This window comes from Suricata suricatta, chromosome 8 (genome assembly GCF_006229205.1).
Source record: "Suricata suricatta isolate VVHF042 chromosome 8, meerkat_22Aug2017_6uvM2_HiC, whole genome shotgun sequence".
Classification (NCBI taxonomy): domain Eukaryota; kingdom Metazoa; phylum Chordata; class Mammalia; order Carnivora; family Herpestidae; genus Suricata; species Suricata suricatta.
The window spans coordinates 17,678,870-17,823,048 of record NC_043707.1 but is presented as its reverse complement, the minus strand read 5'-3'; the positions used below and the strand labels follow the sequence as shown (position 1 = coordinate 17,823,048).

The 144,179-nt window shown below is 46.0% G+C and overlaps 1 protein-coding gene and 1 long non-coding RNA gene across 3 annotated transcripts; one reads left to right on the top strand and one right to left on the bottom strand.

Annotated features, from left to right (window-relative positions):
• Nucleotides 1-48,332: 48,332 nt before the first annotated feature.
• LOC115299961 lies at nucleotides 48,333-72,086 on the top strand. 2 transcript variants are annotated; one of them, XR_003912444.1, is made up of 4 exons: nucleotides 48,333-48,452; nucleotides 48,739-48,796; nucleotides 51,456-51,582; nucleotides 71,929-72,086. It is a non-coding gene; the product is annotated as an uncharacterized LOC115299961 (long non-coding RNA). The 2 variants fall into 2 exon arrangements; XR_003912445.1 differs by lacking the exon at nucleotides 71,929-72,086 and adding an exon at nucleotides 67,338-67,458.
• Nucleotides 54,100-139,930, bottom strand: CACNG3 (calcium voltage-gated channel auxiliary subunit gamma 3). Its single transcript, XM_029949507.1, has 4 exons — nucleotides 138,782-139,930; nucleotides 65,665-65,748; nucleotides 60,787-60,927; nucleotides 54,100-55,188 (listed from the first exon to the last, which is right to left on the bottom strand). The coding sequence occupies exons 1-4, from the start codon at nucleotides 138,990-138,992 to the stop codon at nucleotides 54,677-54,679; spliced, it is 948 nt and encodes a 315-aa protein (XP_029805367.1). The 5' UTR covers nucleotides 138,993-139,930; the 3' UTR covers nucleotides 54,100-54,676.
• Between the last annotated feature and the right edge of the window lie 4,249 nt (nucleotides 139,931-144,179).

The window sequence follows — 144,179 nt, the reverse complement described above, 5'->3', positions numbered from 1 at the left end:
GTCCTGGCATCAGGGGACTCAGCTGACCTGACAATACTCTTGGGGTACAAGTGACAGCCTCTCTCTGAAAATCTCTGCTTTTTGGAAACATGGAAATCACTCAATCAAAAGCGCCCTTTGAGGACGACAAGCATAAAAATGTTATCTCCACACGAAGCCTAGCATAATGAAAAATCCCTGGAGAGAGAGGACATCGAGTTCCGTATAAACCGCTCCATTCTTGCTTTGTGCTGTTGGAGAACTCTGCAAACCACAATCTACTGTTTTACAAAAGGACAGCATTCGAGTGTCTTAAACCAGCTCCACCACATTTTTGGTTGATTTGTGTTGTGATTGACTTAAGGAGCCACACCCTGTGTTCACTATTAGGTGCTCGACAAGGCCCCAGGGGACAGAAGTTGGAGCCACAAGGGTTAGGGGTGGAGGTGGAAGGGACCGGAAGGTGTTTTGGGACAAAGTAATCTTGACAGTAATCTGACGTCACTAGGGAAGCCAGACAAAACATGTCTACAGAGCCTCAACCCTTAGCTGCTTCTAGCAGTTTCTTTCCTCTGCCTTTTTTTACACCTCTCACCTATGGTCCTTATTTTCTTATTTTCTCTTACACATTTTTTTTCAATATAGATTCTGCTGCCTTCCCCATGGTTTCATCTTTCACTTTTTGTACGGTGTCTCCTCTCTCTCTCTCTTTAACTTTGTATGTGTGATTGTTATAATTTCTTTGCATTGATTTTCATTCTTTTATTTCAAACCACATCTATCTTGCCTTTAAAAGAAATCTCAGCCTTGTTTTATTGGAACCTTAATATAATAAAAGAATCATTGTACCTGAAGTATGGAGTCTTTTCTTTCCATTGTCTTCCCGTTTTAGCATTTTATTATTCACTGGCAACTTTTAATAGACTGATTGAAATGCAGATGTGTATAAAATAAAAACTAAAAACCCTCCGTCCCTAATTACATTCCCTAGCGGGAGCCACTGTGAATAACCAGGTGTCTGCCCCATTCAGGTTTTTTTTCCCCCGGTAAACTGATAAATCATGTAAACATATTACTGCTCACACATTCATTTATTTTAATAAAAATGAGGTCACATTATCATCGATGTTCTACAGATTGTTTCTGCTTTTATGCATCAAGACTATTATCATTTTAAAATTTGTTTTCTTTATTTTTCCACTGTGGAATAAAATCGTCACTCTCATGGCTTAGTCCGCGTTTTATATTTTGATTATTTACATAAGGGCATGCTATTTTGCTCTGATGTGTTTTTCCCCCCTTGTGGTTCCATTTAGACAATCAGGAATGAAGCATTTGTTGCTTGGAGGGATGGTGTCATAGTGGAGGAAGGGCTTTTGAGCTTCTTAGGCTGAGATCATCTTCTATACGATAGTTTAGAAGCTGATTACCTTAGTCCATTTTTCTTGCTGTAGAGAGGACTAAATTCCTTGGGCTGGGGTGCCTGGGTGGCTCAGTCGGTTGAGCATCCAACTTCCTCAGAGCCTGGAGAATGCTTGGACTCTGTGTCTTTTTCTCTCTGCCCCTCCATTGTTCACGCTTGGTCTCTCTGTCTCTCAAAAATAAATAAATGTAAAAAAATTTTTTTCTAAAGCTTCCTTGGCCTGGGGCAGAGGTGACAAGAAGAAGGGAAAGGGAGAACGAAGCAGTGGTGTGGGCTTTTAAGACGAGCAGAGAAATGAATAGGACTCTGCTAGAGACTGAATGCTCGCGTCCCCCCAGAATTCACATGTTGGAGCCCTCATCCCCCATGGGGCTACCTTTGGAGTAAGGAAGTAATTAATTAAGGTTAAATGACAAGGGAAAAAGAAAAAAGAAATACAAAATGGGAAAAAAAGAAAAAAGTAAAAAATAAATAAAAACAAAATAAAACAAGGTTGAATGAGATCCTAAGGGTGGGGCTCTGATCCAATAGGATTACTGTCCTAAGAAGACTTCAATCCTCCCCACTGCACCAACCCAGGAAAGGCCACATGAGGACACACGAGAAGGTGGCTGTCCTCAAGCAAGGAAGACCCCTCACCGGAAACCGAGCCCTGTTGAACCTCGATTTGGGACTTCCTAGCTCCAAAACTGTGGGAAAATAAATTTCTCTTGTTGAAGCCATGCAGTCTGTTGTATTTTGTGATGGCAACTCAGGCAGAGTAATACAGACTCCAAGACAGGTCCAGGAATTTTCTCTGTCGCATCCAGGGAGCCTTGGGGACGCAGGCCTCATTATCATTTCCTCAGCAAATACTTGCAGGGGGCCAGCCATTCACCAGGCACTGTTGTAGGAGCCAAGGATAGAGCCATGAACTAGCAGACGCGGTTCCTGCTCGCATTCTCAGATCTGTTGGTGCAGGTGCGCTGTGACAGCCATAGCGTAGGAAAGCTGGCTTGGTGGCAACGATGCAGAAGGGGTATGAGGCTCTCCATACACTTCCTGCTGCCGGGGAGGGCCTCTGTGATGAGAGTAAACGATGATACTAAGTGACAGTGGAAGAGGGGAAAAAAAAAAGAAGGAGAAAGAACGATTGGCAATGACGGATCCTTCTTTATCTGTTTTTTCTGATTTTCTTTATGAAGTGGTTGGCGGGCACATAGATCTGAAAAGGGCTCATCCAGGATTTCCCATTCTTCAGTGAGCATCAGACTCTCCTAGAGGACTCGCTAAAGCACACAGTTTCTGTCTCCTCCCCCAGAAATTCTGATACGGTAGGTCTGGGTAGGGCCCAACAATCTGCGTCTCTACCAAACTTCAAGGTGATGGTGATGCTGGCCTAGACACAGGGTGAGAAGCTCTGATCCAAAGTAACATATTTATGTATTTATTTTGTAATTTTTCTAATATTTATTTTGAGAGAGAGAGAGAGAGGGATACGTCCCTGTGGGTGTCTGTTGGAAAATGTTACATTAGGGGCACTTAGGTGGCTCAGACGGTTAAGCGCCCGACTTCAGCTCAGGTCATGATCTCGTGGTCCATGAGGTAGAGCCGCACATCAGACTCTGTGCTGACAGCTCCGAGCCTGGAGGCTGCTTCAGATTCTGTGTCTCCCTCTCTCTCTGCCCCTCCCCTACTCATGCTCTGTCTATATCTCTCTCTTTCCCAAAAATAAACATAAAAAAAATTAAACAGATACCCACAGAGGTAAGTGTCTCACAGCAAGGTCTTACAGCAAGTCAGTAAAGAAAGCAGCCTCAGGCTCTGTGTGGGCTCCTTCAGGACCATACAGCCAGCCTGGACCAATCCCCCCTATCCCTCTGGGGTCGGGAAAATGGTAGGTTCTGACTGGCCAGGACTGGGCCGCAGGCCACCTCTGGAGCTGAGGCTAGAGTCAACTCTATCAGAACCACATGTTCTTCAAGTGAGAGAAGTTTGTCGCCCAGTAAAAGGAAACGGAAGTGAGGCCAGTGTTGCCGCGCAGCTGGAAACAACACCTTCTGTGGAACATAAGCTGCTGGGCAGAGTAGATGGGCTGCTCAGATAGAACCACATCTGTGTTGGGGCTCAGGCTCTGGAAGGGGCTTGCCCAAGTTCAGAATCTCACCTGCCACGGAGGGGGTGTGGGGGGAGGCAATCTAATCCCTGACCCTAGTGCCAACCAGCCTAAGCTCTGCTCCTGTGGAGCCCACCTTGAGAATGGAGCGTGAATTTCATATTTAAAACCTGGCATTGAGCAGAAAACGTGTAGTTTGGGGAACTCTTTTGGTTGGGTTCATGGCTCAGTCAGGGATTATCTATCTTTTTTATTTTGAAGCTGTCAATCCTGGAGACTGGGAGGCAGAAAGGGGACCTTCAGGAGATGGGTCTTCTCATTCCCATGAAATACATTTGAGTTTCAGTGAAGCCTTTTCCTGAGGAAGAGGTGTGGGAGTTGGCAGCAGGGACAAGGATGCATAGGGGGTGTTTCTGACCCTGGGGTCAGGACTCAGGTGCCCATGTGACCAGGAATGAGCTTGGTTCCAGGCAGCACCCACCTGCCTTCCTCACTCTGTTTAGTGGCTGCCACTATGGCCCCCATGACTGAGTTTTCTGGGCAGCAGAGGCTGGGGTGGGGCCCTGGGTGTCACAAGGACATTCTGCAGGGATGTTCCCATTTGGGTTGGAAGGATGGGTGAGACTAAAAATACCACCTACATGGCATATTTACTCTGCTCTTGTTAATACCCCAGAGAGATTGCCAAGAGTCACTACCACCAAGCCTGTGATTAAACCATAATAACCACTTTCATGTTTATAAATTTTGTCCTTGATATCAGAGAGGAGTATTTTTAGGCTAGAACTTGGAGCTAACAAATCCCAGTGCATGAGCATGGATTTAAGCAAGTATCTCTCCTTAAGGTTTATTTCCCAGGATACAGCAACAAGGCCAGGAGGGATTGGTCCCCAGGGGTCAAATGGGAGACTCCAGGCGCACCAGGGTATACATCCTTTCATCCTGGGGCATCTCACCAGATGGGGAAGCTTTGTGCACATCTATGCTCTTCTATCCTCCCAACCTCAGAGTACGGCCACTCATTCATTCATTCATCTAGTCATTAACTAATGAGCATATATTTCTCGAGTGCTTACCATGTGCCAGGCACTAGGGATAAGGCAGTGAATACATAGACAAGCTCCCTACTTTCATGGAGTTTACATTCTAGTGAAGCTGGTGACTGTTGACTAGGGAGCCAGACCATTCATTCATTCACTAGGAAGTAATAGGAAGGAAGTACACAGGGAGAAATGCTATCTAGTACCAGGGGAGGCAGGGCTACTTTAGTTAGTAAGGTCCAGGAGGTAATAGCTGAACTGAGAAAGAGCCAACCACGTGAAAAGCCAATGCTCTGTCTCTGCTTTGCTGACCCCAATTCCCCACTATACTTTTCCCTCCTAACTCTTCATCCTGTGCTCAAGTCCAAGGAAAACATCTTCTACTCCTCCATGAACCTGTTTTAACTGAAAATCGACTCTCTTTTCAGGATCCCACCTCTCCCAATGGCTCTTGCAAATAATCATTGCTCATTCTGTACATCTCATGAGTTCTGGCTCAGAAGGGGGGTATTGGAGCCCTTTTTGTAGTGCTCTCTCCATGGCATTTAAATGTCCCTGCTCCTGCCATCTGATTATACCACATCCTCCCCTCATTGCTGTCATTTACTTGCCTTCTAGACCCTCCACTCTGTTCACTGAAGACTTTGGGACCTGCCCTGCCGTGTTCACATTCAACTCAAATGCTGACAGTCACCTGGTTGTTCACCTGGTGCTCTAGCTTAAAAGTCCTTTGACCTTGGGGTTCCTGGATAACTCAGTCATCTGAGTGTCTGACTCTTGGTTTTGGCTCAGGTCATGATCCCAGGGTCATGGGATCGAGCCCCATATCAAGCTTCATGCTGAGCATAGAGCCTGCTTGAGATGCTTTCTATCTCTCCCTCTGCCTCTTTCCCCAACTTGCGTTCTCTCTCTAAAATAAAAAAAAAATTTTTTTTTAAATTTCTTTGACCTTGAGTCTTTTGATTTTCACCTCCACCCCACTGCAGTCCTTTCCCGCAGCTCCAGCCTGGACCCACATGGGATCCACGTTAAAAAGTCTTAAAACTTTCTATTTCACCCCAAATACACAAAACCGTGCTTTCTCAAGCCGATCTCTCAGTCAAGTATCACAAATAAAAGAAACTCCTTCCCCAAATAGCCATGAAAATACTCTGAGTCTTCCCAGAGGGGTCTTGAGACAGCACCAGAGGCACAGGGCACATCACACGATATGGATAGACTTCCTAACAATGGCCTTTACGCATCTCTCCCCACAAAGTCCCAAACTTAGGAGAGTTCCTTATCTATGTTTCTTCTATCCTGCTCAAAATTCCCAGTCTGCTTCATTCTGTCTCCCTTGCCCCTTCCCCTCTTTGCCTCCTCCTCCTGTCATATTTTTTCTTCTCTGCCTCAAGTTGGATCTCCATCTTTCTAAAATATCCTTGAAATCAAAGACTCCTGGCAGATGGAATTAGTGACCTTATGCTCAGAGAAGGTGCTAGAGGAAAGGGGAGGGAGAAGGCCCTTTCTGGATGAATGGTAAGATGGGAGTAGCTGTTGATTCACTTTTGGGGTCCAGTTTCTACAAATTAAAAAAAAAATGCTTATTTATGTATTGGCAGGGGGAGAGCATCAGCAGAGAGAGGGAGTCACACAATCTGAGGCAGGCTCTAGGCTCTGAGCTGTCAGCCCAGAACCCGAAGCAAGGCTCAAACTCGCGAACTGCGAGATCATGACCTGAACCGAAGTCGGATGCTCAACCGACTGAGCCACCCAGGCACCCCTCTGCAAATTTTGAGAGCAAATGTGATCTCCTGGGAAGCACGGGCAGATCTCATAGAGAATATTCTGGAAGACAATTGATGAACGCAGCTCTGTCCTCTTCCTGTCTTTGCTCTAAATCCTCCTTAGAAAAGCAGAAGTGCCTGCAGTTTGAAATGGACAATCAGACACTGCTAACAGCTGCATCCCCAAAACTTCGATTCTTGGCAGAAGGATCCTGACACAAAAGTATTTCTTTGTGGAAAATTATGCATTCATCGAGCTCATTTGAAACAAAATATGATTTGCATCTTAACTTCCTGTAACAAGCTCCAGTTCTTCTGCGGGTTTCATAATGTCTGATTTCGTTGGACCAGATTGGTGGGGCACATGCTTTACCAAACAGTTTAAATTCAAGCCCAGGTTTTTCTTATTTTAAATAGCAACAGCTGCTAAGCATGATAATTGTTGATTTCATCAAAATAAACTCACCAAGTTGCTTCTGAGTGTTTTTTGGAGCTGCTCTGCTTGGGGGTGCTGGGGGTCCTTAGGGCTGCCAAAGAAGGTACGAAGTTTGGGGGGGCAGTGCTGAGTGCCTCTGTCGGTGAAGCATCCAACTTTGGCTCATGTCATGATCTCAAAGTTTGTGAGTTCGAGCCTTGTGCTGGCTGGGCTCTGTACTGACAGCTCAGAGCCTGGAGCCCACTTTAAGTTCTGTGTCTCCCTCTCTCTGCCCCTACCCTGTTCATGCTCTGTCTCTCAATCTCTGAAAAATAAATAAACATTAAAAAAAAGAAGGTACAAAGTTCAGGTTTGAAAAACAGGAGGTCAGGCTCCGGGTCTGGAGGGAGATGAACAGACAACTCCAAGAACAGAGCTGGAGACAGGTTCAGTGAGATACTTCCCTCTCCGTATTTGATCGGGCCTTCTCTCTGCAATGATCAGTAATTCCCAATTTCTGAACGACTGAAAGGAGGGAAGGAAGAAAACAGTAACTCTCAACTATGTTCTCAGCACTGTTGTGGGAGCATCATGAATTTATGTGGTAGCCAGAGTCTGTCTCTTAAAGAAAACTGGGATCATGCCACCTCCTGCTTAAAGGCTTTCCACGGTGGCTTCTCAAACTTGGCTGGCCATTAGAGTCCCTGATGAGCATTAAAAAAATCCCCAAATGCCCGGGCTGCACCCCAGCATTGGTGAGGGCGGGGCCCACACATCAGCAAGTGTTTAAAGCTGCCTAGGTGAGTCCAGTGTGTAGTCAGTGTTAAGAACCACTGCATTGGAGGGGCGCCTGGCTGGCTCCGTCAGTAGAGCCTGAGACTCTGCGGTTTGAGCCCCATGTTGGGTGTAGACATTACTTAAAAAAAAAAAAAAAAGAACCGCTGCATTAGAATGTGAGTTAAATCCAAAGTTCTGGCCCCAGCCAGGGCAGCCTGGTCTGATTTCAGATCCTGTCTTCAAACGTCCATCCTCTGTCTTAACTCAGGATTAGTGACTGGTGTTACAGCTCTTCCATCTCTGTGGACCGGAAGAACTGTCCATCGTGTCCTGGAAGACATTACAGGAGCCAGGCTCTGCCCACCTCCCCAGTCTCACCTAGACCTCTACGACCTCTCCCTTCTGCCCTTCTCTTCTTTCCTGTTCCTTCTATTCTTTACTCCTTTCAGATCCTCTGCAGCTGTGGTTCCCTTTGTGCTCTTCTGGTAACATATTCCTTCCCCCGGGCCTGCAATGTCCGCCCTATCGTTCAGGCCTCCGAGAACCCTGCTATGACATGTTCACCCCCCACCCCCACCCCTTGTCTTTTGTTCGCCTCCCAGAAGGTGAGCTCTACGGGAGCGGAGACTTCCTAAATATTATTATTTACCGCTGTATCCCCAGGAGGCTATGTAATTCAGCAAGTTTGTTGGATGAAAGAGTGTAGAGGAGGTCATGCAGTAAGTATTGGATGAGTGAATGAATGATCTCATCTCGTTCTTCAAACAGCAGGTGTTGTTAGCACCATCCTCTAGATTATTCATTGGAGTCAAAGATTAAGTAGCTTTTCCGAGGTTACGGATAACACGAGAGGGTCCTAAGGTCTCTGCCATTGAAGACAGAGTGGGTTGTTGGGGGAAAAGGGGAGAGCAAGGATCCTTTTACTCAGACTATGGATTTTTGGGGACTCTGCCACCACTAGAAAGGGCAACTCCTTCACTAATTGGCAGGGATGTGCAATTAGGTTTTAATTGTGGGCTTCTGAAAGGACTATTTTAAAACCACATCTGTGGCAGCCTTTGGTGGAATCTGACCTTCTGCCCTTCAAGAGGGGGCAATCGTGTTGATTTGCAAACCAAGGGGGAGCCTCATTATTTGGGGTGATATGCTCTCAGCATGCCCAAGTGAGCCAGGGGCTAGGCAAGGAAGCGGGGCCTTCGAATGTCAGGGCTTTCCCCGCTGTTGACTCACATAAATTGTCAGCCAGTCTCTACGGAGGTCTGCACCCTGCAAGGAACCCGGACACCACGTGAGACCTACAGTGAGGGTCTCTGCAGCCACGCGGCGTGTGCGGCAGGCTGGAAACCAATGTGGACTTTGGCTTCGCCTGTACAATTGGTTTGGGAGACTTTGTCAGTCTGGAAAATGAAGGGCAACTTGGTCCTCAGCTTTGCATCTGGATTTAAAAGAAAACAACCCATCACAACAATAGGGGACATATTCGTCTGCCAGGGCTGCATCACAGAACACCAAAGGCTGGGACTTAAATTAGAGAAACGTCTTTTCTTGCGGTTCTGGAGGCTAGAAGTCCAAGGTCGTCTCTGGAGGCCTCTCTCCTTGACTTGCAGGTGGCGGCCTTCTTGCTGTGTCCTCACACCACCTTTCCTCTGTGTGGGTGCACTCTGGTGTCGGTATTGTCATCTTAAAGGAACACCAGTTAGATTGGATTTGGACTCACCCCAATGGCCTCATTTTAAATTAATCACCCCTTTATTTGTTGAAAAATTAAAATAAAGTTTACTTATTTATTTTGAGAGGCGGGGAGGGGCAGAGAGAGAGAGAGGAGAGAGAGAGAATCCTAAGCAGTCTCTTTCTGCATGGTCAATGCAGAGCCCAACATGGGGCTGAAACCCAAAACCGTGAGATCATGACCTGAGCCGAGATCAAGAGTCTGATGCTTAACCAACTGAGCCCCTCGGGTGCCCCGCAATCACCCCTATAAAGGCCCTATCTCCAAATGCAGTCACACTCTGAGATACAGGGGGGTGGGGCTTCAGTGTATGAACTTTGAGGGGACACAATTCAGTCCAGAGCAGGTGACATTTATTGAGTGCTTATTATGTGTTAGGCTCATGTGAATTATTTTACAAACATCACCTCACATAAATTTTCCCAACTACCCTAAAAATCTATTCTGTTATTATAACTCATTTTATAAAACCAAAAGACCAAAGCAGAGAGGTTAAGGAAGGTGTCCAAGTGGACACAATGACAAGCACCTGCACTCAGAGCCAAGCTTGGGTACCTCTGTTCTCATAGAATCTGGGCTGAAACGCTCAATGCTTCAGTTCTGCCTTTTCTGTTCTCTCCTTCTGAAATTGCTATTGTATATATTTTTGGATAGCAAATACATTTTGTGTCTCTTCTCTGTTTTCTAAGAATTTTAATCTCTTTATTCTAAAACAGATAAAGAGATCCTGGGAGGTTTTCTTAAGCTTGGTTTTTAAGTCACTTATTTAATTTTCTGCTACCACCAGTCGGCCCTTTACTGCTTCCTCTTGCATGAAAAATTCACAAATGAGGGGCGCCCGGGGTGGGGGTGGGGGCTCAGTGGGTTAAGTATCTGACTCTTGATCTTGACTCAAGTCATCATCTCACAGTTTCTTGAGTTTGAGCCCTGCATTGGGCTCTGTGCTGACAGTGTGGAACCTGCCTGGGATTCTCTCTCTTTCTTCCTCTCTCTGCCCCTCCCCTGCTCATGTTCTCTCACTCTCAGAATAAATAAATAATCTTAAAATCACCTCATGTAAACAAGCAAACAAGCAAACAAAGAGCAACCCGGGAACTGCCTGCACGTGCCCGAGGCAACCCCATCCGATTTTCCAGACAAGGAACTGTTGGTCAGGGAAACCCTGCTCGCTCCACTCTGTTCCCTGCACTATTCATCAGCCCCCTCACTTACTCAATCTCTGAGTTCAGTCTCCTGGTATAAGACCAGAAACCCCATTCAATGTGTGAATCTCTAACTACAGAGAATGCGAAAGGCAGTGGGTTAGGGACACTAGTAAGAATCAAAAGCGTTTGGCAGCATAAAGTCAGCAAAAAAGCAGAACATCACTCTAAGGTTTAATCCTCAAGGTTGAGAGCTTAAAGCTCTGAATTACCTTGAACTTGAAGCACTTGTTTCAACTGAAACTGCAAACCGCTAACGTTCCCTTCCTCTAAATACTTTCACATCCTGCCTGCTCTATGTAGAAGAAGGCGGGGTACAGTCTCCTCAGGCTGAACCATGCTATCCTGTGTGGGGCTTTCTTTGGCCTTCTCTGGGGTCCCAGACAGGAGGGAGAGAGAGAGAGAGAGAGAGAGAGAGAGAGAGAGAGAGAGAGAGAGAGATATTTGATTTCTCTGCTGGAGAAGCAGGCTGAATGACGACTTTGACCGAAGAGCTCTGACACTTGCCAGGATCCCTCTTCTCCTCTGGTCCAGATGTCCTCTGTCAACCAAAACCCCGCCACCTCCCCAGGCACTTCTATTGCCTCTGGCTCCCCCCCACCCCCACTCCAACCCTGTGTGTTTGCTTAGATTCTAAAAAGAGATTTATTGCAGCAGCGTCTGGGCACACATTCAAAAACACCCAAACTACAAGGAAAAATTTGCCCAAACTCACAGTGTACCCGTCTACGCAGAGCTGCCCCCAGCTCTACTGACAGGGACATTTCCCAGCAGCCTGAAAGTCAGTGCAGTTGTCCTTTGGCAAAGCTGAGCAGTTCAGGCTTCGAATTTCTTTCAGAATCCTCAGTGAGGGGGGCTCAGAGGGACAGCACCGCGACCTCTGAGTGTGGGCACACGGGTGATGTTTATGCCAAGATGGTCCCACAGCAGCTTACTCCTCTCCGGAAGCCAGCCCACCCCAACACTCCAGACATTGCTCATGTTGGCTCTTTGGTTTTCCTTTCCATCCCCTTCTCTGCGGCCCAAACTTGACAACTCATTCTTAGTCTAAATTTTAGAAGTCATCCTTTTTCGCGAAGTTTTCTCCTGTCCTCAGAATTAACTGCTTTCTCATCTGCGCTCTGTGAACATTGTATAAACACCATTCACTCCTACACTCAGTAAATGTTTATCCACCAGTTTCTGCGTGCTGGTCTTTTGTTAGGCAGGGAAGACGCAGGGACAGTGATGAGGCTTGAGTTTCCATCGAGCTTGCTTTCTAGGTTGTAGAGGCAGACCGAAAAAACCCTCATCAAAGTTTTTATCTCTTCCATTAGGTTGTGAGCTGCGTTACCATCATGGCGGCCCTCCTTCTCTTCCTCCCAGCACACCCCTATCCTATGGCCTGGGTTCTTCAGGCACTCCATAGTAACTCACGTAAGGTGAGCACCATGACCTAGGCACTGTGGGTACTGCCCCGCCTCCCATGGCCCATAGGACGGAGCATCACACCTTCCATATGGTAGCCCTCAATTCATCTTCACTGAATTTGTAATTAATCTGTATATTGTCATATTGGTTAATTCTACAAAAAAGAAAAAAGCACCCTGAGTAGGTGACATTTATAACAGAAACATTTGAATCCAAAGGGACCCTGTTAGGAACAGATTTTTCCTGTTTTCCTTAACCCCTATCTCCTAAACATATCCAGACATACACACAGGGTCTAACTAGGGAAGCAATATTGACTAACGGTACTTATCAGAGGAAATTTCTACGGGGCCTTGGTCATACAGATGACAGAGAAGGTAATGGTAAGGTGCGGCTGCAGATTGTTACTCTTGCGTCAAGAAATGGAGTCTATTTCTTTACCATTGAATCTGGGCTGGTCTTGTGACTTTGGGAGGAAGCAATTGTTGTACAAGTTCCAAACGTGGGCCTCAAGAGGTTTTTCCTATTTCTCTCCTCTTTCTTGGAACCAGCTGCTGTCTGAATATGCCTGGGCTAGACTGTCGGAAGAAGAGAGACAGAGGAACCCACCACCACCCAGATGACAGCCAGCGGCTCCCAACGAAGAGCCCCCTGCTGACTTGGCAGCCATCTACAGATGCCTGAGCGTGCCCAGCTAAGACCAGCAGAATTGCCCAGCTGATCCCAGTCTAAATTGCTACCTCACGAATTGTGAGCTACATATAAATGGTGGTTGTTTTAAATCACTACATTTGGGGTAGTTTGTTTCACAACAAAAGCCAACTGGCGCTTGAAGTAACCCAGAGATTAGCAACAGCAGGGAGCCACCACTGTTTAGGCTGTAGAGACAAAGGGAGAAGGCAATGTAACTGTAACCAGAGCAGCCAAAAGAAAAGGCATAAGGGCAGGGGTGTCCCATGCAGGCTGAGAGGCACAGGGGAGCTGGAAGAGGGGCAGTTGATTGAAGCAGAGATGGAGAGAAATACCCCGGCCTCTCTCCTCTGTTTCCTGTCTCCAGTCTTCCCACCAGGCCCTGACACCAATCAGCTGAGCTGAGCTGGCAGACAAGAGCCTGGAGATCAAGCTTTTTGGAGTCAGCCTTTGGGCCACACAGAGGGGGGGAAGGGCCCAGACAGAGCTGAGCAGACACGTCTGGGGGAGAGAAAAGGAAGTGGGTTACTGACTGAACTTTCCAAATAGCACAACTGCATTCTCTTAGTCACATTTTCTTCCCTATACAGGAATTGAGCCCAAGATACAAATTAATTCTAACTCTTAGAAAACTATGCTCACAGGTGTCTCAACCTTTGACAGAACATTCAATCAAACTGCATTAACCTATTAATAATGTTGCACCCATATTGGCCCATCAAAAGGACAAACCATCAAAATGTAGCCTGAATGACGTTTAGGGTCAGGACAAAAGCACAGAAAGTTGTGAAACATCACTTCAATTAACTTTAATTTATTCACCATTAAAAACTGTTTTACGCCAACAAAGCACAATGAAGGGTGACACCACAGATGTGCACACACATGTACACACAGATAATTGCAGTGGAGGTCAAATGTTGTCACTGAGGTACAGACAGATAGGGTGGGGTCATTGAAGCTGGGTCTTGAAAAATAAGTAAGAAAAAAAAAATGAGTAAGAGTTTATTTTCTAGGTGGAAAAGAGAAAGCATTGCTATTCAGGAGGAATGTGCGAAGGTTCATAGAGGAGACACACGTGTCCTATTTAGGATTGTAATTATAAATAAGGGGGCGCCTGGGTGGCTCAGTTGGTTAAGCATCCAACCCTTGCTTTTGGTTCAGGTCCTGATTTCACAGTTTGTGAGTTCAAGCCTCATGTTGGGCTCTTCGCTGACAGTATGGAGCCTGCTTGGGATTCTGTCTTCCACTCTCTCTGCCCCTGCCCTGCTGTTTCTCTCTCTCTCAAAAAGAAAGAGAGAAAGAAAGAAAGAAAGAAAGAAAGAAAGAAAGAAAGAAAGGAAGGAAGGAAGGAAGGAAGGAAGGAGGAAGGAAGGAAGGAAGGAAGAAAGAAAGGAAGAAAGAAAGAAAGAAACATTAAAAAAAGAAAACCATAAGTAGTTAGTACACTGCCCTTTGTTGTGGTGGAAACACAGACTATGGGAAGGATCTGAAGAGAGACAGGATCACAGAGTGGCAGGGGCTAGGCCATGGGGTCCTTCCGTGTTACATAGAGGAGGTGGCCCCTTGTAGGCAATTGGGAGACATCAACCTTATTTCTTTAATTAGATTCTTAAAATTAAGATTTTATTTTTAAGTAATCTCTACATCCAACATGGGACTTGAACTCACGACCCTGAGATCAAGAGGTGTGGGCTCTGCGGACTGAGCTAGCCAGTCACCCCTATTTCATTAGATTAAAAACTTTTTTTAGATGTTTATTTATTTTTGAGAGAGAGAGACAGAGCATGAGCAGGGGAAGGGAAGAGAGAGAGGGAGACACAGAATCTGAAGCAGGCTCCAGGCTCTGAGCTGTCAGCACAGAGCCAGTGAGGGGCTTGAACCCATGAACTGCAAAATCGTGACCTGAGCTAAAGTTGGGTGCTTAACCAACTGAGCCACAGAGGCGTCTCTATTTTATTAGATTTTTAAGAATTAAAATTATACAGGGCACCTGGGTGGCTCAGTCAGTTAAGCATCTGAGTTCGGTCTGGGTCATGATCTCCCGGTTAGTGAGTTCAAGTCTCACATGGGGTGAGCTCAGGCTCTACTTCAGGTGAGCACGAGTCCTGCTTCAGGTGAACCCCATTTCTCTCTCTTCCTCTCTCTTTCCCTCTCTCTGTCTCTCTCTGCCCCTCCTGGGATTCTATCTTCTCTCTGCCCCTTGCTCACCTGCACCCTCTCTCTATCAAAAAAAAAGAAAAGAAAAGAATACACATTTGTTTTAAAGAGTTAAAAATTATGTAAAAGGAGAAAAAAGGGGGCATTATTTCTGCACTTTCTAACCTGGAGTTGCTGTGGCTTAGGAGGGTATCCTGAACATACCCTTTTCTTAGGCGGGGTGGGGGGAGGGGTTGGTTTGTATATTTGGTCTGGCTTGAATTAAAAAATGGTGTAAAAATGGCGCAATATTGTCATTACTCTGCAACTTGCTTTTTCCCCTTCACAATAAAGGGACATCTTCCTAGATGAGTTAGATTGAACTCATTCATTTTTTCATCTATTATCTTATTGATGGGCATTCTAGTTGTCTGTTTTTAGTAGTTACAAAAATATTGTTGCAATGTCTCATTGAGGAGGAATCAGACTAGACTGAGGCTTACACTTCAGCAAAATAGATTCCCAAATGTAGGATATTTGGATCAATAGATGTTTACATGAAAAACAATGTTTTTAAGATTTTAATTTTTTAAGTAATCTCTACACTCAATATGGGGCTGGAACTCACAACCCCGAGAGTAAGAGTCTCACACTCAGGGCATCTGGGTGGCTCAGTTGGTTAAGCATCCAACCTGGGCTCAGGTTATGATCTCGTGGTTCTTGAGTTCGAGCCCTGCATTGGGCTCTCTGCTGTCAGCACAGAGTCCACTTTGGATCCTCTGTCCCTCTTCTCTGCCTTTCCCCTGCTTTCATGCTTTCTCTCTCTCATTAAAAGATAAATAAATATTAAAAAAGAAAAAAGAGTCCCATGCTCCACTGACTGAGCCAGCCAGGCATCCCTGCATTTTTTATTTTAATGAATGCGTCCATATTACTCTCTAATAAGTTGTAGAAATTCCTATTTCTCAACACTGTTGGGCAGAACTGGACAGTATCACTCTTCCAATGTTACATTTTGGCAAATGCAGTGGGTATGAAAAAGGCTGTATTGATTTAATTCACATTTCCTTGACTCGTACAGACACTCGAGCAACTTACCATGTGTTTATTGACAATTTGCGTGCTCCCTTCTGTGAATTGCCTGTTCATTTTTCCCATTCTGTTGTCTTTTTCTTGTCAATTGGTAGGAGCTCTTACAATATTAGTAATCATTAATCTTTATCCACATGTTTCACAAAGATTCCATTCCCTTCCCAGATTATCATTTGTGTGTGTGTGTGTGTGTGTGTGAATTATTTTAGAGAGAGAGAGAGAGAGAGAGCAGGGAAGAGGGGCAGAGGGAGAGAGAGAGCATTCCAGATGGGCTGTATGCCCAGAACATAGCCTGAAACAAGGCTCAGTCCCACGACCCTGGGATCATGACCTGACCTGAAATCAGGAGTCAAATGCTCAACCGAGTCACCTAAGTGCTGCTGTGTTTTTGTTTTTCTAAGGACTTTTTATGTGAAAATCATGCCACACTAACAGGTAGCTGTGAAATGGTATATAGTCTCGTGTTCCCTGCACCCAGCTCCTCCTGAGGAGCATCTTACAAAATTATAGGGCAATATCAAAATCTCATTTCTTTTTTGATGCAGTGTATGGGACTATTTTTATTTCAATCACTTTACTGTACATTTTAATGTCTGGTAAGGTAAGTCTACCACTCTCTACTTTTTCATTATTTTCTTGACTATTCTTGAATTCTTATTTTCTCCATTTGAAATTTAGAATAATTTTTAGCCACTTACTTCTGTTGTCTTTCCCCTAACAAGCTCTCTTAAAATTCAGATTGCAACTCACTTAAAGTTATATATTAGTTGTGAAGAGCTGGCATTTTAAGGTATCAGGGTTTCCTACCCAGGAGTGTAGTATATGTCTCCAGTTATTCAGCTTTTATTTACTGCCCTTCAATAAGAGTTTAGTTTTCTTTATATAGATCGTGTGCCTTCTAAGAATAATTTATTCATAGGTATTTTGTAGCTTTTATCACTAGTATAAATGATGTATTAGTTTCCTATTGCTGCTGTAACAAATTATCATAAATTTAGTGGCTTAAAAAACAATACAAATTTATTATCTTACAGTTCAGAAGGTCAGAAATCAGAAAACTGAGGAGTGTCATCAGCAGGGCTACATTCCTTCTCAAGGCTCTAGAAATGAATCAGTTTCCTTGCCTTTTCTTGCATTAGAGGCCACCTTCATTGGCCTTGACCCTTGGCCCCTTACCCGACTCACTCCTACATTTGCTACTCTTTGATTCTGCCTCCCTCTTATAAAAGTTGTGATGACATGTATTTATTTTTGTATAATTAACTACTATCATTCATCTTGCCAAAGTAATTACTTCAACTAGCTCTTGATAGAGTTTTTCTGGATTCTCTAAAAACATAATTATATAGGGTGAAAACAATGTAGTTTTTATCTCTTATTTTTCCAATATGTATATGGAGCATTTAATTAATAATAATAAATAACTTTTAATGTGTTGCTTGAGGTTAAGGTCTCTGAAGTAATGTCAAGAATGGTGATTTTGACAGAAATGATTTCAGCTTAATGTTAAAGTTGTCACCTTTGTCATTTCAAAATTTTTTCTTTGTGTGTGTGTGTTTTGCGTGTTGGTGGCAAATGAGCCCATGAAATGCTTTCACTTCCTTTGGGGGTTGTGGAGGGGGTGACCATACTTTCGTACTTTGGGGTCAGAAGGCACAGATGGTGTTCTTTCAATCACTCAAACAGATCAAATCACTCCAACTAAATACTTCCATTTCAGGTCTGCTGGGATCACAAGATAAGGCAGTCCCCGCCAAGGACATCTGAAGGAATCCCAAGTGCACCATTCATCTCTTCCCAAGAAGCCATAAAACCTTCACCTTGGTCCAAGAAAGGAAGCACTATACCTGTCCCTTCTCTGGAGTTTTCAGAACAATGCCTGGCCTCACAAACCTAGTGTCCATCAGAATTTATTTTGGTGTTTATGTTACTCCACAGATAGCAAACGGGAGGGATTAGGGATGTTTACCCAGTTTGCCACATCTCTTTATTCATGTCACACTGCAGGTTTTTTTTTTTTAATGTTTATTTTATTTTTATTTTATTTTATTTTTTAATTTTTATTTATTTTGAGAGGCAGAGAGAGACAGCTTGAGCAGGGGAAGGTCAGAGAGAGAGGGAGACACAGAATCTGAAACAGACTCCAGGCTCTGAGCTAGCTGTCAGCACAGAGCCCGATGCGGGGCTTGAACCCATCAACCGTGAGACCAGGACCTGAGCCTAAGTCAGACGCTTAACTGACTAAGTCACCCAGGTGCCCCTGTTTATTTTATTTTTGAGAGAGAGACACAGAGCATGAGTAGGAGAGGGGCAGGGAGAGACACACTCACATCTTCTGAAGCAGGCTCCAGCTCTGAGCTGTCAGCACAGAGCCTAAAGAGGGGCTTGAACCCATGAGCTGTGAGATAATGACCTGAGCTGAAGTTGGATGCTTAACCATCTGAGCCACCCAGGTGCCCCCACATTGAAGTTTTGAAGCAGAATAATAACATGATCAGGTTTCTGTTTTATAAAGTATTTTTGAAAGAAGCTTAAGTGATTCATTTTAACAGGATCCCACTTAAAAGACTAAATAACAAGAAGTATTATGTAAAATATGGTATATCACTACCATGTCTATTAGTTAGTTTTTGCTGTGTGATATATTGCTCTAAAATTTAGCAGCTTAAAATATATACTTCTTTAGGTTTTATTTTTATTTTTTAATTATTACTTTTTATTTTAGAGAGGGGAGAGGGAATGTGAGTAGGGGGGAGGTACAGAGAGAAAGAGAAAGAATCCTAAGCAGATTCCACACTCACTGAGGAGCCCAACGCAAGGCCCAATCCCATGCTCCTGGGATCATGACCTGAGCTGAAGTCAAGAGTCAGACACTTAACTGACTTAGTCACACAGGTGTCCCAAAACATTTGTCATCTCCCAGTGTTTGTGGGGAGAGGTTAACATCACACTCTGCTTCATGATTTCCCACAAGCTACAGTCAAGGTGTTAGCCAGTGCTAGGGTTTCATCAGAAGACCCAACTGGGGAAGGATCCATTCCTAAACTAATTTACATGATCATTGGCAAGATTCTGTTCCTTGATGCCTATTCTTATTTATGTGGGGTTCTCCAACATGGCAGCTTGCTTCATCAGAGCCAGCAAGAGAGAGAGTCACCTAACAAGATGGAAGTTAGAATCTCTTGTAACATAATCTCAGAAGTGACATTGTTTCAACATTGCCATGTGCTGTTGGACAGAAACAAGTTACTCACTCAAGTGAGGGCATGATTCTGACACCAACTCTGATGTGTGGGTTTTCCAACACCACCAAGGAATTCCCCAATACCAGTTGGCTGTCCTGCCACTCAACTCAATTTAAATCTGACACAATCTACTGGATTGTGTCACTAGATCCCACAGGTTATGGGTTCAGTCCTACAACATTGTTGCCAACTACATTCCTTCAAAAACCAACCCCAAGTCCAGTTAGTCACCTATGTTTCTGCTAACTGGCTACAGATTGGAGATTTCTCACCAATCCCTGCTTGGATTTGATTGATTTGCTAGAGTGGCTCACAGAATTCAGAGAAACAGTGTACTTACTTGAATATCAGTTTATTATAAAAGGATGTAACTCAAGAACGGCTAGATGGAAGAGACGCATAGGGCATGTGGGAAGGGGCAAGAAGCCCCCATGCTGGGTGCATTGCCTTACCAGCACCTCCATCCTAGAAACTCTCTAGACTCTGTCCTTTTGACTTTTTATGGAAACTTCAGAACATAGCCATGGTTGATTAAATCATTGGCCATTGGTGACTGAGTCAACCTCCGGCCCCTCACCCCTCCCAGGAGGCCAGGGGTGAAGGATAAGGGATGGAAACTTCTGACCTTCTAATCACATGGCTGGCTCCACTGCCAACCCACTCTCATCCTTAGGTCCTTTCCAAAAGTCTTCTCATTAATATAACAAAAGACACCTTGATCTCGGTCATCATGGAAAATCCCAAGGATTTGGATTCCTGTGCCAGGAATTAAGATGAAGACCAAATATATAGTTCTTCTTATTTTTTAATCTTAAAAATAAAAATTTTTTAAGAGAGAGAGAGAGTGCAAGCCAGGGAGAGAGGCAGAAAAAGAGAGAATGCCAAGCAGGCTCCACCCTCCGCATGGAGACTGACATGGGACTCAATCCCAGGATCGTGGGATCACGACATGAGCTGAAATCAGGAGTCAGATGTTCAATGGATCGAGCCACCCAGGCATGCCTATAGTTCTTATTATTAATCACAATGATCATAGAGGGGATTACACAAAGGCTGTAAAGCCAAGAAAGGAGTCATCTTAGAGGAAGCTTGTCCCCCTGCAGAATACTATGTAGCCCAAATTAGGTAGTTCTGTATATACTGATATGGAAAACCTCCAAGACATGTTAAGTGAAGAAAGGAAGTGGCTAAGCCATTTATGGCACCATTTAAGTTAAAAAATAAAAAAAAAACAACAAAAAATAGTAAGATTTTTTTCTGTGTAGATATGCATAGAAAATATACAAAACACTCCCAACTGATTGCCATGGTAACATCTTGAATTTTTGATTATCTGTATTGTTTGAATTTTTAAAGAATGATATATTCATATTTTATGCAGTTTACAACAATTCTCAAAGACTACATAAAACAGACTATTGTGAATGCAGAAGGGAGATGACGGTGGCCAGAAGTAATATGGTGGTAAACAATAAATGGGGAGAGGCATTTAGGAGTGAAAACCAAGAGATCTTAAAGCATCTGATAGAAAGGGAGCTGTCTATGATGATTTAAGATTTTGAGCTTAGGTGATGGGGTCGATGAGGGTTTCTCATTTACTTAGGGAACACAGTAGGAACAACACATTTTGGGGGGAGCAGGTGAAAAAGTGTAAATGTCCAAACTCTTAGTTTCCTTAAAAACTACCTCCAAGGTAAGACATACAAGGCCACTGATACCTGTCCTGCGTCTGGGGAAATAATTAAAAGGAGGCTGAAAAATAAACCTTTATCCAAATCCATGATTCTCCTGCTTAGTTAGCTTCCCTGCCTCTCTGCAGACATAGATGAAAATTCCCCCACGGAATTACTGATTATTACAATGAGAGTTTTGGCCAAAGACTCCAGTGTCATCCCTTTGTTAAGTTAGGCTGACAAGCATGTGAGCCTAGAGCATGCCACCTGCTTAAAGAACCTACGTTAGGACTCCTTTTCCTCCATTCCACTCTGGATCCTCCTTGGTCCTCTACTTAGGAAAAGGCTTGGACCCTTTCCTATCCCTCTAGTAGCTTGGGATTAGAGAGAAATAAGCCAGGATTGGGATCCATTAATAAAAATCCAAAGGAAAGAGACAAACACCACATGGATGCTAAAGCTTTTTGCCTCTCTCTTCTTCATGCTACCACCTGTCCCCAGCCACACACATCACCAACACCGACCATGGGGCTTGAGCTACCTGGCTCTTAGTGCATAAAATTCATCCTGTTGAGATGCATGTGCATATCTGTGTGTTGGAGCTGGGCCTGGGGAGAGGGTGACGGTTGGTGGCACTTAGAATTCAGATATCCCCTGCCTAGTTTATTCTCCTTCAGACTGGAGTTTATTTGACAGCCAGATCATGGAAACCCAAAGATGGTTGTCCTCTTATCAGAGGAGGTAAAATCTGACCCATGGCTGCAATCACTGCAATCTCTTGATGCTATTTATCTGGGACCAATGCAAAGTGACCACCAGATTTAACAAGAGCCCTTTAAAAATGTCTTTTGGCCATGGTCCCAGAAGCTGTGGAAAAGGTCAGGAAAGAAGTTAATAAATTACCCACAAGGCCATACTCTTCACTGGACCTGGGAGCCTCGGTGGATTAACTATCACCTCAGTGGAGCTCAGTTAGAGTGTCCAGGCAGACCCTCCAGAGAGTGCTTAACGTAATAAACAGGGTCCAAATCATGGAATGTTCGTGACATCAAATTCCCTAGACATGCCACCACTCTACATTTTTTACACTGCAAATCCTCCTTTATCAACGTAATCCCATATTCCCACAGAATAATTACAGCTCCTTTTCTACTTTTTTTCTGCTTACATGCAGCCATTAGAGGGTCTCCCCAAGCCTTATTCACTGCCTGGGACCTGGACTCTTTCTTCTGGACTCACAGCAGAGAATCTTGATCCAGGTTGGCCATGAGAATAACCTGTGAGCTTGAAAAGGCCCCTCACCAGGCCCTGTCCCTAGAGATTGACTTCATTGCAGGACCCGGGCATCAGGAGATTTAAAGCCCATCAGATGATTCCAATGGACAACCAGGGTCAAGAACCACTCACTGATGGCCTGGACGTGTTCACGGGCTATACCACAGCTCTTCCAAATGGGCTTTCTCTAATTCCAAGTCTCTCTTGGTTCCACCTTTCTAAAATCCTAATCCGATAGAACATTCCATGATGATGGAAATACTCATATAAGGACTAGAAATAGAATAAGGCAACTGAAGAATGTAGGGGGTAAATTTTAAGGAAGCTCTTACTTTCAGATATAGACTCTTCACTTGCATGACCCTGGGAGTGAGAGCCTCCTTAAATTAAAAAAATATATTTAAAAAAATGTATATACATATTATTTTTTATGTTTATTTTTGAGAGAGAGAGACAGAGTGCAAGTGGGGGAGGGACACAGAGAAAGGGAGACACAGAATCTGAAGCAGGCTCCAGGCTCTGAGCTGTCAACACAGAACCAGATGCAGGGCTTGAACCCACAGACCGTGAGATCATGACCTGAGCTGAAGTCAGATGCTTAACTGACTGAGCCATCCAGACGTCCCTTTAATATACATGTATTTTTAAGATTTTATTTTCAAGTAATCTTTACAAAGTGGGGCTCAAATTCACAACCCCGAGATCAAGAGTCACATACTCCACCAACTGAGTGAGCCAGGCTCCCTACCTCCTTAAATTTTTGACCTTAGGTCCCTTACCCTAACCTTGGCCTTGGTCCATATGGCACATGCATTCTCTATGGAGGCCATGTTGCCTTCAAGGAGATAAAAATTGGTTCCTGGTTGGAGGTGGGGTGGGAAATCTTGCTGTTTATATGTTTGAAGTACAGATATACATATAATACATACATTGATATATGTACAATGTGGTATTAATACACCTGTGTTATTAAAATTTCTTGGTGGTGGCAATCGGGGAAAATGTCTAAATAAAAAGTCTTCTTGGGGAAACAATAGTGAAAATAAAAGGTGGAGAAACACTGATATAGAACACTGAGCATAAGTGCTATTCAGCCTGTGAAATGTAGCTAGTGGGACCAAGAAACTGAATTTTAAATGACATTTAATTTTAATTAATTTCAATTTAAATACCTACCTATGGCTGCTGGTTACCATATTACACAAGGATAGATTGAGAAGATGGGCAAGAAAAATAAGATTCCTGCTCTAACTCAAATGTCCTGGAAATAAATGGAATCTTCCAAGCAGTTCACAATGTAAGTTTTGATCCACGCATTCACATAATCTCTAAGAACCCAACACATATTACCAAACCCCAAATTCTGCTGCCTGTTGCTCAAAGGCCAGTACTCAAGAGATGAGTTTTGATTGGAACAGAATATGAGCTTTATTTATTCAGGATGCTGGCTACCTGAGGAGAAGGTGAATTCTTGTCCAAAGTTCAGCTCCAGGGTGTCTGCCTGGCCCCAGAATTTCTAAAGGGGTTTATGGCAGTTAATCAGTAAAGGCAGTGCAATGGTCCATAACATTTTTTGATTACGTGCAGATTGGTGTCAGCAATAGACGGTTATCTTAATCTCAGACATTGTGCAAGGTTGTTGGTCTGGTTGCTTAGTGCCCCAGGGGTTGTGCAAGTGGGTCCAGTTTCTGGTTCATGACGTGCAGAAGGGCTCTGTTCTTTCTAGGAAGGAATGCATGATTCATAGATACATGAAGAAAGGTTAGTTAGTCACTCATGTGGGCTAAAGGGATTTGCTACAGTTTAAAGACTACTAGGTTGACTGGAAGGGCGGAAGTTTCTTCATTACCAGCCACAGAGGAGCCGACGGGAAGCAGGGAACAGGGAGAACAGGGACAAATGTTCTATAAAAGGATAACGAGACACTGTCCTAGGGGAAAATGATCTCCCAGCCATGTGACTGTCCTCATCGAGGAGTGCTTGAAACACACTCCACACCCTCTCTCATGACCAGGACGCTTTGCATTTATGAAAGTTAATTTTTCCTTACAATTTGCTGGCTTTGCTCTCTTCCATAGCCCTGTCTTAAACTTGTATCACTTCACTTGTTCAGTCTCCCCAGGCTCCCTAGCGATTCAGCTTGATGCAACTGTTTCCTACTCTCCAGTTCACAGAGATTTTGCAAACTGTTCCCACAGTTGTCCAAGCTGGAGACACTCCCTGCTCCTTCCCACAATTCTCCAGCCTAGAGCTGTTGTGCCCTCAGGAGCCCTCCCCCCACCCCTCCAAGAACAGGGTGTCCTCCATCCCTGCTTTTCCATAGCTTTTTCTTTGTTTTTCATAACAATAAACATTTATTATCTCAGTAAGTGTCTGTGAGTCAAGAATTTAGGGGTAGGTGAGCTGTGTGATTCTGGCATGGAGTCTCTCATTATGTTGCAGGTGGGAAGTCAGCCAGAGGAGTAGCCATCTGCAGGTTTGAGTGGGGCTGGAGAATCCACATCCAGGATGGCTCCCTTTACTCACATGGCTGGTGAGTTGGGGCTGGCTGTTGGCGGACGCCTCAGTTCCTTGTCACATAAGACCTTCACTTAAGGCTCCTTGAGTGTTCCTTGACTTTTAAAATCTTCAATAAGGGACACCTGGGTGGCTCAGTTCACTGAGTGCTCCCGACTCTTGATTTCGGCTCAGGTCATGATCTCACAGTTTGTGAGATTGAGTTTCATGATGGGCTCTGTGCTGATAGCATGGAACCTGCTTGGAATGATCTCTCTCTCTCTCTCTCTCTCTCTCTCTCTCTCTCTCTCTCTGCCCCTCCCCCACTTATCTTGTTGTCTCTCAAAATAAATAAATAAACATTAAAAAAAATCCTCAGTAAGCTTTCTCTATTTCGGTAGTATCAAAAGTACTCTTTCTTTCCCACATAATTCCTGCAGCAGAACCCAGTGCTTCTTCCTCTGGAGTTTTAGCTCCATTCCCTTGGTGCTTCCTATGCTTTTTCAAGTGAAATTGGTTGTGGAGTGTGGTTCCTTTCTCTTTCAGCGGGATACGGCTAACACTCTTTGTAGAAGCAGGTGCCTTCCTCCTTTTTCTTCTTGCATTCCCGCCATGCCTGTCTTGACTGCAAATTTAAAACCTGTTTGTCAAGCTGATTCCATTCATCTTCAAGTCTCTGATGTTCTCCTTTCAAATTATGAGTAATCATTTGTCTCTAGATACCAAAGTTTGAAGCCATTTTATCTTCTAATAGATGCTTTTGAGAAAACCTGAATTTTATTTTAAAATTTTTTTGAGAGAGAGAGAGCACACACACATGAGAGAGGATGAGCAGGGGGAGGGGGGAGGGCAGAGAGAGTGGGAGAGAGAGAATCTTAAGCAGGCTCAGCCTCATGACTGTGAGGTCATGACCCAAGCCAAAATCAGAATCAGACACTTAACCGACTGAGCCACCCAGGTGCCCCAAGAAAACCTGAATTTTAGAACAAAACGGCATTTTAAGTCCTTAAAAATACTCTTGGATGTGCAATAACTGTATTGACTTTCCTTCACCCTTAAAAAACAGCACATCCCTTATGGAGGGATCCTCCTTTCCTATCTGTCCATTGATGTTTGAACCCACTCTTGGGGGCCCTAACCCCATGGCCATTCTCTGGGCTGAGGAGTGGCCAGCTCTGGGTGAGAAACACAATGAGAAGAATATGGGTATTGAATATCACAGCACTTACCAAAACCCTAATCTGCTTACTGGCTCCCAGCCTGCTTTTTATTTATTTATTTTATTTTTAAGTAATCTCTATAGCCAATGCAGGGCTTAAACTTATAGCCCTGAGACCAAGAATCCAACGCTCTACTGACGAGGCCAGTCAGGCACCCCTTCCATCTGTTTTGAAGTGAGCCTGCCTTAGTCCTGCAAGTGAGTGAGACCTGCTACCTCCCAATGTACGGCTGAGTTTCTTTCCAGTGTGGAAATTTTATTTGCTTATTTGCTAATTTTATTTGCTAATTTTAATGCTTATTTATTTTTGAGAGAAAGAAAGAACATGAGCAGGGGAGGGGCAGAGAGAAGGAGACATAGAATCTGAAGCAGCCTCCAGGCTCTGAGCTGTTAGCGCAGGGCCTGATGCGAGGCTCAAACTCACAAACCACAAGATCATAATCTGAGCTGAAGTTGGACGCTTAACCAACTGACCCACACAGGCTCCCCAGATGAATTATATTTTAAAAGGTAATAAGTACTCAACACTTATTGCTTCCAGATAGCTTTATATATTTTGCTATTATCATGCTCTTGAAGTATATAAATATGCACTTCTATGCATATATGTATATATAAAACATCTATACTATATATTACTCAGCATATATTTGCATAAATATTGTGGAAATTCTATAAGATGGGGTACTACTGAGTATCTCTTGCAACTTCCAACTCTGCATTCTGTTTGAAATCAGCTGCAACGGACTATTCACTCCATGGAAATCAGCCAACACATTAAATCAAAGGTTGATTTATTGTTTTGTTGATTAAATGTCTAGACTTCAGAAGGTGATAGAGAAAGTTTTAATAATGCAGATTAAATATAAAAATGTATTGTCATGTCTGTAGCAGTTACACTGTGAATAGTACAAAATATTGTGACTCCATGATTGAATTGTAACTGAAGGTTGGGCACAGATATAGGAGGTCAGCAAGATGCAGCAAAAGCATTCCATGAGAATTACATGCAGTAAAGAAAACAATCAATAGAGTAAAGAGCACCTACAAAATAAGAGAAAATATTTTCAAGCCCTAGAACTAATAGGGGTCAATCTCCAAAAGATATAAGGAACTCTTACCACTCATGAACAAAATCACTAAGAACCAGATTACAAAATGGGCTAAGAACTTGAGACATACAAATGGTCAATGGGTATATGAAGAACTGCTCACTGTCACTAATAATCAGGGAAATGCAAATCAAAACCACAAGGAGATATCATCTCCTACCTGTTAGGATGGCTATTATATAAAAAAATCAAAAGATAGTAAGTGTTGGTGAGGATGTGGAAAAATTGCACCCTTGTACAGTGTTGTTAGAAATGTAAAATGGTTCAGCTGCTATGGAAAACAGTATGGACGTAGCTCAAAAAATTAAAAATAGAACTACCATATGATTCAGCAATCCCATTTCTGGTATTTATCCCAAAGAAGTGAAATCAGGAGCCTTGAAGAGATATTAGCACTCATATGTTCATTGCAACACTAGCCACAGTAGTCAAGATGTGGAAAAAACCCGAATGTCCCTTGAGGGATGAATGGACAAAGAAAAGGTGGTATGTGCATACAATGGAGTATTATTCAACCTTAACAAGAAGGAAATCCTGCTACATGCAATGATATTGTAAATAAATCCTTTCATGAACCTGGAGGATGTTGCTACTAAGTGAAATAAACCAGTCCAGGATTGTGTGGTTCATTTGTATGAGAAATCTACAAGAGTCATACTTCATAGAAGCAAAGAATACAATTGTGGTTACCAGTGGCCGGAGGGAAGGAGAAAATGGGGAGCTCTTATTCAACAGGTATCAAGTTTGTTACACAATTTGAAAAATGTTCCAGAGGTCTGCTTTACAGCATTGTGCCGATAGATACTAATTCCACATGCTACACTTAAAACTTTGTGAAGAGGCAGATCTCATGTTAAATGCTTTTACTACAATAAAATTTTATTTTATTTTATTTTATTTTAGTGTGTTTTATTGTATTTTAGTTTTTAAAGTTATTTATAGTTTGAGGAAGGGAGAATGAGTGAGTGAGCACGAGTAGGGGAGGCACAGAGGGAGAGGGAGACAGAGAATCCCAAGTAGGTTCTGTGCTGTCAGCGCAGAACCTGATGTGGGGCTCCGTCTCACAAACCGGCTGATCGTGACCTGAGCCAAAATGAAGAGTTGAACACTTAACTGGCTGAGTCACCCAGGCACCTCACCACACACACACACACACACACACACACACACAGACACACACACACACACACACACACACACACAAGGAATCCTTTGCTTATGTGTTACTGTCACATAGTGACAAATACAGTGATGATATTTTTTTTGTATTTTATTATTTGCAAAGCATGTGATACACATTCTTTGCATCAGTAAAATTTATAGTGAACTTAGGTCTGCATTTACACAGGTACAGTCCCTCACCCTTGCTCCACGCTGGTCATTAAGCATTTAGGGGCACTGCTGAACCTGGCTGTCTGTGCAGGGTTTGGGGGAGAGGGTGGTGCTGTGTGGGTCCAGGTCGGTCCCCGCCAAGTTCAGATTCCTGCTTTGCGAGGGGCCCTGTCCTGTGGCTGGAACCGGGCTTCCTCCACCTGGGACTCTGCCCAGAAGTGCAGTTTGGCTCTCCCAGTGAGGCATTCTCCAAGAAGCTGGCCACCCACGTCCCCGCCTCCTGCACACGCTCGCTTCCCTCTGCCAAATCGCCAGATGTGAGACGTGTCTCAGCACAGGAAAGAGATGGGTGAAGATGGTGGGGATCCTGAGCCCCTAAGTTGTCAGTCTCCTGCTCCCCCTGCTTGGTTAAGGGAGCTGTGTCTCAACAAAACCATGACTTCTTTTTTTCTCTAAGAAATGTCTCTTCATGTGTGTGGCCTCCAGCCATCTCCTTCAGGACCACCCGATACACATGTATATTCCTGGCCCCTACCCAGGCCCACTGGGGTATAATCTCGGGGGGCCGAGCTGGCAATTTTAACTTCTCCACTGATCCATTCTTCTCCTGGGGGTCTCCTGTCTGCCAGGCACCGTTCTAGGCTCTCAATATGCCAGGAAACAAAACAGACAAAAATCCCTGTTTGCAAGGATGTTATAGCTAATGAGGAAACACCAAATAGACAAGAGATTTAAGTAAAATATATAGCATCCTAATCAGTCATAAGTGTTAGGGTGAAAATTAAAGCCAGAAAAGAGGGTGGGAAGTATGAAGATGAAGTTTGAGTAAAGACCGGAAGAGAAGTCATATCTGCGGGGGAAGGTGCTCCATGCAGAGGGGACAGAAAATCCAACAGCTCTGAGGAAGGACATTGCTTGGAGTGACCCATGAATAGGAAGAGGCCAATACGGATGAAGAGTCCCCAGAATATTCTTCTGCCAGCTAAAATGGAGAACTCCCTGTGTGGGCAAATACCGCTAACTTTTTCACACACAGTCTGCCATCCGTGGCACACTGACACTACCAGAATCTCCCTCCAGTCCGTTTGTTTCTTTCACCAAGTTCTTTTTGAGTACTTAGAGGTGCCGGGAGGTTAGGAGGCTGAAAGTCCTTCCCTTGTGAAGGGCTCCTGGTTTTTTGCCTGCAGTCCAGTTCTGTGACTGTGACTTCATTCTTCAGCTCCTCAAGCTTTATGCCATCCTCAAAACTCTCTTCAGTTGCCCTTTACTCTCTGCTCTTGGTTACAGGGAAATAGTACTTCCCCAGCCTGGGTCCAGCTCCCAGAACATCTGTCCTGGTGAAAGGCATGGGTCCCTCTTTGACCTGCAAGGCGTGCTGGGAAGTTGAATTTAGTCTTGGACATACCGGGCCTGAGCAGCAGAACATGTGCAGGAGTTTGGTTGATATGTCTACCGCCCAGAAGAGAGGTCAGGAATGGAAATACTGGTTGAAGTCAGCGGTAAACATTTGTTGAAATGTTTTTTATGTGCTAAGCTTGTGACCCTCAACCCTGACTGCACGTTAAAAGCACCTGAAGGGCTTTTTGGGGCAACTCCTGGTTCAATAGGTAGAGCATGTGACTCTTTTTTTTTTTTAATGTGTATTTATTTTTGAAAGAGAGAGTGACAGACAGAGCATGAGCAGGGGAGGGGCAGAGAGAGAGGGAGACACAGAATCTGAAGCAGGCTCCAAGCTCTGAGCTGTTAACACAGAGCCCAACACAGGGCTCAAACTCATGAACCATGAGATCACGACCTGAGCCAAAGTCAGATGCTTAACCTACTGAGCCACTGAGGCACACCTAGAACATGTGACTCTTGATCTCAGAGTCATGAATTTGAGCCCCACATTGGGTGCAGAGATTAAATAAATAAATAAATACATAAATGTAAAAAAAAATACAAATGTCCTACTTCAGACCAATTAGCATTGACTCTCTGGGGGTGAAGCCCAGGCATCTGTATAATTTTAAAAGTTCCTGAGGTGACAGCACAAGGCTGCCAGGGTTGAGAACCACTGTGATAAGTAAGGGGGTAGACTGGTGATTCTCAACCTTGGTGTCTCATTGGAACAGTCTGGGGAGTCTTTAGAAAGTATTGCTGTCTGGGTGCTACCTATAGAGGAAGAGTTGATTTGGGTGCATCTGAGCCTGAAGATTTAAAAAAGCTCCCAGGAGCACCTGGCTGGCTCAGTTAGTTGAGCATCTGACTCTTGATTTTGGCTCAGGTCATGATCCCAGGGTCGTGGGATCGAGCCCCCTGTTGGCCTCCATGCTGAGCATAGAGACTGCTTGGGATTCTTCTTAATATTCTCTCTCTCTTTCTACAAGAACCTGGGTGGCTCAGTTGGTTAAGCCTCTGACTTTGGCTCAGGTCATGATCTTGTGGTTCATGAGTTCAAGCCCATGTCGGGCTTGCTGCTGTTGCGCATCAGCGCAGAGCCCATTTCAGATTCTCTTTCTCCCTCTCTATGCCCTTCACCCACTTGTGCCCTCCCCCAAATAAATAAATATATAAAAGCAAAGATTCTCTCTCTACCTCTGCCCCTCCCCCACTCACACACTCTCAAGTTAAAACATAAAAAATAAAATAAAAATAAAAATACTCCCCAGGTAATATAGTCAAAGTTGAGAACCACTGAGCTAGGTGCTACATGAGTAGAGAGAGAGGATTACAAAGATGAGCCAGAAATCTTTCCCACCTCAAGAATCTCACTTTGGGGCTCCTGCGTGGCTCAGTCAGTTAAGCGTCTGGCTTTGGCTCAGGTCATGATCTCACAGTTTGTGGGTTTGAGCCCCATGTCGGGCTCTGTGCTGACAGCTAGCTCAGAGCCTGGAGCCTGCTTCAGATTCTGTGTCTCCTTCTCTCTCTGACCCTCCTCTGCTCATACTGTCTCTCTCTGTCTCTCAAAAAAATAAAGAAAAGACATAAAAAAATTAAAAAAAAAAAAAAAAAGAATCTCACTTTGTCAGAAAAGGCCCCATAAACCAAACTTGCCACCATACTGGAAAAAAAATTCCAGTTGACTTCCGGTTGCTCCACATCTTTGCCAACACTCACTATTGTCTGTATTTTAAATTTTAGGTGTGCCAGTAGATGTACAGCAATATTTCACTTGCATAAATTATAAATTGGTTTATTACTTCTTCCTGCTCTATTGTCTGCAATTCTCTGTTACTTTTGGATGAAGCTTGGAGTTGTTACCATGAACTTGGAAAAGGTACTTGCTGAGTCTCCTGTTTACCTTTGAGACTCAGAGGTATTTCATGCTCTGGCCACACTGAACTACTTTCAGCAACCTTGATGCACTATGTTTGCACTTCTCTGTGCACTAGTACCTCTGCCTAGAACTTTCCTCACCCATATTTCATTGGGTCTATCCCTACTTTCCTGTCCTTAACTTAGAGGTCAATTACTCCAGATGTCACTGACTGCCTCTTTCTGATCCTAGACTCTGTCCTATCTTCCCTGGAATACCCTTCTTCACCCTCTCCTGCCCAGTTTCCCCACCCCCAACGTGAAGAATCTGCTTCCAGCTGTTCCCAAACAGTGGTAGATTTCAAAATCGACTCCCATATTCTGCAGCTCTTGCCGTCAGAAAATGGGGTCTTTCTCTGCTCCCATATAAGGAAAATATTATTATGTCCATTTTATAGACAAGGAAACTGAGCCCAAGATCACATGGCTTATAAGTGACTTAGCTATATTCAAAGGCAAGAGTTCTGGCTACAGATCCTAAGCTCTTCCCACTAGGTTGTGGGAATCTGGCTGCCATGGGTGTGCTTGTCGTTGGCTCTGCTTGTCCTGGACTCTTTCTGACTGGGAGGAACCTCACCATCCTTTTTTAGGGCAACTCCGCCTACTATCATTCCAACAATATGGTTTTAAAGGGAATTGCCAACCACAACACGCCCTGCTCCTCCGGCTTCAGGGCATCAGACCTAACCAAGAAAATCAGAGCCATCCTCGGGCTTTTCTGAATTAAAACTTATGAAATGTTGGGCAAAGCTGACAAAAGGTGAGCTTGGCCATGATGAATTGCTGTGTTTTCAGCTTCATGGAGAAAACAGGTCCGAAAGACAAGAAAGTGCCGCCCACCTGGTTTGCGTGTGTTGGGGGTACAGAGACAGTGAGGAGGGGCGGGGGGCTGGGTGAGCAGTCACATGCTCAGTGGGAGCTGGACATAAGGGAGTTCTCACTTTTATTGACCGTGAAGGCAATTGCATTTCTAGTCTTCCCAAGGTTTAGTTACTTTGGTCAATAAATTCCCCGCTTTGCCTCAGTTCCTTGAAACTAGGTCACTTGCAACAATTTAAAGAACCCTCATAATATACAAGCCTTGGAGGAATTAATCAAGGGGGTAGATTTAAGGCATTAGGTAAAACCGGTCCCTTTCCGGGGAGGAGGGGGAGGTGGCAGGGGTTGAACTGGGGGAGGGTCTGTTGATGACAAAGGTGAGAAGTAGTCTATGCCCCTGGTTCCTTCTGTAAAGTGAAAGCCCTCAGCCCCCAATGCAACTTGACTGCAAAGGCATGTAGGACTTAGGGGAGAAAAGAAAATGTATTCTTCTACATCAGAGGGAAAAAAAGTGTCTAACAGGTTGTGAATAATTCAGATTTAATTACAAGGAAAATGCCTTCCCTTCCTTTTTTCTTTTTATTCTGTCCCCTGCCTGATGCTTAGGCAGCAGGTTTAGGAGATATTTTTGTTCTAGAAATTCCACTTGAGAAATAGTTAGCCAAGTCCTCAGCTTTTCTTCTTGCTGGGTGTGAAAACAGGGGTGTTTGGGATGTGGGTAGGAAGGAGCAGCAGATATGCCTTAGATCTTCCTACTGGGGGCCACCAGGCTTGGTGCCCACTCAGGGGGCCCTACTCTAGTGCCTGGGTCTTCAGAGCTTGTGGCTCAGAGACCAGAAGGTACAGATGTGAGATGCTCCCAACCATGCAGATGTGTGCCATTACAATTTTGTGGTGTGGCATCTCAGAAGGGGCCTTATCACTGCTCAGCAATCCTATTACACGCTTCCTGCCACTGATTTCAGACCTCATTACTCAACTTCCAGCCCTCAGTACTCACTCTCCCATCCCCATTCTGCCCTCCTCGCCAGAGACTGATTTTTGAAAATACAGCTTTATTGAGATATAATTCATATGCCATAAAATCCACCCCTTTACATTATAGAATTTGGGGCACCTGGGTGGCTCGTTGGTTGAGCATCCAACTTTGGCTCAAGTCATGATCTCACAGTTCGTGGGTTTGAGCCCCATGTTGGGCTCTGTGCTGACAGCTAGCTCAGAGCCTGGAGCCTGTCTTTAGATTCTGTGTCTTCCTCACTCTCTGACCCTCCCCTGCTCATGCTGTCTCTCTCTCTCAAAAATAAATAAAACATTAAAAAATTAAAAAAATAAATTATAGAATTCAATGATTTTTCTAATTATGTTCAGAGTTGGACAACCACGTACCACTCTCTAATTTTAGAATATTTTTATCCCTCCAAAAAAAAGCCCCATATCCATGAGTTAGTACTCCCCATTTCCCCCTCCCCATAGTCCCTGAAAACCACAATTCTAATTTTCTATTATCTCAGTAGGATTTGCCTATTCTGAATATTTTATATAAATGAAATCACACAGTAGGTGGTCATTGTGAGCGGCCTCTTTCACTAGAATGATGTTTTCTCGATTGATCCATGTTCTACCACATATCAGTATTTCATTCCTTTTTATGGCTGAATAATATTCCCTTGAATGGCCATGTGTTTGTTTTTTCCATTCTTCAGTCGATAGACATTTGGGTTGTTTCCAGTTTGGGGCTATTATGAATAATGCTGCTATACACATTGATGTACAGGTTTTTGTGTGGATGTATTTCCAATTCTTTCAGATACAGCTCAAAAGTATGATTGCTCAGTCACAGAGTGATTTTCTGAGTCACCATTGAATAGATAGGTCACATGGGAACTTTTGAGAAACTGCCAGAATGCTTTCCAAAGTGGTTGCACCATTTTACAATCCTACCGACCGAATTCAGATTTCTCCGTATCTTTACTAACACTTGTGATTGTCGTCTTTTATATTTTAGTCCTTCTCGTGATATATCATTGTGCTTTTGATTTACATTTCTCTAATGACTAATCTTTTCCAATCCTTATGTCCTTTGCCCATTTTATAATTAAGTTATTTTTTCTTCTTATTCCTAAGTTGTAAGAGTTTTTTATATAGTCTGGGTAGAAGACCCTTATATTATTTCCAAATATTTTCTCCCCTTGCATGGGTTACTTTTTGTGTTTTTGATGGTGTCCTTTGAAGCATAAATTTTTAATTTTGGTGATCCCCTATATATATATATATATATATATATATGTATATATATAATTTTTTTTAACATTTTGTTTATTTTTGAGAGACAGAGAGACACAGAGCGTGAACAGGGAAGGGGCAGAGAGAGAAAGAGACACAGAATCCAAAGCAGGCTCCAGGCCCCGAGCTAGTGGTCAGGACAGAGCCCGACGTGAGGCTCAAACTCATGAACCGTGAGATCATGACCAAAGTCGGACGCTCAACTGACTGAGTCACCCAGGCTCCCCTATATATATTTTTTCTTATAACTTATACTTCTAGTGTCATATCTAAGAAATCCCTGTCTAATTCAAGGTCTTGAAGATTTAGTCCAGTATTTTGTTCTACAAGTTTTATAGTTTTGGCTGTTATATTTAGATCTGATTCATTTTGAGTTTATTTTCGTATTTGTGTGAGGTAGGAGGCCAGCTTCATTCTTCTACATGTAGAGATCCAGTTGTCCGAACACCATTTGTTGAAAAACTGTTTTTTCCTGGGTGCCTGGCTGGCTAGATTGGTGGTGTGTGACTCTGGATCTTGAGGTTCTGAGTTTGGGCCCCACGTTGGATTTAGAGATTACATAAAAATAAAATCTTTAAAAAAATCTATGAGAACGCCTGGGTGGCTCAGTCGGTTAATCATCCAACTCTTGGGTTCGGCTCAGGTCATGAAATTGTGGTCCATGGTTTCCAGCCCTTCATGGCCTGGTTGTGATTCTTTCTCTCCCTCTCTCTCTTCTCCTCCCCTGCTCATGCTCTTTCTCTTTCAAAATAAATAAATAAACTTAGAAAAAAAAAAGTCTGTTCTTTCCTAACTAAGTTGTCCTTACATTGTCCTTGAAAATCAATTGACTATAAATGTAAGGGGTTATCTTTAGCTTCTGAATTCAATTCCATTGACCTATACATTTAGCCTCTTCCTGGAACCACACAGTCTTTATAGTGTAATTTTGAAGTGTGTTTGGAAATTAGGAGGTGTGTCTTCCAACTTTGTTCTTCTTTTTCAAGATTGTTCTGCCTATTCTGAGTTTCTTGATTTCTATATGAATTTTAGGGTCAGGCTATCAATTTTTGCAAAAAGGCTGCTGGGATTTTGATAGGGATTGTCCTGAATCTGTAGATTGTTTTGGGGATTATTGTCATCTTAATAATATTAAGTTTTCCGATCCATGAATTAGGATGTGTTTTCATTTCTTTAGGTCTTCCTTAATTCTTTTAATTTTCTAAATGTTTATTTATTTGAGAGAGAGAGAGAGAGAGAGAGAGAGAGAGAGACCGAGAACAAGCCGGAGAGGGGTAGAAAGAGAGGGAGACACAGAATCCAAAGCAGGCTCTGAGCTGTCAGCACAGAGCCTGACTCGGGCCTCAAACTCATGAGCCACGTGATCATGATCTGAGCTGAAGTCAGCTGCTTAACCGACTGAGCCACCCAGGTGCCCCATGTCTTCCTTAATTCTTTCAGCAATGTTCTTCGGTAGTCAGTGTACAAATCTTGCACTTCTCTCATTAAACTTGTCAAATATTTTATTCTTTTTGATGCTCTTGTAAGCATAATAGTTTTCTTAATTTCATTTTTGGATTGTTTGGATTGTTCATTGCTACTGTATAGAAATAGAATTGATTTTTAAGTAATTGATGTTTATATGTTGCCGTTGCTGTATTTGTTCTGAGAGTTCTAACAGTTGTTGTATATCCCTAAGAATTTTCTATATATGAGATTATGTCATCTACAAATAGAGATAGATCCACTTCTTCCTTTCCAGTCTGGCTACCGTTTGTTGCTTTGTTCTTATCTAATTGCCCTAGCAAAAGAGTTTCGAAGTCGCTTGATGTAGTTGTTCTAAGGTGTATCACGGGCTTTGGATTCAGTCAGATGTGGTTATGATTTCTGCTCTACTCTTTCACTCGTTGTGTGATTGTAGGTGGGCTGGTATCTGGATTCCTTTGAACTTTGATATTTCACCTGTAAAACCCAGCTCGTTAGGGTTTTAAAAATGTACCTTTTAATTTAATTTAATTTAATTTAATTTAATTTATTTTGGTAGGTTCCATGCCCATTGTGGGGCTTGAACTCATAACCCTGAGCCCAAGAGTTGCATGCTCTACCAAGGGACAATGATTTTAAGTGAATGTTTTCTCCTTTTTGGAAATTTTTAGGATTTTCTCTTTATTCTTGGTGTTTCCACCATCACGTATCTGAGTGTGGACTTCTTTGATTCTTCTTATTCATCAGTGCTCTTATCTGGTAAGCTTCTTACTGTCACCACAAGGGCTCATATTGATGTTTTATCTGCCTAGCTAATCACCTTGGCAAGTACTCCCGGGCCCCCCTTTCTTTCTTCTATCCACAAGCAGCGAGCAGCGTGTGGAGTCCCTCTCCCCCTATTCCTGCCTTCTCTGGAGATGCTCTTGCAAATTTTGGTGATGGTTTCCTCCTATATTGTTCACCGTTTTTGCAGTCTGCCTCCCTGCTGTCAGCTTTGATTTAAAATTCCCGACTGTCCGATGACACTTGCGTGTTTCCCCATGCTGATCTAGATTTCTTTCATGGGTCTTGAGAGGAACACAGCCATAAGTGTTTATACTCCATTTGTCACGTGAACCAATTTCCAAAGGAACTTTCGAACATGCTACTTATGTGTTGAGTACAGAGCACTGGGAATTGGTTCACTGTGGGTACTTAGTAAGTTATTTTCAAGGGACAGGTGGGTGGTAGAGAAACTTCTGGACACCATAAAGCCCACTAGCCTCTCAGTTCTGACCGCTGTAATATAATGTTCAGGAGATGTGCTGTAGAATTAGATGGACTAGTTAGGGGATTCTTAGCATTACTTCATCTCTCTGAGCCTCACTTTCCAACTCCTGAAAAGGGGCTAGTAATAATTCCCAACTGGTGGGATTGTCTTGAAGACAAACACAACCACGCACAGAAGGTGCTTAGAATGTTACCCATGGCAAATTAATCAATAAGTGTTAAATTTGTTTTAAATTAACAGCGACAGGGTGCCAGGGTGACTCAGTCAGTTGAGCATCTAACTCTTGATTTTGGCTGAAGTCATGACCTGGTGATTCGTGAGTTCGAGCCCCACGTCGTTAATAACGTGAAGCTGCTTGGGATTCTCTTTCTCTCTCTCTCTCTCTCTCTCTCTGCCCCTCCCCTGCTCATGTTCTCTCTCTCTCTCTCAAAATAAATAAATAAACTTAAAAACAATAATTAAAAAAAGAACCAGTGAACAGTTAACATGTCAGATTCAAAACGATTTAAAAGTCACGTGATCTGTGTTACTTGAAGTCAGTCTAACCTTATCAGCGGCCCTCCCTCCTCCAAGTCTGTTCCCTCATGCACCTGCACCTTCTCCACTTTGCCCCCATCCCTCAGGATCCACGTGCCTGCTCCCCCTGCAGCCACCCAGAAGCCTGGCATTGTCTTCCCTTTAATGGGCCTTAATAAAAACCCTTAACCAAGGCTGTCATCACTCTCAGCAGGGGGTGAGTAAGCAATTAGCATTCTTTACTTAATGGGCCAGTATTTCTCTTGGGGTGCCAGTACTGATTAGGAGATGGAACATCTTGTTTTCCTCTTGTTCCCCAATGGACATGGGACAATGTGGGGCAACAGCCCCTTTCTTCAGGGCACCACACAGGTGAATTTGAGAACAGCTTTACCTGTGGTGGCACTGGAGCAGTGACAGAGAGGTGATCATCCTACAAGTCAGGCTTTAGACGTACAGATGCTTCTGGTGCTCTGAAGGTGGCCATATGGATCTAGTGGGGGTAGGTTGGAAGGCACGAAGCTATGAATCTAGAGAAAGTGATTGATAAAAAGGAGCACGAAGGGTGCATTTCTGGGGATTAAGAAAGCATCACGTACCAAGATGTGCCTAGAAGAAATGTAGAGAATGTGTTTCTGGCTGGAAAGAGAAAGCTCTTGTTTGTTTGCAACTATTTATTGAGCAAGGGGTATATCTGGAAACAAAACAGACCCAAGTCTCTTTCCTCATGTTGCTTACATTCCAGTTGGAGGGTATTGGGGGACCAAGGGGTCAAAGGAAAACGAAAGTTTGGGTAATGGTGGTAAACAGTTCAAGGTTAGTGATGAGCATGAGCAGGTTCCTCAAGGTAGATCTGTAGGGACAGATGAATGACCGCGGAGCTTTGATCTTGGCCAGCAAGAGGAGGGGAAAACTCCAGGAGTTTAAGGAGCTTGTAGGGAGAGGCTGAGAGGTTCTCTCCCCAGCTTTTGGGGAAGGCTGGGGAGGGCTGACAGAGAGCAAGGGGACCTGTGATCTAGTTTGGTGGCTGGATGTGGGTTCTTGAGGGAGACATGGTAAAGGGTTGGTGGGTTCTCATGGTGTGAACTCACTAGCAAGCTTGCCTTGCTGGGTGCTGTGGCTGGAGGAATCCGAGGTTTGGGGACTGAGGAAGACAGAATAACGTACTAGGTATGGGCCTGAGATTTAGCAGAACTGGGTTTGATTTGGGGTCTGCTGCCTGCTGTGAGTGTGACCTTGGAAAGTTTTGTTCTTTCTCTGCTGATGAGGACTTCAGTTTCTTCATCTTTAAAATGGGAACAATGTTGTAGCTTAGTTGTATGGATTTAGCGGGCTAATGATTTAGCAGGCACATATATGCCTGACATTATTATCCTCTCTGCCAAATTGTCTCTGCATGGGCTGATTTGCAGCCGCCTCTGGAGGGAGACTGGTGGAAACATGCTTCTTTCTCTGCCCCGTCACAGCCAGGGGGCGAGACGCTCAGACGTCCGGGGCGGTTCGAGGTCCACTCCAGCTGGGCAGGGGCTCCTGGCTGCCTGTGTCCTTGCACTTAGAGGCCTCTTTTCACTTTGTTTTTAAATATTTCCCGAAGCTCTAATTGCTACACTTCCTCAAATGTTTTTAATACAGGCAATCAGCGAGTACTGCAATTAGGAGGGCCTAATTACCATCGGCTTTCTTTCTCTTCTCTCAGAAACCACCATCGGAACAGTCACAAATAAACCTTAATGAAGACCAAAGATCTTTCTCCAGTCGAAAGGCGTTTGTAATCATGATCTGTTATTGTCAAAGCCCGCAGGCCTTACAGGGGCTCTTCCATATTCAGCAGCAGGATTAGCAGGGAGGGGTGTGGCGGGGGTCTGGGAGGAGGTGAGCAGGCGGGCTGGGGGCTGGGGGCCCGTGAGCCAAGCAGGTGCCCCAGAGGGCTTCCATTCGGATCTCCCTATTGTTGTGCTTTAATTTATGTACTTGGCTGATAAAGTCTCTTAAATCATCCTTCTAAAAAATTCTTGAGATGCAGCACATGAATGGGAAAGTGTACGCATCCTAAGATTTGATGAGCTTTTAAATATATACATACATCCCATCCATGTAACCACCACTCAGATCAAGACTTAGCATGTTTCCAGAGTCCTGGAAAGCCCCCTCTGCCCTTGTATGGTGGATCTGTTGGGGTGGGATCAGAGAAACAGAGTGCAATGAGAGTTAAGTTAGCCGAAATGAAAAGAATTTGATCTTGCCCCAACCCAGGGAGGATCTGGGGAAATAAAAAGTCCAAAAGAAGGTGCAGGGGAATCGGAAAAAAGTACTCACTGGGCACGTGGACACAGGTGAGCGGGTCAGAGCTTGCGGGGAAGCCCGGAAGCCGGTCATGCCCAGCTGGAGGAGTGGGACCACCAGGGGCTGGTGCAGAAACCTGTGGAAGGCTGTAGGCCCATGGGAGCTGCTGGCCCTGTGACTTCACACCGAAGCTTCTGGTGGTGGGTCCTGGGGTCCTTGTGCATCAGCAAAGCTGGAGTTCAGGCTGGACGTGGTGTGGGGATTGCAGAGCTGGGGTGAGCCAGAGCCTGGCAGCACCTCAATGTCTGTCTCTCACCATCTGGAACCTCCAATGCGGCTGTGTCACCTCTTCCTTCCCCCTCCCCCACCACCCACAGCTTCGCTTCACTAGCTCTGCAGGAACCGCACAGGAAAGGCAGCTCCCAGTCTAACCAGGCTGACCATAGAACAATCCAGCACAATGGAAAATGTCTGTGTCCGCCAGCTGTGGCTCATGGGGGTCGTGTCGTGTCCTCCAGCCCCAAGATGCAGGCCCTTGACAGAGTCTATGTTCCAGCCACGGGGTGCCTAGAGCAGTGTCCTTCCCAGAGTTGGTGTGAGGTGGAGGTCTCTGGCTGGATCACATTCCTGTGCCCATCTCTCTCCAAGCTAACAGAACGGGGTTGAACTCTCAGCGGGTGGCCAACGTCATGGCGCGTTAGGACAGCATTCATGGAGGGAGGAGGTGCAGTTCTCAACCTTGGCTGCATGATGGAATCATCTGGGGAGCTTTACCCCCTGAAAACTGTGCTATGACTGGTCTGCAGTCTGGCTATGGCATCAGAATTAAAAAAAAAAAAATCTCCCTAGATGATTTGAACCGGCAGCCAAGGTTGGGAACCACTGCAAGACCTGCGGATGGGGAGGCTGGCTCTTCTCTCAGGGGCTTTCTGCCTCCCCCCTGCAGCAGAAAGGTTAAATGGAACGGAGGCTGACCTCCTTGGGGTAGGTCCCCGCTGTGCAAACATACTGCTCTTCCTCCTTCCGACTCATTGCTTTTGGCTCACAGATCAGCTGGTGGTAAGAGCTGGAACACGGGGGAGCCAGAAGGTCTACTTAAGCCTCAAGGCCAAGTAACCTCCTTCCATCCAGTTGATGAGAGATTCCTGTATGTGCCCAAGCTCTCCCCGCTTCTCCCCACGATTGTGAGGCAGGGAGGGGGGTCTGCAGGGTCAGAGAGAAGCTACCTGAGTACAGGTCTGTTCGTCCGGGTCAGAATTCTCAAACTGTGAACCCCTCTGCCGTAACGTGCAGTGTGGTGAGCAGCTAATCCCGTGTTCTGTATTTGAAAGTTGCTAAGGGAGTAGATCTCAAGAGTTCTCATGGTACAGACACACAGAACTGGTGACCTTGTGAGGTACGGAGGGAGGGTTAACTAACCCTATGGTGGAGATCATGTCACGACATATCCATCCATCAAATCGTCAGGTTCTATGCCTTGAGCCTACCCAATGTTATGTCGATTCTATCTCAATAAAGTTGGGGAAGAAAGAAAAAAATACCCTTGGATTCTGACTCTTAGATGGTCCCCTTGTCTGAGCCCCACCCAAAGTCAGGGGAAGTGGGTCCTGGAATAGGTATTTTGTACTTTATATAGTTTTGCTAATTTTGTGAACATTTGTGTGGAGTTATACTGTAGTGGAATATGCAAATCTTTAATATTTTTTAAACAAATTTATTATTTTGGGGGCGCCCGGGTGGCTCAGTTAGTTAAGTGTCCGACTTCGGCTCAGGTCATGATCTCATGGTTTGTAGGTTGGAGCCTTGCGTCGGGCTCTGCGCCGATAGCTCAGAGCCTGGAGCCTGTTTCAGATTCTGTGTCTCCCTCTCTCTCTGCCCCTCCCCCACTGATGCTCTGTTTTTCTCTGTATCAATAATAAATAAACATAAAAAAAAAGAAACAAAACAAAAAAACCCATTTATTTATTTTTGAGAGACAGAAAGAGACAGAGTGCAAGCAGGGGAGGGGAAGAGAGGGAGACACAGAATCCAAAGCAGGCTCCAGGCTCCAAGCTCTCAGATCTGTCAGCACAGAGCCTGATGTGGGGCTTGAACCCACAAACTGTGAGATCATGACCTGAGCTGAAGTCAGATATTTAATTAACTAAGCCAGCCAGGCACCCCTAGAATATACAAATCTTAAAGTTCATTTATTTATTATGAGAGAGAGGGAGAGAGAGAGAGAGAGAGACAGAGAGGGTGAGAGAGCAGGGGAGGGGCAGGGAGAGCAGCAGGCTCCATGTTGTCAGGGCGGAACTTGACAGGCTCAATTTCAGAAGCCTTGAGATGATGACTTGAGCAGAGACATCAGATTTTGGACACTTAACCAACTGAGGCATCCAGATGCCCAAGGATCAGCTGAAGTTTTTTTTTAAAGTAGGCTTTATGCCTAGTAGGGAGCCCAATGTGGGGCTTGAACTCATGACCCTGAGATCAAGACCTGAGCTGAGAGCAAGAGTCAGATGCTTAACCGGCTGAGCCACCCAGGTGCCCTTGACAATAGAATAGGAATCAGGAGCGGGAGCCCAGGGTGGGTTGAGGACGAAATACAGGCTAGCACCCACCCCGCCCACCACCAGGTGGGACATTCGTCAGGCACTCCTGGCTCCTCAAGGACAAAGGAAAGGAAAGAAAACAAATGGCCAACTGACAGAGACCACAGCCATATAGGACATGAGTCTCCATCAGTTTACAAATATCTTAGTAAATAACAAACAAACAAAGGCAATCTTATCCATAGCCTAATCTCCAGAAACCTGTAGACTCAGTTTCCTGAAGCCCCAACATTGCCCTCCCCTCCACAGTGATGTGGGAAGAAAGGTAAAGAGGAAATGGCAGGTAAAATTAAATTTCCTCATAACCTGTAGCCCACTGACAAATAATTGAGGCAAATTCAGAATATAACATTTCTCCAGGAACCAATGCCTTCCTGGAGGAAAAACAGCCTTAGCTTGACAATAGGGAGACCTCCAGTAACTTAGAAGTCCTCTTTAGCTTATCAAAGTCCCTTTGGAGACCTCCGTTTGACTTCACCTCCCCAACTTCATAGTGTTTAATGAACCTCTTCACAAGCCCAGTGCGGATTTTCCTGCCCACAGGTCCTGTCTCTGTGCTTGAATAAAATCACCGCTTTGCACCAAAGATGTCTTCCAGAATTCTTTCTTGGTCATCAGCTCTGGACCCCACACCATCACCCCAAAACCTCATCAGAATACACAAATCTTAAGTGAACAGCTCCATGAATTTTTACAGAAATATATACCCACGTACCATCACCCTGATAAAGCTATAGAACTTTCTGGCACCAATCCTCCAACTCCTGTATGCCTCTCCCTGGCGGGAACTACCCCTTCCCACACAGGGTACCATGATTCTGACTTCCATCACCTAGTTTAGCTTTGCCTGCATTGAACCTCATATAAATGGTATCACACAGCACACACTCTTGTAGATCTAGTTTATTTCTCTTAGTGTTTGTGAAATTCATGTACCTTGCAGGGGGCAGTGATAGTTCATGCCATTGACTGAAAATGCCCCAGTGTATCAACCCATTTTATTTATGATACGAATTTGATTGTTTTCCATTTCTGGCCATCGTAACTAAAGCCCAGGGGTCACTTTTATATATATCTTTGGGTGTAACTCTTTTTTTTGGGGAGTGCACATATTTTTGGGGGGCATATAATTGGAAGGGGAATGGCCAGGACATAGGTTCAGTGTATGTTTAGTGTTTACAGACAGGAGATAGGTGTGTGTTTTGCCTGTTTTGAACCTCCTAAGGTGGTTTTAGTGCTTCACCCCGGTTGAGAATAAGGTATCTGGAGGGTAAGGAGAGGCACTTTCAGGAAATGTGGGGCTGCATTGTCGTAGAACCCAAGTTGAGAAAGGGGTTGCTGTCTTTAGCCCAATAAGGGCAGATTTACTATTTCTCAAGTGTTAAGAAACAAAATTCAGCCGAGTAAATGTGAAGATGGAACTGGCTTTATTAAGTGATTCGTGACTCAGGCAGAGTTCCATCCAGCAAGCCGAGGGGAGCTCTGATGAGTTGTTCAAAAAGGAAAATGTTTATAAGTAGAAGGGAGGGATGAGAAGTTATTAGCAAAAGAAAGGAAAGGATTGTTCCAGGCAAGGTCACCTTCCCTTAGGGGGAAGGGCAGGAGGCAGGTGGAGGACCTAGAGCCCGTGTGTGACAGATGACCTCAAGGGTGCTGATCAGAAAATCCCAAGTGATTGGCTCAAAATTCTGGAGAGAGGCTGAACCTGCAATGAAGTCTTGGTTTGCTGTCTTGGGGGCAAGTGACCCCACTTTGACCCTGCGGCTTTTTTTTAATGCCCTCAATCCTTCCTGATTTTCTCTCACTCTGAAGCCTGCCTATGTCCCCAAATGTCCTTCCTTAACATCTGGCCTCCTTGTCCAGCCCCAGCCACCCAAGCTGTCCATTCTGGTGGCCACTGTCCTCGGCTCTCTGGCCAGCGAGGAAGGATGGGTTCTGATCTCATTTCTCCTGGTTTCCCAACATGGAGGGAAGGAAGGGTCCTGGTCCCATGGATGAGGGGTACAAGGACAGAGGGGGACACTTTCTGACTCAGCTCTCGTTTGCTTTCCTCCTAAGGCAGCCCCCAAATCAGACGCTACTTGCTTCCCTGAGGATTGACTTCCTAATCGAATCGGTAGACCTCAAAAGGCGACACAGGGGAAGCCTGCCAAGACAGGGGAGAGAGAGGTGTGGGCTCAGGCCTGTTCTGATGAACGTAAGATTTATAACTGTACTGACTCCTGCCTGACGATGTGAAATATTTAAAACCTAATACAGTTGAGGCTAACATAATTATTGAGGAATGCGAACATGTTAACATTCCCAGAACTGACCTTACCAGGGCCTAAGATTAATCAGGAGGAAGCTTACTATTCAAACGGAATTGGAATGAACTGGCCGCTTCCACCATCTTCCTTTGTGTTCAGAGAGGACATTATCTTCTCAAGGGTGGAATGGCTTCCATTTGCATAATGTCATTCCTTTTGTTCCTTGTGTTGTCCCAACTGATTGCTTTAGGATATTTGACCTCTGCTACTCCCCTATCTTTCTTGCCATAATGATTGTCCTCCTCCTTCTTGATATGGAAAAAGTAGGTAAACTGAGACACTTCAAAGTGCAGGCCTTCCTGTGAGCCCCCTCCGGTTGACCGCAGGGTGCCAGAGTCTGGAGGGGGGCGGCTAGGGAGGCAGAGGCTGGCTCCTGGGCTCCTGGCTGGACGGGAAGGTCTCGTCGCCTGATGGGAGAGGGTGGGTTTGAAGAAAACGGAGGCAGATTGGAGTTTTAGGAATCGTCCTTGATCTCAGGAAGTAGGGATTGCTTGTTTCCTTGGGGTTAATAAAATCCACAACTTAGCTGTTCTGCCTACTGTAAATTGTCCTGGGATTTTAAGGGGCAAGGATACTGGGGCTGAGGATGGACAGAACTGGCATTGGTGACTATGTAATACTCAATGTTTTCATTTCTCAAGCACTGGCTGTGACCTGGTCATTTGTTAAGCACCACACCAGCATTCCCTTGTTTATTCGTGGCCTTACTCAGTGAGGAGATTTCTACTGTTATCCCAATTTTGGAGAGTATAGGGCAAGAAAACCTTTTTCCTCTATCCCCTTATGTTCTGTCCCTGGATCCTGTAAATTAAACTGAGAAAAGATCGGTTAACAGAAGAAGATGCTAATAATTTTAATTTTTTTCATGCACACCAAGATCTCACAGGAAAGGAACAACTCAAAGTGGGTAGGCCTGAGAGCTGATGTACCCTTCTCACAAAGGGTGATAAGTTTATGGAGAAGTGACACAATAAAAAGGAAAGAGGTTTGGGCTTCGAATGGCAGTAGATTGTGAGAAGATACGTATGTGGGGAAGACTAATGGAAGGTCATTCCAGTAAGATTTGCTTATGCAGATTCAAGTGGGTGCCACCTTCAGTGATAGGAATCCTTTCCTTTTTGTGGTGTAGGAGTGGGCCTTGGGGGACAGCTTCACAGAGGAAAATTTATGCCCTGCCTTTCAGCAGAAAGGGGGAAAATAGAGAGATTTTCTTATATCTGCTGTTTCTTGATTGCCTTCAGCTCAAAATACTCCTTAAGTGTGCTGGGGGTGGGGTATGCTTTGAGTCGGCATATCCTGAGCCCCTTCCCCAGTGGCACTATAGAGTGCAACTTGCCTATAAAATCACAGAGAAGGGGCTTGAACGGGTTTTAAATTTTTTTTAATGTTTTATTTATTTTTGATACAGAGAGAGACAGAGCATGAGAGGGGGAGGGGCAGAGAGAGTGGGAGACACAGAATTGGAAGCAGGCTCCAGGCTCTGAGCTAGAGGTCAGCACAGAGCCTGACGCGGGGCTCGGACCCACGAACGTGAGATCTGACCTGAGCCGAAGCCCGAGGCTTAACCGACTGAGCCACCCAGGCGCCCCTTGAACGGGTTTTAAAGAGAGGAAAGTGGGGTTAGACCTCCTTGTGCAAGGAGGTCAAGGTCATGTAGCTTAACATTTCTGCTCTTCCAAGCCCATTAGCCCTCAGGACACTCAACAAAGGAAGGAGCTGCCAGACTTGCAGAGATGAGCAGTAGCAGGGGAGGGAAAAGAATGAGGACCATGGAGACTCATGAGTCAAGCTAGGAAGCTCTATCAGGGAGGCTGGGGGTCAGCCCCAACGGGTCAGAAACCAGGGATGAGTCAACCCCAGAAGTGGGGAATAAAACCCAGGATTTATTAGTTTTATCACAGGCAGTAGGAGGTGGGAGAAGAGGCAGGGAGGGAAGAGGATGTTACGGTTAAAGCTATCAAGAAATTTATTGCAAGGAATTGGCTGATATGAGTGTGGGGAGGGCTGGACAAATCTGAAATCTGGAGGGCAGGCCATTAAGGAAGAGCATGGACTGATGCTACTGTGCAGGGGTGGAGTTTCTTCTTTAGGGAAGCCTCAGTTCTGCTCTTAAGACCCTTCAACTGATGGCACCAGGCCCACCCAGATTCTTGAGAAGAAGCCCTTTCACTTAAAGTCAAATGATCGTAGATGTTAATCACACTACACAATTTTTCCACAGCAACACCTGACTAGTGTTGGATGGAATAACTAGGTTATTCACATAAAACTGCCCACCACTGTGCTCAATAAACTCTTGCTGAATTACTAGGGGATGAGAAGCCAGTATTGACTCAGTGGTTAGCAGGTATCAGGCACTGTTCTAAGAACTTTGTATGTGTTCATCATTTTCCCTTCCCAGCACATTTAAAAAGTCAGTATTATTATTACCTGTGCTCAACATTAGTGCTGCTTATCAATCTGTATTTCCTTTTCTTTCTCCAGGGACATGGTAGATTTTCACTCTGCTATTCCCTTTAAATTCAATAGAGCCACGTGCCTATGTGGCACAGCTAAGTGTCACCAGTAATGAATTGTGAGCAGGGATGATGTGTATCACTTCCAGGTAGGCACATTTAAGAGTGCGCTAATCACCTCTCTTTCTTTTCATCTGTCACTTTGACCAGCAATATCCAGGTAATGGAGCCTCTATGAGCTTGGGTCCCACCCTGGGCGATGAAAGCAGAGGCGGGATGACACCAAAACATGTGTGATACCTTGGGGCTGATACCCAAAACTGATACCTTGGGGCTGTTTGTTTCCACTGTGTAACCCAACCTCTTCTGATTATCTCATTCTGCAGAAGAAGAAACTGAGGCACAGGGTGATTAAGTACCTCGTCCAAGGTCACACAGCTAGGACCCGGGATTCAAACTCAACCATCTATTGGTCCTGGCTGGTTAGAACCCTAGAATGACTCAGATTGTCATTTCTTTCCTAAAACTTGATGCTTCAGCTTTCCTTTCAGGAGTGACTTTTACTTCCTCTCCCCCCACCCCAGACATTCGGCGATGTCTGGAGACATTTTTGGCTGTCACAACTTGGCAGGTGGGGGGAAGGGGCTTTGCGCTACTGGCATCTGGTGGGTAGAAGCCAGGGATGCCGCTAAACATCCTATGCGCTCGGCGATCTCTCCCCAACCCCCCAAAGCTCTCCAGCCCAAATGTCGGCAGCACTGCTGGAGCAAAGCCCTGAATTTCCTCTTGAAATTCTTCTGTTGCTTAAGTTAACCACAGTTGGCTTCCTTTGCCCGCAACCAGAGACACGGTCAGGTTGTCATGAGTTAGTTAATTAATTAATCGAAAACAGTGGGGTGTCAATGCTGGGACTAGTCTTATTTGACATTTGCCTAACCGATCTGGAGGAGTAAGGGGTGTGGGCCCCGCATTCCCTGGTGACACTTAGCTGTGCCAGGTAGTGAAATGCCAAGCCACTGGTGAGAAGCTGCAGGAAGATCTCACCAGGCTGTGTGAGTGGGCAGAGGAATTGCCAAGGATGAGCTTCAGTGTGGGCAAGTGCAAGGTGCCGCGTTTGGCAAAAAATAATCCAAGCTATACTTAGAGGTTGGAAAAGGATGGAACAGGGGAGAGGAAAAAACATACATAAGGAAAGGTCTTCAGGAAGTGATTCCCAAGCCTGATTCTCAGCCTTACCTGAGCTCAAGGCAACAATGTATGATGCTTAGGGTCTTGCCCCGAGGGGCTCCATCAGAGGTCTGGGCGCTACTACTCAGGCTTGCTTTTCATTTTCTGCAGGAATACAGACCCAGGTTTTCTGATTTTCTGAAGAAGCTAAAGAGACTGGCTTTTCTGGGTAAGTTCTGACTCTACCCCCTTTTTGGTAACTTTTAATTTTGAAATAATGTCAAATCTATAGAAAAAAATCCAAGATTGGTATAAAGAGGTTCCTTTTTTCTTTTTTTAAGTTCACTTATTTATCTTGAGAGAGAGAAAGAGACAGCATGAGCAGGGGAGGGCAGAGGGAGAGAGAGATAGAGAATCCCAAGCAGGCTCTGCACTGTCAGTGCAGGGCCCGATGTGGGTCTCAAACTCATAAACTGTGAGATCATGACCTGAGCAGAAATCAAGTCAGACGCTCAACTGACTGAGCCACCCAGGCATCTATACCCAGATTCGACAGTTGCTAACCTTTTGCTCCATTGGTTTTATCATTTTCAGTTCCCAGTTTTTATTTTATTTTTTTAAATTTTTTTTTATTTTTGAGAGACAGAGAGAGACAGCACTAGCAGGGCAGGGTCAGAAAGAGAGGGAGACACAGAATCCGAAGCAGGCTCCAGGCTCTGAGCTGTCAACACAGAGCCCAACTCGGGGCTCGAACCCATGAACCGTGAGATCATGACCTGACCCGAGCCAGACACTTAACCGACTGAGCCACCCAGGCGCCCCTTAAAGTTCCCAGTTTTTAGGAACACCCAATGGATCAAGTACACAAGAATGTAAATGGACTTTTGTCCTTAAACTATCAGCTGATGACTTCTGAGGGTCAGGCTCACTTCACACCAATCAAATGTGAGTCTTTGCGGTGGGGCCTAGACATTTGTTTTTTTTTTTTTTTTTAAATTTCCTCCAGATGCTGCTGCTGTACATCTAGGGCTGAAACCACTGGTCCTGGTCCCTCATGGTAATGCCATTCCCTTATTGGTGGTGGGTTTAGGCATAGACAGACATGTGACCTCATTCGTGTGACCCCATTGGGGCCAGAGAGAAGGGGGAAGTCTAATGGAATGTTTCTAGGAAAGGTCTCTTGCCTCCTAATGATACACAGGAAAGAGTCGGCTCTCCTCCTGCTGGGTGTTGTATTTGGATATGATGGATACTGGGCTATGGATGAAAGTATGGAAAGATGACAAGACTTTGGGTCCTTGGATTTATCTTTAAGATGCTGAATTAACTAGCCTTGGGGCCCCTTTATCTGGGGATTATGTTTTACAAAGGATGCATGTTTCTTACCTAAGTCGTGTGACAGAGATTCATGCATACCTTACATTACTTTGAGTTATTACCGGATGTGTAGAGGCAGCCCACCCCAGGATGCGCCACTTTGGAATGAAGACTATTTTGAATTAAAAAGCCATCGGAAACCAAAAGGTTCAGGAAAAGCTCTTTACCTCCCCCACAACTGCCTAAAAAAGAATTTAGATAGAGAAACTGCTCCAGAAAGAGGGCTATGACCGTAGGTAATCAAACATTATGATAGAAGCTAAGGTGTGGTGGATGGGGAGGGACCCAACAAGGCCTGTTCAGTCAATGTCCTCTATGTCCTGCTGAGCCAGCAAACACTGACCAAACACACACTCTTTTTCATCCCCTTGTGAATCACATGTCTTCCCTTTGAAGTACCGGACCCCACCCCTCTCTCCCTAGTTCAGAATGATGCGTATACCTTAATTTTGCCTGATGGTCTTTGGAATTTCCATGTCTGTGTGGACACCACATCCGTATGCTATTAAATTTGATTTTCTCCTGATAATCTGTCTCATGCAGTTTGATTTCTCAGTCTGGCTAGAAGGACCTCGAAGGGGACAGGGCGTTCTTGCACCCTGACAGAAGAAACTCTCTAGACATGGATGGCATTTTCAGCATCCCCTCCCCTGGGGTCTAAATGGGACCATGTGACTTGTTCTCACTAATGGGATGTGACATGAGTGGGTTATTTCAGGTCCGGGTGGTTGAGTTCAGGTGTACAATTCTTTACCTCCTCACCCAGCCCCTGAACCCCCTTCGCTCCATCTACCCAGGCAGAAACATCAGGACGACCCTGCAGCCACAGGATGGTATAGCTATAATATGAAGCAACTAGGTTTCCTGAGTGACAGCCTGGAGCAGAGCCACCCAGGAGTGCAGCTCAGCTAGGAAATCTCCAGTGGGTTTTGTGTGAGCAGGAAGTTAAAGTTTGTTGGGTTAAGCTCCCGAGATTTTGGGGTTTGTTTGCTATGACAGGTAGCCTTGATGCTCTAAGGAAGACAAGGAATGTGAATTAGAATTAGGTGTTCCTTGCAGACCAAAGATTATTATTATTTTTTAAGTAAGCTCTACACCCAACATGGGGCTTGACCTCACAACCCCAAGATCAAGGGCCAGGGACCATGAATACTCCTCGTGGGGTTGGCCAGGACTCTGGCTGCAAACTGTGAGTGGTAATGTTAATACTTATTTGATGCAAGGCAGCTAGGGCTCTGAGGCTGCACATGCCAAAACCTTGCAGGGAGCAGATCTAGATGGTTCCGGATGTGGGAAAGGTGGGCAGGGGGTCCCTCCAGGGACCAGGTGCCTACTTCTCTCTTCCTGCTCTCTGGCCTTTGTACCTGTACTCTGTACTTGGTCTCCAGAGCAGATGTCCGGCTAATGACACCCCTGGGACCTTTCTCTCTGTCCCCATCTCCCTAGATGCTCTGTTTTTGACAAAGTCCTAGTTCCCAGGGCTCCAGGCTGAGGCTTGTTCTGCTCCACAGGAGTTGTCACCAACTGGCTCCATCTCTGAGCTCCTTCCCTCTCCAAGGGTGCCGGAAGCCGGGATGAGACCACGGGACCTAACTCACATGTGCAGTGTCAGAAGGCATCGATCCCATCATGAGACAGGTACCACTTTTCCCCGTGCACCTTTCATCTTTCTGATTAAGCTGAGGGAAGCGTCTTCTCTGGTGAGAAAGTGTCTTTAACATCTTTCTAACACTTTGGTTACATCCTTCTTTCAAAGATCAGGCAGCAGCCATGAGCTTAGAACAGGCAGCTGCTAGAGGACGGCTTGATGGTTTTGTTTTTATTGTGCCTATTTTCCCAGGTGCCATTTCCTTATAGCAAACAATTCCACTTTTCCTTTTAAAGTAGTGACATAAAGTTCACTATCAAATCTGTTTCTTGAAGCAAAACGAGTCAATCTAAAGCAAAACGTTTGACAGGTAATTGTCGATGTAGTCTGTGCGTGTGAAAAGCTTGGCGAGGGTAGCGCTCGGTTGACAGGTTCAGGAAATGCTGGGAGATGAGGTGGTCACTCACGTTAGGGAGCAGAGGTTGATTATCAGTGTCAGCTTCGTTCATTAGCGCCTAACACACTTTCACTCTTCGAGCCTCTCTGTTCCCTCACTTGCCAACATGAGGATGGTAATTCCTACTGTGCACCGGGTTGTTTTAAGGATTCAATGAGATAATTTGGTATATGTGACTGTAATTTGCATGCAATGACTCTTTAAAAAAACTTTCTAAAATGTTTATTTATTTTCAAGAGAGAAAGAGGGAGACATGGAATCCAAAGCAGGCTCTGAACTGTCAGTACAGAGCCCGATGCGGGGCTCAAACTCACGAACTGTGAGATTATGACTTGAACTGAAGTTGGACTTTACGGACTGAGCCACCCAGGCGCCCCTGCATGTGGTGATTCTTAAGTGTTAAACAAAATGAATCGTTGGGAGTCTGCGCTCTACAAATGCACCGTGTGGGCATAGATGAGTGCTTCACTCCCTGAGGCTTCAGTCCCCTAGCGATGATGAAGTCTGGGCAAGTCATGTAACCTGTCTTGCCTCAGTTTCCTCCTTGGAGAAAACGGGGGTGTTACTGGAAGGATTAAATAACGAAGTATGTGTATAGTGCTGGAGCACAGCCAGGCACGTGGCAGCGTTGGGTAAGTGTGAGCTCTGCAGTAACCGCAGCCTAGGTGGGACCGCTCTCGGGAAGGGTGAGCGTCCAGCGTGTGCCAAAGCACTCCAGGAAGTCAGTGATGGCAGTGCTTTTTGGTATCAAATCTTCAATATATTCAAATGTCCTTCCCCAGGGCCCTCAGAGCCCTCCGCCCTCCCCCTGCCGATATAGGACAGCTCCTATTTGGCTTCTGTCTTCCTGCAGTAGAGCTTGCTCGGGACTGGACTGGGTCCCACTCAACCCCCAAATTCATATGTTGAAGGCCTGCCCCTCGTCGTGATGGTATTTGCAGATGGGGCCTTTGGGAGGTAATTAGGGCTGGATGAGGCCATGAGGGTGGGCCCCGTGCTGGGATTAGTGGCTACATAAGAAGAAGAGAGAGAGAGAGAGAGTCAGAGAGAGCCCTGCCCTCCTCCACCCTGGGAAGACTCAGTGAGGAGGGGCCATTTGCAAGCCAGAAGGAAAGCCCTCACTGTACAGGCTGCTCTTAGGCAACAGGCTTGAGCCATGGACACTTGACAGGAGAAAAGGGCCCATGTGACCACCTGGCTGGATACAAAGAGGCTCATTAAACCACAGGCCCTAAGCGACTGACTGATGGGCTGCTTACAACTGACCTAAGACTGCCAAAAAAAAAAAGTGGGGGGAATTCCATTGTCCCCCTCCTCCATTGTCCTCCCTTGCTCTGCCCTGCGACCTGGCGGCCGTCTCCACCTCCTGGTGCAGGACAACCTGTCCTGTGCTGTCCTGCCTCTGCTCCCTCTGCAGGGTGTTCAGTAAATTCTCTCTTTTGTTCTGCTTTGGGTGAATCCTTGCTGGGCCCTTGCCCCGGGCCTCCACCCAATCGGGACGCCCCTCCCCCCCACCCCCAGCCAAGAACCAAATCTGCTGCACCTTGATCTGGGACTTCCCAGCCTCCTGAAGGATGAGCGGTATATGTCTATTGTTTAAGCCACACTGTCTATGGAGTTTTGTTAGAGGGGCACATGCTGACTCAGCTAATGCCCATTCTGCTTAGAATGCATCCAAAAATTAAAAATCTCTATATTGATTATTTACAGTGTGCTAATCATGTTACACCTGACATTTTGTTTGAGCCTCGCAACTCTGTGGAGGAGAGCACCCTACCATGTTCCATTCTATAGATGAGGGGACTGAGGCTTCAGGGTTAGGTGGACTTGTCCCAGGTACCAGAGCTCCTGAGTACCAGAGCCAGATGTTTGAACACTTGTCTCTCCCCAGCTAGCCTCCAGGCCTTTGGATGAGGGACACGACGACTCCTCTGACATTGGTGGGGAGCACCTTGCCAGTCTCAAGGGGTGACGGGGTGGCCAGGAGCCTTCTTGGTGGTTAGCGTGTGGTGAGAAAAATTCAGCTTCCCACACAGAGGTGAGCCAGTCCCAGGGCAGGCAGCGAGTTGGTGCGAGAAGTAGCCAGAAGAAACAGAATGCCCCAGCTTGGTTGGTTACAACAAGGCAAAACCTTTAATAACATGAGTGCTTATTACATTAGCTGCTTCGGGGCTCTGACATCTTTGATTTCTGGTCATGTTTTTCTAACACGTAAAGGTGAATGCCTCCCTCAGGGCCACCTGGGCAGTCGGCGTCCTGAGGATTTGTGTGAGCGGGTAATGGGGACAAGTGCACGCGCCTGGGGACTCGGGGATCCCCCTCCCCCCCAGGCCACCACCCGTGACTTTGAGTAAAGTCCTCTTCCAAGGAGGGAAGAATGTGGAGGTCCTTCCAGTAAAGAAGGAAGAGAGGAAAACATCTGGCACAGATACACAGAGAGAGAAATGACATCATGGGATTGGCTTGAAAAGTGGGGGAGGTCTGGAAAGGGGATGGTTGGGAGTTGGGGGAGGGTGTTAGGACCCGGAGGGCCAGGGGCCAAGTTTGGGAGCGGGCTGAGTCCATTTGGTTTCATTCTTTGTAAAAAGTAATACCATCACGAGGACCATACCATGCAACCTCAGAGCCACCTCTGGACGCCGTCCCGGAGGCTGTGCTGGGGCGGAGGCCAGAGGCCAGAGGTCAGCTCAGACGGGCGTGGTGCGCCTGTTGGCCGGATTATTATGCAGCGACTCCTTGAACTCTTTGGGTGTGGAATTGTGGAACTGTAGAAAAGCATGGTCCCGGTCGGAGTTGAGAAGGGTCCCCATGGTGATCTTGGAGGGGTCCCGGGAGAGGGTGAACATGGAGATGTCAGTGGAAGGGATGGTGTGGAAGCCTTTGCTGATGGGGGACAGGTCTCGGGATCTGGGCTCCGTAGAGCGAGAACTTGAACGCCTCCGGAATCTATACCTGTAGGGCGGAAGGCGAGCAAAGGTGGATTTCTTCAGGAGCTCCGAGTGGGATTTGGCACGTAACTGCTGATGTTTTTCTATATAGATGTGCACGGCAACTACGCCCACGATTTCTGCGATGATGAAAGAGAAGGCCCCGAAATAAAAGGACCAGCCGTATGAGTAGCTTTTTTTGGAGTCACGTTGCCCGGGGTCTCCGGCATTGGCTGATATATAAACTATGATCCCGATGATGTTGCTTAACCCTAGAAGAAGGAAAAAGAAACACACATCTTTTATACATGTTGAGCCTTGAAGTATTTATAGAAAATGTGGAGGTAACAGAGAGAAGGGAGAATGGAATTATGGCCGGGAAATCCCACCACTGAGCATGTCTCACATGGTCTGCCTCTTGGGAAATGAGGAATTCTGCTGCTCGGTCCCAGGTGGCTTGCGTTCAGCTACAGAATACACCCTATTCCTACAGTAAGCACCGGCGAGCTCGGAATGTGTGTATTTTCCCCTACAAGCCACTCATCCCATCAAAACCCGATCTTTGGTACTAAGTCATGAGGATGGCAGGATGAAGGAGATGCAGGTACCCGCCCCTGAGTTCCTCACCGTGAGTAGGAGAGACTGACATGTAACTGCAATTAGAGCAAAATACAGGGAGGGCTCTACCAGAGACTCATGGGAAATGGTTCAGGAGCAAAGGGAGGCAGAACAGGTGCACCCTTGGGGTTTGAAGACAAGGTGACACTGAATAGGGTTGAGTCAGGAGATGAAAGACTATGTGATGTGAGAGAAGGAATCGAGAATGACCTGCTAGGGTGTTCGCTTGGGTGATGAGGCGGCATTTTGAGCTCAAATGAGAGGCAGCAGAGAGGGCAGGTTTAGAGAAGAGGAAGGATTGGAAGGCACTGAGTTGGACGTGTTTATTGAGAGTCTGAGTGCAGCTGTCTGGTGGACATCGATGGGTCTGCACCTGACGTTTGGGGAACTAGTGAACCCAGAGGGGAAGGGACGGTAGCTTACTAAGTCCTTTTATCTGCACAAGTGAAGATAATGCTTTCAGTTAGCTGTTGGTTGAGCATCAGGAATTGGGGACCGTGAAGCCGTTGTCCTTAGTAGACAAGGCCCGCAGACTTAGTGTCCCTAAGTGCCATTGGAGTAGCACTGGAAATAGTCACTGAGACATGAACCGATTCTCCAGGGAGTGGTAGGAAGAAACAATAGAACCTGAGGACCCAGGGGCTGTGATGATCTCTGACCACCTTCCTCACATTATTGTTCCAGAGGTTGAATGTCTCTTTGGTCTCTTCTTTCTTTTTGACTCAGGGAAGTTGGTGTGGTGGCTGCCATCTCCTTGCCTCCAAGTCTAGGGTGGAGCTAAGTGGAGACTAGGAGTTACACCTCCTAGCTCAGCTGGCGAATAACCAAATCCGGTGGCCTCCTGTGCTCCCTCTCTGGTCCTTCACTGCCCCATACTCTTCTTGTGGGTCCCCAGTATTCCATAAACTAAAGGGTTAACACTGGGCATGGCGGGGGCCACGACACTCTGCTCCAGGGCTGTTCGGACCTGCTGGTGCACATGCATTGAGGGGAGTTAATATTTGAATATGATCCCTGGCCATTCTCCATCTAAGACTTGCTTCTGGAAGGCAGGCAGGGGGGTCTGCTTCTGCCCCGTCTCCGCTTGCAGGCACGATCCTACGCAGGCATCCAGCAGGTAGGCAGCGAGTTCTAATCACTGAGCTATTTCTAAACATGGGGGTTGACACGAACAGCCCCGAGTCAGGCTGCAGGAAACCACAGGATGAAAACCCCTCCCCTTTCTGGACTGTCAGTTCGGCTTGAAGATTAGTGGGGAAGACACATTCTTTTATATTAAAATGAACATGGATATAATAAGGAGGAGAGAGCAGAATTCACATGAATTTTTAACTGTAAATGGGAGACAGACTTCAAAGACATTTCAGCTCACTGAAGGCAGCTTCTAGTGATGCCCCATGAGTCCCCAGGGCCATGTTTTCTTTCTCCTCTGCCAGCAGGGAAATTTTGGTGGCAAAGTTTGGGAAGCCCCTAAAGGAAGCCTTTTTGGGGGAGAGGGAGGGGAGAAGTTCAGAGAAAGATATGTATGTCAGGTCAGATTAAAGGAGGCAGGAAGCCAAGTGACTTGCCGTTAAATTATAGGGTGCTAGCCATGTGCCAGGCCCTGTGCAAAGTTTAACATGCACCACCTCAGTTATTATAACAGACCTGCTTAAAAAAAAAAAAAGTATCCCTTGGGGAGTCTCAGTGATGCAGCTGGTTAAGCATCTGACTCTTGGTCTCAGTTTGGGTCATGATCTCACCGTTTGTGAGGTCAAGCCCTGCATCAGGCTCTGAGCTGATGGCCACAGAGCCCACTTGGGATTCTGTCTCTCCTTCTGTCTGTCCCTCCCTCACTTGTGCTCGTTCTCTCTCTTTCTCAAAAAAAATAAATAAACTTATAAAATTCAAAAAAAATCGGGACACCTGGGTGGCTCAGTTGGTTAAGCATCCAGCTTTGGCATAGGTCATGATCTCACAGTCAATGAGTTAGAGCCCTGTGTCGGGCTCTGTGCTGACAGCTCAGGCCTGGAGCCTACTTCAGATTCCGTGTCTCTTTCTCTTTCAACCCCTTCCCCACTCATGCTCTATCTCTGTCTTTCAAAGAATAAATAAACATTAAAAAAATTTTTTAAGAAAATTAAAAAAAATTAATCCTCTTTTAAAGTTTATTTATTTTTTGGGAATCTCTACATCCAGTGTGGGGCTTGAACTCACAACCCTGAGGTCAAGAGTCACACAGTCTTCCAACTAAGCCAGCCAGGTGCCCCTAACCCTCTTTTACAGATGATGAAACTGAGGCACAGAGAAGATCTGTAACTTCCCACATTGACAATGATATGAAATAGTAGAGGTGGGGTTTGAACCCAGGACTGTCTCTTGGTCACAGCAGATTTAGATTTCAGTAACAAATTTTAGGAAGAACAAGACGTAGGTGGGCAATCACTTTCTCTCAACCACTAGACTGTCCACATTTTGAGGGCAGATCTAGGCCGGCTTAGTTCATTGCTTTGGCCCCATCTCCTAGCCCAGAGCCTGGCCATAGCCAAGAGTGTTTACTGAATGAGAAAGCGCATTGAGGTGCTCGGAGAATTAAATGGGACAATGTATACACAGCAGCTACTAAGTAGCAAGCAGTTACTGTGTGCTAGGTGCAATCCTAGGCACCTTATAGATACCAACCCATTTCAGCCTCTTAACAGCTTCAAGAAGTGGGGTCATCATTACCCCCACTTTTTAGATAAGGAAACTAAGTCACAGAGAGGTTAAGGGATTTGTCCATGGTTATACAGTTGGGAAGCAGTAGATTTGCACCATGCAGCCTGGCTTCAGAGCCCTTCCTCCTCAGCATTATGCACAGGGCCCGCCCCGAAGTAGGTGCTCAATTAAAGGTTGTTGACTTCTTGCCTGAAACTGCAGATCCTTAGAAGAGCTGAGCAAAAAAGAGCCTTAGAGAGCCCCAGTCTCCTGACACTTTCATTTTACAGGCATTTTGTATTCCTTCGGGAGATGGGGGGTGTCTGGGAATGGACCCCAAGCTTCTGGCTTCTCCTCAGGGCTTTCACCACTGCCCCTCATGTCCCAGTTCCCATGTGTTCTATCCACCTGCCATTTCTCACAATACCCCTCATGAGAAAGAAGTTGCTGGCAACACACTCTTTCCTGACAATCCCCTTGGGGGACAAAATAATGATCTTCTCCTGTCTGGGAAACCCGAATGTCAGCACAATGCATTATCAGCTTGGTCCGTCAGAGCTCAGGGGGCCTGAACAGGCCACTGATGACTAGAAAGTGCCTCAAAGCTACACGAATTCCCAAGTTTGCCAGTTGCTACCATCAGTCCACACAGAGTACGGTCAAGGGCCATGGCTGCCTTTGGGCTGAGCCTGTCCTTGTGGCTAGATGGCAGCTTTCTCTCTGGTCTGTTGCTGAAGTTGGTGCAGCTCAACTTCCCCATTTCCCTGTTTCCCAGGGTGAACAGTGGGGAAGAAGTGGAGGCCAGGTCTTAGAGGGGGATAGGGTGCTGGGCTTTAGACTTTGGTTGCTGCTGCTTTTGCCATACTAGAAAATAATATTGGGGAGCACCTGGCTGGCTCAGTCGGAAGAGCATGTGACTCTCGATCTCGGAGTTATGAGTTCGAGTCCCACGTTAGGTGTAGAGATGACTAAAATAATAAACTTAAGAAAATAACATTGTGCTTTTTATGGTCAGCCTTTTCCCAACAACACTGTGACATGGATACTATTATAACTTCCCATTGTATAGTCGAGGAAACCAGGGTATGGAGAGTCCGGAAGTTTCTCAAGGTTCACCAGGTAGAGCTGGGATTTCCAGAAGGAAATCACCCTCTTATCCACAATTTTGTATTCGTCTCTACTGTTCCATTGTACTCAATAGTCTGCCGTCACTGGGCCAAGTTGGAAGGCCACCACCAGAGCAGAGTCCCCTTCTCCCCTGCCCCACCTGTTCTAAGCTTTTCTAAAGGGTTCATCCCGAGGACACTGATTGAGGGGTGGGGTGGGAAGATGTGGAAGGAGGGGTGGAAACTCAGCGGTAAGAGAGGAAGATGAGGTGCATGGAGGAGGGATGGAAATGGAGGGAGGAGAGAGGAGGCAGAGCACAGGACCCCTTCCTGAGCCGACCCCTCCTTCTTGCCCCCTTCTGGACAGGCCAGCTGTCGGTTACGAGGCCTCCCCAGAGAGCATCTGGGGCTGCTGGCTTTTTACCTTCCTCCCAGAGATGCTTTGAACAACGTGAAGATTTGAGCCCCTGGAAGGCTGTGACATGCCTCAAAGGGTCAGAGACACATGTGAACATGCCCAAATGTGAACAGGCATGTGGACCCCATTAAAACACACTGAACCAGTCCCTCAAGTCACACATTACACGCCCCCCACGGGCCCCCCACTGTATGAGCAAACCCAGACAGTCGATTCTTGCACAACAAGGGAGTTAGGGGTGCTGACCCTCCACACAGTCAAAAATCTGTGCTTAACTTTTGATTTTCCCTAAACTTAACTACTAACTGCCTCCTGTTGATGGGATGCCTCACTGATAACACAGTCAACGAACTCATAGTTTGTTTGTTATATAAATTCTATACTGTATTCTTACAATAAAGTAAGCGAGAGAAAAGAAAAATGTTATTAAGAAAATCATAGGGAAGAAAAAATGCATTTACACTACTATATGCATTTATTGAAAAACCTGCTTCTAAGTGGACCTGCACAGTTCAAACCCATGTCGTTCAAGGGTCACTGTACATAGGCTCTCTTACTAATCGGCCCCTCTCTCCCTGTGAGCTGACCCGGGCACCGTGATCTCCTGCTTTTCTATGATGCCACCCTAGCATGTCAGCATCTCTGTTTCTAAGTAAAGTCTTTGGCTCTTCGTTCTGTTTTTGTTTTTGTTTTTGTTTTAAAGAGACAGAGAGAGAGAGAGAGAGAGAGAGAGAGAGAGAGAGAAAGGGAGAGCATAGGAGAGGGGCAGAGGGAGGGGGAGAGAGACTCCGAAGCAGGCTCCATGCTCAGTGCAGAGCCTGATGGGGGGCTCCATCCCACCACCCTGCGAGCATGACCAGAGCAGAAGTCAAAAGTCGGATGCTCAATTGACTGAGCCACCCAGGCGCCCCTGGCTCTTCATTCATCCCCCAAGTGGAGTCTTTTCTTGCTCCTTCCCTGGACAGAACCCTTAAATAGCACTGCTCTGTTCTCACAGCCCTGGTGTGGGGTTGGTATCCGTGAGGCTCTCAGGGCCGGGGCCAGACGCTCACCTGCAGAGACGAAAAAGATGCCCGCGCTGAGGATGACGTTGTGTCTGCTTCGGTGGAACTCGCTGGCCGCCACGCAGAGCCCGCCGAAGAAGAGCAGCGTGACGCTGAGGATGGGGAAGACGCTGGAGGCCCTCACGGCTCCTGCGGAGAGAAGGGGACAGCGTTCCACCTGCGTCCGTCAGCCGCGGTCTCCACCCACCCCAGGCCCCTGCGCAGGACAGAGCCTGCTTCGAACATGGGGGTGAGACCAGTCCCAGCGCTCAGGGCTCTGTCCTTGGTGCTACTGCTCTCCAGTCACTGTCCTGGATTCCTAATCATTTTATCTTTGAATTGTGTTTTGTAAGTGAAGTCTGATGGGCCCACAGAGCATGCACTTGGGGGCTTGGAGCCTTAACTCATCATCTCTTTATCTCCCCACTCCCCCTTCTCCTTGGGATGGGACCTTAGCTGCCCATTCTCCTGCCCCAGCCAGTGACCACTGTCACCCTTCGGTCCTGATGGGGGCTGGGCATGGACAGAGGAAGCATCCGGTTAGGCACAAGCCCCAGGCCCTTAGGGGTAGTATGACATTAAGTAGCAAATAAAAGACACTGTGTCAGGTCGAGAGAGAGAGAGAGAGAGAGAGAGAGAGAGAGAGAGAACAGGAAAAAAGAGAAAAAGCTTTTCCACCTGTGTTTTGAATGGGGAGCTGGGATCTCTCTTTGCACTGGACCCGGCCAATTCTGCAGCCGGCTCTGCATCCATTCTCCCTCAGATCACACTCTGCTCACCAAAATGCAGACTCTTTCCCCATTGCACCGTACTGGGTCTGGCAATACCCACTTAATCACGGAATGAACAAATGAGCTTATTTATACACTTGACAATGTTATTGTGTTCCCACTAAATGCCAGGCACTGTGCGGGGTCCCGGGGGTGCCACCAGTGGAAATGTGTGGCAACCACAAGGGCACAGGTGCTGCCCTTCAAAGTGGGAGCTGGTTGAGGGGCTGGAGGGGCTTACAGAAGCCGCTGTGTTAGTGCTTCAGCTGCTGGATCATGGAGAGGCCCTAAGGTGCTTGGGGAGGGGTCCTCTGGTAGGGGTTCCAATATTTACCCAGCTAGTATAAGAGCAATTCCTAGTATGTCCAGATCAGAATATACCAGTTGAATAAATTCCATTCACCGGTGTACAAAAGAGCTAGGGTCCAGGCCTTATGGGGCTTACAAGACAGTTGAATTGACAGGCAGGCATGGCTATGTCATTTGCAGGCCCCAGTGCAACATGAAAATGCAAGGCCTCTTGTTCCAAAATTGTTAAGAATTTCAGGATGGTGACCGGAGAGCAGTGAACACCGTGGTCTCTTGTGCAAGGGCCCTGGAAGCCAGACTTGAGCTGATGGTGGCTGGGACTGGGTGGTAGGCTGGAGATAGTGAGAAGTTGTGGGATTTATTTATTTGTTTTCTTTCTTTCTTTCTTTCTTTCTTTCTTTCTTTCTTTCTTTCTTTCTTTCTTTCTTTCTTTCTTTCGAGAGTGAGCAAGCAGAGGAGGGGCAGACAGAGAAAGGGAGAGAAAGAATCCCAAGCAGGCCCCAAGCTATCAGCACGAGGCCAGATGTGGATCTTGAACTCACAAACCCCGAGATCATGACCTGAGTGGAAACCAAGAGTCAAATGCTAACTGTCTGAGCCCCCCGGGCCCCCCAGGATGTGATCCTAGGGTGAAGCCGTCAGAATTGGCAGTGCGAGGTGCAAGACAGAGGAGCTGAGAACTGTGCCCATGTCGATGCTCTGCTGCTGAGCCCAGGGTGGCATCCAAAATGCCAGGGTGCAGGTGCAGCAGCGGTGGTGGGGGGTGGTCATGGCAGGAGGGGTGTGTGTTCACCTTTGGCCTTGGGAAGTTCAAAGTTGAAGGTTCAAGGCTTTCAAGCCCCCTATTCATGGTGAGCCAACTCCTGCTCTTTCTATTAGCTACTGCAAGGAGGTGCTTACCTGCCAACTGCCAAACTCTTTCTACAACTTAATCTCATGGAAAAAGTTTTCTGACAATTTGGTAGCTGATTTAGCCAATGGGGTTGCCTGGGAGGGTGAGGGTGTGAGGGCACACAGGTGTGAGGTTCTCTTAATGAGGAGGAAATGAAAGAGTGCTTGCTTTTGCTTAAAGACTGCTACCCAAATACCCAGCACTGGGGTCTGGGCAGACCCAGGGCTCCATAACAGCGTCCCTCCCAACACTCTGCTTCCATGGTGAGGTTCTGGGAGAGGCTGAGCCCCCATTTTCTTTAGCCCCCAGCTCGAGGGGATCCCTGGGGAGGGGTCTCTGGAGTCCTGGTGGGCACATGAGCCTGGCTGTGGGCACAGCTCATTCATAACTTTTCAGTATTGATATGTATGACTTATGGGCTCCCATTTGGACCCTCAGCCCGGGACCCCACAAATATTAGGGGTTGATCTGTCTCCAAAGGTTTCAAGTGAAACTTGTGAACAAACCTTTAAAACATTCATTGGCATTGTGTCTGGGTAGGATTGCTCGAATATTCAATGTGATGCGTTTAATTGATTAAAAGAGGGGTTTAAACTTTCTTTAAAAATTTCAAAGTGTGATGAAATCACGAGCATGCACAAAGGAAACAATCGGATCATTTGAAGCTATTAAATTGTGTTGGTTATAAAAGTGCAGCTTTGAAAGGTGGCTGCAGTGAGCACGTGGCAGCCAGCTGGTGGCCAGACTCGCCGCCCCACAAATGTGATACAGGGTTGCAAGTGTCTGCCTCAGGACAGCGGCCATGGTCACCAAGTCCATGTGATCTACTCTGCTTCCATTTAGCCCAGTGGACACGTGGTGGCTTCAGAACACAAAGGTTTTACTGTCTTCCTCCTCCCTTACTTCTTTCCTCTACAGTCCCTCCTCCCCAAACTAGGGGTAAGTCAAGGTCAGAGACCCCTGCAGCAACGTGACCCTGGCTCTGTGTGGTGGGACAACGGGACGTTTGTGTGCTCATAAAGGCTTCTCCTTAACCTTAGCCTGGTTCTGTGGCTCATGGTGAAGCACAGTGGACCGCGGGATGGGCGTGAGGACCCTCACCTTCTTAGAGGGGAGCAAAATGTTCTGTCGGAAAAGCAATCCACTTCTGGGAAGAACTTAAATCAGTTTTGCAGGTTGTGAAATAGAGGTTATAGCTGTGTTTCACTTCCAGCAGGGCAAACATTACAATGTTTCATGAAAGCAGGAAAGAAAAAGAAAGAAAACCAATGGGTACTTAGTAAAATCCCACTGGAGATAGCGTTAAAGCCTTCTTCTGAGGAGGTTCATGTACAAATGTGGCCTGCATTTCCCATGCCAACTGTTTCTACTGCTGGTAGAAAGTCTAGTAGGCGTTTGGATAAATCCTACTCGATGCATAAGGACTGCAGAAAGAGAAATGGTATGTTTACGTTTTAAAAATCAGCTTAAAAACAACTATTTCTTAATTGACCCCACCACCACTTACATTGTGATGTGGTTCAAGGCTCATATATGACACACAGTCCATCTGCCGACTAACAGGTGTGAGCGGAACTAACCTGGTTGTGATTTAAACACCATTTTTGAGCTATGAGTTACAAACATAATCTGAATAGGACAATTTATGGAAGTTTTTATTATTTTGTTTTATTTTTAAAGTTTATTTTTGAGAGAGAGAGAGAGAGAGAGAGAGAGAGAGAGAGAGAGAGAGAGAGGGAATGTGTGTGCAAGCAGGGAAGGGTCAGAGAGAGGGAGACCGAGAATCTGAGAATCTGAAGCAGGCTCTGCGCTGACAGTAGAGAGCTCTACTCCAGGATTGAACTCACAAACCTCGAGATCATGCCGTGAGGAGAAGTTGGACACTTAACCAACTGAGCCACCCAGGTGCCTCTCTTGATGTTTTTATTTATAATAGCCATTAAAAAAAAAAACCTTACATTTAGCAGTCCCTAACAGTAGATTGAGTCAATGCCTTTGAAATTCCCCTTTGTGTGAACTTGACACACATTTTTATTGAAGAAGTTACATTTAGATTTAAATCCCAAGGTCTCTCTGTGCCTAGATCAATGTCAGGCTCATAGTTGCAGCTGGACTTTTCTATTGCTTGTCTCGTACCACAGAAAAGAGCTAGCCCACATTGCTTCATGATTCCATGTTGAGCCCTGGACCGAGGGTGATGTGCATGAGCTTATTTAAATTTCCTGAGCCTGTCACATAAATGACATTATCATCTGGTCAGACATGGAGAGATGGAAAGGTTAAGCAGTTTGATCCAGGTTTAATCCAGCCACTAGGGAGTCAGACGAGGGTAAAAGTCCAGGTGAACCAGAACGCGGAAACCTCACACTAAAGCTACCATGCTCTGCTGCCTCTCACGTGCTGCCTTTGTGACAGTCCCATGTCAGATCCAGGTTACCCGCCTTGGGACAACCCCGGGGAGATACTGGCCCTGCCCCAATAGGACTGACACTGCAGAGAGGTGAACTTGGATTTGCATTTATTCTCCCAGGGCTTGCCCCTTAGGACTGTGCCCATTAACACCTCACCCATTAGCACCTCACCCATTAGCACCTCAGCTCAACTCTCTCGGGAAGGTGAAAACTTGTGTTCTAGTTGAAGAAAATTCCTTCCACTTTCTCCTAAGCAGACTAAAAGGAACCTTTCATTTTTGACTCACCTACTTTTTCCCTTTCTATTTCTAGTTCATTGACATTAAAGAGACTTAGATATCAGAATCACTTGAGTATCTCTGTCTAGTAGCAAAGGTCCCCAGAAGCTCCTTTGGAGTATCCATTTTCAGGGGCAGACATTGAGGAGACTATGGGGCATTTGGGTGACTGCAGAGCCGCCCCCCCTCCCCCCGCCCCCAAGGAGACCCCAGGAGTGGAAACTTACGCAGGAGGTACTCTGCTGTGTCCTGTTCATAGTCAGCATCTTCAGGGAAGTGATCGATTTTCTTGCACACTCCTCGGAAAGCCCCTGTGGAAACAAATGTGGGCCTGAGCCGGGGGGAAGGAGCCAGAGCCCCTGGGGTGAGCCTGGGTCCCCACCCCTCTGGTGAAGATCCTGCTGTAGTTGTTGCTGGCTGTGCATATTGTTGGCCTGTCAGCATCTGTCCTCCGACACAAAAGAGAGACCAGTAGAGGAGGGGAGAAAAAAAAAGCAGCAGCAGCAGCAGCAGAAGACTTAACTTCTTTGCTTCCTAGATTTTGCACCATGTTGAGATCTACTGAGAAGGACAAATAGATATGAACCACAATCATTCATCATGAGGACTATCTTGCTTTATCTATCCCCCCCCCATCAGTGAGGGGAAAAAGGAGAAGGAAATGGAGTTTGTGTGTATTAACTTTCTATTTTGCTGATGAGGAAACTGAGCGTAAGAATTCTGCCTGAACTCGGTACGGTAAATACAGGGGCCAGCGTTCCAGTCATGGTCTGCTGACTCCCAGTTGTCCCACCGCCCTTGATCCTGCTCATATCTGACACAGGACTGTCCCCTCACCCCTTCCCTTACCGGGGGGTCACAGCCTGCTGGGCTCGGCCGTGTGGCCCACACTTTCGGGAGACACACAATGCACAGGTGTCTCTTGCAGAAACTGTCAGTGTTTACTTTCTTTGTTCTCTTCCAAATAAATGCTTATTTATTTGTTTGAGAGAGAAAGAGAGTGGGGTAGGAGCCAAAGAAAGAGAGAGAGAAAAGGAGAGAGAATCCCAAGCAGGCGCCGTGCTGTCAGTGCAGAGCCCGACCTCACGAACCCCTGAGATCACCACCTGAGCGGAAATGAAGAGTTGGACGCTTAACCGCCTGTGTCCCCCAGGGGCCCCTGATATCAGTTCGACTAAAATCATGTTGGGTGTTTGGTAGACATTGTGGGTGTTTGTTAACTAGCCAGTTAACCGATCTCTGAGGCGTTTCATCCTGTGCCAGTTCTTACAAACGACAGCAGTTTCTGAACTCTTCACCAAAATGCAGCATGACCTTATGTGTCACAGTTCTCATCCCAGGCTGGGAACGTGGCATGGAGGGGAGAGGCGGGGTGGTGTTGTGGCGAGCAGACAAGATTCGGGACCACACCTTATATTCTGGCCTTACATTTCAGCACAGTTACTGCAAGGATTCAATAAAACTATATGAAGCAGAGATACTTTTTGCACAACTCCAGGCATATCATCATACTATCTAGTATTTATTAAATGCTCCCAACGGGCCAAGCGCAGAGCTGAAACCTTACATCCCTTCTCCCATTTACTCTTGTCTGCCTCCCTGGGAGGGAGGCGCTATTAATCCTGACATTTGATGATGAGGCAACTCAGATCACAGAAGAGACTGAGGTGTCACAGTGGGAGAGGAGAAGAATCGATATTTGAATCCAAGCTTCAAGCCTGTGGTTTTCACCATTAGGCTATAAATGGTAGCGATTATTATTATGTCAATTATTATCTTGTAATAATGAGTGCCATGCACTTAACTCCTGCTACAAGCAGGCTCCAAGCCAGAGGCATTTCCCAATAAATATGACGCGGTATGTAGAACATCCCCTTAGTTCTGATTCTCTGTTCACCAGGCACAAAGTGGACTCAGAACCGAGGAGGGGGTCCTGGAGAGAAGACGTGCAGACTCAAGGAAATTCTTGGAAGAAGCACAAAGTCATAGCTTCTTCCCTGGTATTAAAAGAAAAAGTCTGGGGCGCCTGGGTGGCTCAGTTGATTAAGCCTCTGACTTTGGCTCAGGTCAGATCTCACGTTTGTGGGTTCGAGCCCCGTGTCAGGCTCTGTGCTGACAGCTAGCTCAGGGCCTGGAGCCTGCTTCCGGTTCTGTGTCTCCTTCTCTCTCTGCCCCTCCCCCTCTCATGCTCTCTGTCTGTATCAAAAATAAATAAAACATTAAAAAAAATTACCAAACTCCAAGCTTATAAAAAAAAAAATAATAAATAAAAGAAAAAGTCTTCATTTTTTTCTTGTTCAGACTTAGAAAAATTTTTCTTTAATTTTTATTTTAGAGAGTAAAAGAGTAAATGTGGGAGAAGGGCAGAGGGAGGGAGAGAGAGAGAGAGAGAGAGAGAGAGGCTCCACATTCAGCACAGAGCCTGACACGGAGCTCGAACTCAGGACCACGGGTTCACGACATGAGATCATGACCTGATCCGAAATCAAGAGTTGGATGGTTAACCAACTGAGCCACCCAGGCACTCCTTTTTTTGGTTTAGATTTTAGAGTTCCATTCACATATTCCTGTTAGTTTTTAAACCCCATTCCCTTCCAGATAGCTGAATAATAAGTCATAGCAAGTCACACACGCTGAGCCCATGTCCTGTAGCGGGGGCCAACCTAACTCTTTTCCATGTTTTATCCTCTTTAGCTCTCAAAACTGCCTTATGAGGTACCTGGTATTATGGTCCCTTTTTACAGATGAGAAAACTAAGGTTTAGTGAAGTGAACGATTTCGTCCAGGGACACAGGCATAAGTGGCATTGTCGTAAGTGGCACGCTTGAATCGAAGTCTGCCTGACTCCAAAGCCAGGGTTTTTTATTCTTAAATTTTAATGTTTATTTCTTTTTGAGAGAGACAGAGAGAGAAAGAGAGAGAGACACAGAGAGAGAGAGACAGACAGACAGACAGAGAATGAGCCTGTGCATGAGTCAGGGAGGGGCGGAGAGACAGAGACACAGAATCTGAAGCAGGCTCCAGGCTCTGAGGTGTCAGCACAGAGCCCGATGCGGGGCTTGAACCCACGAACCATGAGATCATGACCTGAGCTGAAACCAGCAATGGGGACACTCAACCCATGGAGCCCCCCCCCCCCCGGCGGGGGGCTCCAAAGCCAAAGTCTCTAACCACTGTTGATAACAGCCCTCTCTTCCACACACTGAGAGCCACCAGTGACATCTGAGCTAGGGGCTTTATGTTAGTTTTGTCGTCTATCTGTAGTCACAGAATGTGGCAACGCACTGGACCAGTGCACTGAGTTGTTTTCTCCATCCACCATATTTTTTCCCATAATCCACGGTGGGGGGCGGCACTGAGCGGGGCAAAGGTGGTGGTTGTGGGACCACCTGCTGTCAGTTGTTAGACATACCCCACAAAGGCTTTCAGAGGAAGAGAGGTTTCAGATGAAGATGAAATGGGAGTGTTACCGAGACAGACCCGTCGGATGCAGGTGGGAATAAGAAGCTGTGCACACACTGCACCTGCTTGTGAAACGGGCCTTCCCCAAGGCAACTCACACCTGGAAACTGGAGCTTAGAGCCAGCAAACACCGGAAGCTCCCAGAGGAACAGTCTTCCGGATTTAGGGTCTAACACAGTCCGCCCCCTGTTCTTGCACAACCCAGGAGCTAAGAATGGTTTCTGCATATTTAGATGGCTAGGAAAAAAAAAAAAAACCAGCCCAAAGAATATTGTTTCATGACATGCAAAAAACTGTATGGAATTTAAATTTCAGAGTCTGTAAATAAGATTGTGTTGCAGCACGGCCGTGCCTGTTTGTTTATGGCTTCTACGCTATAATGGCAGAGCCCAGGGTCCATGGCAGAAACAGCAATGCCAAAAATATTCACTATCTGGCTGGGGAAGATTTTGCCGATCTGTGGTCTAAGGGTCCCTGTCCTGCGAGGTAGCACAAAGAGAGGAGTGTGGGCCTTCTGGGGACTCTTGGAGGACATAATCCGAGCTGGTTCTTCAACAGGAGATAACGCCTGGGGCAAATCTGGGTCACGGAATGTTCTGTTTGGTGTTTTTGCTTGGTTTGTTTTATTTTTTTACCTGCAGTATTTTAATGCCTATTTTGATGTATTTTCTAAAAAGAATTCAATATGTTGCTGCAATTTAAGATGCAGGATATGTCACATAAAAGCCTCATTTGCAGCTTTTCTTAAAAAACGGGGAGCTCTGTCCCACATTTCCACAGGAAAGCAGTCCCCTGCAGCGGGGTGCCTGCAGTTCCCTGGAGACCTAGCGCCAGCGTTCCAGCTGACCAGACTCTCCCCCAGGCTTCATGGCCCTTGAGGTGCCTGTGGCACATTACCTCTCCCAGCCTCAGTTTCTTCTTCTGCAGGATGATGGTAGTCATAATAATGTCGTGGGAATTAATGCAGGCTATAGCCACAGTCAGAGCGTTGACTGGTATTCTGAGCACATTCTCTTTTAATCGGGTGATGACGTAAACCGCTTAGTACAGCTCTTGGCACATAGTAAGAGCTCAATAAATTGTAGCTATTACTACCATTGGTTTTGGTAGGTATTTTAGGACCAGAAGAGACACATTGGTGCCAGGATGAGATTTAAAAAAGCAATCTAAAATGAAAGGGAATCAAGAATTTCCCCGAGGAAGACTCCACACTGAAAAGGAAGCTGCTGGCATCACGAGTCATCAAAAAGTGAACTTGGCCATTCATGCAAGAAGCATATTGCCAGCTCCCTGAAATAACCACTATTTAGCATTTCTGTATATTTCCTTCCAGACTCCCCCCCCATGCTTTCACACACAAATGGTTTTATAAAATTGAGATCATGCTGTTCTTCTCACTTACATTTTCTCAGGAGTATTTCCCCCTATCAGTAAATCTAAGAAAAACAGGTTGGGGTTGGACTTTCCCACAGACTGCAGAGGCTGGAACCAAGAGAGATGTTGAAAGCATACTCCCTGCAAGGATGAGGTCAGGATGCAAGGACGAGCACTGTTACAGCACAGTTTAAGCCAAGGCCCTGGGGCAGAGAGAAGCAGAAAGCAGGAATGCGGTAAACTGGAAGGAGGATCAGTGGTGGCTGCTCTGGGTGCAGATCCCGTGGTTACAGGGGAGAGGCAATGGAGCGCAGGGTAGGGGAGGTGTGAGAGCTGTGAAAACCCACAGACCGCAGGACCCTGGGAAGAGGTCTGGAATGGAAGTCAGAGCCAGGGCAGATTTCCTGGTGTGTTAAAGTGAATCAGTTGCAGAGACTGGCTTTCGGGTGAAAACAAGCCTCATCCCGCGTGGAAAAGAATGTGCCAGTGGTTCATCTCTGGCTCAGCCAATGGAAAAACACATCTTTCATAAGAGGAAGGGGACTTCTGTTCAACCAACAAGCCTTCTTAAAGGTCAGACCCTAGAAATCTTCCCATTAAAATAAAAAATGAGGTAAGAACGCCCACCATCGCTTCTGTTATTTACCATGCTTCTACAAGTTCTAGTGCGAGAAGAAATAAAGCAGAATTGAGAGTAACAAGCAATAGAGAAAAATAGGACAAAATTATCATTTTTTTTCCAGGTGAGAAAATAGTCTACTTGGAAAGCTCAGGGCAATTTGCTGGACAAAATATTAGTATGAATGAAAGAGCTCAGTCAGGTGGCTTCTGCTAAGATTTTAAACCACATAAGAAAGGAGTAATAATTAAGTCATTGTGGCACTGACATTTAAAGAGTAACATTGATGAGAATATTTGTCAATGCAGAGAAATATTATAAGGAATGTAAGAAGCCGTCCATTATTCCTGCTCAGATAATCCCTGTTAAAGGAAAAGAACAGAGGTATACAGGTGCACCTGGGTGGCTCAGTCAGTTGAGTGTCTGACTGGATTTCAGCTTAGCTCATAATCTCATGGTTTGTGAGATCGAGCCTCACATGGGGTTCTGTGCTGACAGTGTGGAGCCTGCTTGGGTTTCTCTCTCCCTCCCTCTCTCTCTGTCTCTCCCTGACCGGTGCTCGCTCTCTCTCAAAAATAAGTGAATAAACTTAGGAAAAAAATAGAGGTATTTATAGTTGGAAAATTCAGACACTATACTTAGAAAGGCCTAAAACTCAAAATGAAAGCATCTCCCTTATCCCCCCAAATTCTGTCACCTGATAGCTTAGTAGAGTGATTTCTGCTGGCTGAACGTTGAGTGAAATCGTGTCTATGCTGAGATCTTCAGATCTCGGTAATGAAAAGTTCGTCAGAGTAAGGGAGGCGTGCTGCCCCAGGCAGAGTGCCATAGCGTGAGGCTGTCCAGAGGGAGAGGAGAACTCATGTGGGAACTCAGAGTAACTGAGGGTGTCGCGGGCATCAGCAGCAGCTGGTCTGGGAGACAGATCCAGTGGTTCGGGTGAGTGGCGGCAAGGGGCTGGGAACCTGGGATAGGGCAGGTCTGACATCTGGGCTGTGAAGATTGGTTGGTTCAGACTTTGTCCTTCCCTTCCCAGGAACTCACTAGTGGCCAAGGAAGAAGATTCTGGTCCTCAGGACTCACATTCTCACTGGGGAGAGAGTCTACACACTATATCGATGAACAAGACCCCTGTGCTTTGAAGGAGACAGAACAGGATGATGTCAGGGTGACTAGGCATGGGTGGAGCAGACGGTGAGCAATTTGGGGCAGCGTGGTGGTGGCGGGGGTGTGTGTGTGTGTGTGTTTGGGCTCTGACCTGCATAAAGAGAAGGAGCGAGTTATATGAAGATCACAGAGAGAGTTTTACAGGCAGAGGCATGGGTTCTGAGGTGGGAATGAGCTTTGTTAGTTTGAAAAACAGAAGGGAGCCGGTGGGGGGTGAGTGGCCAAGAGGGCCTCTTGTGGCCGATTTCCCAGGTCAAACTTTAGCAAGAACAAGCCTAGACCTCCTGCTGTGCCAAGTTTGGGCAGGAGCCAGATGGAGCTTTTCTGGGTCATCTTAAGACAGCTCCACTCAAGCATTTTTGGCCTCAAGTCCAGAAATACTGGACACAGGGTGGACAGACCTTCTCGAGTTTGCAGTCCTGAGGGGAGACCCTGAGTGGGGGGAGGCATCTGCTGGATGGCTCTCCTCCAGCATCGGCAGAACCCCCAGGTGAGGTGGTCTTTCAGCAAGCATCCTCCACATCTACCTGCTGTGTGCATGGTGCGTAGCCCACACCGGTGATCCCATGAGAGGATGTGGTGGCTGTTGCATCCGCCTTCCCCAACCTGTTAAGGGGCATCACTTCTGAGTAATCTCCGGAAGGTTCCCATGTGCTCAGAATGAAGGTGGACACCCCGAAAGAGCTCTCTCGGCTCAGCGCCAGTGCCCAGACTGTGGTGCAGCCCAGAAGCCCTGCCAGTCCAGTGCCTGGACCTTGGCACCCATTTCAGCCAGCAGCCCATCCTGGGCGGCCAAATTTCAGGCCCCCAAAGTGCAGCTCAAAGCTCAAAACCAAGTCTCACTGGAGACCGGAGCTCTAGGTCCAGACACATAGGTCTTTTGTTAGGTTACCACAGTGATAATTTTGCCTTAAGGAATCAGGAAAGAACAAACAAAAAGTTTGTTCGTGCACCAGGAATACTTAAGAAAGCAAAAGTAACTGCCTGATTGTGAGAAGGTTTGGGTTCTTGGTATTATAGGAGAGCTTTATTACAGAGGATAAGAATAGCTTAAAACAATGGTTTTTACAAATGGGCTGCATGTTGGAACTTCCGGAGTGGCGGCTGGGGTGGTTGGAAAATATCGGTGCTTTGTTTTACCCCCAGAGCTTCGTGCATAATCCATCTGGGCATCTGGAGTTTTCTAGTTTGTTATTATTTTTTAAATGCTTATTTTTGAGAGAGAGACAGAATCTGAAGCAGGCTCCAGGCTCTGAGCTGTCAGTGCAGAGTCTGATGTGGGACTCGAACTCACCAGCTGCAAGATCATGACCTGAGCCAAAGTTGGACACTTAACTGACTGAGCCACCCAGGCGCCCCTGGACATCTGGGGTTTTCAAACTCTGCTAACTGTTCAGCTGAGGTTGAGGACCACCCCCTTGCAGGTGAGTCCAATTGAAAGTAGGGACCTTTATTTCATAGTAAATAACAAGGTTCAAAGAGACGCTTTCATCTTTATCTTGAAAATGAAACGATCATTTATGAGCATACATTTGTTTTGTCTTATCTTTTCCAACTATGCACTGCGATGAACAAAAAAGCAAGCTGTGTTGATTTTTGGCGGGAAGAGAACATAATTTTTTCTGATAAAATCACATGAAAGCCCAATACGAAATCCTTCACTTTCCCAGCTGGATTGTAAAGTCTGAGTTTCCCAGTAGGATCATAAAGTAGGTCCTTTTAGCAAAAAATATTTGAGTACGTCATCATCTTCTCAAGAGCTTCTCTTAATCCTTTGATATTCAAATCACTGGATGTGCACTAGCACATCATCTTTCTTGTGGGTGTTTTTTTCTCCTTCCACTGCTAACGGGTGTCCCCCTGCCCGGCTCCTGGGGCCCCCGGCTGGCATATCACATCACTCCTCACGTCCATTCGTGAAGCTCTGTGGATTTTGCTAGATATGCAATCTCACTTTGCAATCGTTTTTGCCTCTGTTTGCATTGCATTGTAGGTTCCATGTTGACTAGAGCTGGCAATCAGAGAGAGGCTGCCAGACAAAGGCCGTGAATTTCGGAGTATGGAATGGGGTTGAGGGTGTGGGATGGGGTGGTGAGGGTGTTTTAGTTGAACCTGGTTTTATACGTGGTCAGGTCATTTATGCACATATTCCTGTGAAGATGGAGTTTGCTCGCTTGTCAATGCAACTGACCCTGTGCAAGGATTTGGATAATGAGGTCCTGGCTAGTGGAGGCCCTGAACTACCCTGGTCTGTCTGAACACGTGGAGTATAGCGATTATGGCTCACAGCTTCTAATAAGAGAACCACAGGAGTGAGTTTGGGAGAAAGAAAGATCCTTTTGAAGTTACTGAACCACTGATGATGTGCATTCCAATTCACTCTTGTTCAATGGATGTCTGTTGAGGTTCCCACTTTGCACTGAGCTCTGTCCTGGGCACTTGGGGGTTTATCAGCAAACTAGATAGACTAGGTTCTGGATCTCAAGGCTGTTATGTTCTAGTGGGGAGACACCTACAGTGAAGGAAGAATAAATACAAATGGTTCTGTAAAAAGGAAAGGGTCATTTCAATTAGTGATACATGCCATGGAAATAATCAATGTGGAGTTTATTATTTTGACTCAGGGAGGGACAATCATGAGATTGGATGAACAGGGAAAGCCTCTACGAAAAGGTGGTATTAGTGACAAGATGAAACCAACCACAGAGAGATTTGAGGGAAGAGCTTTCTAGGAAGAAGGCATCACTTATGCAAAGACCCTGGGGCAGGGTAACTCGGAGTGTGTTTCTGGAACCAGGAGACGTGATGCAGAGTGAGTAGGGAGAGAGCAAGTCCATGAAGGAGTGAGACCATGTTTTAAGCTGCTGAGAAATGCAATCTGATTTATAGGTTTAAAAGATCTCTGGATGCCAGGGGCTTTCAGAGGAGCAGGAATGAAGTGTACCTTCAGAGGAATCATTGAAAGCCACTGTGAACCCTTTGAAGAAGTAACTGTCAATTGGGGGTGGAAAGGCAGGCCACCAGAGTCCTTGCACATCCACCTGAAGAGAGATGCCCAATGGAGAGAGCATCCTGCCTTGGGACCAAGGATGGGAAATTTAGCCAGGAGACGGGACTATGGGTGTTACCTGTCTTTCTCTGTTCCTAGTTGATAGGTCTGCTTCCTTCCTTCCTTCCTGCCTACTTACCTTCCTTCCTCCCTACTTACCTTCCTTCCTTCCTTCCCCCTTCCTTCTTTCCTTCCTTTTAGAGAGAGAGAGAGGGGGGGGGAGGGGCAGAGGGAGAAAAAGAGAGAGAGAGAGAGAGAATATTAAGCAGGCTCCATGCCCAGCATGGAGCCCCATGTGGGACTCAATCCCACAACCCTGGGATTATGACCCGAGCCAAAACCGAGAGTTGGGTGCTTAACTGACTAAGTCACCCAGGCGCCCCAGTATTATTTTCAAGGTGGATTATCTATGAGGTTGGGTGGTCACCATATCACTTGTGTGCTTCTGAGAGTCCTCCTAACCCCACCTAGGCAGGCACTCACAGGCGTGAGGAACTTGTCTTTTTTCCATACCACAGAGAGGGCCGTGGTTGGGCAAGGGCTGCGGGGAGAGGCAGCCTTCATCTCTGCTGCTTTGAGGTGATGGCATCTCTCCTCCAGAGGGGCCTGGGAAAGTTGGATCCACCTGTGGAAGAATAAACTGGTCCTTTGTTTTAAAAAAGCACATGCCTGAGCCCCTTACCAGATGCACCAGTTGGAGTCTGAGCACCTGTGCTCCTCATCAGGCACCTCAGATTCCAATGCATCAGAGTGTGAGAGCCACACTCTCTAGCCAAGTGGACACAAGGTCATCGTCAGGCACACAAAAGACTTGGCCTCTGCTTGAGACCTTGGCTGGGGGACAGGGAAAGTGGGCTGTGGAGTTTGGAGGGTTTAAGGACAGTGATTCCATCTTACAAGATCTGGAGTTGGAAGAAGTTGGAAACATAACAAGTTTTGTTTGAGATCTTCCAACAAGTGAGCATCACACAGCCCCGTCCCTGGCTGTGAGCTCAGAGCACACCTGTGCCTTGGACTTGGCTTTCACATTCGCCAGCGTCAGTGGACTTCGGCATCATTCCCAAACCCAGCCTCACTGCCCTAAAAATCCTGCTTGCTCCACCCATTCGTCCCTCCATCTCCCCAGTCCTTGGCAACCACTATCCTTTTTTACGGTCTCCATGGTCTTGCCTTTTCCCAGCATGTCAGGTAGTTGGAAACACACAGTAGGCAGCCTCTTCAAATGGGCTTCTTTTACTTGGTAATATGCATTTTAAGGTTCCTCCATGACTTGTCATAGCTTGATAGTTCATTTCTTTTTAGCTCTGGTTAAAATCTCGTTGTTTGGGTCTACCACAGTTTTATCTGTCCATTCACCTCCTGAAGGACCTCTTGGTTGTTTCCAGGTTTTGGCTGTTGTGAATAAAGCTGCTATGAATATACGCATGCAGGTTGTTGTGACAACATAAGCACCAAGGGGCATCTAGGTAAATACCAAGGCTTATCACTGCTGGATCATATGCTGACAGCAAATTTAGTTTCAAAGGAGTTGCCAACCTGTTTCTTTTTAAATGCTTATTTACTTATCTTGAGAGTGAGAGTGAGTAGGCATGAGCCGGAGAGAGGCAGAGAGAGAAGGAGAGAATCCCAAGCAGGCTCTGAGCTGTCAATGCAGTTCTCAACGTGGGGCTCCATCTTAGGAATCAAAATCACGACCTGAGCCGAAATCAAGAGTCAGATGATTTGCCAACCAAGCCACCCGGGTGCCCCGCCAAACTTTTGAATGCATTTCTGTTCTCCACTTTTGGTGTTGTCAGTGTTCTGGATTTTGACCCTTCTGATGGGTGTGTAGAGGTATCTCCTTGTTTTAATTTGCACTGCCTGCTGACATAGGATGTGAAGCATCTTTCCATACACTTATTTGACATCTGTATATCTTCTTTGAGGAGGCATCTGTTCTGTTCTATTTTTTAATCAGGTTGTCTCTTTTCTTATTGCTGAGCTTTAAGACTTCTTTGTATATTTTGACTCGCAGTGCTTTATCAGAGGTATCCTCTACAAATGTGTTTTCCTAGCCTGTGGCTTGTCTTATCTTCTTTACATTGTCCAAAAGTTAATTTTTTTAACACGGATTTGGCACTTTCTTCATTAAAAAAAAAGATGAATCCAGTGGAATGTTTTAAAAAGCGGCATCTCTTAACTCTTGAGAGAGCTGGGCTCAGATTTCTGCCCCTCCAAACTTTGTAAACATGTTGCAAAATCAAACCCGGGGCACCAGAGCCTGTGTGTTTAAACTGTCTGTACAGAAAGTCATACTTTTTGACATTTTATGCCATTCTGACTCTACTAAATGGAGAAAGGGAGAGAGAGCCTCACCGATCTGTTTCCTGCTACCCCGGACTGCTCATTTCAACCTCCACTGGTCAGCTCTGCCCAGCGCTAACAGATTTGCTCCCAAGCAAATCCATCCCAGGCTCTGACATTTATATCCAGCATCTTTTACTCTCTTCTATTCATTAAGCAGGGGCGGTTGCCATGGCAACCATTAACTGCACCTGACATCCAGGAATAGTTCTGGCATTTTGAAGCAAACACCACACTGGGATTTCGTTCTGCAAGGTAACCTTGCAACCTGCGCGGCTTCTCCCCGGCGTCTGAGCTTCCGTCCAGGCCCTCTGCCTGGCTCAGGGCAGGAGAAAGAAGGCGGGTCTCTCCTTCTAGATGCCCCAGTCCCCTGCCCACTCACCCACCAGAGTCTGCTCGGGACCTGAAGTATGATGGAGGTGTGGCGAGGGTCTTTGGGCGGGACGTGAGGGCAGCAGTGTGTGTGTGTGTGTGTGTGTGTGTGTGTGTGTGTGTGTGAGATGGGGTTGGCATGTGGGTGAAGGGGGACACCTGGGGCTGGCAGAGGCGGGTGCAAACGTATTCCAGAAAAGCAGAGAATGGAAAGGGGCGTGTGGTGCCTGGGTGTGCACATGACTACATTTGCATGTGCTGGCAGGGGAGGAGGGTGCTCCTGTGCGTGGGGTGCGTCTGCCTGTGTTGCACTTGAACCAGAACTGCGCTTCCCGTAGAGCCCATGGGCCCTTCTCTCCCCTCTGCCATCCTACCTTGGCCTTCTCGCACCTTCTCCCTCTTGCTGTCCTCTAGATTGGCCATTCTCAAACTTGGACGTGTGTGTGACCAGCCTGGACACCCCGTGAAAATGTAGGTTCTGAACATGTAGGTCCTGGGGGAGACCCCAAGATTCTGCCAGCTTCTGGGATTTCTAACCTGCTCCTGGGTGCTACTGATGCTGCTGGTCTGCAGACCACACTTTGAGTAGCCAGGCCCCGGCTCTCAGGCTTGGCTGACCCCAGAAGCACCCCCTCCTAGAAAGTCTAAAATAGCACTGGTGCCTGGACCCTACCACGGACATTTCATCAGAACCTGTGGATGTGTTATTTAAATTTTTATTTATTTTTGAGACAGAGAGAGATAGAGAGACAGAGCGTGAGAGAGGGAGAAGCAGAGAGAGAGGGAAACACAGAATCCCGAGCAGGCTCCAGGCCCTGAGCCGTCAGCACAGAGCCCAACAGGGGGCTTGAACCCATAAACCATGAGATCATGACCTGAGCCAAAGCCAGATGCTTAACCGACTGAGCCACCCAGGTGCCCCAGACCCAATCATTTTTAGAAGCTTCAGCAGGTGATTGTAAGGTGCAGCCACGGCCCCTGCTTGCCGGTCTCCTCCCTGTTCCTCTAACATATATCTTCTGTCTGTGAGATCTCTGCCGAGGTTGCCCTGGCTGCCTGACCAACTCTTCCTGGGCCTTCAGGGAACTGACTCATTCTTAACATTCAGCTCTCTGCCTGCCTTGAGCACTTCCAGTCACTTCCTTCATGGAGCTTATGATTCTATGTGAGTTTGCTAATTACCGTATTTCTATTCATTGCCTTGTTGATTTTCTGACTCCTTCACTAGAATACAAGCACCACTGTATCCCAAAGATCTGAGATCTCATACAAAGTAGGTAATTTGTTAAGTATTTATCAAATGCCTGTCCGTTGTGTGTTGCATTGGAGGGAATCTCAGACGAAGGGGCTTCCCAGGGGATAACGACCGAAGTTGTCAACCTGACCTGTGTGGTTCTGTGTGACCTGGCCCTTGCCCATCCACGCTTCTTCCACCCACACTCCTCTCGGATATGCTTTGTTTTGCTCACTTGCCTCAGGGACTTTGCACCTACCCTCCATCTGCTGCATACATCCTTCTTCTATCCATTTTCCATTTGATTAATCCCTACTTGTCTGAAGGATCTTACCAGAAGCAGATCCTCAGGCTGATGCACCTAATTAGTTGCTTCTATTGCACTCCATGCTTTTCTTTTGGGGGACATATTATAAATAAATAATTATGGGTGTAATTATGTGTCTGTTTATCCTACGCCACTCTAAATCCCAAGAGTGCATCACCATCTTGTTTCCTGCCGTCTTCACAGTGCCTGGCACACAGTAGGTCATCAGATAAACAAATGAGTAAATGAAGCGGTGGATGAGTATTGAGTATTTTCCCCGTGTCTAAATACTTCTCTAAGCTTCTCAGAAGGGCCTTTCTTCACCATCTGAGACCTTCCTTTTATTCCAGAAGCTTTCAACGCCTTGGCCCTCTTACCCTTTTCCCTCTTTCCTCTCCCAGGCCCCTGAAGTTCCCTAGCCCAGCTCACTCCCTGGAGCCATGCTTCGCTCCTCTTGAGGGGGACACTCAGGTTCACAGCACCTTCTCATGCCCCCTCGCTGTCCCCTGGAAATGGTCAGCCAGCCAGGCAGGCTCAGCACCGGGGATTAGGTGGGGTGGGCAGCTGGGAGAGATCAGGGCAGGTCCCTCTCTGATGGTCAGGGAGGCTGGCCAGGACCCTGGAGGGACACCTGTTCTCGCTGCCTGAGGAGTATCCTTTCTCCTGTCTTCTGCTAACAGCAAGCACCCTGATTCCACTGCAGGGGACTGCCTTTCCAAAGAAGTCAGTGTTTGGGGGAGTGGCTGAGAGCCCCGCTGTCAGTTTGGGAGTGGACATTCAATTCATTACTAACCAGAGTTCCAAATGTGCCTGTGGTTGGCTGAAGGGAAGCCACGTGACCCAGATTTAACCAATCAACACATTCCACTTCCCAGACCAGAGTGATTGGTTCAGGGATGGGCATGTGACCTAGCTCGTCCAGGGAGGATAGTCCTGAAGGCTTGGCTAGGGCGGTTGAGAAAGAAACATGTTTTTTCCCCCCATTGGGTTGGACCTGGAGCTGCCAAGGGCTTCCTCTTGGAGAGGACAAGACAAGTGTCTTGGTGATGAGAACATAGAGCTGACAGGTGTTGAAGGTCTGATTCTTAATGACATCACTTGGACCCCTGGATCCAGCTGTGCCTGAAGTCAGTTAATCCTTGGGTATTTCAGTTATGTAAGCCAGCAGCTCTGGCTGCTGCTGCTGATTTGAGATGGGTTTCTGTCACTTGCCATTGAGAGTTTTCACAAATTTGTGATCATCTTTTTGGAACTGTAGTTTTTACTATATATCAAATGTTAACTATGTAATTGATGATGATGTTGATGTTGAACAATTTTATTATGTGCCAAGCCCAGTTCTAAAAACTTTAAGTCTAATCCTTTTAGATAGGTACTATTATTATGTACTCATTTTCTTGATGAGGACTGACTCATAGAAAAATGAGTAACTTGCCCAAGATGACATGTTCAGTCTGTGGTGGACTCAGGATTCAGACCCACAATCTGATTCCAGAGTCAACACGCCTATCGCTATCCTACCCTGTCTCTCTCTTTCCTCTACTTACCACACTAAGTGTCTGATACACATTATCCTGTTTGATCCTCATACGACACCACTCAAAAGCGATCAGTCCTTGTTATGACCTTATTACAGAATATAAATTGAAGTTCAGAGAGGTTAAGTGCCTTGCACAATTAACACAGCGGCAGATTCACAGCTTAACTGCAGGTCCTTCTGACTCTGAGCATCTGAGTGTGGTCCCTCGTGCCTGACTAAGCAGGGACTCGGTAACCAGGCTCTCACAGACCTGAATTCCTCCAAAGGGCCGTCTCTGGGTGTGAGAGTTCTCAGCCATGAGGCAGCCCCAGCCTATGCCCAGCTTGGACCCTTTTCTTTCACTAAGCAAGGGTCTCAGTCTTAGGAATCCAGAGCTCTTATTCCTTTTATTCTGTAAATTTTTCTTCCTTCCTTCCTTCTTAAATATTTCTTATATGAATGAATGAGTCTGGGTGCCCTCCGCTGAAAGGACCAGGATTGCAATCAGCAGCTACCATATTTCAACTGTTATTGATACATCCAGGAGGCGAAGCTCATTCAGGTACTGCTGGATCCAGGATCTCAAATAAGGTCTTCAGGATTTGATCTCCCATCACTCCTCTGTGGTTTCAACTACCAGCAACTGTCTGAAAAGCTGCCCGTTGAAAAGAACCAGTGGACTCCAGAGCCGAACGGATCTGTCTCCCAGTGCTACCAGCTTTGCCCCAAACCCACACTGCAAACCCAGCAGCTCAAATAACCATCCCTGGTCTTGGTGTCCATGTTTATGAAATGGAGCTCCCCGCCCTCCCCTTCCTACTTCGCAGGTGTGCTGTGGGAATCAAAGAGGTGCAGGCGACGTGCAGACTGCAGGTCGCTGGTCACTGCACAGGAGCAGCGCTGAGCATCAGCCCCCGCTGCGAACCACACTGCACTCCAGTGGTCTGAGGGATGAGTGGGGCAAGGAACCTGGGGGGTGACTGCTCTGATATATTAATGGATGCTCCGAAACCCTCATTTTTATCATTCTTTGCTTTGCTCCAGGATGGAGACTATCTCAGCAGATGCCAGCAATGGGTACAAGATGACCCAGACCAGATGCGCCCATACCCCCTGCCCCTCAGAGGTTAGATGCTCTTCCAGGAAAGAGATTGGCTGAGATGAAACTCCCGTCTCCCCCCGCTCCCCCGCCCCCATAAGGGAGCAGGGCTTCTAACAGCAATTCATTCACTCTTGTTACCCAGTAAATAACTATTAGCACCTACTAGTGGCCGGCACCATTCTAGGCACTGTTGCATGACACAGTGAGGACTTTGGGACCCTCCTGAGGGGTGGAGCGAGCAGGAGGACGACTAAAGAAATTATTTTGGACAGTGGGCAGAGCTGTGAAGAATTTAAAGCAGGAGGAGGGGGCTGGGGTGTGGGTCTGGGAGGGTGTCTCTTGGGGAAGGGCAGCCTGAGGGCTGAATGGGGAAGGAACCAAGTCCATTCCAAATCAGGGCCAAGTGCAGTCAGGCGGCGGGTAAGTGCTGGGGCCTGGGGTGGGGATGAGCTGGGGCATGAGGGACAGAGAGGAGGAGGAGGAAGCCTCGGTGAAGGCTGTGATGAAGGCCAGAGGCCACACCCAATGGCCCTGAAGTTTTATTCTAAGTGCGGTGGGGGCTTGGGGAGGAAGGTTAAGCAGGAGAGTGATATGACCAGGTGTCCACTTTTTAAATAAACCCCAGGCTGCCTTCTAGGTAGAGAATGGTCCCCAGGGGACGGGGAAGCGCCTGTGAGCACAGGCAGCTGAGGCCAACCTGTCTTCAGAGAAGCAATGGATGGCAGCCTGGGGGAAACAGGCAGCTCAGGGAGGCAAGGGAGGCTGATTGGCTAAGGCTGCATTTTGAAGGCAAGGCTGGCAAGATTTGGGGTGGTGGATGTGGGGGAAGAAAAGAGGCATCAGAGTGGAATGAGTTTCCAGCCTGTGGGACTGGACTAAATAGTGGTACCAGGAAGCAAGGTGGGCAAAGGCAAGGGGCGGGTTTAGGAAGAAAACGAAGACTCTAAGTTCACTTTCAGAAGGCTGGAGTTACATTCGTGTGCACGTGGGTTTGTGGGCTGCGGTCCGTATCCATCAGAAACAGAAGCAAGGAAGTGAGTTCGAATCCCAGCTCCACCACTTCCCATGGACCAAAGATATTTGCCTAAGCTAGAGTTTTCTGTAAATGACGACACTGGTATCTTTCTAAAAGGCTTCATCGCTGTTGTTTGTCTCTGAGACAGTAATAAAATAATGTATGTAAAGCATCTAGTAAGGTGCCTGACTTATTGAGAGGTGCTGGGGTCCATGCTCAGTATCAAGTGCCTTACATAAACATAGAATCAGAGCAACCTGGGATTGCCTTCTGGCCCTACTACTTACTAGCTGTTTTTTCCCAGACAAGTTATTTGACGTCTTTGAGCTTTAGTTTCCTTAGCTTAAAATGGATATAATGATACCACCCTCAGTGGACTGCTCTAAGTTTTAAAGGAACAGTGTGAGAGCCAAAAAGCTTGGAAACATCTTAGACAACTCTTATACAGTGGGAAAGGTTGGATTCACTATATGCGTGACCAGGAAAGAGTTTCAACAGGTATATTTTTAAAAGGTTGCAGTTCAATATGGAAGGTCTCATCTCCTCTTTGTAAGTAAAAAATAGGCACAAATGGATTACAAGGCAGTTAATGTGAGTGGTGGCCCCGGGAGTTGAGCAGTGCACTATCTGAGCAGCTGTACATAGGTTCTTTGTGGGTTGACACCTAGATAGGTAGATATCGATTTAGATTTCAAGTAGTCATGGATACAGATTTGCACATAGATATGTCTCAATAGACACAGGAAAAGATGAAGAAACTTTCAACAGTGTTTACCTCTGTGGTGTGGGGAGAGCATAGCATTTGAGTGGCAGAATTGGGAATTGCCTCTTTATTTTTTAAAGTGGATTATGAGTGGGTTTTGCATTTTTTGACTCCATTTCCCTATATTTTTCAAATTTAATATTTGAACTAACTTTAAACCTAAAAGCAGAGATAACATACAAGAAAATGTCTAGCCGATCACTGTCTGGTGTGGGGTTTTGTATGTTCAGTGAACGTGGCAACTAAAGGGAAGAGAGGCAATCAAGAGTGTGTGTGATGGGTGGGGGTGAGGGGACGTTGGAGGCTAAAAGAAACCCTGGCCATGAATCTTGCAGCTTGTCCGGGCAGTTTCTGGCGGTACCCAGGGGTGCTCCAGGGCCCCTGCAAGTGCTCATAGGCTCACAGAGCTGTTCTTGGGTGCAGGCTGGGCGTGTTTCTCTGGGGTATCGGGAAGTGGTGTCTCCTTTGTCTTACCCAACTACAGAGTGCTGCTGCTGCAGAGATCTCAATCCAAGTAGGACAGAGGGAGTCACCAGGAAGTGTGCTGGTGGCTCCATGTCTCCTCCTCCTGCTTGTCTAGCTTCTTTTTTTTTTCTTATGTTTTATTTATTTTTAAGAGAGAGAGAGAGAGACAGCATGAGCAGGGGAGCAGAGACAGAGGGAGACACAGATTCCGAAGCAGGCTCCAGACTCTGAGCTGTCAGCACAGAACCCGATGCAGGGCTCAAACCCACAAACCGTGAGATCATGACCTGAGTTGAAGTTGGATGCTCAACCAACTGAGCCATCCAGGTGCCCCCAGCTTGTCTAGCTTCTAATGCAGGTTCCACCATGGTGCTAGCTGTGTAACCTTGGCAAGTGGGATCTCAGTTTCCTCATCTGCAAAATGGGTATAATCATAGTACTTAACTCTCAGGGTTGTGGTGAGGATTGAATGAGATCAAATAGATGAGGCAGATAGCATGTGGAAATACTCATTTTTAAAATAAAAAACAATAATGTTTATTTTTGAGAGAGAGAGAGAGCACGGGGAAGGGGCAGACAGAGAGGGAGACACAGAATCTGAAGCAGCTTCCAGGTTCTGGGCTGTCAGCACAGAGCCTGACATGGGGCTCGAACTCACAAACTGTAAGATCATGACCTGAGCTGACGTCAGATGCTCAACTGACTGAGCTACCCAGGTGCCCCTAACATTCTTTATAAAAATTTTATCTGTCATCCCTATATCAAAGTGGGGCTCAAATTCACGACCCTGCAATCAAGAGGCACACACGCTTCCAACTGAGCCAGCCAGGTACCCGTTGGTGAAATACTTATTAACTCCCAGCTAGGATTGATCAGTCTGAGTATCATTTCCCAGGGCTACCATCCCTAATTTGAAATTTGGCGTTCCAAACAGCTCTGAACAAATAAATGCACCTTTTCATTTATTTGGGGGCAAAACTATGAGATTGTCACGTGGACTCCCCTGGGGGCGGAACCTGACCTGGGCTGACCTGGGAAAGCGTTTGTGGTCTTCACTGGTCTCACTTGGTGAGACAATTCCCGAGTTTTGCTGCAGGTGACGAATGCATCTATGTGACTGCGGAGGCTGTTGCGGCATCTACGGCAGATGTCCCCTAGCACCTTTCTAAAATTCTACCGTTCGGATTCCTGGAACGCATCCGAGGAAGAGACTAGAGGTACAGCTACCGCGAAACCACACATCCCTCCATGTGTATGCCTTTCTCCATATATTTATATCACATGTTTTGGCATTTGTCTTCTATTGCTCTTTAAATCAACTCACTTTTTTTTTAAACTGAGATGTATTTTAAAAGGAAACTTTATAACCCAACTGGAAATGGAAAGCTAGTACCGCTGGCCATAAATAGAAGGGCACTGCAGAACATAAATACAATGGAAACAAAGCGATGTTATTATATCCAAGCTGGGTGCTGTGAATTGAAAAGCAAATACCTTTGTCCTCATGGGGTGAGATGTTATTTAGTGTCTTGTCCGATACCAGGCAAATGCGTGGGAGAATGGCCGCCCCCTGCTGGTGAGCTGTCGGGTAGCCCCCTGGGGGAAGGAAGGGACCAGGAAATCCCCTTTCATCTGAGAACTAGGGGATGGCGAGTCTCCAAGCAGGTTTGGCAGGAGCTAGACTCTGGGCAGGAAGATGATTGTTCATTCATTTGTCAAAAAAAAAAAAAATCCAAACTGCCTACTGTGTGCTAAGCACTGTGCCTGACTCCAGGGATGCAGAGGAACATTAGATGAATGAAATCCCTGCCTTTCTGGACGTGGGGGAGAAGGAGCGAGCTCATTACTGTGTAAGAAACGTGCTATGAAGGCAGTAAGTAAGGTGCCATAACCGCCAGGCACAGTGTGATGGGCAGGAAGCTTCTTGAAGGGGTGTCTGAGCTGAAGCAGGATGCTGAACATGAGTCAGCATGTTAAGAGCAAGGGGGAGAACATTCTGGTGGGCCGGCCGACATGTGCAAAGGCCCAGAGGCTAGAGTCCTCAAGGGCCAGTGCTTCTCAGACTTCATGGGGTGCAGAACCCCCTGGAGCACTTGCTAAAATACAGATTCTTCAGAGATTCCGAGCCAGGAGGTCTGGAGCGGGGCCTGGAATTCCGCATCAGCTCCCAGGAGATGCTGATGCTGCCGGTCCAGGGCCTTTCTATTCTGCACGCCCCACCCCCCTGCACATATGATGCTTCTCAGGAGAAGCTCCTCTCCTTACAGCCATGGACGCCATCTACAAACACAGGTTCCCCAGCCCAGGGGGGTGGCGGCATGCAGTCTCTCTGGGCTCCCAGACCCGCGAACACTCCACATGCCCAAACCAGGCTGTGGTCTCTCTTGGCCAGTGCCACTTATTGGCCTGTGCAGAAATGGGAACGCCTCTCTCTCCAGTGCTCTCTCTAGTGGCTCTGGGGTCTCACCTGTCACTGTGAGCAGTGACTTCTCCACCTTCTGCGGTGGTGCCTGGAGGAGGTCTCGGACCTCACACCTCCCCTCTCTTCCACCCATCTCGCCTCCCATTATGTGATTCCTCCACGACGCAATGGCCTTAACAAGAGCCAGCCTGCCGGGATGACTTGGCAGTTCAGAGCTCGGGCTCAGGAATAGCCAACCCCAAGTTTGAACCTGCCTGTCCCTCTTGCCGGCGCGACCTTGTTCAAATTTCTCAATGTGTCTACGCTTCAGTTTTCTCAACTGGAGAGATGGAGTGGCCAATTAAGTGAGATGATATAAATAGGGCCATTGGCATGGGTCTGGGACCCAGGCTATGTGGACACGGATCATGCTGATGGTCACTGTACATCCTGGTGGGTCACCTGGAGCCCTCATTCACAGGAGTCCCCTTGTTCCAGCCTGGGAGGCTGGCACTCCTTGTGATGTGGGTCCCAAGGCCACATGAGGCGTTTGTCCTGCTCTGTGTTTCCCTGGGCCCCATCTCTCACTGGTAAGGGCACTCCAGCTCGGGAACCTGAAGCACATGGTCTGAGGAAGACCCATCCAAGTAGCTGAGTTGGAATTTGAACCCAGATCTGTTCATTTTCGCTCCCCGAGGGCCGCTGTGACAGGACTGTAGGGGATGCCAGACAAACTGGGCAGAACTGTCCCTCACTCCAGGAGCCAAGGGCAGACAAGGCACAGCCTGGGTCAAGTTGGGGAGCTTCTGCAGGTGGGGTGGAATCTTAGGGTGTCTCAGCTGGGCTGCTGGGAGGCCATCTGGAAAGGTTCCCAGAGCAGAATGAAGCCACAGATGGATCAATCTGTTGTCCAGTGAGCAACATGGCCGCCCGCACCCTGCTGGCTCCGTGGGAGTGTCAGGAAACAGGCCATGACCTTCCCTCGGGAGCTTTGTCTCATTGGGGAGAGACAGCACAGACTCACGAAGGGGGAATCCGTTCGGAGTGGGCAGTGAGTCCTCAGGGTTCAAAGGAGCTTCCAGAGTGCTGGGCATCTGGCTGGGCTGAAGGGAAGTCTGAGCCTGGTTCCCAGCCAAGTCCCTGATGCGGAAGGCGTGGGGCGATTGTGTTTCAGGAGCTGGCATGGCCAGGGTGGCATCCCCAGCAGGGGGTTCCTGCTAGGGATTGGAATGGATGACTGTGCCTGTTTTTGAAGCCCTGCAGATGGATGAGGTCCGAAGGGTTCCCGAGATCCTCCCAGTGGGGAACACCTCCGGCTTACAGTGCGAGCGTGGCTCTCAGGCTGCGTGGTCTGGGACCACTTACACTCTCTCAACTCAGCCTCCACCTCCGCAGAAGAGGGATAATAATAGTACAAGGCCCCTGGGTGTGCCGTAGGATCAGATGAGACACTGCCTGTGGAGTGCTTAGCATACCGGCACATAGTACACGTTCAATAAATGCTCTCAACATCTAGTGCTGGGGATATGGAGGGTGGTGATCAGAGTGGGGGACGTAAAGTGACAGGCGTGTTCTCCCAGCTGGAGAAAATGCATCCGAGAAGTCCAAGTGCCCCTTCCCTGGATTTGGAGAAGACCTTTCTCATGGAATGTCTGGGCAAAGCACAGAGATGGAGACTTCTTGGCCAAAGACACAAGGCAGAGGGGCTGGATGACAATGTGGCCTGGTCCCTGGTAAGCACTCAATGAATACTTGTTGCATTAGTAGAGTTCCAAAAATAATTCTGCGGGGCGTCGAGAGGAGGCTGGGGCTGCCGGTGGAGGCGCCAGCACGAGCCGGAGCAGGAAGCTCCCCGCGGAGCCTCAGGTGGGCCGGCCGCTCCCTTGTTCCGGGAGCTTCCCGAAGATCCCCGGCAGAGAATAAAAATAGCCGCATGAGTCTGCAGCTTCCTTAGGCGGTGACCGAGGGGCTCACAGCCTTGCACACTTGGAGACTGTGGCTTCTCAAACACCATCACGCTTAGAGCCCATGGCTCCTATTTTCTATCCACTTGTCACCTACCTGGATTTCCTGATTGTGTGGTAGGGGGTCTCCCGGATGGCATGAACTTGGTTGGACAGGGGGTGGTGGGAGGAGGAGGGGGCAGGAGGAGGAGGGAGAGTGGGATGGAGAGGAAGAAGAAGAAGTGGGGGAAGGAGGAGGCAGGAGGAGCAGGGGGGAGGAGGAGGGTGAGGAAGAGGAGCAGAGGGAGGAGCAGGGAGCAGGTGGGGGCATGGGGATGGGGAGGAGGAGGAGGGAGCAGGGAGGAAGAGGAAGAAAAGGAGTAGTGAGGAGGAGGAGGAACAGGAGGAGGAGGAGGAGGAGGGGGGAGGAGCCGTGGGGAGGACGAAGAGGAGGAGGAGAGGGAGGCACAGGCAGCTGTGAGAGTCGTTAGAGAATTTGCCAGGTTTCCGGATGAAGCTGCCACATGGCTGTTGGGGAGTCGGTGGGAACACAGGGACATATATATCTATACATGAGGGCTGTGGCACCCACACATGCAGAGCGCGGTGACGGCTAATAAATCCTGGGGAAAAGAACTAGGCTCAGACCGAGGAAGAGCCTGTTGTCTAGATTTTTCCCTGAGGGCAAGACTTCCTACATTTTTCACATCATCGAGGTGCATTGGGGCAGAAGGGCAGAGCCACCCACTCGGGCGGTGGGTTACCACCCACTGGGTCAGCTATGGCCCTGGGACCCTGCAGGCAGAGTGGGGGCGGGGGGATCCATACCCTTCAAAGGGCCAGCTCCGTGGGCCTGCTCCCGAGGCGGTCTTACAGGGCCCCGGGCTTAGAAGAGTCCCGGGCTTGGTTTAAGGCTCTGTCCTCACCGTCCTGAAAGTCCTCATGCTCTCCCACCCAGCAGCTCCCCATCTGCGGTTAGCACTGGACCCTGGAAATGACGCTGCCAATCCTGCAGCCCACACAAGGCAACCAGACATGAGCCCTGTTTGGGCACATTGGACACATGCTAGATCTGTCTTTTGGGCCAAGTTCATCTTTTCATTGAACCTAAAAAGAGTAGAAAAGTTGAGGTTTAAACACAAAAAAATTGCTAAGAAAAGGAACCTCTCTTAACATGGGGATTGGGGCGCCTGGGCGGCTCAGTCGGTTAAACATCTGACTTCGGGTCAGGTCATGATCTCACGGTTTGTGGGTTGGAGTCCTGCGTCAGGCTCTGCACTGACAGCTTGAAGTTGCCTTGGGATTCTCTCTCTCCCCCTCTCTATACCCCTCCCCAACTTGTTCTTTCTCTCTCTCTCAGAATAAATAAATAAACTTAAAAAAAAAAACCCAACAACATAAGGATTATGAGCCTTGACTCTGGAGCCAGAGAGTCTGGGTTCAAATTCTGACCCTGCTGCTCAAGCTGTATAACCTTGGGCAACTTGCTCTACCTCTCCGAGTCTCACTTTCCTCATCTGTAAATCAGAGATAATAGATTCATCTCAAAGGGATTTGGTAAGAAATAAGTGATTTTATATATGTAAAGTTCTTAGAATTGTGAAAGTATTAGCTACTATTATTTTTTAAAAAAGACAAATTGTTATACACTCTGTGATGACTATTTAGTGTCTACTGGGTGCTAAAAACATACACTCATTTAATTCTTACATGATCACCATGAGATACATACTGTTGTTTTCATCCACGTTTTTATAGATGAGAAAACGGGAGCACAGAGAGGGTAAGTGACTTGTGCAAGGGAGCACAGCTAAGATGTGGCAGAGCTGGGCCCTGAACACACGTGGCCTAGCTCCCGGGACTTGGACACTATATTCCTCTTTGCTATGCAACTCACCAAAGCTGGGGAGGGACACAGATTGTTTTGGTGGGGAGGGAGGCGATGCCGAGCTGAATCATGGACAGGTCGATTAGAGAGGATTATGGAACAGCCAAGAGCAGATGCCCAGTGGGCTGGCTGTTTCCCACCTGCAGCCTCGGAGCAGGAGGCCACGGTTAGAGTCTAAACCATTTTCCCCATTGCGTGATACAGTCCAGCCCCAGCTACTGATATTTAGTTCCGTCTTCCTTCTTGGTGACTCCGATTTCATATTTAGAGCAGGTTGGTGAAGGCAGACTCTTTAACATTTTTCCAAATCAACCCCCAAATAGGTCGGGTCCAGAGACGGACAGGACAGCTGATCGCACTGGAAACATGCATCTGAAGACGGTAGGCCTGGCCTGGAAACGCTTCTCCCGCTCCCCTGTGCCCACCCTCCCCGCTCATTGCTTTTTATCACATACTTACAAAGCTCTTAAAATGCACAAGGTTTTTTTAAATAGCACTTTACATATATTAACTCATAATAACCCCCTAGGATACTGACACTGCTACCATTTTACAGATGGGAGAATTGAGGCACAAAGTCAAGTATGTGCCTGTGTTTAGCTGTAGAGCTTCTGCTCTTAACTTTCACCCCACACTGTGGCCGACAGAGGTGGCCCGAGTGTCCTGTGGCTGGCTCTCCGCTCCCTGATGTAAAGGGGAGCCGTCTGCAAATGCTCTGAGGGTCTGGGTCCCTTGTGTCCATGCTGGAGAGCCGCCCAGGAAGCAGAGCCTGTAGAATCCTCGATATTTGTCCCTTGCAGGCACATCACCGAGAGGTTTTCCAGGAAGAGCGTCTACCTCTGCTTGAGCTGATCTGTGCACACTGACTGAGCACCTCACAGCAGGAGGTAGGGCGTCCAGAAGGCCCCCTGCCTTGTGAACCTTCCTCCTTGAGGAGGAGAATCCAAGATGAAATTCTAGGGTGTGGACTCTGGAGCCAGACTGCCCAGGTTCAAATCCCTGCAGCAACACCTACTGGATGTGTGACCTTGAGAAAGTCACTTAACCTCTCTGAACCTCAGTTTCCCCACCTGAAAATAGGGATGACATCCTTACTTATCACATAGGAATGTTGCGCGGATTAAATGAGTTCATCTGTGGTAAGTGACAACAACAGAGCCAAGCATGTAGTAGACGCGGTCTAAACGATAGTTATTTTCGTGGTTATTTCCTGTCTTAGATCGCCCATCTGATACTGTGCCCTTGCCCTCAGATGTTCAGTTTGTCAGCAGATTCTGTCAATCTCCGAAGCATGTCACAGTTTGGAACACTGCCCCCGCACGCTGGTCCAGGCCACCAGTACCTTGTACCTGTGGCTCCAGTAATCTACATGTTCTTCCTGCTCTGCATTTCCTTGTTCCTGGCCCATAGTGATGTTTCACAGAGAAAACCACTTCACACGACTCCCTCACTCCCTTCACATTTAGAACCACCTCTGAAGTCCCCACCAGGCTCAGTGACCCCTCCAGCATCTGATTCCCTCCTGTCTTCCAGCCCTCATCTCCTACCAGGGTACCCCCTTGGTCACCGTGCTCCAGTCCCCCCAGCTGCAAACACACTGAGCTCTTACTGCCCCAGGGCCTTAGCACATGCCATTCTGGCTGCCTGGAATACATTATCTGTATTCTCACATGCCTGGCTTCATCTTCCACTTAGGTCTCGGCTCAGATGTTACCTCCCCATCATCCATGGTAGGACATGATCTGATCTCCTCTTGAAGGAGATCATGCTCCCTCCTTTGTGGGGAAATCATTACTTACACAGCAGGCTCTCGCACTGTTTCTACCAAGTCCCACCAGGCACCAGGCACCCCTGTGTGAAAGTACGTGAACTGTAATTCATCTGCTCACTCAACAGGCATTGTGCTAGGAAGTGTGTGCAAAACCAAGACAAATGAGTAATGTGTTGGCTCACCAGGAGGTCAGAGCCCAAGCTATAAGCTTATCTGCTGGTTTTCTTAGGCTGAAGCCGTTTCGTGGCCCAGAACTTTCTATAAAGAGTGCAATTGCTGTAACAGGTGTCAGGAGGCCTAGGTTTGAATCCTAGCTTTGATACTTGCTGTGATGACCCTGGGCAAGTTACTTAACCTCTCTGAGCCTCCCCTACCCAATGATGCTGCTGTTGGGAGAAAAAAACTTAAATACAGAAAAGTAGCTAGTGCATTAGGCACTAAATACCTGTTTCTTGCCTTCTTTTTCTACCCTACATACTCATTAGTCCTTTTTTGTTGTTAAATGTTAACTTGGTGCACATTGGTGAGCTATAGAGCTATAGAGCAGTGGCTAAGCATTTGTACTAGAGCCTGAATGCACTGCCTTCTCAGCTGTGTGGCCTCAGGCAGGTTGCTTGACATCTCTGTGCCTTAGTTTCTACATCGGCAAAATGAGAATAACAATTCACAGAGCTGTTATGAAGGGTGAGCTAATTCAGAAAAGGTAGGTTGGCCAGTGGAACATAGTCAGCGGTTTAAAAACCATTAGCTTTAGGGGCGCCTGGGTGGCTCAGTCGGTTAAGCGTCCAACTTCATCTCAGGTCATGATATCCTGGTTCATGAGTTTAAGCCCCGTGTCGGGCTCTGTGCTGACAGCTCAGAGCCTGGAGCCTGCTTCCCATTCTGTCTCCCTCTTTCTCTGCCCTCTTCCCCACTTGTACTCTGTCTCTGTTTCCGTCTCTGTCTCTCAAAACTAAATAAAACATTAAAAAAACAAAGGGATTCACTTTTGCCACTGACGATATTAAGGAGCGGCTCGGCCCAGACAAGGGCAGCTTGCAGAGAGGATGGATGGGATGGAAAAACACAAGCCAGCGTCGTCAGAGTTGTAGAGGTGGCGCAGATGACCCGGAACACAAGAGGGCATCTTGTGTGTCTGTCCCGGCCCTGGCCAGCTGCAGGCACTAGAAGGGCAGATTGCTTCCAGAACAGCCCCACCCAGGTGCAGAACGCACTGCACGTCTCTCTAGGCGCATGAGCTGTTACCGTGGCCGGATCGGGGAGTGCCTAGGGGTGACCCAGCACCTCACCCCCACCGTGTGCACTGGCCTTCCTCCCCGGGTCCTGGCTCATCTGTTCACTCAAGCAATGTTTCCTGAGTGTCCACGGTCCCATGCCCAGGAAGTTTCAGATGCAAATAAGAGTCAGGGTTGGGGGTGCAAGTAGGAGTTCGAGATGGGGAGGTGGCAGAGGCATCAGCAAGCTCCCCGCCTCCCCGCCCCCATCAAGTGCAGATGAGGGGACAGTAAGCTGAGACCCTTCTACTGCAGGTCCAGGGCTGCTGGAGGCATTCAGCCTCTGCAACCCACCCCCGGTTTCAGGAGATGCCTCCAATCCCAAGACGCGAAGCCATGCCTCAGAAACGTGATGGACACAGTGAAGCCCCTCCTCCCACCCACGCTGGACGAGAGCCCTTCCCTGTCACACACCAGGCACAATTTCGGCCCTGGCTGCGTTTTCCCCTGGAGCATTTTGTTGTATGAGGGGCCTCGGGTTCTTCCAAGGGGGTTGTGGAACAGAGGGAGGCTTGTGCTCTTCTGTCCCTTCTCTGTTCACTGGGCACCGTGATGGGGGGCGCAGTGGGGACGGGCGGCAGCGGGCCTGGGAGTTCAGTGTGTGCCTGGGAGTTGTGGTATTTGTGTTGCGAGTACACAGACTCCTGAAGATGGATGTGCCGGAGGCATACTGGGGCGGGTCTGGACCGATCCCTGAGGGCCCCCCAGCGGCGGGGGGTGGGGGGCGGACTGGCCGTGCACCTGTTAGGTGGTCTCAGCGGGTCCATGGGGACTGTGGGTGAGAAGGCATTTTATCACATTATTTATTTATTTATTTATTTATTTTATAAATGTTTATTTTTTTGAGATACAGAGCACCAGTGAGGGAGGGGCAGAGCGAGAGGCTGGGGGACAGGGGATCAGAAACGGGCTTGGCGCTGACAGCAGCGAGCCCGATGTGGGGCTCAAGCTCACGAATCATCAGATGGTGCCCCGAGAAGGCATTTCTGAGTGTCCTGAATGACGGCAAGGAGCCAGGGCCTGCTGGATGTGGGATGGGCGTGTGCTCTTGGCCAGGGCAGCTCCCTTAGGTGAAGGGCACTTCTGGGATCGGGGCTCAGCTGTGAACAGGCTGGGTCAGCAGTGGGAGGAGGAGGGCTGAAGGGGAGCTCATGCACCTGTTGCAAAGGCCGGACAGACAGGGGTGCCAGCCCTGGCTCTGCCACTTTCTCCCTGAGAGATCTTGGCTAAGTCAATCTCTGGGAGCCTCAATTCCGCCATCTGTAAAAGGAGGAGGAGGTCAGGACGGTTCCCTAGGGCTGGGGTGAGGGCTGATGGAGGGCTGCAGGTGGAGCGTAGCCTAGGGCTTGGCAGTGTTAGGAGAGGTTGTTATTGTGCTCGGAAATAGCACAGCAAAGTGGGGGGGGGATTTGTGTGTGGTGGGGGGTGGAAAGGGGTGTGAGTTACAGGTGGAAAAGTTGGTGCTCAGGAAAGCATCTCACAGTTGGGGATGGCTGAGTTTTGAAGAAACTGGCCACACAGGGAAAGGTGTGAGGTGGGGGAGGTGAAATACGGTCGGAGGAAGAGTTAATAACCCAGTGGTGGGAAAGAGCCCGCAGATGGCCAGGCAGTCCCTGTCCTTTGGGGTCAGCACCCGCCTCCCTTTGCCCCACACTCCTGCTACATGGGAAACCAGAGGTTAGTACCTTTCTGCTTCTGAAACTGCCATTCAGCCTTTTCACCTGGCTCAGCATGGCAGCTTCATCAGCTGGAAGGGAAAAAGCAAAAAGCCCACAAGAAAGAATAGGAACCCCGAGCTTCCGTGGGGCTAAATATAAGCCCCAGTCAAAGGCAAAGAAACCTAAAGGGCAGGTAGCACAGCAACTTCAAGGAAAGCCCACTGGAGGGATAATCCCCTCAAGGGCAGAGGCACGGCTAGGTGAACCACACCAGCGCAGGCACCGCAGATAATTCACCAAAGACTCTACGCCAACTGGACCTGGAAAATGTGCCATCATCGCCTGGTGACCAAAAAGGAGGCTGAGGTCAGCTCTGAGCCTACCTCTGTTTTGGGTTCAAATTAGTTCAGTGTCCGAGAGCCACACTCGCTGGATTTCCTAGTAAGTGTGTGCAGAGAGATGCTTGGAGGCAAGTAGTTAACGAATTAGTACATTAGGTCGTTCAACAAACACCGATCGGTCATCTAGTATTTGCCGGTCACTGCTTAGTCGTCGGGCCTCAGAGGTGGTGATACTGGATGAACACTTTCAAAAACCCCAGTCTCTGCTGTTAGAAGTCAGAGCTGGTGGTGACCGAGGCCACATGAGAGGCTGACCAGGTGCACGTTTCTCGAGCTGGGAGCTGGGGACCAGGTGTGTTCCCCTGACGGAGCTTCCGGTGTGCTATCCGTGGGATGCATCTCTTTGTACGCACATTACCCTCGGATTTTTTTTTTTAATAATTGAAAAGCTCTAAGTCCTAAAAAGTTGATGGTACCTTTTCCCATGTTCAATTAGAGAAACCACTCTGCTTAAAATACATATGAGGAAGTACAACACATTCTAATTCTTTTCCATGATGACTGCTCTGGTCAGTTTTTGAAATATCAAATCTCCTTTTTAAAAAGCCTTTGTTTCTCTCTTTCTCTCTCTCTTTCCACTCCCCGACGTGTTCTGGCCCAAAGCACATGCTTAGTTTCTCCCGAATCCAGCCCTGGTGGTGACTGAAACCCATCAGGTCTCTGTCTTACTGAAACTGAAATTCTAACAAAGGAAAGCAGCCATTTCGTAGGCAAATTAATACAGAGACGACTTGACCGCAAATAGCAATGAATGCTATGGAGAAAATCAAACAGGGTGGTGGGGCACGGAGTTGGTGGGGGCTGTGAAGAGCCAGGGAAGGTTCCCTGAGAAGGCGATTTGTAAATGGATTCCTAAATGGTAAGACAACCTCCATCCACAAGAAGGGCTTTGAGGGAGCGGGAATGCCAGGTGGAGGGGCCACAGAGCTTGCTGGGTACGAACAAAGGACTGATGTGGCTGGAGGAGAGGCGAGAAGGGGGAAAGGACGGGAAGGAAGCTGGAGAGGCGAGCAGGGACAGAAGGGCAAACCAGCACCTCACAGCCACCTGGGCAGCTTTTAAAAACTACCAGTGCCTGGGAAACTGCCCACCCCCCTGCCCCTACACACACAGTCGGTTGCAGCCCAGGCACAAGTGTGTTTAAAGTCCCCAGGCGATTAAATGTGCAACCATGGGTACCAGAAGCCCACACAGAAGTTTCTTGAACTTTTATGTGCATTCCACTCACCAGAGGATCTTGTTAAAATGTAGATTCCGGCTCAATAGGTGGGTTTAGAAGCTGCATTTTTTTTAAATTAAAAGATTTATTTACTTATTTTGAGAGAGACAGAGAGTGTGAGCAAGGGAGGAGCAGAGAGAAAGGAAGAGAGAGAATCCCAAGCAGGCTCTGCACTGTCAGCACAGAGCCTGATGCGGAGCTCAAACTCACAAACTGGGAGATCATGACCTGACCTAAGGCGGACACTTAGCCGACTGAGCCACCCAGGGGCTCTAAGAGCTGCATTTCTAGTGCTGCTCCTGGTCCAAAGACCACACTTTGAGTAGCCAGGTTTGGGGCTGTGATAAGGAGGCTGACTTTATAAAGCACTGGGGAAGCCACTGGAGAGTTGTAAGCAGGAGAGGTTAGCACGGCCTTCTGGATGTTTCCAAAAAATTACTCAGGTGACAGACACTGTGGAAAATGGATTGGAGGGAGAAAGGAGTGGGCGCCAGAAAATATGGGATAAAGGCATCAAGGGGGAAGGCTGAGTGACTTCTCTTCCTTTCCCCACTGCCCGAGGCCCTTCGGGACGTGGGCTTTGGGAGAGCATGAGAGAGATTAAAAATCTACAGTGTCCAGGGCTTTAATCTCAAATATCTATCCATGTCATCTCACTAGACAGATACTCAGAACTATCCGACGTGGAGTAACTCAACGAAGTAATGACTTTCAAAGCCAGATCTATGGCCTGAGCAGAGCACAAAGGAGGTGCAGGTCTGGGGAAGCACAGAGAACCCGCAAAGTATCCAGTTTTATTAAACTGTAACAAAACAGTAACCATCACTGACGTCTCAGCTCTCTCTCTGGTTGACCACTAATGGCGCGCTCTTGGGTGAAGGAGAGGCCAGGGTGAGCGGAGGAAGGATGGTTTTATTTGGAGAGCTGATCCTGCTGGAGGAATAATAATCCCCTGAGTCCTACTCCCTGTCTTGGGCAGTGCCTTCAAACTAGTTCCCGCAGTCTTGAAAAGAGTCAGGAGACAGAGAAGTAAGGGGTGCAATGAAGATTGTGGGGGATGAAGATTAGACCTTGGTGGAGGGGACAGAGGTCCTTCCTGCCCACGTGCCTCCTGCGACCATCACACTCCTCTCAACCCTGCCAGCCTGACTTGGGCTGCTCTGTTTCCAGCTCTGTGCTAACATTCCAGCCTTCATCCCTCAGCTTCCAGGCAACAATTCCCAACTTACCTGGAAATTCATCGACCCAAGAAAGAAATAAAAGTGAATGTTTTTGCAAGACGAAATGATCCAATGTTACCCAAACATCATAGTGTGTGGGACCCCTTTTTAGTATAAAAGGACAGTCATAGATCCCCAGACAATTGAGTTATTATGCTTTTTTCTAGCAACCAAGGAGCACAAAACCAGAGTTCTGAAGGTCATATCCTGCCAGAGGACATAGTTTGGTTGACTCTGACGGCATTTTGGAAAGACTGACAATCATAGCTAGCATTTGAAACCTTCAGAGGCTCACACAAAAATCTAGAATTCTGGCTGTTTTTCAAAAAAAAAAAATCAGAGGATCTAGCAACAATGGGCCCACATTTCTGTATGGGACCATATAGTTTCTGGTTTGCCATCATAACACCAACCCCTTCCCTAGAGACAACTCTCCGTAGGCACCTGAGTCTGTGGCCCTTGTCTCCAGATCCGAGAGTCCATTCTTGCCGCACCATGAGGTCCCAGGTCCACAAGCTGGGAACAAAAGACGGACTCTTTGTCTGGACTTAAAAGCAGTTTGGAAGCCACTCAGATCAAAGATCTTAGTCATAGCTCAAAAAAGGAGTCTACAAAGTGAGAAATAAATGTAGAAATAACCACAGCCTTCCACCTGGAGTTCTTTGATGTCAGTGGTCTCTGGTTCTCAAAGTGGGTAAGTTGTGCACACAGGTACTTTCAGATTTTGATCTCTCTAAGCAAAAAGGACTGTAAGTCCCTCAAATAGCATGAGAAATGTTGTCCTAGGAGGCATCATTCTATCCTCTGTGTGTGTGCAAACGACTTCATTAAGACCTGATGGGCCGCAAATAGGTTCAGGGCATACTTCTCCCCTTCCTGTCCTCCCCTCACCCCCCAGAATAAGTTCATGGAAGGCAATGTGGATATATAAACCAGAAGATGTTAAGATGTGGTCGTCTTCAAGGAGGGAGAAGGCTGGAATAAGCCATGTGATTCTGGGTTTCAACTGGAGATATGAAAGCAAACTCATGTTTAGCTTAATATCAATATAGATAGGGAACTATAAGAAGAATTATAGATATGTCTATACACATGGATTTGTATACACACATACATTTCCAAGCTCTGTCTGTTGGCAGGGCCTAGAAGTGACAGCAGGCTGGTGCACTGAGCATAATCTGTACCCTAGATCTTGATCTCCAATCAGAGAACCAGAGCTCTCTGGAGAAATTACTTCCTCTAGGACTGGGGCAGAAAGCACAAGGCGAGCCTGGCGCATCTTGTAGGCCAAGAGACAAGGAAGAGTTCAAGACACCCACCAGTGGGCGTCTCTCAAAAGGACACAGGTGGGGCGCCTGGGTGGCTCAGTCAATTGAGCGTCTGACTTCGGCTCAGATCATGATCTCATGACTCATAGGTGTGAGCTAGGCATCAGACTCTGTGCTGACAGCTCAGAGCCTGGAGCCTGCTTCAGATTCTGTGTCTCCCTCTCTGTGCTTGCACTCTATCTTTCCTTCAAAAATAAATAAACATGAAAAAAAAATTTTCAGAAGGACACAGGAGCCAACCAAAAGAGCTCCCAGAGGCCAAAGTTGGAAGAATCTGTGCAAACAAGATAACTAATGGAGAAATAGATTATAATCCAAGGTGTAAAATAAGTAGCAATGGGTCCATAGTGATATGAAGCAATGAATGGATGAATAAGTAAATGGGGAAGGGATGGGGGGAAGGAGACAAATCTCCTGTACAGAAGGATTCCAAATAATTTATATAGTTACGGCCACCTCAAGGAGGGGAGCATAATTCCCCAGAGAAATTTCCTTCCAAATAGCACAGTCTGGAAAGGTGGGGAATGCAACTCCACAGGGAAGAAACCTGACACACATGACCTTGGCCAGGTGATGGAGGTCAAGATCAAGGTCAACAGTGACACGTCACATGGAGAGCTCACGCCTTTAGTAAGATATGATGAGATCGGTGTTTTGTGTGGTCTTCCTCTCGAAGCCCCATAACCCCTGACGTAATCATGAGAAAAGCATATTCTACAGAATCCCTAGCCAGTACTTCTCAAAACTACCGAGGTCATCAAAAACTAGGAAAGTCTAAGAAACTCTTAAAGAAGTAAGAACATATGACGTCGAAACATAATAGGCGTGGGGCACCTGGATGGCTCAGTTGGTTGAGTGTCTGGCTTTGGCTCAGGTCATGATCTCACAGTTTATGAATTCGAGCTCCGTGTCGGATTCTGTGCTGACAGCTCACAGCCAGGAGCCTGCTTCGGATTCTGTGTCTTGCTCTCTCTCTGCCCCGCTCTCACTCACACTCTGTCACTGTCTCTCTCAAAAATAAATATACATTAAAAAAACTAAAAAAACTTATGGAGATCAGAATAAAATTCAGCTTTAGTTAATAATGTGTCAATATATTAGTTCATTAGCTGGAGTGAATGTATCATTCTAATGTAAGTTCTTAACATCAGGGGAAACTGGATGTACATAAAGAGGAACTCAGTGTACTATCTTGGCAGCTTTTCTATAAATCAAAAACTATTCTAAGTCAAAAGTTTTTTGAAACATATGCTCATCTTTGACTCTGTGTTCTCAGTGTTGAAAATTCCATCCTAAGGAAATAATTCTGAACATGAGCAGGAATTTTCTTTACAACGATATGTGTGTGTCTATTGTTTTTAACTGGGAGCAGACTAAACACCAATAGTCAGGGAAGAACTAAATAAAATTATGATACATCAGAAAATGACGTACTATCTGGGCAGTAAATGATGCAGTAAAACATTTGTTCATGGAGAAAAGATGATCATAATGCTTTAGTAAGTAAAAAAGCACATGACAAAAAAGTTTTTGGTTTAATCTCATTCTGGTTAAAAATAAGGGATTCTTGGGGCACCTGGGTGGCTCAGTCAGTTGAGCATCTGACTCTTGATTTCAGGTCAGGTCATGATCTCACAGTTCATGAGTTTGAGCCCTGCCCACGTCAGGCTCTGTGCTGGCAGTGTGGAGCCTGCTTGGGATTCTCTCTCTCCCTCTCTCTGTGCCCCTCCCCCACCGTTTTCTCTCTCTCAAAACACATGGATAAACATCAAAAAAAAAATAGAAAGAAATAGGGGCACCTAGGTGGCTTAGTCAGTTAGGCATGTGACTCTTGGTTTCGGCTCAGGTCATGACCTCACGGTTTGTGAGTTCAAGCCCTGCAATTGGCTCTGTGCTGACAGCGCAAAGCCTGCTTGGGATTCTCTCTCTCTCTCTCTCTCTGCCTCCACCCCATTTGCTTTTTCTCTCTCTCAAAAGTAAATAAAAATAAAATTAAAAAACTAAGGGACAGCTAAGTCGAGTAGAAAATGTAAATATATATACTTGATGGGGTTATATCTGGGCTAAGATACTTGTTACTTTCAAACTAATTTTTATTTCCTAAGTTTTCTATAGTGAACAACACATTGTTTCTATTGTAAAAAAGAACATCTAAACATGCGTATGTTTATGTTTGTATATGTTTGTATATACATATGTATTATGCATATACATGTATATTGTTTATATGGGTATTTTCTTTTTCAAGGAAAGGAAACACAGCCTTCTAGGCCCAGGCTGTGGACCCCCACTTGACCATGGCGGCAAGTAGCGTTGGGGTAAAATCCAGTTTTTCTCTTCGTCAAGGCCACTAGGAAAACAAGGAGATCCTTTTCAGTACAAGGATTTGGATGCTGGACACGTGTGGGAAACAGAACAAAACGGCGTCCATGGTTGGAGAGGTTCTAGACCCACAGTCCCGTCCTGTCCATCATCCGGCTCCTTTCTAGGACGATTCTCCGAGAGGTTTCCATTTGTTCAGGCTGCCAAGTCTGGGGGACTCCCCCAGCAGCCGGGAGTGTGCTAGGTCCTCAATAAACGCTTGCTGAGCGGGCCAGTGAGTAAATGGACGGACACATGCATCTTCTGCTCTGCTCTTCCGTGTCCTCTCTCGTTTCCTGTTCTCAGTTGACAGCATTTCTATTTTGTTTTTGGAGGCCTTGCTTTCTGTAGCACAGCCGTCCTCCTTCCGGCTGCCCGTTCCAATCCCCTGAGCAGCCTCAAAACAAGCCCAGGACCTGGGTTAAGGGGGTCTGGAGGAGGGGGCGGGCATCCTTCTGAGCACTCCCGGGTCACCTTCTAATCTGTGCAGCCAGGACTGAGGACCGCCCTGCCGGCTGCACTCCTAGTTCCTGTCCCTGAGTGGGAGGCAGTGGCCGGTAAGGGCCACTTGCAGATCCAAATGATGAGTAAACTGTGAATGAACGACCAAATCCTTTCTGTTGCAGGGCATCACCTGCTTGGGACCTGGGTGACTCATGCAGGCTCCAGGCAGCAGCCCCACCCCTCACCACCCCTTCCACAGCATTCGGATAATCCTGGATTTACCGAAGAAAGCTCATTTCATTCTTCAGACACGGGAGTAGTTGTCATGCCCACGAAGGAATGAGAGGGTTAATGCTTTAATATTGACACTTAAGAGAATGTGTGTGTGTGGGGGGGCATTACAGGGGAGCCTGTATATCTTGAAACACCCACTGGGCTGAGCGCATGTCCGCAGCAAGCCCGACCTCCCTTTCCAGAGAATGGTTCAGGAGTGTCTTCAGAGATAACAGCAGTATTGCCACAGCGCCCCCCCCTCCCCACCCCCGAGCTTCTCCTCTGCAGCTCTTATCTCAAAAATAATTGATTAATTTTTGTGCACAGCTGGGTGTCTGGTGAGGAAGTGGTTTAATTTTGTTTTCTGCAAGAGAAACAGTTGATCTGTGGTTCTGGGAGAGCTGCAAGTGGAGAGGCCAGATTTATGGAAGGAGACAAAGATGGGAAGTTACAGAACCTTGTCAGGGCAGACCGGCCCATCTGCTGGTCCAAAGCAAGGTGGGACGCCCCAGCAACATGGAAGCCACCGTGAGGGTGGGGGAGGGGGGAGATAGGACCGGAAGTGAGGTCATCAAAAAGGAAAGACAGTCACGGATTGGTGGACAACGGGAACACTCCCAACCTTGCCATCTAGAAGGCAGGCTTGAAGTTGAATATAAAAATCTGTACGTCTTACTTTGGTGTGATGTGCCTCTTGCAAAATTCTACTCCTTAGCTGTTCCGGTAGAGCTTGGCTGGAGGTGATGGCTCTGGTTGACATCCTGGTGCCCTCACTTATAGCTGTGACCTAGGAGGTTACTTAACCTCTCCAAACCTTAATTTCCTCACCTGTAATATGGGTTTAATCCTAATATCCCTTAGTGTTGTGTTGTTTTGTTTGTTTGTTTTTGTTGGTTTTTTAGAGAGAGAGAGCGCAGGCGAGCGTGTGAGTGGTGGTAATGGGTGAAGAGAGAAAATCTCAAGCAAGCTCCACACTTAAAGCAGAGCCCACTGTGGGGCCCTTTCCCACAACCTTGGGATCATGACCTGAGCTGAAATCAAGACAGCTGCTCAACTGACTGAACCACCCAGGCGTCCCACCTCTTAGACTTGTTTTAAGGATTAAATGAGTTACTGTATGAATCATGCTCAGAATAATACCGTCCAGAAATCACGAAATCACTCAATAAATATCATCTTTTTCTTTCTTTTCTTTTTTACAAACACCTTAAAGGATTATAGCAGCATGGGTAGAAATCACACTATCTCTGGAGACTGAGATCTAGCTGCCAAAAGAGCAAGTTGAGAATTTATTTGGGATTTTCCTGTCCCAGGAGGCAGGCTGGGTGGCTCGGCAGTGGGGATCCTTTCTGAAGCTAGAATCTACGGTGGCTGTTGTGACACATCGTAGCCTCCAGGGAACACATCTCCTGGGCTCCAGTTCAGGCAGAGACTCCGGAGAAAGATGGACGGACCATTGGACCCCAGGAAACAACGCGGAGACTCAGATGATCCAAGCAAAGAAACTGGACTTCCGGCTCTACCGGCAGGTGCACTGCTAGGATGTGACCTCTGGAGGGCGCTCCTGAGAAACCATTCCTCAGCTCGGGCGGCCGTGGCCCACCTGTCCATCGCATTCACGCAAGGGCAGTCACCACCTAGCACCACTCTATCCCCAATGCCTGGCACCTAGTGCACTCTCAGTATCTAACTGAATGAACAGGTGAATGAATGAATGACATACATTTTCCAAGTCCTTTCACACCTAGTATCTCCTTTAATTTTCATAAAAGCCCTACGGAATATGTGGGGCAAAGATCATTTTTCCAGTTTTACCGGATAAACTGGCACAGGACTCATAACAGGTGTCAGACCTCTAGTCTTCTTTCTAAGATAGCATGTGGCTTCTAAAATACTTTTCGTTTGTTTGTTATGCCAGGAGTTAAGGAAAATATGGTTTTATCACCATCATCTGCCTAGACTTTTTTGGAGTGTATAAAGTCACTTGACCTCCCTGCTAAGCATCTCCTGGCTATGAAGACAATTATCTCCTCCAGTGCCCTGGAACCTGGACCTTCTGCCCATCAGAGCAGACAGACTTCTCCCTGGGCCTGTGGGCAGCATTAATGAACAGTGGCTGGAACCCCGCAGCTCTGGCACAGGCAGCTCTGCAGCCAGCAGGGACGGGGTTGTGTCCCTCCACGCTGGCAAATTCAGGGGATTTCTCACTCCTAAGCCAAGGGGATTGCTGGCCCAGCTGCTTGGAGGGGAAACGTTCTGGTGGCATCTTCCAATGCCCTGTCTAAACTAAGAGTTTGCAGATCAGCAAAAGGGAGGCAATTTCACTACCTAGATTTGTCTTCCTGCTCCTGGACCTACGACAGGTGCACAGCACTGTTTGTGGGAAGAATATATCATTTTAGAAGCAGCACATTTTCTCAGAAGGGAGATAAGGCCGCACGGTTTTCTATGAAAACACATTCCTGCAGCTGAGGAAGGAGCTGGGGGTCAGATGGATGTGACAGGAGGCAAGAGGACTGGAAAGCTCTTGATTCAAGGTTTTTATGTTGTGGGTTTTTTTCTTTCCCACCCATTATGTTTCTAGTGTGGATCCTGGAACCGGAGGCTTGGTCAGGGGTGAGAGAGAGCCTCTCCTCTTTACATGTCCCTTGGGGACTCAGAACATCTGTTGACTGATGCTGGGGAGATAGATTTGCTTTGCTGGAGTTCGGATTTCTCAGGCTGGAACTGAAATGGAACCAGATCCGAGTTGCAGAATATTTCCCAGTCAGTTGTAGAGGGTATCACAAGACTCTTATTATCAATAGCTGTGTAAGTTCCGAAATGTGCAAGGGATGTACTTTTTATTTCTATAAATTAGCATGGGTTCTGTTCTCACTCTGATATACTCACTTCAATGGGGTAGAAAAAGAAAGTGGAGTGAACAAACTCATTGTCCATTTTGCAGATGAGGAAACTGAGGACACCAAGAGTTCCATAGTCTCTTGTGCAAAGATTCACAGCTGCCAGCTCTAGAGAGAAGAAGATTCAAATGCTGGCAAGGTAGCTCTGAAGTCTACACTCTTAACTGGATCAATGGAGTGACAAGAGAACCAGAGATTATGTGACAGTGTTGGGGGACCTTAAGGTCATCTAATCCTTTCATTCTGTGAAGAAGGGGTCCCCTAAGAGCATGAGTTATTCCAGGGCACAGAGTAAGGTGGGACAGAGTGGAGTCCAGAACTAAGATCCTGGCTCTTCTAACAGCAAAGATTTCAAATATTTTCCCAACAGCTCCAGGATCTTTAAATCCAAGGGACAAGTATCTTCTTGACTTGGGTGAGAACCGCTGTCCAGAGTGGTCAAGATCTGAAAAACCAGGTTTATACAATCAACCACCTGTTTTCCAGAACCAGGTGTTTGGCATGGAATAAAATTGACATCTAAGCGATGGAAATAATGTTCCGCTTTCTCCCTGCTGGCTTTCCCGTCTTCTAATCAAACACCTTGGTTTGGTTTCTTCTCCCAACACACCGGAGTCATGTCTTCTCTGCCCTTCCCTGTGCCCCATCCTGGCCTGGGGTATTTATCAATAAATTTTCCCATTTATTATCTTTTCCCTAGCCCATTTCATTTCTTAGGGTTATTGTTTGGTTCATTCTGGTTTAGACTGTACCCAAATTTCCTAGGACTGACTCAAAGGAAAATGCATTTTGTTAAAATAGCTGCATTGCTTTTAAACAATTTGTCCTCCTACTCACTTTTTCTTTTTGGAAGACAGAAACTGAATATAGATTTGTGGGAGAGAGATACAGAGGGAACCAGAGACGAGGGACAGAGAAGAGAGAAGTTGGGGAGAGGGGACGGGAGAGAGGAAGAGGGCAAGGCGAAATACCAGCTCCAGGAAATCAGCCACGACTCCTTCCCACTGCTGGTTGTGTGCAAGCCAGGCCCCCAAACCAGGCCTTGTTTTGTCAGAAAGGAATCACTGCCCATCCCAAATGTGAATTTTTAAAGATCACATCCTTTCCAGGGCCCCTGAACAGGTAGTTTTGTTAATGGAGGGAAGGAAGTTTTCTCTATGATCCCCTGACCGGGTTTGGGGAAGCTAGTAGCCAGAACACAGGGAAAACAGGCACAGGCTGTACCCCACAGGGGGATTCCTGCTGACTCTGTTTCCCCATTCATGACTCCCCAGGAGGAGCTATTGAAAAATCGAGCTGCTTGACATAGCGGGAGGGCAGTTCATGCATATTCAAATCCCTCCCTTCCAGCACTAAACTTAGCTGCCACCTTGCTCATCCTGAATGCCTTCCACCTCCGTGTACCCGGTTATCCGCTCCACCTGTGCCCAGGAGCCTGTCTTGTCTGTCGCCCCCTGTGCTTACCTTGTCATTGACCATGATGATAACAGCTAACCCTGAGGCTGCCTCTACTGGGTGCCCGTTCCATGTACGTTACATGTACCCACCCACTTAGTCCTTATCACAACCATACGAGATTGGCGCTGTTATTGTCCGTTCCCTTCTGTTGGATGGATGATGAAATTGAGGCACAGAGAGGCTAAGGAACGTGTCCCAGGTCACACAGCCAGTAAGTGGCAGAAACAGGTCTCGAACCCTGCTCTGTCTGACCCCTATGCCATGCTTCTAGCCAGTAAGCCATAATAACTGTGCACCTGGGCTTCAGCCAACACAACTGTTCTGAGGAGAATACTGGCCTTCCATCCTGGTCCCCTTGTCATCTTCTCCTAAAGGACACTGATTATTTAAGACTGAATGGTTTGTACTAAGCTGACAGGATAAAAGTCACTGCTCTTGAACGTTTGCCAGAGAGCACTGCCTTCAAGTACATTGTTCTAAGGTGGTCACCGGACTTACAGAAGTACCACCGAGAGGGGAGTCTTTGGCAAAGGTTTCAAGATATGCAGACCACCCATCTCCCAGGTCTTCTGAGTATCCACCCTTCTGGATCAAGCCGGACTCGTGTTAGATGACTCAGTGCTGTCAACATCCACAATGTCAACACAGTCATTGAGTGGTAACTGCGTACCAACACTTTATCTCGTTTAATTCCCATAACAACCCTATAAGGGAGGTACTCTTACTTTGCACATTTACAGATGGGTACCCGCCAACCAGAAAAGTGAAGCTATGTGCCCAGGATCACACAACTACTTCATGGTTGGGCCAGATGGGACTCCAACACAAAGCACTGTGCTCTCTGGCTTTGGGGATTTTGCCATCAGCCCGTGTTGAGGAAGCTCTGTGTTGTTGCACAAAACACCATCCTCTTAGGAAGAAGATATTCTTATCTGATCTGGGTACCAAGGAGAGTGGGATGTGTCTATAGATCCTAAAACTTATCTAGCAACTGTTTATAGAACACATGCTAAGTGGCTGGTGCTGTGATAAACATCTCATCTATAATATTGTCTTTTGCCCTCAAAATAACCTCATGACTACAATTTTATCCCCATTACACGTAAAGAAATGCAGACTCCAAGAGATTAAGCAGTCTGCTCAAGGACAAAGCATGGAGCCAGTTGGAGAGCCAGGTGGGCCTGACTGCAGGCGCGCTTCGGCCCCAGGTTTCCCCGTATTCTGAGCACTGTGGGTGTGCGGTTGACCACGTTTTCCCTAGTCAGGGGGCTGCAAGGAAGCTCGGTTCACAGGCAGCTTTATGAACCACCCTTAGCAAGGATATAGTTCATTGTGAGGTGCAATCCACTCTCATTCTTGGCTCTGTCCAGTCCCCTTCTTTTCTGAGTCCAATTTTAAAAATTGGACCCATTTTTTTTCTTATTTTGTGTAACTAGAAGCCCCCTAACTCCTTTCCAGAGCAAGATGGGTATCAATCAACAAATATATTAAGTATTACTCTTGAATCTCAGTAAAGCTTCTGATGCATAGTAGGTCTGCATTCTGTCTATGGTGATTTTTGTCCTAACCTCACTCCTGACTTGCTAGGTTCTGAGCCTCTCTGATCTCCCTAGGACTGGACTTCCCACCATTGAGCCACTACGTCCAATTCCTCCTTTGCGATTGAGCTTTCTCTGCTCATAAATAATAGCCAACATTAGTGAATGTTTCGCTTGTAATTGATACTGTTCTTAGGCATTTTCAATACTTAATGCACATAGCCCCCAATAATCCCATTGGGTAGTTATTAGCCCTGTTTCATAGATGAGGGAACTGAGGCACAGAAGAATTAAGTAACTTGAGTAAGGTCCTATAGTTTATAGGTTGTAGAATCAGGACTGCAAACCCAGGTGGTCGGGCCCCACAGGCTGGATCCTCCTCCATTTTGCTAAGCTACCAGCAGTCACCAGGGCAATGGGGCAGCCTTCATGGATGGAGCCAGGAGTGTCTCAGAGTGAGCTCTGCAGGTAGCTAGAGGGGAGACCGGGACCCAGGCATGAAGGGCTCCCTGTGAGTGGGTGGCCACCCATTGTGTTGATGGCTCAGGCCCACAGGCTCATCAAAACCCTCTGAAATGCAAGGCTCCCACTCTTGTCAATTTGAACCGGCTTTGCAGATTTCAGTTTCAATCCTGCCAACTTGAAAGTTTTAGCATTTCAGCTGTTTCAGAATTATAAAAGCCTACAAATGCTAAGGTGCTTTTTTTAGAGTTAAAAAAAAGTGTCTTTTCCCCACCATCACATAACAATCTGAAGGGATTTTTTTTTTGGCAGATTCTTGCCAAATGTGTATTTTTAAAGATTGCGTTTGGCCAAAGACCAGAAGTGGAAAATCTGGGAGGAACGCTGAGGAAGTTCTAAGGCATGTTCAAAGAGGGGGAGAGGGGAAAGCTCATTCTTCTCTGTAGACCCCTGGGTCTGCCAGGGTGGATGTTGTTTATTTCAGCTTTCTTGCTACCTTTGGTGACAAAGAGTTTCTTTAAAATACTGACACCTCAGCTGGTTGGGTGGCCCAGAGGACATCTGGAGGGCAGCCTTGGCCAGGGAGGACCACCATCACTGCATGAAAAGTTCCCGGCTCAGCACCTGTCACTAGGAGCCAGATGGCCTCTTACTGGACAAAGTTACTGCACTTATTGGATCAGGTGTCAGCTCAGTCCTTACTAATTAGGTGTCGTGTGTGCGTGTGTGTGTGTGTGTGTGTGTGTGTGTGTGTTTATGTGTCACAGACTCTTCCCCAGTGTGAATCAGCTCAATCATCATTTTGCAGTGTTTCAGATTCAGATTGCAAACATCCACCAACAAATAGGAGCCTTGCTTTCTAACGAGCTGGAGATGTGTGGAAAATAGAATCACTCACAGTAGTAGTGAGCCACAGATGTTCCATGGAGACAGCCGGCTGTGCCAAGCACAGACGGTATGTATGACCACGAGACAGGATGCAGAATCTTGCAATGAAAGTGTTGCCCACAGAGCCCAAAAGATGAAGGGATGAAGACAGGCAGAGATGGCATCTGGTTTCTTCTTCCAAAGTCCTGGCCTTCTGTAGAGCTGCCTGACACTCCATTTGGGAGTGGTCCAAAATGCTGAATGTTTAAATTTGAATAACTGCCACCAAGGCCTTCATTACCAGAGTAAAGAGATGCTTCTAAGGAATCAAATGACCTGGGTTCAAATCCCAGCCCCAGCCATTAACTAATTGAGTGCTTTTTAACAAGTCACTTAATCTTTTAGGACCTTGGGCATAATAATAGGGCTTACCTGTTGGGTTTTTGTGAGGATTAAATGAAAGAATACAAAGAAGTCTCTTAGCATCATGTCTACTCACAGCAAATGTTCAGTAAACAATAGCTATCACCACCACCACCATTGTTATCACCACCATCATCCTCACCAACATCATTACCACCATCATCATCACCATCATCATCATCATTACCACCACCACCATCACCATCATCATCACCATCATCACCAACATCATCAACACTATCATCACCATCATCATCATCACCATCATCACCATCATCATCACCATCATCACCACCATCATCACCACCATCATCACCTACATCACCACCACCATCATCACCATCATCATCATCATCACCATCATCACCAACATCATCACCACCATCATCACCATCATCATCATCATCATCATCATCATCACTACCACCATCATTTCAAGCTCTGCAATCCTAGCAAGTTTGACTGACTTGCTAAGTTTCATTTTTCCCCTCTGCACAATGGAAATAATTACGTCTACTTCAGAGTTGAGTTAATGTTTATCAACTTCCAGCACAGTGCCCAGCACATAGACTCTCAGTAAAGGTGAATTCATTTTTCTTCTCCATATTACCCTCAACCTTACTTTAAAACATCACTGAATTTAGTTATTGAGAATAAATATGTGCAGTTTAATGCACGTTCTCTTAGGACCTGTGAGCCAAGAGGCATGGACAGTGACCTATCTTCAACGAGATGAGAGGTAAGACAAAACCTGAGTAGAATGGTCATGTTTCCAGGGAGACCAAGAGGTTAGAGAGTCTCAGGACATTTGCTCAAGGATAACAAAGTGGTTTCCAAACAGGTCATTTTGAGTCCAGAGTCTACACTTTTAATGATGGCTACCATGACTGTCAGGAGAGAATGGGGAAAGGTAAAACCAAGAGTTTCTATTTCTCTTAATTGCTTCATCCTTTCCTTTGAGGAAGAAAGAGAGAGAAGAAAACTGGCTTCTGATTTGTGTGTAGGGGCAAACAAGTATGTCAACCTAGCGTCCTGGGAGCTCACTCAGTTTTTTTTGGAATAAGGAAGGCCCTACCTTGAGGTCAAGATCACTTTCAATACCATATAGAGGAGTGTTCCTCTTTCACAGCAAGAGGCAGGGCTTTGGCCTCTGCCATTGGTCAAGGCAAATGTCAGAGTTTGTATCACTGGGGCTCTGATGAAACAGCCCCAGCAATGAAATCCTTGGAAGAAATCCCACACAGTGGTTAAGAGCCCAAGCCCAAGGTTTGGAGACAAGCAGAATGGGAATCACATCCCACCTATGCTATCTACTAAATGGGTGACCTTAAGTAAGTGGCTTAAACTTTCTAAGTCCCAGTTTCCATTTTTATAGTGAGGAGAGTAGTTAATAAGATCTATATAAGATCTATACCTTACATGGTGATGAGGGTAAAATGACAAACATGCACTTAAGGCACTAGCTTATTACATAGGAATCACTCAATAAATGACTTTGCTGTTTTTATTGTTTTCAGAACAGTGCCCCCTAGGGACAGGCACGGAGGTGGCAACAGGGGGTGCTAGGGACAACTGAAACTCAGAGCTCATATTTGGGCTTCCAATCCATTCTAGGTCGTCTCCTTTCAAAACAAAATCATTGAATTTATGTGTGTGTGTGTGTGGGGGGGGTCTTTTAATAATTAAGACATTAGCCTGATAACCACTCCCTTGCTACAATCTTCGGATAATACCTGTCCATATCTATTAAGATAATACCCCATACCTCTATTGGTTTAGCAATCTCATGTTTGGTAATCTAGCCTATAAAAACAAAAGCATCAGCATATAAGGACACATGTGTGAGAATGACTGAAAACTATACAAAACAAAACAAAACTGGAAATAAGGTGAATACTCATAAATGGGGAAAATGGTGAAGACACTGAAGTGATTCCAGTCCGTGGAATATTGTGCAACCATTAAAAAGATTGAGTCAGATCAGTGTCTATCGACCTGGAGGAATATCCATGTCGTATTGAGGGAGAAAAGCAAAGTGGCAGACTATTGTGAATCACCAGTGTGATTCAATTTTAAAAATCAAACAATGCTCTCCCCACCACGTGCATGTATGTATCTGTTTTGAGAATAAAGATGTAGAGGAAACACATCTAGCTGTTGACATTGGTCACTTTGAGGTGAGGTAGGGAGGGGACAGGGTGGGGGCTGAGCATGGCAATTATTACTTCTTTTTCTATTTTAAGATAGTTTCACTGCTTAGAGTAAACACACGTCACTCTTATGATTTTATTTAAGTAATCTCTATACTCAACGTGGGGCTCAAACTTAGGATGCTGAGATCAAGAGCCACATGCTCTACTAACTGAGTCAGCCAGAAGCCCCACTCTTATAATTTTTGAAGAGAGAATTTAATCTGTATTTGCAGGTGTAAGAAAATAATAACAGTATGAGATAACCTTGTGCTAATGGGCAATCACATAAAATAGGCTTTTTTTGATACTCCAAGTCCCTAAGGAAAGGGATCACACCTTTTCAGCTTTGCTTGTCTCAGACCTGCTCAGTGCCCTCCTTACCCAGAGGAAGTCCTCAGTAAGTGTGAAATACGTGAGTGAGTGTTTACTCAGCCAGTGTTATGGGATCTGGCTTTCCAGGGAGCTCATTGAACTCGAAGTGAGTTTTCACTCAGTAAATTCTTCTGATGGTGCTCATGCTTAGCTAATTCTTCACCACAGAGCTGTGTTCTTCAATGTTTCCTTTTCAGTGATTGTATCAATGACTGAAAAATTGAAGTGGCAAGCTAGTCAATCACCCTGGAAGATGACACTTAGCTGGAAGGTCTAGTGACTTTGCTGGATGACAGTTAGGGTCCCTAAAAGGACCTCGTCACATTAACACATATCAAGGAGCACATTTAAATCTGGGTTAAGAAATCCCAAGGGCAAGAATGTGTTACACAAAATGGCATTTGGCTAGCTACCTTCCAACAGCTTTCCCCAGCTTTTTAAAAAATACATAACATAGCGGAAAGAGATAAAGATTCAAAGCCTAAAACCAAAGACTGAAAGACAACTTAATGGCAGAGGCTTGGGAGAAACAACACCAACTATTAATGCAGTTGGAGACATATGAGAAAATAGAGGGGAGAAAAAGACAGATTTGAAAGACAATAAACTGTAAGCCATCACACTGTTCAACTCTGTACTAAAACATTTATACATTTCTATGAAGTGAGTGATTTTCTAGGCAACAAAAATGACTCCAGAAAAAGGCCCAATATAGACGAATAAGACGTGAGAGAAGTTATCAAAGAACTACTTTTGAAAAAGCCCCAGGTCCAGAGGGTTTATCTGAAAAGTTCCATGCTACAGTATCTACATCATGGCATAGAAAATCATTTTATCAAGCTACTATCACTCTGGTTCCAAATCTTGACACAAAGAACACACAAAAAGGCAAATTTCTTTGACAAATACAGAGGAAAAACCCTAGATTACATATTAGCAACTCTATTTCAGCATTATCAAAAATAAAATATGTCTCAAACAGATTTATCACAGGAATGAAAGATAGTTGGCGAATATGAAAGGCACTAACTTCGCCTATTAGCCAGCCAAAGGAGAAAAAGCTAGCCATGTCAGTAGATATCCAAAAATGGAAACCTCCATACCCAGTTAAAATTCTTACTTAGCTGTATAGTGATAGAAAACTCCGTAGAATGATTTAAAAAACAACAACAACAACATCTTAAGAGAGTAGCAAATGCCAGGCTTCTCGGTGAAACCCCGGAGCAGCTGTTCACCTTAGGGGGAGCCGGAATCACCCCCAGGAGTCTGCTAAAATGCAGATTACTAGGTTTACACAGATTCTGTGATTTATATCCAAATCTGCAGCCATACTTTGAGAAACCCTGTCTGCTAAGTATTGCAATTACAGTTAGGAGCAGGGCAAGGTGGCCTTTGAATATCACCATTACTTAACTAAGCCTCTAACTAAGACTTGACTATTCTCTAAGCCTCAAAGGAAAAAGAGCAGGGGGAGAAAAAGTTCTATCTATGATTTGCAGATGATATGATTATTTACCTAGAAAACCAAATTAAGTTAATTACAGTGCACATAGCAGCACTAACCAAGTTCAAACAGCTTACAAATAGATAATTACTGATCAATAGCTTCACATATGCTAGTAATACTAACCACTTAGAATGAATCTTGGAAAACACCACCCATTAACATTAGTAACCAAAAATATAAAACTTACCTACAAACAATGTACCTAATCAATGAACAGGCTTGAATGAGGAAAATGGCACTTCTCTAAAAGACATAAAAGAAAACATTAATAAATGCTATATGTATTATGTTTTTAAATGGGGGAAGACTCAGTGTTTGAAAGAGGTTGATTGTGCCCAAATAAGTCTATTAATTTAATTTTTATTAATATCCCAGTTTTCCTGGAAACTTGATAGAAAGGTCAGAAAATTCACAGGGAAAATCAAAATGTAAGAACTAAGAAGATGTTGATAAAGAAGCATGGTAAGGGAGAACATGTCCTTCCAGTATAAAGAGTCTCGTGAAAATGTATTAGTTCAAACAACAAAATAATAGAGCCTCAGAAATAAAATTATAGATTAAAAGGAAAGAATAGAAAATCCAGAAACAGATATAGTTCTATTACGTGTGTGTATGTGCATTTAATAAAAGATAAAGGTCATAATTCAACTCCATGTGGATGAACTATTTCATAATTCATAAATAGTGTAATTTGCCGTTTAAATATCTAGGGCAACTTTGTGCCCAAGTACTTGGTATTTTCCTACTGCTTACAACAAACACAGGAGGAAGTAACATCGAGGCAGGAGAGGGGTATAAAACCTTCAGGATTAGCTTGCTATAAGCCCAATTCAAGTTTCCAGGCCTTTGTGGCTTCCCAAACATTTATTAAACTCTTAGGCTCCTTTATTGCAGGGTCAGAAAGAATGGCATGGGGTTTCAGTCCCTGTTCCACTGTTTACTTGATGTTGGACTTAGGGCAAACCACTCAGCCTGTACCTCAATTTTCTCACCAGAAAATGAGGATAATGCCCCCAAGTCCTGTGTCATTCCAAAAGTTGGGAGGAAAAACAAAGGCATGGATGAAAGCCCTTTGTAATAGTAAAGCATTGAGTGATGGTAGACATCTGGTAACCCAATCCTAATTTAGGATTATAAGCCCAGGCTGCAGTTAGAGGCTGCCATTAGAGGCTGCCTTAATTTGCATCACTTACCATCTGTGGGTCTTTGGAAAGGCTCTTTGTACCTTGGTTTTGTCATTTACCAGCTGTGGGTCCTTGGGCAGTTTACTTAACCTCACTGTAGTTTGGCTTTCCTCATCATAAGAAGGGTGATAACAACGGTCGATAACTCAAAGAGTTGTTACAAGGAGCATACCACTTAGAACAGTGCTGACATGTACTAGCTAATCAATAACATTTGTTGTTTATTATCATAATTATCTCTGGGGATCTATGCCTCTCCTACTCCAAGGTTACAATTCAAGACTGGGTCTGAGCTAATCAGCCCCGTGGGACCTCTGGTCTACAGCAATTGGGTCAATAATGGGCATGTGACCTCATCAGAGCCAATGAAATGAAATGAGACTTTTACCTGCTGCAAAAGAAACGGATACCCTAATACTCGATTCAAGCATAGAAGAATATAGCCCTGAGAGCAGCTCTCATACATATTGTATCCCTGAGTCTCTCGTTGTTGGAGGAGGTCACTGAGAGGATGTGACAGCCAGCTGACCTGTGAGCTGGACCCGGGCAGTTGGAGGCTCCTCCCACCTCCCACCCCACCTTTGGAATGTATGTTCTGTTCAGTGTCCCCAAAGTAGGAGTCATTTTCAAGGACATAATCTTGAGAGAGTCAGGTGGTGTTGAGACCATCTGGACTGAAAATGTGACCGAACCCAGTTAAGGCCTCTGTGTACACTTTGACGATTCTGGTGGGCAATGCAGAGAACAGACTTGTCTTGCAGCCCCTCAAGACAAGCCTTGTATATAAGTTCCTTTGCCTATTAAAATGACCACCTTCCAATCTGTAGTGGTCTGCCTGCCTCTTTTTTGGGTCTCTCCTTCTCCTTGGGGGGTGCAGAGAGTTTATGATGCACCATTCCTGTGCTGCTGTGAACTGAAGTCAACAGAGAGGAAGAGAGAAAAGAATGGCAAGAGAAATTGTGTACTTGTGAGTTTGATTCCTGTATGAAGCCATCCCTTTCTTATCCAATTATATGAGCCAAGAGAGATCTCTCTGAATGTCTGTCTTTCTCTCTTAAGTCCATTAGACTTGGGTTTTCTGTCACTTACAACTGAATGAATTCTATACAATATAGTAGTATTATTGTCCTATTATGAGCTCAGACAATATGTTCCCAAATTCGCCAGAATAGATTGGGTCTTGCTGGTAACACAAACTCGGCACTTAGTACATTTTTCATCCTTAGTGTGTGGTCCCAGAATTATGAATGATGATCCTTCGTCCAAATGATGGGCATTTAAAAAATGAAGACAACACTGCCCTTTTCCAAATACTGGTTGAGAGCACAGACTAGAGACAAGTCAGGAGCTTCAAGCTCATGACCTTCAAGCAGCAGCCCCAGGGCTGGAATGGAAATTAGCCGAAACCATCATTTCAAATTTCAAAAGGTCACCATTTATGAATAGATTCTTTAATGTTCACCCAAAACCGGATGATAAATCAGAAATGAAAGGAGAAGGAGCTGAAACAATGGTTACACATGACTTGCCTTCCATGACCCAGTAAACTCTATCTGTGCCCAATTAGACTGGCAATGACCTCCCAGGGTTGCATTCAGACTTTTGATATCAGTTACTCCATCACATGGAACCTCATCTAATAACCTTTCTTTTGCTGGTTGTCTGTGATAGAATTTGCAGGGGTTGGAATGTCCATGTTTGAGTGTTTCCTGATCAAAAAAATACAGAATGAATATGTGGAAGAAATTGGATAAAACATCCCTTCTGAGTTCAACATTAGTGGAGCCAAAGGCCCTCTTAACACCCCCACTCGAACGTTAGATGGAAAGCTACAAATTATTCATGTTCGAAACCTAATTACCAGCTCCCCTTACAAACTTCCATCAATAGAAGGCATCATCGTCCATCCAGAGGTTAAAGCTAGAAACATAGGAGTCCCCTGACCTTGTTTTCCCTTGCCCTTGACATTCAACAAACAGGGAATTCTGTTGATTCCAGCTTTTAAGCATCTCCCAAAGTGACAGCCAATGTCTCTGTCACCACTGTCACTCCCCACTAGGGAAATCCATCATTGCACCTGGATTATTGCATGAAGGATTTAAATACACACACACACACACACATATATATTGATTTATTGTGGGGGAGGGCAGACAGAGAGGGAGAGCAAGAAAACTGAGCAGGCTCCACACTATCAGCACAGAATCTGATGTGGGGCTAGAGCCCACGAACCGTGAGATCGTGACCTGAGCTGAAATCAAGAGTCGATGCTTAATCAACTGAGCCACCTCAGGCACTCCTGCATGAAAGACTTTTAACTGGCTTTCAAACATTCTTCTTCTATTCCCCCATTGACTGTCCACCCTGCAGCCAGAATGAGCCTCAAGAATGAAAACCTTATCATATCCAATTTTTAAACTTACATTGTAAATGTTCCAAAAGACTCCCGTTGCTCCCAGGGCAAACTTAACATACCTTCCACAGATCGGAATGGCAGAGCTGAATGTCTCCTGCTATTCTTGGGATTCACCCCACCTGTGAATTTACACCTTCCTCTAGCCACTACTGAATGCTTAGGCTTCCCCATTAGTCCATACTCTTTCTAGCTCTGAGACCTCTGTACATGCTGACCCCTCTCTCTGGAACAACCAGCTTATTCCTTCACCTCTATAACTCCCCTTCATCCTTCAGCTCTTATGAGAATTTTCCTTAATTCTTAAAAAAATGTTTGTTTTTGAGAGAGAGAGCACAAGCAGAGGAAGGGGAGAGAGAGGAGGAGACACAGAATCCAAAGCAGGTTCCAGGCTCTGAGCTGTCAGCACAGAGCCTGATGCGGGGCTCGAACCCATGAACCACAAGATCATGACCTGAGCCAAAGTCAGACGCTTAACTGACTGAGCCATCCAGGGGACACTATAATTTTTCTTTTGGAAGATTCTTTTCAGTCCAGGGAGAAAACAGCTTGGTGGTTACAGGGAAGGTCTCAGATAATAACTAGGAGTGTGACTTTGGGCCACTTACTTAACCTCTCCATTCCTAAGTTGTCTTATTTGTAAAATGGAGACCATAAGCATTGTTAAAAGGGTCAGATGTGATCACATAAATTACTTAGCATAGTAGCTGGCACATAAACTCTCAAGCAATGTTAGATATTATCATTATTATTTAACTTCCATACACAGTTGCTTGAAAGGCTTTTTCTTTGGTTCTGTTCTCTTATTTTCCACACCCAAGGCTCTACATTTTGCCACTGACAATTTCTAAGTATGTATTTCCAGATCAAACTCCTAAAGTTTTCTCTCGCTGGGATTATTGTAAGAGCTCCATGGCTTATTCTCTCTGCTTCCCTTCTAAATCTCTCAAATCTGTTTCCATGTGGCACCTGACTATACTTTTTAAAATGTTGGGTCAGACCACATCACTCCTCTGCTCAAAACCCTTCAATGGCTTCTCGTTATCTTTCAGTCAGGTCTCTCAAACCCCAGTTGGCACTGTTGACTTGGGGAGCTCTTTGCTGTGAGGACTGTCCTGTGCATGCAAGATCGTTAGCAATCATCCCTGGCCTCACCCAGCACATACCAGTGCTCGCCTACACCCCCACCTAAGTCGTGACAACCAAACATGTCACTTGACACTGCCAAATGTCCTCTGAGGGGGCAAAACCATCCCCTGTTGAGAACCACTGTCTTAGCATAAACTCTGGATACCTTCTGATGATCTTTAAGGTTATTCCTGGGTCACATGCTCATCCTGAGAAGCCTGGCTGGGGTCGGTGCCACTTAAGCCACGTGGACAGAGAGGACAGAGTGATAGACTGATGGGGCAGCCCCCAAAGCAGATTAGAAGACTGTTATCAGAAGGGGAGGTGATGGGTGCTGGGCTGGCCAAATACCAAACCAGCAGGAACAGACACTCCTGGCAGCACCCACAATAGACCTTCTCATCCTCATTTCACTTAGCTTCCCGGTGCCCAGCACTGGGACTGGCCAGGAGCAATGCTTGTTCTCTGGCAGCCTGGCAGTGCTCTCCCTCCCCTAAACTCTCCATCTTCACACACAGGGTCCTTTAGTTATAGGTAGAGGGTAGACAGTTTATATATTTAAGCCCCCATTCACTAAAAACCTGAGGACTCAGCTCAGTTTTCCTGAGCTTTGCTTTGTCTCGCATGTAAGGTATCTCTCCACAGATCCCGAGCCTCCAGCTCTCTGCAGAGTCATGGCTGAGCTTTGTTGGTGTTCCTGAACAAAGCCACAAGGCACGATGAATCCTCCAGGCCTTGTCGCGCATCCTACCAGCAGGGTTGCATTTTAATCAAAGACATTGCTTTCAGTGCTTGCTGGAACTTCACGTCGCCTCTTACATCCCAGTGATGGTGGAACAATGGTGGAGCTTAGTTGCAGCTAAAGAGAACTCAAGAGCACAGAGACTGGAACGCGCCAAGGGGACTGTTTCATCTCCCAGTGGGGAAGATAAGGCACAACTAGAAGGAAATCTTCTGAAGGAAGTACAAAAACAGCTCCTTCAGTCTCTCCTCAGCCACTTGGAGTTTGTCAACAGAATTAAAATAACAGCTGTAGCAGCGATTCTCCACATTTTTGATCTCAGGACTCCTTTCTATTTGTGCAAATTACTGAGCTGCTGTTAACGTGGGTTATATTTACCAGTATTCCCTGTTTCAGAAAATAAAGCTCTGAGAATTTAGAAATATTTATTTTAAAATTCATTTTGCAAATAATATTAAACCTGACTGCATGTTAATACAAATACCATATTTCTATGGAAGATAATAATATTTTCCAACCACCCCCTCAAAAAAAAGTAGAGGAGTGGTATTTGTTTTTACATTTTTGCAAATCTCTTTAATGTTTGGCTTAATAGAAGACAGATTCTCATATCTGTTTCTGTATTTGATCTGTTGCCAAATGTTTTGGTCGAAGCATAAGAAGAAAACTAACCTCACACAAATATGTGGGTGGCAAACACAGGAGTACCTGAATAGCCTATAGAGATAATCATGGATATTGTTTTTTGATACTACACCAAAACTCAACAAGCAATGATGTCTTAAAAGCTGGTGGCCATGTGGAATCTGAAACCATATTAATTAACTTTTCATGCTCTTATACATTAAAATACTTGTTCGAATCCTATAATTTGACCAAATATTTTACCCAGGAATAAATTTTTTTAAGTAGGCTTCACGCCTAATGTGGGGCTTGAAGTCACAACCCTGAGATCAAGAGTCATGCGTTCTACCAACTGAGCCAGCCAGACGCCTCCAGGACTAATTTTTTAACATGACGCATCGGTCATTTGAGAAATATTGGTTCACTGAGTTACATCGGTCTTCCGAATTCGGCACATTTCATTACACAATATTAAAGAAAATCACATTCACTCACAGGGGCAGATACCAGCAAAATTGTAATTTTCATTTGAAATCTTGAATTTTATCCTTGGCAACAAATGCCATCAGTGGCTTTCCTCGAAGTGACAAGCTCACTTAGCTCATTTTAAAGAAAATGTCTGCCAAATATCCAAGACCAAATAACCATCATTTGCCTGTCAGTCATCCTTTCAAGCGAATGTGGTATTTCATGGAAAAAAAGCAGCTAGCTCGGCACACAACTCAGTTGCACAAATGTCTTTGCTGGAGACTGACAGTGTGGCCTGGCGTGGCAATGAAGAGCTTTCTGTGCGCTTCTCATGTTGTTACATGTAAGACTGGAGAGTTCATAAAATTTAATAGGGACACTTTGAAGGGACACTAGTGTTTTCTTGCACTGTGAGTTAGTGATGGTGAGAAAGACAGTGACAGCTAGTGTGGACGGGTGCCACTGTCTTTGTTCGAGCTCAGGCAGCAGGGTCATCCACTGCTGCTTTGCCATCATTGGTACAAATGTCAACACAATGAAAAAGGTAGATCACATCTGATTATTACTCTGAGGTAGTGTTGACCTTGCAGACTCGCTGCTATGAAACGGTCTTGGGAGGCCTTCCTTAGCCGCTGGAGTTAATGTTTATTTATTTTTGAGAGACAGAGAGACAGAGCATAAGCAGAGGAGGGGCAGGGAGAGAGGGAGACACAGAATCCAAAGCAGGCTCCAGGCTCTGAGCTGTTAGCACAGAGCCTGACGTGGGGCTCGAACTCATGAACTGCAAGATCATGACCTGAGCCAAATTAGGCCACTTAACCGACTAAGCCACCCAGGCATCTGTGTCCACTGGAGTTAACAGTACATGCTCTGAGAACACTGAACAGTGATAAGGATCTCAGTTGTCAGATTTGAAAGACGCGGGGTTGAATCCCACCTCTACTACTCACTAGCTGTGAGACTTAGAAAGTTACTATGCTGAGTTCCATTTGTTCATCAGTAAAATACCCCACAGAGTCCTTGAGAGAACTAAGTGAGATAATGCATGTAAGCACTCAGTATGCACTTGCTACTGTTATTTATTAAGGTTCTAATAGAAGTAATGGTTCCTCAGTGTGCCTCATCTGGAGGACATTCTAGAATACAGATTTCCTAAGGTTTCAACCACCTCATCAACCAGTATGAAAAGAACCAGGCTTAAGATGTGGCACTAGTCGGGTTCTGTGCTGACAGCTCAGAGCCTGGAGGCTTCTTTGGATTCTGTGTCTCCCTCTCTCTCTCTCTGCTCCTCCTCTGCTCCTGCTCTGCTTCTCTCCCTCTCTCAAAAAATAAATAAAACATAAACAAAATTAAAGATGTGTCACAGGGAGTCACATGAGTCTGATTCCCTGGTAGGATCTCCATCAGCTGTATTACTGGCTTTGTGCCTAGAAAGCAAAGATGTGAAGATTTTCGAGGGGGAGAGGACTGGCCGAATAGTGGCCACCATGGCCTGGAGAGCTCCTTGCTGTGGACAGAACAATGAAGATGGGCAGACTCTGTGCAATCTGTTTAACACAGGAAGACGGTAACAACCAATACCAAGTTAGTTCCAGTATATGCCAGACACTGCTCTATGTGCTACACAGATATTAGCTCATCAAATACCCATAGTGACCTTCCAGGTGGTACAGTGAGAACCCCCATTTCACAGATGAGGAAAGAGACACAGAAGGTTAAGTAACATTGGTACCCTGTTGTGCATTGCTATGCATTGTGGACCTGGGATTTGAACCCAAGCAGCCTGACTGTAGAAATGAGCTCTTAACACTATATTAGGAAAGCAGGAAAAAAGGGAGGGGGGGGCTAATGGTTTTTCCAGAAGATTCTTTCCCCCACTATAGGACTTATATTTAAGAAGCCCAATTTTGCTCTGAAATGACCTGTTAAAAAACCCTTCGTGTCACTCAGAAGGTAACTCTAGGAAAAATGAAAACTGTATCAAAAGGCACAGTGCAATGAAAATAAATATACAGCATGATTTTGAACAACTGGTTAAGTGTTAGGAAAAAAAAAGACTCCATTTGGATCTTTTTTTTTTTTTTTTGGAATGGCTACGAGACTGTGACATTGAAACCACAAAAAGGAAAATGAAATCCTAGAAAACAACTTAGCTTTGCACCGAACATTGTCCACCTAATCATAATAATTTCATTGGCTTTCAAACTTCAGAATAGACCTAGAGCCCCCACCTGGGAGGCATTGGTGTGGTTACAGAACAAAATGCAAATGGAATGAATTCTTGACAATGGAAAAGCAAAAATACAACTAACAGACATGGGTGAGTGGAAGGGACTGTGTGGACACCACCATTCCAGAAGTGGGAAGCTGAGGCATTCTCCCCAAGGTGGATGGGGAAAGAAATAAAGATTTATGTTATTTTTAGAAATTGGGAAGGTAATCAATACAGAGGGTAGAGTGCTTTAGGTAAATCCTAACATATTATGGCAGGAAGTCGATAGATTGTAAATCAAGAAATAGAGGAGAAACATGTTATTTAGATATACAGATGTAACCACAGGAAGAACCGAATCAGAAATGGCTAAAAGAGGAAACAAAACTCTTGCTCTGAGGAATAGAACTTGGGGTTGGGGGAGGAAGCACCCCTGAGGCAGATGTTTGTCATTAAAAGCCCTTCTGGATGATTTAATTAAAATTTTTTAATATTTATTTATTTTTGAGAGACAGAGAGAGGCAGAGCATGAGCAGGGGAGGGGCAGAGAGAGAGGGAAACACAGAATCTGAAGCAGACTCCAGGCTCTGAGCTGTTTGTTAGCGCAGAACCTGATGTGGGGTTCGAACTCACAAACCATGAGATCATGACCTGAGCTGAAGTTGGACGCTCAACCAACTGAGCCACCCAGGTGCCCCTGATTTAATTTTTTAAGTAGGCTCCATGCCTAGAGTGGAGCCTGACGCAGGCCCAGACTCATGACCCTGAGATTAAAATCTGAGCTGAAATCAAGAGTCAGATGCTTAACTGACTGAGCCACCCAGGCGCCTCTACATGATCTAATTTTAAAAATAATGTGCATGAATAAATGCCTTAATAAATTATAAGATAATTTGTAAAAGCTTTTGAGTAACTTGTGAAGAATTTGAACTGGAAGAGAAAAATACATTCTTTCCCATCTCTCCAACATGGTAGAGCACAAAGACAGGGAAATGATATTTATTACAAATTCATCAGACTAAAAGTAGTAGTCATTTTGGAGCAAGGGGATGAGATTCCAGTGATGTGGACCCAGCACAGGGAGCCCTGCCTTGCCCGTTTTGTTCGAAAAGTCTATATCGAGAATGTGTTTTTGTGTTACTTGTATGTTACCAGTGTTTAAAGAAAATACAGTAAGAAAAATACACCACTAAAAAACATGACAAAAATCAAATATCCAGGTTTTTTTTTTTTTAAGAGAGTTTAACACTTTAACCAATGTATATAGTCTCTCAATTTGTCTCTCTGGATTTTTCTAGAAGTAGGCTATTGTCCTGCTTTCTTTCCCCTCTGCTTAAGTATAAGAAACCAGGAGCTCTGAATTCATTTCTACTCCAGCCCCCAACACTTAGGAGAAGTCTGTTCTCTGTGTAAACCTACACAGCCTTCCAGTGAGTGCATTTGGCAAATGTGTTTTGAGCCCTTATTGTAGGTCAGGCCCCTTGGAGACAGGCAAGCCCTGAGATAACATTCTGTGGCAAGCCCTCTCTCCCCCCGACGAATACAGGACCCTTACTCCATGTTCCCAGAGTCATCTGGTCTGAGACACCTCCTGGTCTGTTCACCTGGATGTACTTTCTCAGCATCTTTCCCACACATCTCTGGACTTACTGATGATGAGAATTTGTCTACTTTACTCTCTGCTGAGTCCTCAGCACCAGCACACAGTAAGCGCTAAGGACCCAGGCTGGATCTTTCCCGGATGCAAACCACTCACTTCACGCCACCTGTCGGATTTCCAGGCTGAGAAGAGGGACCAGCCCCGGAGAAGATGTCAGCCTGAGCTGGAGAAGGCTGAGGGTCTGAGTTAGGAGGGGCTGCCCACTGGGGCGGGTGAGTCTGAGAACTTTGCAAGATTTGCTAAACATTAGAAGCGTCCATGTCACTGTCATCCACCCCATTTCCCTACAGTAAGAGATACAATACTGAAAACAGTAAGGGGCCAAGAGCTTGCTTTCAGGGAAAGAAGAAAGGAAGACAATGGTGAAGGGGTGCTGTTCCCCTGTGTCAAGCTTTCTAGAAGCACCAGGGCAAGGTGAGGCAAACTCTTTACAGACTAGGATTGACGTTTGTGCCTGTGGGAAGCAAGGGAGGTCACCGGACAAAGGGCTTCTTTTATCAAGCAGCAATTAATTCCATTGAGGAGGAGACCCAGACAGTGGCAAACTCAAGAACAGGTCAGTCTTGGGCTCAAAACCTCCAAAGCCTTCCAGTGTTCCCAGAGTCAAAGTCAAAGTTCTTACAACATCTTTCAAGGCCCTATACAATCTGGCATCTGGCCCCTTGACTGATGAGCTTCCTCCTCTGAGCTTCTCCTCTTCAGCCACAGTAGCTCCCTTGCTTCTTGAACCCCCCAGTCACATCCCACCACTGGGCCTTTGCACTTGCTGTTTTTTTTTCTCCCTGTCTGGCTTGTTCTTTCTCCCAGTAGCTGCCTGGTTTGGTTTCTCATCTGCTTTATATCTGGGGTTAAATGTCACCTTTTCAGAAAAGCCTACCTTGATCACACTACACTTTCACCCTCCTTCCTGTTCCAGTGCATCTTCCAGCTTCTGGACAGTTTGGAGAAAGTCCACAGTGCTGGGCTGGGACTCTCCATTACCTATGCTAAAGGGATGGCCCCGCTGCTCAGCCCCAGGGACTGTAACTGGAACATCATCTCTGGGGGCAGCCCAGCATGAATTTTCCTTGGTTCAGACCTTATGATCTCTTGGAACCTACCCCCTGCCTTCCCTCTAGCGCCCAGGAGCTGAGCCATCACTCACCACAGAGTGAAAAAGCAGAGAAGAGCAATTATTATGCTGTGCAGCAGACCTTTGACTCAGATTAACATCATTGCCTCTTGATTTGATCTTTTTATTTTTCTCTAAACACTTAGAGCATTTTGATCACAAGCCGGATTCATCTCTGGTGAAAAGTGCTATTTTGAAAAACCAGGACTTACCGGGTAGTATATATTTTAAGGCATTTTCAGCTGATAAACCACTAATTGGTCCTGTGGTCCTGTAATTTGCAAAGGGTCAAAATGATTTGTTGTAAATAATGCACTTGTATTAACTGTGGCATGCCAAAACCACCTTCAACAGTAGAATTTTGAAACGGCTGAGATGCGGAAGACACTTCAACAGCTACCCATGAGTTTTGGAACCTTTTTACCAGGCGGGTATCACTGAGTTGCAAGCAGCTTTGCATCATGCTGAATGGCATGTGCCATGGGATACAGAGTGGTGGAGATGCCATTTCCTAACCATGCAGATAACCGAATATACACAGAGTTCGAAGCACAAAGAATAGAAACAGGGTCTGTTGGATTTGTGCACAGTACGTCCACACAACATATGTTCAATTTTTTCTTTCCCCAAGTGTGCACCCAGAGTATTGAGAGAATTTTGAAATGAGACTGCTGAACTACTTTGGATGATCTTTGAGGGGAAATGTGGGAAATAAAGGATGGACAAATAATGTTGAGATTTTCAACATCGTGACATCAGTCTTCCTCAGAAGACACGCTGACTGAATTGCCAACAATTATGGCAGAGATGATAGGATACAGTATTTTTAAAGTGGTTTGTGGGCACTTAAGAGGAGAGCAGTGATTGGTAGGGATTAACATGGGTTCATTAGGAGAAGCTCAAAGTAATTGAATTACCTACTCTGAAGTGACAAATTGAATGCATATTTATTGAGTATCTAGTATGTTCCAGTCCTAGGTGGTTCAGCAAAATGTGGTGGGTAGAGTGGGGGGCAACAAGGTATTTGATAATATTTCTTACAACTCTCAGGCTAAAAAGGACTCAGGCTTTGCCTGCCCCAATCTCATCCCAGGTGCCCACTTCTGGCCTCTCCAAGCCCAAGGTCACCAAGAACCAGGGCTGGTAGTGCATCAGGTTATTGCATGTCTAGTGGATGTTTGTGCTCCTCAAAGATTATTTCAGGGGCACCTGGGTGGCTTAGTTGGTTAAGCATCTGACTTCAGCTCAGGTCATGGTCTTGCCGTTGGTGAGTTAGAGCCCCAGATCGGGCTGTCTGCTATCAGCGTGGAGCCCGCTTAGGTTCCTGTCTCCCTCTCTCTGCTCCCTCCCAGCTCTCTCACTCTTTTTCAAAAATAAATAAACATTTAAAAAATAGATGGTTTCAGCCTTTCTGAGTGCTGCGTGAGAATCAGGCTGCAGATCCCTAAGTAACAGGTGTCTATGTCAGAACTTGATTCCTGCCCAACACAGAGTCAAAAACTCTAAAGCTAAACAAATGATGTGTCCGTGTTTACTCCTCAGGAATTGGGACAGCCATGAACCTAACGGCTTCTCCAAGTTTGCAGACACTCAGATCCAACGTAGAAGAGGCAGGAGTCTCCAGTGGTTTGCTCACTTGCCTCTAATCAGACTCTTTAAGAAACTCTGTTCTTTTCATTTCCAAATGATTGGCGTTGCCATTTACAAAATACATACACAGCACGGCGCCTGGGTGGCTCAGTCAGTTGGACCCTCCGACTCTTGATTTTGGCTCAGGTTGAGATCTCACAATTCCAAGATCGTCAGGCTCTGTGCAGAGCATGGGTCTGCTTGGGAGTCTCTCTCTCCCTCTCTCTGTGACCCTCCCCTTCTCACACACACACACACACAACTCTCTCTCTCTCTCTCTCTCTCTCTCTCTCTCTCTCTCTATCCCCCCAAAGTAAATAAATAAACATTAAAAAATTTTTTAAATTTACATTTCATTTTCAGAGGTGATTTCCTCAGGAACCCAGTGCTACAGTATCCAAAATCTTGTTAGCTTTACCATTTCTTTTCCTTGACCGTGCTGGATTTAGAATAAAAATTGGGAAAGGTTGGGATAATTCTCTTTCACAGTTGTGTCAGTTGTTGAATGGCTCAGAGCCAGATACTAACACCAAACACTCCTTGGAACAGGAGTGAGCAGGGTGGACTTGTTTGCCAGGCCTGGGCCCTTCAGTGAAGGCGGTGCAATGTGGTGGTTAGGGGGAAGCTCCTGGTGATCACACTGGCAGGTGACCCCGTGCCAGTGTGGGTCTATTATGAATTGCATCCATTTACACTAAGTGCTTATCCAAGTGCATGGGATACAGTAATGAAAGGCAGCACAGGGTAGCATTGGAATCCTAGCTCTGCCTCTTACTAACCACGTGTTTCTGGGTTTCCATTCTCTCCCTTATAAAATGGGGATAATAATAGTATCTACCTCCTGAAGAAGTAACAAGGATCACATCATATTTATCAAGCACTCACTTAGAACAGTGGCTGGTATATACTATGTATCTGGGTTTTTTAATGTTTATTTATTTATTAGTGTGAGAGAGAGAGAGAGAGAGAGAGAGTGAGAGAGCAGGGAAGGGGCAGAGAAAGAGTGAGAGAGTGAGAATCCTAAGCAGGCTCCCCACTGTCAGCATGGAGCCCAATGTGGGGCTTGAACTCATGAACCATGAGATCTGAGCCCAAGAGTCAGACACTTAACCGACAGAGACACCCAGGCCCCTCTATAGTATGTGTCTGTTTTTTAAAAAATTTTTTAACATTTATTTATTATTGAGAAACAGAGAAGACACGGCATGAGCAGGGGAGGGACAGAGAGAGAGGGAGACACAGAATCAGAAGCTGGCTCAGGTTCCGAGCTGTCAGCACAGAGCCCAACACAGGACTCAAACCCACAAACTATGAGATCATGACCTGAGCCGAAGTTAGATGCTTAACTGATGGAGACCCCCCGGGTGCCCCAGTATGTGTCTGTTAAATATGTAAATAAATGCTCAGGATTTAGCCCAGACATGAGCATGCAGTCTGCCCCAGTCATCATAGCTTGGTACATGGAAGGTGTTCATTAAGTGTCAGCTATTTCTTATTACCTTGGCACTTCTGGTTCTCATGGCTCAGCCTCTCCTTCTTCCTTGGAAGCAGCCTCCAGGACCTCTAATGGACACCTCCCCTGTGTACTGATTCCAGGAGGCAGGGCAGACCTGTCCTCAAAGTGTGTCATTTTATGCAACCTTTGTAGGCTCGAGAGCTGCTAGTCTAGATGTACTGTTCATCTACATCATTTTGGAGCAAGCCTCAAGAGACCCTTAAAATGTTAGTCGAGTCCTGTCAACTTCTTCTTCATCTCTGCTTTTCTTTCCAATTTTCACCAGCTCCTCTGCTCCTTGCCCCGAGTGTCAATGCTCCCCAGGGTCTTGTCATTTTCCCTCTTTATATTCATGGTCTTTCTCTGGCCCTTCTTGTGCACATTCAAATCTTCAATTTCCATCTATGTTTGGGTGATCCCGAGGTCATCCCGGGTTTCACCTCTGACCTAAGCTCACACTCCTGACCCTTAACATTTTTGGAGGATGAAACTCTCTCCCTAAAAGCACCCATTTACATAATATTTTTCTTCAACTTTCATGAACACACTGAACCTTGTCTATGTAGCAAAGGGAGGGATACTGCTACCTAGACTTACAAAACTATCTGCCTGCTTTTGGTGGGCATGAATTTCCTTACCCTCACTTACTCGGTAACCGTCTGTGATTGAGTCCACCTTCATCCTAGTCTCTAGTATCCTGTTCTTTTCACTGCCCTCAGAGCACTGGCTCCCAAAGTTCCTTCGGTTTGCCAGACCTGACAGATGTTGTCCTCTGTAAACCTGGGCAGTGGTTGATTTTCCCAGAACCTTTAAGACGGAAGGATCTCACTGACTTTCTTTCACCCTCCCCATGTCTCAGGAGGAAGTGAAGTACTACCTCGGCAAAGAACTAAGTGCCAGTTCTCCAAGAAAGAAAAGAGGCCTCACAGAATACCTTGTGAGATGAAGAGTCTATGATAAAAGCCAATAGTACAATCCCTCACCCCAAATATTCTTGGGAAAACAAAGGCTACTTCCAGAAATAAAATGTTATTATGGATTCCTACATGCCTCTCCAGTGAGATATAACAGGAGTTGGCAAACTTTACTTCTTCTGTGAAGGGCCAGACAGTAAATATTTTAGGCTTTGCAGGCCAAGCAGCAAAATTGAGGATGCTATGTAGGTACATATGTAACAAGAGAGAAAACAAATTTCCATAAAATTTTTATTGGCAACCTTCAGAAGTACAGATGCTTATGTTTGAATTTCTCATCATTTTTATGTGTCATGAAATATTATTGGACATTATTTAATTTTTTCAACTACTTAAAAATGTACAAAATATTTTTAGCTTGTGGGTTGTACAAAAATACTCAAAGGGCTGAATTTGGCCCATGGGCTACAGTTTGCCAACGCCTGAGATATAGTTACGTATCACAGTAGATATGTGCTACTTACTGGGTTTTCAACTTCCAGAATTTTAGAGACAAAGCATGAAGACATATACCCTGTCTATTGAAGAGTGTCAAATGAGTGGAGTGTAAATGTGTAACTGTTTTATTTTAGCTTTCAACTGTGTTATATCTAATCTCATATTTCCTTAATGATATTTTGGGCAGATGTCATAACTTCCCAGTCACTCATGCCTGTTAAAACTTCCAGATTGCAATACTCTATCCCTGTTCACCCCTCTTAGAAGATTTTTTCTCTTAACATTTATTCATTTCTGAGAGACAGAGAGAGAGACAGAGTGAGTAGGGGAGGGGCAGAGAGAGGGAGACACAGAGTCCAAAGAAGGCTCCAGGCTCTGAGCTGTCAGCACAGAGCCCAACGCAGGCCTCAAACCCACGAACTGCGAGATCATGACCTGAGCTGAAGTCAGACTCTTAACCAACTAAGCCAAACAGGCATACCTCATCCCTCTTTTAGATTCTAGCACCTTCAGTGTGCAGCGGTTGGGAGCAGGAAGAAAAGAAGGCCAAAATGTCACTTCATTCAGCTTGTTGAAGTTGTAAACTTTTACCATTTGTTGTTAATGCTTCCCCAGCTAACACTGACTGTCAGGGTTCTCTGGGTGGCAGGGACCCACGTGTTGATTGTCCTGTGGAGACACATGCCTTGGTTATCAGAGGCCTTGCCCCTGCATGTTCCCTCCCCAATGTGGGGTATCTGAGTCTGATCCAGTCTCTTCCATCCCACTTGGCTTCTGGCACTGGCAACTCACGACTTCATGCTGCTGAACCTGCTGCTGGGCCATACCTGCTGTGAACACTTTTGAAAGGCCTTCTTCGCTTTGAATGGACTGAGCTGTGGGCCAAGGTACATGGTTTGGGGAATGGAGTGGGGGCTGACTCTCAGCCTTTGCTTCACCCATAGGCCCAGTAGTCCTATGCATGGCACCACCTTCATGAATATCATGTAACTCTGACCAGGGTCCTTTTCCCCAATGGGCTGCTGTCTTGAGTGGGATACTGACCAAATGGCTCAAGCTCAGCTATTCACCAGATCCTTACAACCCACTGAACCTCTCTATCCCAAAAAGGCTGCCCCGGTCATTTCCTCTCTCAGCCTGGTTTCCCTGTAACTTCCTTGCTGAAATAGGCACACAGGCAGCGTCCAACCCAGGAATGTGATGCCAGTCTCTCTTTTTTCCAGGCACCCTTAATCTTTATGGATGATTCTTCTTGGAGCCACAGGTAACTCACTGAAGCACCACAAGTATTGGGAGAAAGGGAGGTGGTATAAGAAAGCTAGCTTATCATTTGTCTTTGCACATGGGTATTATCTTTAAAGGATGAATTAAGGACTACTGGTCAACTTATTATTTAGAGGTATGAAGGAATAAAGGAACCATAAGGAGCATAAAAATAGAAACAGTTGGGGGGCGCCTGGGTGGCTCAGTCGGTTGAGCAGCCAACTTCAGCTCAGGCCATGATCTCACAGTCCGTGGGTTCGAGCTCCACGTCAGGCTCTCTGCTGACAGCTCAGAACCTGGAGCCTGCTTCAGATTCTGTGTCTCCTTCTCTTCCTGCCCCTTCCCCACTCACTCTCTGTCTTTCTCTCTCTCTCTCTCTCTCTCTCTCTCTCTCTCTCTCTCAAAATAAAATAAAGACCTAAAAAAATAAAAATAAAATAGAAATAGTTGAAAGTGCTTGCTACTGTGTTTCTTTATTTTACAGGTAAGGAACCTCATGATTAGAGGTTAAGGATCTTCCCAGGGGTTGCAGGCAATAAATGGCAAGATCCAGGTAAGAACCCAAGTCCACCTGATCTCAAGCCCTGCTGTTATCCCGTGTTCACTGTGGTCAGAGAAGAAGGCATAAATGATTAAATGCCTGTTTGCTCCTACAGTGAAAAAGTGGGCTCTGGCAGGGTCGTGTGGCTGGAGGAAAGAGAAAAAACAGCATTGGAGTTTTGTGGGCTTCTCTTTAGCTTCACAAACACTGATTGCACTGGGGGGTTCTTCCACATGTCAGAGAATAATTTTTAAATAGTTAGAAACATCATTTTCCTAAAATATACGACGAGCTCATGTCAAGTTTTATTCAACTCATCAGTGAGAGAACTGGCAGAATGACAAAGCTAGTTCAAAGGGGGATGTTATATATATTTTTCAGGGAAAAAATTCTGAAGTAAGATTGTCAAGTTAGATAGGAAGCTGATTCATGTTCTAGAGAAAAGGCAATAAATCTACAACATTTGGGGTTACCTCTTCTAATGAATAGAAATCATTTGCACCTCTAATGAGCAAATTAATTTGCATCTTTCCAAGTTTATACAAGTAAACATCAAGCTATATACCATTGGCCTTGAATCTATAATAAAACTTAAGTCAAACAAAATTACATTTCCTTCAAGGATCAGATGATCCTTTTGTAAGACTGTTAGACACCTGCTCTGAGAGAACATTCAAGGGACACAGTCATCTTTTTGTGGTTTTTTTTCTTGTTTAATTTTTCTTGATGGGTGCTAGTAAGCCACACTGGCATGCTAATAACCCACACTGATTACCCAACCTTGGAATTCAGATCACTTGCCTTTTTTTTAAATCCAGAAGATAAAATATCAAGTGATGAAGCAAACAGAATTATTTTCAAATCATCTACTTCCTAGAATGAGTAGGATGGTAGGGGGCTGGGTTTGAGGTAGAAAAAAGAGGAGTTGGTCCTTTTCACCAATGTTAGAACTTCAGAATATTTAATCGCAGGTAAGGCACGAGACCAGCCAGGCAGAATAGATGCTCCCATAGGGCTGGGACAGGATCATGATGGGCTGGCTCTTAACCCTTTACTGGACAGATTTCATAGATGTGTGGGAGGTTCCAGGATAGTCTAGGGTAGCCTGGTGGAAGGGGGAGGGTTGACGGGGAACTTGGGCCAGATGCTGTTTACCTAGAAGTAGGAAAGTATTTCAACATTTTAACAAGCAATATGGCCATACAGACATGTTCTAGTTGGATGTTATCATGCTCACACCTCAACCTCTGCCACCTCCCCAATCCTGACTGGTCCTACAAACACAGGCATAGTCACTCACTCCCATCCTGCCTTAAAGCTCCAGTCCACTTCTCCCCTCTATTTGCCTTCTGGGCTTTAGGAACAAAAAGGAAGCATGCAGGGAAAGGAACAGGAAGAAGATCAAGAGTAGGGAAGAGCATCAGAGCATTCTGTACCCATATTTAAGAGAAGGTGCTGCATCAGATCTAGGAGTGGAGGAGTGGAAGTGACTACTTGGTACTGTTCCTAAGCTCTAGTGATAGAGCAGTGCTCCCAACAGCCAAGGATCTCTGTCCTTATATTCTATTGGAGGGAGGGAGGAAACATGAAGAGTATGAGTTACCGTATGTGAGAGCACCCAGCACAGAGCTTGGCACATAGGAAATACTCAACAAATGTTATGTCCTTCTCCCATCCCTGTCCTCAATCACATCTTTGCAACTTCCCCGAAGGCTTTTGAACACATAAATAAAGCTGCAACCCCATCTGGCTGAAAAAGTCAACCATCTGGAGATTTGGAAATATGGGGGAACTTCTAATGACTGGCTAATTTTTTTTCAGTTTTTCAGCCAGATGTTTGATGTCATTCAGGCCCAGCTGTAGCAGAAATAGCATTTTGTTGAAACATTTTTCTGTAATTTTAAGATCCTTACCCCAAAAGCTAAGTGGACTTTATTTTCTTAGTAAGCATTTTTTTTAATGAATTGAAAAAGTGATCATTGACTAATGGAGAAAAGTTCAGGAATAAAATATGAAAATATCAGAAATTTAGATTTAAAAGGCCTTTTAGATAATTTCCAGGACTCAAAACTGGCAGCCCATGGGTCAAATTCAACAACAAGGTAAGTTTGGCTTGGCAGGCACTGCATTAAATTTTTTAAAAATTTAGTTGCCTACATCCTGTTTATTTAAAAATTATTTTTAAATGTTTGTTTATTTTTGAGAGAGAGAGAGAGCAGGGAGGGGCAGAGAGAGAGACACATACACAGAATCCAAAGCAGGCTCCAGGCTCAGGACTGTCAGCACAGAGCCTGACGCCGGGCTCAAACTTGGGAACCACGAGATCATGACCTGAGCTGAAGTTGGATGCTTAACCAATTAAGCCACCCAGGTGCTCCTAGTTGCCCACATTTTAAAAATCAGGCTTTTTAATATTTGGAATATTGGGATGAATCTTGTACACATTTGCCCAGAGTAAAAATCAACTCAAGTCCCCTAGTAATTGTCCCTTAGGTGGGGGATTCTGCTCTCTGGTTTGCCTCAGTCTCCACCACACTTTGTTGCCCCGCCCTGAGACCACATTTCAGTTACTATAGATCTCTCAAATGCAATTATTCCCCCTTCACCCACCATAGAATTGAGTGCACAGCGAAATGCTTGTTCCAACTGTTACATTACCTGCTTTGTCCACATGGACACTTGGAATTGTAACTCCCTAATCTTAATTGAGGCTTCCATCTCAGAATTGGATAAACTGAGGCCCGTGGGAGGAAAATAATGTGCATAATTCACAGAACTGTTAGTGACAGAAATGTAATGGGTCCTCAGGGTTCCTTGCTGCCAGGCCAGCAGTCTTTCCACTATGTAAACACATCACTTTGATTGTGTCTAGGACTTCAAGACGTCTTAATGAGAGGATCACGCATTGAACATGTTCTCATTCAAATACACATGCTCCCATTGAAAACACGCAGCAAGTTGGGGCCCTACTTTGTGAATGCCTTGCGTGCTTTCCAGATAATGAGTCAGGCATTCGTTCTGCTTTCTGAGTGTGGGTGTCTCTACATAGGTCGATTGTTTTTTTCATTCGAAATGTGTCCTTTGCTGTCTCTGAGTGTGTGGCTGTCTGATGTCTCCTGCACCCCTGCCGACACTGCACAGGCATGCTGAGTGTTCTGGGACCTGGGACTTTTGAATGGAAAAACCCATGTGTCTGGGCATTCTCACAAGCTAATGTTTGTACCAGTAGCAACCTATCCACTGGAGCATGAATGAATGTTCTCTGGAAAATGCTCTGAGAAGAAACATGGCTTAGGTGAAGTAGCGCCTGCTGGGTTTAGGTATGTGACCTGAGGCAAGTCATATAATTTCTCTAGGCCTCAGTCTCTTCATCTATGAAGTGAGGATAATAGGGACGCCGGGTTGGCTCAGTCGGTTAGGCATCCAACTCTTGATTTCCGTTCAGGTGATGATTTTGCGGCAGTGAGATGGAGCCCTGCGTCGGGCTCTGTGCTACCAGTGCAGAGTCCACGTGGGATTCTCTCCCTCCTCTGCTCTCTCTCCCTCTCAAAATAAATAAATAAGCTTTAAAAATGAGGACAATAATAATGGCTACATCAATGAGCTCCTTTGAAGAGGTAAAAGTTAATTTTTCAAAACCGTTAGAACTGTGCAAGCACATAGGAAGTACTAAATATAAATGACATTCTGGTGAGTTATAGAAATGAAAACTGGAAACATCCCTTTTCTCACTTGAGAGATGTGATCCTTCTTAACACATGTAATCATTGCCAGGCTCATTGTAAATAGTCAATACTTGGTGGTTTTAACATCATAATGGCTTGGAGGAGTTTAAGAAAATTCAAATTCCAGTAATCCACCACACAGACCTATGGAAGCAGAGAATCTACTTGTGAGGCCTCATAATCTTTTTTTTTTTTTTTTTAGCTGCCCATGTGATTCTGATGACTAGCGAAGTTTGAAAACATTGATGTAGTTTCCTTATTCTTGAATATGTTTGGTGGTGGAGAACTCACCACGAAAACCACTAACCTCTTAAAGCTCCCTGTTCCACATTGCATAGTTATTTATATTGAGGTAACACCTATTTTCCTCTAGCTCTTACTTCTACCCCCTGAGGACCACACAGAGCATTCCAAATCTCCTTTCCATATGACAAGTCTTCAGATATTTGCAGACAGCTGTCATGTCCCTCCTGGACATTTTTTTTTTTTTGGACAAAATAGTCACATTCTCTCATGGCTCTTAAAAAAGTATGGATGAACTGACTATTCTAATTGGATATCAGGGAAAACTGAGCTACAAGACCTCCAGTTATCCTTTGACACTAAAGGACCAGAAAAATGAGGATGTCGAGACTCTGGGAGACAGGGGATAGATACTGAATGAGAGATGGTTATGCAGCTTTATTCCACAGGATGGATACTGCCTACTGCATGTGTCTCCCCAGGAAGGAAATCAGAGGTTCCTGAAAATTCCTTGAACATTTGCTATATTCACTACATAAAGAAAAATCTTGGCTTCAGATTTTCAACCAGACCCATCTAGGTGGTGGTTCTATGGGTGTACATATAGCTAAAAATTCACTGTGATTCATTAAAGTTCATGCATCTTACTGTATTTAATACTTCAAAAATGTAAAAATATATATACAAAGCTGGGTCAAAGTTGCATGAAGATTGCAAAAAATTTTCTCAAAAGAATTCACCTGACCAAGAACATATCTTAGATTCCTCCAGTTCCATCTTGATTCAAATTCTCACTTCTCCCACTAAGCCCACAGAATGCCTGGGTGGGATTCCAATTTCTTATGCAAACTGTGGGTGTAGGATATGATGTTAGAGAAAAGAGAAACCATCAGTTGAGAAATTATGAGCAAGGTTTCAGGGATTTTAGGCCCTAATCGAGGAAGCCAAAATTGGTGTTTAATTCCCAGTTTTTCTTCTAAGAGACAGAAGAACTGGAAATACCTGAAGCAAGTCTACATCTGGACCTTTTTTGACTCAGATTTTTTATGCCATCCCTAGAACCATGTATACATCGAAACATCCACCAAATCACAACTTTACAAAAGAAAGCTCAATTCTTTGTTGTCAACATAGGAAAAGGAATTATGGAATTTCCCTAAGATAAATGACTTCACCATATCTGATCACTAATGATTACAAATATTAGATTTTTGTCAATGTTTGGGAAAGAATTATTCTAAAATTTCTGTCAGTACACTGGATAAAATAAGAGCTTTGGATAGTGCTAACTCATGATCACCTATTTCAAACTAATCATTTCCTAGATTAATAAGTGAAGGTAGGTAAAAGTCTTAGCCAAGGTCACAAGCATAGTTTGCAGCATTACTCAGGTCTTCTGACTTCAAATACAATGATCCTTGTTGTATTTAAAGTAGTCTTTTCCTACCTGGGATTCCCACCAGTTGCAAATTTGTGTTGGAAACAGAATCAATGGTAGTAGTGCTACAGTCAGGAGAGCAGTTGTTCAGAGTGTGAGGACATGGGAAGAAGGCCAGGGAATGATGCAATATTACACTAGCAAGTGATGTCATAGCATGATTTCCTAAGCGATTTACATAAATGCAAGTTCTCAAAAAACCCTGACAAATGCCAGCCAGTGGGAATGCAGGCATGGAGAACCAATGGCAAACAGGGGAGGGGAACATACAGGAAACCCAGATTTCCTTGCTCATCACGGTGACAAGCTTCACAGATTCCCCAGCAGCCTGAGAAAACTCCCTTTTGCCCCTCTAATCCAGTGCCTTCCCTCAGGCACATAAGCTTTGATTTTCTTCTCTATCTTCCTATTTACTGCCACTGACATTCAGGCATTTCCCAGTGATGCTGAGAGTGACTTCTGATGTAGTGAAAGTGAGTTTAATCATCAGTCAGGCTACCCAAGAGCTTAACATTCTAAAAATTGGTCTGTCCTCTTTGTTAGAGCAAATCTTCAGTTTTTAAAATTAGAAGCTGTGATTTTTGAAGAACCAATCTTATGCAAATGCCACGGGATAATATTTGTTGAGTTTGGAGATGATTTAAGAAAGAAGACAGGTGGATACCAAATATTAACACTTCAGTTTTGTTTTGATCTCAAACAGTGAAATATATTAATAAGGAAGTTTTGTTAAAATGTATGTGTGTATGTGTGTGCATGTGCGTGTGTAAGGGTTCACATATGTTAGTCTGGTTGACAATGCAAGTTTGTGAAAATATCTACTTAGACCAAACTCAGAAGAAACTAATAAGACTATGTTAGAAATAAGGAAACAGCTCAGAGTGTGCCAGCCTAGGTCACAGTTTCTCCCCCCCCTTCTCTGTCTCTCCCTCTCCCTCCCTCCATTCCTCCCTCCCTGTCTCCCTCCCTTGCCCTCTCTCTTCCTTCCTCCTTCTCCCTCTCCCTCCTCCACTGAAAGGCAATTTAAGCAAAGCCAAAGACCCAACCTCAAGCCACAGATAAAAGCAGTTCACAACATGCTTAGGAATTTTGGATTTGAAGACTTTGCTCAACTGCAGAAGCTGCCTAGAGTGCCAAAAATCGCATCTCACGAACCTTAAACCATAAACAATCAACAAGACCCAACCCCTTCATCCCACACAACATTCGTCTTGCTGGGAAGAGTCTGGACATCTGCACATTCTCAGCAATAATTCAAACTATTCCTCTTTCCCCATCACTCCATCTCCCCCAATACCTGCTGGAATATCAGAATACCAGAAACTGCATTATTTGGGGCCATGGAGAGGAATTTGTAAATACCTTCTAGGCAGCAGGTCCTCCACAGCCCCGAATGGGTCATTACTTCTTCATTCTTCCTGCTGGTTTCATTATCACTTGTAGATTTAGTCCTGCACACACCTCTGGAATATAACCAGTAGTCCGTGCCCACTGCAATGGTCATTAAACTAAAAGCTGCGAAGGCTCCCACGGTGGTGATCAACATCTGGATACCTCTGTCACACATCCTCATAATTCTTCATGGTACTCTGGATGGCTGGGGGTTGGAGGGATAGGTTCAATGCCAGAGGGGAAAATCACTCTGCAGCTGGGTAACCTAAGGCAGGCTCTTTCAAAAATTCGGGTCTCCTTTTGTCAGCATCCACAGAGACTTTAGGAAAGCTGGGATTTCCTGTCTGGAGCTCTCTCCGGTTCCCTGGGTCGCCTATGGCCCTTGGAAGGGTGCAGGCTCCAGGGGGTTGGTCCACATCACTGCTGCCTTCTGAGGATCCCTGGGTTCCTTTCATTCCTCAGGAGCTTGGTAAAGATGAGGGTCCGTGCAGGGCATGGCTCCGGAGCCTGGAGCTGCCAGCTTGGTTTGAGATGCGCCTGGCTCCTCACAGCCCCGGGAGACTCAAAGAAATCCAGAGAGGTCTATGTGTGTGTGTGTGTGTGTGTGTGTGTGTGTGTGTGCGTGTGTGTGTGTGTGCGTGCGTGCGTGTGTGTGCGAGCGCGTGTGCTGGGGGTGAGGGCGGATGGCAAAAAATAGCACTGCTGGGAGGCGAGTCGCTGAGAAGAGTGTTCATTGCTTCCCCAGCCTCCCAGGAAAGCTCTCCGCCTGCTCCTGACACCCCCGCTCAAACTGGAGAAAAGACAAGAGTCCTGGGGCGGGGGCCGGCCGGTTTCATTGGAGGGCAAAGGTCTGCGGTGCTGAAGGGACAGCTCCCGCCTGTTGCCCCGCCTCCGCCTCCCTAACGCTCAGGCGTTAGGTCTGTGGTGCTGAAGGGACAGCTCCCGGGCGGCTGCTGTTGTTGCGCCCCCTGCCTTTCCAGCGTCGGGGCTAGAGACCTGGGGTGCCGGAGGGTCGGTCCTCCCTCCTGTAGCCGTTCCCCCGTCCCTTTCCAGGCCAGCCAGCCGTTTCGGCTCTGCCTGGTCAATCCCACGCTCCGGCGCAAAGTTTCCGGAGCCCAGGGCAGTCAGCACCCCGGCTTGTCAGCGCTGCAGCACACCCTGTTCCTCCGCTCCCGGAAGGGTTAAGGAAAGGGGAAGGGGAAAGAAGCCCGCAGCGCACTCTGGCTCGCTCTCAGCTCCCACCCAGCGCGGCGTTTTCCCCCCACCAATGAGCCAGGCAAGTTTGCCTTTTGCTGCGGGCGCCGCTGGAGCCCATTGGGGAAGACCGAGTCTTCTTAAAGGGACCGGCGACTCCCGGTGACGGATCTATGTCTCACTTGGGCGGGTAAAAAGTGTTGTCAGAGGCACATCTGTGTATAGTCTGTCTCAGTTTGGTTCCTCAGAAAACAAACCAATATGTCTACCCTCCTTTCTCTGGAGCTCTCGTTTACACCGGAGACAACGTGCTCAGATCAGACCCGGAACTGTTCATATACATATGATCATGTATTCCTAAAAGACTGAAGGAACTGAATGTATAATAGACTCTGTTATACACATATCACAGGATTTGGGGCGATGGGGTGTGAGATATCGGTCTCTGAATACACCTCATATATTTTAGCATCTTTATATCTGTGGGTGGTGGGGGTTGATGGATTCAAGGTGGCATAGTCAATAAAAATGTCAAATTCTTTCCAAAGGTCCATGAACTGTTCGTTTGTTAACATCTTTAAGTTAGACCATGAAGCAGGTGAAGCTAGGTCTGCTTTCCTTCTTAGTCCAAAGTGCAAATGCCATTGCACACTTGAAAGCTAGTGAGACTCTCCCTTTAAAATAGTGTTGCAAATGATCAGCATTTGACCAGTTTTCTATTACTATGTATTCTGGCATATACATGAGCATACAGAGTTGACTAACAACAGTCCACAGAATGCCTTTATTATTATTACCATTATCATTATGATTATTATGTTCTATGGCATGATAGGAGGCTGGGTGTTCGGAATTGAGGCTGCTTGGCCTGTTTCTGCAGTATCTGAGACGTGTTCACTGCCAACTGTCATGTTTGAGTATTATTAAACTGGACAAAAATATAATGGAAGGTAATCACAAACACATATAGTCCCCTGGTGCCATCTTAGGCTCTCTGTCTGAAAGCTTCTATACAGATGACTGAGTAGCAGTAATCAGATGTAGATCTCAACTTCTTGGTGACTTTGCTATATTGTGTGTGTGTGGGGGGGGTGTTTAAGATCACTTGAAGACTTGATTCTTGGTGTTAGATAAACATACCTGTGTATACATAGGTTTGAATATAAGGTCGTGGTGTGATTGTGTTTAAATGTTAACCTGTGCTGTGTTCAATTCAGTTATGAGTTCTGAATGCCTAATATGTACATGTACCTGTAGGGAGTGTTATGGGCCATGCGAATATATTTGCTGCAGATGCATAGCTGTCTGCATGGGTGGGTAAGCGTGCTCGTGTATAGGCATATAGCATATGTTTCTAAACCTCTATGCATTTAATTGCATATGCATATGTCATGGTTCACAAATACTGTTTTATGGGCAGGAAGTAGGAATAGGAAAACTCTGCTACATAACCAAAATGAAAAAGGTAAACTTGGGCCCAGAACCATAGCTAGCTTTATCCTCAAAGAATGATAAGAGATAACCGAAGAAGGTCTCCCCCACGGCCTTCTATAAGTGACTTGACTTTTCTCTTAAAAAGAAAATTTGCTTCTTATTACAATGTTCTGCTTTGACTTTTTTTTTTTCTTTTTCAAGGAAAAGGCTATCTGTAACTTGGAGGTGAAGTTGTTCTTTCCTGGGAGGTGTTAACTAAATTAGTTTCTTTCCCTTCTCTCAGAAAGTTAAATAATATAAAATAATTTTTAAATGACCACAAAAGTCATTCCAGCATCTATTTCTTTCTTCCCTCAGTGCAGTAAGGATGAGAAAGGTCTTTTCCCACAGCAGGGCCCTGGAGATGGAAGGTCAGTGGCTTTGGGCTTACGGAGACTATGCTCCAGTCACTCCATTCACCAGACCTGCAGTAAAATGAGAGCAGCTTCAGCTAAGGTGTCTGTTCCCAGGAGGTCCAGCAGAAGGAACTGGGCATCCAAGTAGGATACTGTGGGGTAGGGAGGGGAGAGTCAGGAGCTTAGGCAGATGAAGGTGATAATTGTAGGTCAGGAACCTAGTAGACAGTATTTCTGAAGGAAAGAAAAGGACATGTGTTATAAGATAGAGCTTTATATGGAGCCTTTGGCCTGGTGAGGCAGGATCAGCCTTTGCAACTTCGGCCCGGTGCCAAAGCTGATCACAGAATGTGGGAAGTCTGAACCTGCATTTGGAGCAAGTAAGAACACCTGCCTGGAGTGGGAGTCCGGAGGTAGGGAGCCCATCAGTTAGTTCCCTGTGATGATTCCCCACTTACTAGGGGGTGACCTCATCCTTTCATTCAATTGAATGTGTAGGCGTTTATACATGGGAGCGTAGAGTCAGCTTTTAAGCTTAGATTTAATTGCTCATTTCTACCACTAGAGGGCTCTTTCACCAGATCAATCAGGGACCCAAGAGATTCAAAGCACTGTCTCATCTTGCAGTGATGGAGCCTGGCTCTCCCTGTTTGCTGACACTTTGTGATCCTACTTTTGTGGTGGGAAACTGGGAGGCATTGAAGTGGCTTAAAACTGATGCTTGATCCTCTTATTAAGGCTTCGTTCTCTCTCTTTTAAAAGTAGGCTTCATGCCCAGCACAGAGCCCAACATGGGGCTTGAACTCACAACCCTGAGATTAAGATCTGAGCTGAGATCAAGAATTGGATGCTTAACCGACTGAGCCATCCAGGTGCCTCGAGGCTTCTCTCCCTCTCTCTCTCTCTCTCTCTCTCTCTCTCTCTCTCTCTAGGACCTTTAGTTGAGTAGCTGGCATTGTATATCTGCTTTTTCCCCTGTGCATCCTTTTATATATTGGAGTCACCCTCAACTCAGGAGGGGTCGGTGCCCCCTGAAGGTGGTTATATCTTTAAGGAAGGTGTACTTATAGTTGTTTTAATTCAATAAACACTTCCTGCACGCCTACTATGTGCAAGGCCTAGCACTTTGCAGAACACAAAGATATGGTTCCTATCCCCCAAGAAGCCCATCATATAGTAGGGGGTATTTCATTCCTACATTTGCTGTAAACACTGGAAACTCACTGGAGGTAGTTTAAGAAATTGGGAGATTTTATATAAAGATGTGGTGCATTTCAAGGAACTTTACAGCAAAGACACAATCAGGCCTCAGCAAGGAGTTGAAACCATGAAATAAAAGCTGTCAGGAGTCTTGCCAGTCACTTTATTTTTCATCTTGGCCTCTTTTTCGTTTTCTTTCTTTTTTGTTGTTGTTGTTGAGAGAAAGCATTTTGCCTTCTCTATTCTTCAATCCTTAAGATAAAACCTGGATTTTGAGTTTTTACATCGTTTCTACTCAAGAGACCCAAATTGAAGTGGAAAGTTTTCATCCCAATTCCAAATTTCCAGGAGAGAAAATGATTGGTCTAGCTTGTGTCATGTGCCATTTCTTGGTCCAACCAGCTGTGGTCATGGAGACAGGATTATGTCCTACAAACATGGCTATGGGGACCGGCCTTTGTGAGCTGAGGAAGGGAGGAAAGACCCCGAAGAGAAGGAATTTCTGTGACATCTCAAATGACTACTACAAAAAGTACACATCATTCACATTTGGAGCCACTCCATGAAGCCTGGGGACTCAACAGTAAAACAGGATCATGAGTGAGAAGACAACATGGCAGGATTGGGGGGCTCTTGGAGCACTCTGATAGAAATGGCACTGGGCTAAGTGTCAGGGTACTAAACCAACCTCACCTTTTTCTATGCCTTATTCCAAGGGCCAAAGATGAAAAGAGAACAACTTTTCCAGACTTACCTGAGGTGAAGGGGAAGGAGGTTGGAGAAAACCAAGCAGACTCAGACTGAGTAGTATAGTTCCTGTCATCTTGTAATTTCTCCTTGATGTTTTCACACAGCCTATTTATTCATTTTCTACTTTTAGATTCAACTTAATGGAAAAATAGCATTGAAAATGACATGTGGCTATAAAGCACATCTTCCCATTATTATTGAAACTCTAGACTTACCAGCCTTTAGGTACCTGAAGTCCCCTGTTCTCACTTGCTCACACCCAAGTACTTGCGAGTTCTGTTCCCACTATATACAAAGGTGATGGGACAGTGGGTAGAGGAGTGGTGGGGATGGATGGCAGGGATGTAGCACCCTAATATTACAGAGAGGACAGCCAAGATATACTGTCTAGAGTT

What these genes read in the sequence shown, in the direction of transcription:
- CACNG3 (XM_029949507.1), bottom strand. Translation starts at nt 138,992, where the DNA reads ATGAGGATGTGTGACAGAGGTATCCAGATGTTGATCACCACCGTGGGA. An exon ending in GAGGACCTGCTGCCTAGAAG is followed by an intron (nt 65,749 to 138,781) that starts GTATTTACAAAT and finishes TTGTTTCCACAG; the next exon opens with GGGCTTTCCGAGGAGTGTGC. An exon ending in CATCTTTTTCGTCTCTGCAG is followed by an intron (nt 55,189 to 60,786) that starts GTGAGCGTCTGG and finishes TCCTTCTTCTAG; the next exon opens with GGTTAAGCAACATCATCGGG.